The following is a 121,896-nucleotide window of genomic DNA, read 5'->3' on the forward strand; positions in this document are numbered from 1 at the left end:
CTTCCTGTGGTCCGCGTAATTTTCAGTTGTTAACCCACTGCCAAGATCGGGGCCTTAGCTACACTTAATCTTCAATACTCACCCCCTCAGAGATTTCCTACGTGATAGCAAATCCCATTATAATGAAATAATTAAAACCACAGGTTCTGATTATCTAATCATTTCTTTAGCTTCATTGCCACATGTGGAATTAAACCTAAAAGAGATAAATTTGAATCACAAGCCAAGCCCACAACTCAAGCCTACTTTAGTCATTCAGTCGATAAACACGTGAGCACCTGAGCTATCACAGGTGCTGGTTCCAGAAATATAAAAATTAACAGGCACAGTTCGTGTCCTGAAGGAGTGAGAGGAACACGCAGGTCAGTCATTTAATCAGTTATCTGCAGACTCAACAAATATTTATCGAGCCACGATTTTGTGCTGGGAGTTCTGCTAGGATCCAAGGACACAGTAACAAGAAGACAGACAATTCTCTGTCCTCGGGGAACTCAGAGTTTCTTTGGAAAACGTTAACTGAGAGAGGTTTTCCTGCATTGCAGTCATTCAAGTACCACCCTCACATTTTTAAAAATAAATATGTTTTTATTGATTTTAGAGAGGAAGGGAGAGGGAGAGAAACATGGATCGGCTGCCTCCTACACATCCTCTACTGGGGATCAAGCCTGCAAAGCCGGGCATGTGCCCTGACCAGAGATTGAACCTGTGACCTCTCAGTGCCCAGCCAACTGAGCCACACCAGCCAGGGCCACCCTCACTTGTTTTTTTTTGCCTTGGCCTGTACAAAATGTGCTGCTAATTCACATTTTATTTACGTATCACTCTTCAAAAGCTTGGATCCATTTCATTTAAAAGGAAAGATCATATCACAGGTTGGATTATGCTACGTATGCTTTTCAAATTCACATTAAAATAAATGCATCATTATTAAAGTGCAAAATATTAAAACTAAAAGCAAACTACCAAGTAGTACTCGTCCCCCACTCGGGGAAACTGCTTGAAGTGAGTTCAATGTGGTAAAAGTGACATTTATAAGGCGTAGAAGTCCACTGGGAACGAACGTAGAGGAGTCCTGACCTGCCTGTGTTTACAAGGAAAAGTCTCGCTGAGGGAAGGGACAGTGTCCCCTTCCCAGTTGTATTCTCTGTGGTAGTCAGTGGCCCCCCAACCATGTCCAGGTCCTAACCAGGCCCCCCGACCATGTCCAGGTCCTAACCGGACCCCCCCGACGATGTCCAGGTCCTAACCAGGCCCCCCGACCATGTCCAGGTCCTAACCAGGCCCCCCGACCATGTCCAGGTCCTAACCAGGCCCCCCCGACCATGTCCAGGTCCTAACCAGGCCCCCCCGACCATGTCCAGGTCCTAGCCAGGCCCCCCGACCATGTCCAGGTCCTAGCCAGGCCCCCCAACCATGTCCAGGTCCTAGCCAGGCCCTACGACTGGATTACAGTGCAGGTGGTGGAGAACCAGGGTTGCAGGTGGACTTCCCGTTGCTCACCTGCCAGCTTTAGGACGAAGGAGTTATGCTGGGTGATCGGGGGGGAGCCCAGTGAAACCACGAGGACCTTGGAAGCAGGGGAGGGAGGCAGACGGGAGTCACGTGACTGGCATGGAAAAGGCTCTGCCCGCAGCTGTCCCTTGGTGTAAAGTCAGAGGGAGGGGCCACAAGCCAAGGAGAGCACGTGGCCTCTAGGAGCTGGCAAAGCGAGAAACAGGCCCCCCTTGCACCCTGAGGAAGTCATGCAGCCTTACCAACCCCTTGATTTTAGCCCATAAGGCCCAGTTGGATTTCTGGCCTACACAGCTACAAGACGGTCAGTGTGTGTGTTTTAAGTCGCCGAGCCTGTGAGCATTGGTCATAGCAGCCACGGGACACTAACGACCCCACAGTGCCAGGCGGGTCTTAGGCAGTGGCTGAAAATCATGCTGGACGGGTCTCCCCTCCAAGTCCCGTAGGGACAAGGACCTCATCTCTTAGTGCCTTGTAGACCCAGTGCCCACACTCGTTTAGCGTGTAGCTGGGGTCAGTGGCTATTTTGAGAGCGTTTTAAAGGCAGCCACCTTTTGAACTGATGGGTCAAAAATGGGGAGACAGTTACTAGGCACAGACCTGGACTGAGGGACGACTTCCGAGGTCGGGGAGCTGCTTGAGCCACGACGTGGATGTCTGTGGTGTGTTTGGAGACATAGTTATCGCCTCGGGGAGAATGTGTGACAGCGAGTCGGCGGTGGTGGGAGCAGACCCGGGTGCCCTGTGTGGTGAACCACGGAGTTGGGTTGGAGTCTTGAGGCCACAGGGAGTCGTGTCAAAGCTCTTTCTCGGTGGCATTGAAGGCGACACGGGCTTGCCCGCTCTCCAGGCCGGTTTCTCCTTAACATCCATGGAGTCTTGAGTTCCTGGGAGCAGGGTCCTTGCAGCCATGCCGATGCTTTGGGACAAAGCTGAGCCTGCGGGTGTGGGTTCTCGGGCTGGGGGCCCAGTGTTGCTCGTGAGGAATAGCAGCAGCCTGGGGAGCTGGTGCCTCTGGGGCTCCCTCGAGCACCCCTCTGCGGGAGCTGACGTGTTTTCGAGGTTCCCATCCTAAGCCCCACACTCCATGTGTTTGCAATGTGGCTGTGGAGATGCCCCTGGGGCCGGGGGCTGGGCCGAGGGCCCCGAGCTGCAGACATTGCTTCCTCTCTCTGCCTGAGCGTTTTAGGGGGAGATTATTTTGCTTAAAGTCATGGGGTGGAATCCAGGGATAGTAATGAGTTCCAGATGCCTCTGTTTCCCTCCTCCTATAATTGGAAACAAAAACACAGCGTGGCTTTTAAACGGAAAGTGCAGAGCGGGCTGAGCTCTGATTTAGGGCCCAGCGTGAGGCTGTGGCCGCCGTCAGGACGCACCCGCTCGCTCACAGGGCTCCCTGCGGACCCGGCTCACGCTCCGTCTCGGGGCCTGAATGAGGTCCGACCGTGAGCCCTGTTTTAAGAAACTCGAATCCATGAAACCCAAACGTGCAGAGCGGACGGACTGGGGCGGAGTGAGCAGGGCGTCGTCAAAGGGTGATTGTTCCGGAGAAGGCCAGGGCTCGGCCTCTTTTAACCGGAGCCCCCCAGCGCACCTCGCGTCTCCCCGCAGGTCGTCAGTTCCCGAGGCAGGGGACAGAGAACCTTCCAGCTGAAGTGCTCCAAGAAGAGACCAGTTAAAAAAATCCGAGACCAGGATGGTGACGTGTAAGGGGATCTTAGGAGGAAGGGGCTCGCGTTGCCAGGGCTCATTCGTGCAGCGGCCGACGCTCCAGGAGACCTCAAAAGCCCCCTGTGAAGACCTGACTCTCAGCCCCACTTGGTACTGGATCGGCCTCCCTGGAACCCAGACGAGACCATCCTGAGTGTGCAGGAGGAAACCCTTGTGCAGTGAGGTTCAAAGCTCCGGGTTCCTTTTGAACTCCTCCCTCCTTCCGTCAGCCGACTTCTAAAGGCCCCGCGGGACGCCCACCAGACTCGGGCTGTGGGAAAGGGCGGCCTCCACCTGCGAATGATGCTGACAGGGCCTCGCGCTCTCTCCCGGGACATCGGGAGACCGCCTCTGACACAGAGCAGGCCCAGGCTGGTCCAGCAGCAGCCGGGGAGGGTTTAGATGACGCTCATGGCGGCTCCGTCCCGACGCGATTTGCACAGCTCACGGGGACAGGCAGGAATTCCAGGCCCCGGAGCCGAAATCTAGGACGGGCCTCTCACCTTTTGTTCACAGCTAAACAAACACTAGTTCAGATTCTCTCCTTTTTAAAAATATGTCTTTATTGGTTTCAGAGAGAGGAAGGGAGATGGAGAGGGAGAGAGAGAAACATCCATGATGAGAGTCATCGATCGGTGGCCTCCTGCCTGCCCCCGGCTGGGGATCGAGCCCACAACCCGGGCCTGTGCCCTGACCGGGAATCGAACTGCGACCTCCTGGTTCATAGGTCGATGCTCAGCCGCTGAGCCACGCCGGCCGGGCTCAAGTTCTCTTCTGATGCCAAGACTCTCGAGTCAGACTGACGTCTCCCGAGTCCTCTTGCTGCTGTTCTGTTTCCTTGTACCTTGTTTTTCTCTTCAGCCGGGCAGACAGTTCACCCTCATCACGGGGCTTGTCGCCTGTCGAGTACCTGCTGGGTGGGGAATCAAAGGGAATTTTATTCCCCCCTGTATATTTTCTGGTAATAATAACAATGATAAAAGAACGCCTAGTACTTGGTAATCGGTACAAACCTACGGCTGGTGCTGAGAGGGGGTGGACGTCTGAAAACGAGGCAGGAACACGTGTACGCAGCCCCTTAGCATCTCCAAAGACGTGAGGTCCGTGTCCCCATTCACATCTCACCCCAACTCCACTTCCGACCTCCAGCGACGTCGCAGGCGTGAGACACGTGACTTTCCCACAAGGCCCTCGTGGTGCCAGCCTCCACGGGGGCCACGCAGTTTCCGAGGTTTCCTGACAGAGCTGTAACCCTTCAACACGAGAGAGCTAACCCAGCGGCCACTGGACGGGTGGAGACCTGCCCTCTGCTGTGGGGCTGGCAGGGAGGTGACCCCAAGTCCTGAGCAGCTGAGGTGAGAGGCAGGTGGAGTCGCGACATCACTCCCACGTCTGACAAAGGCAGGTCTGGAGACCCGGTGAGCTCTCAGCCGAGTGGGCCACGTGGAGCTCGCCGCAGACTCCGGCTGGGCCACGGAGCTGATCCCAGGCATCGTCCCGAGTATCCTGCATCCGTCCCCTGAGTGTCCTGCATCCGTCCCCTGAGTGTCCGGCATCCATCCCCTGAGTGTCCTGCATCCGTCCCGAGTGTCCGGCATCCGTCCCCTGAGTGTCCTGCATCCGTCCCGAGTGTCCTGTATCCGTCCCGAGTGTCCTGCCCGCACAACTCCCTGCGTCATGCCCACACCCCCATCAGGCAGGACCCCCCCAAAGAGGGGCTGGCCCGAGTTCTCCAGCAAAACACCCCCTGGCCTCCCCGGGGAAGGAGCAGGGAGAGAGAGGCGGAGTGTTATTCTAACGTGAGGGTCAGCGGACTACTCCCCGGGGCAGAATCTGGCCGCCCGCCTGCTGTAATTGAGTTTCACTGGCGCAGGGCCACGCGCCTCCCTCCACACATGTCGTGGCTGCCGTCGGGCCCAACAGCGCAGCTGGGGAGCCGCGACAGAAACGCGGGGGCCTGGAGAGCCAGATGCCGCCGACCTCTGCTCCAAGGGACGCCCTGCCAGGACACCCGGCTGCTGCAGACCCACCCTCTCCTGGTGGCCCCTCCCTTCGGCCCGACCTGCTGGGCTCCTGCCTCGGGTCCTCGGTCCTCAAATGTTCAAGCTCACCACAGTCCACTCCTCACCCCTTCTCGCCGGACATTTGCAAAACCTCCACTTGCGTGTCTCATAGGCCTTTCAGGTCACAGTGTGTGGGTCCAAACCGGGGCCTTTGGGGGATGAACACATTCTGGACAAGGCTTTGTGGTAACAGACATAACGTGGGCGTCCTGGGGGACCTGAGAAGTGTGGTCACTTTAAACAAAACCCTGGTTCCTCTTCCCCCAAACCCAGGTCCTTCTTGAGTTCCCAACGGGGCTGGCTCTGCCATCCTGCCTGTGGTGCCCGGGAGAAACCCAGGGCCTCTCTCAATACCACCCTCTCCCTCACCGCCCGCCCCCAACCCAGCACCCACTGCTACCTCCCACATCTCCTTGGCGTCCGCTCGCTCCTCCCGTCTGAGCTGCTGCACCACGTCCAAACCACCCCCGTTTCTCACCTGCCTCCCACTGGCCTGGAGCCCGGGCTTCAGCCCCTGCTACCTCCCCTCCAGGCAGCAACTGGACTGATCCCTGTGACACTCCAGCCTGGTTGGGCCACCCCTCTGCTCCCCTGAGTGTATTCAAGGAAATGACACGGGGGGTGGGGGGCCTTGGGGAGCCTGGCTTCTCACCCCAAGGCTCCGGGTGGCCTGCATCCTGCAGCCTCAGTCACACTGAAGACCCCTCCTCCCTCTGCCCTGGAGCTTTCTCAACAGGCCCCAGCCAGCTGCAGGTGCCCAGCTGGACCTGCTCTCCGGGGCCACCGCCCTGGGCGTGGACCTCCAGTGCTGCTCAGCAGGGACTCCGGAGCCAGGTGGCCTGGGCCCTACCCCGGCTCATCCATCCCGCGCTGACCGTGTGTTTCGGGGCCAGTTGTTTGCTTTTCTGTAAAATGGGAGTAGCAATGAAACCGGAGGTCAGTTGGCTCTAGAGCTCTCGCTGCTTGTCACCACCCAGCCAAGAAGCAGAGACAGGGATGGGACTGTATGTGCACGTTTAATCGTATCAGATGCCAGAGACCTGGGAAGGCCGCAGGTGAAAACCCTAACCCACCTTCCCCTTAAACTGGTGAGGAGACCTGTGGAATGAGGGTTTGGGGGCAGGTGCCCATTCCAGCCTCAAAGCAGGGGACCCGCCTGAGGCCTTTCAGAGATCGAGTGTCGGCCCCTCTGGGAGTCGAGGATTACTGGGAGTCCCTTTGAAACCCCGAGCGGTCATTTAATCCTGCCGGCACCTTTGGGGCAACATTTTCCGCTAAAGGTATAAAGCTCGTGAAAAGTAAGAGAATGCTTGGAACACAAGAGAATCCCCAGGGGGCAGAACTATTGAGCAGAGCAGGACCCGAGCTTGGCCCTTCGGCTGAAAGTGATATACTTTAAATTTTCATGCGTAAAGGATGCTAATAGCTTGGCCTTAGGTTTCTCTACGCAAGGGCCCTCCTCCTTCCCGAGATCAGATTCTGGCCTCAGATTGCGGTTGAACCTGGAGCGTGTCCAGGACTCACGCAAGAGCGGCTCCTCGGCCTTCGGAAAGGCCCAGACAGAGCAATGACACGGAGCAAATACTAATATTCTAAAAAGACGTGAAGCAGCTTTGGGGGAAGGGGAGCCACAGAGATTTGGGGTGGAGTCTGGGGCCCAGAGGAACCCCCTTCGGAGAGCTGTCAAATGCAGAGTCCATTAAAGCTGTGCTCAGGGCCTCGCCGGTTTGGTTCAGTGGTTAGAGCATCGGCCTGAAGACTGAAGGGTCCCGGGTTCGATCCCGGCCAAGGGCATGTACCTCAGTTGCAGGCTCCATCCCAACCCTGGTCGGTCGGGGCGCATGGGGGAGGCAGCCCATCAGTGTGTCTCTCTCCCATCGATGTTTCTCTCTCTCTCTCCCCCTTCCACTCTCTCTGAAAAGCAAAGGAAAAATATCCTCGGGTGAGCATAGAAAGACAGAAAAGCTGTGCTCGAGGCCACTTCTGAAAGCCTGCTGCTCCTTTCAGAGAATAAGAATTGGGGGCAGGTGTGTGTGGCCGGGGCTTCACGAGTCCCCTACAACTCAAATGATTCCTTTCTTGCGGGCAGCCGACTCCCACGTCCCCCCTCCTCTGTGTTCCGGTCTTTCTGGCCCCTCTCCCCATGAAGCCCCCATTGGGCCTGTCTCTCCCCCTCTCCCCCTCTCCCCCCTCTCCTGTTTCTCAAACACTGAGACCCTCCCCGGCCCTTCCTCTAGCCCACCGGCCGCTCCCCTCTCGGGGCTGCTGCCAGGCCCACCTCGTAGCCGTCTCCGTGGGCCTCCGACTCAATCCCTTTGGGTCCCCGATGTTTATCTTCCAAGTTGAAAAGTTTAATTGCAGCTCAGAGTGAGGCCTTGGAGGCCGAGCCAGGGAGGGGGAGTGATAAGCTCCCGCCTAACCTGCAGGACAGGCTGCCAACAGCCCCGGGGCGCTCACGGTGCAGCAGGCGAGCAGCCGTGCCCACGCCCACGGTCACCGCCCCCGAGGGGCAGCTGGCAGCCTGCGGTTCCGGCAGCTCTGGTCTGAGGCCTTTCTGCTCTGAAAACCGAGTTCTCCCTCACCCCACGTAGGCCTGACTCTCGTGTTTTTCTCTTTGGGGTGAATTCTTCAGGCCCCGCCGGCTGCTCTAAGTGGGGGGCGCTGGGGAGCACAGGCCACCGGTGGGAAGGGAGCTCTCAGCTGGCACTGCACGGGAGCTGCGTTGTTCCGCTCCGTCCTAGCAAAACCTTTGCGTTTTCATCTGACATCCTTGATGCCATATTTGCTGTGGCCTGAAGGGTGAGGGAAGGAGGAAACGCCACTTCCTTTGATACGTTACCTCGAGTCCGCCTCTGCCGTCCTTGGTGAATGAATGGGTTCCCCAGCTCGCCTTTCAAAAGGCGTGTGTCTAAAACATACCTGCCTGTCAAAACGATGCAAAATCCCGAGCCCAGGGACGACATGGGAATCCAGCGGGGTCTCCTGGGAGGGACCCCGCGTTCCTGCGGTCCAGGTGGGGAGGCACCGGGGGGTCCACGTGCTCCCCGGCTGCTTCACTGCTCCGCCGTTCCCTTAGGCGCAGAATCCAGAAGCAGCACGTAAGTCCCCAGGCGGGTCCCGGGGCACCTGAGGCCCGAGCGAGAAGAGCTGTGCTGCGTGGACGTCACGCTGGGCAAGGAGGGACTGGCGGGGACGTCGGTGTTGGACGGGATCCCGGAGGTGTTGGTGCCTCAGTTTCTCCATTCGTATCAGCCTTTCCCAGCAACCAAGCTGGAGGCATTTCATGTTTGTCTTGACTGAGATTCTCTTCTTGACCAAACTCTCCTCGGGCTCCTTGTTAGCTGTGGCTGGTAGGACTCCTGTTACTAAAACTCAGCACCCTGGCCGGTTGCTCAGTGGTTAGAGCGTCTCCCTGCGGACTGAAGGGTCCCAGGTTCAGTCTCGGTCAAGGGCATGCACCTCAGTTGCAGGCTCGATCCCCAGCCCCGGTCAGGGCACCCGCAGGAGGCAACCAGCCGATGTCTCTCTCACAGGGATGTTTCTCTCTCTCTCTCTCCCCCACACTCTCTGAAAAGCAATGGATGGTGTGACTCGCCCAACATTCCACAGTCAGGAGCTGCCAGTTTCCCCATCATCTGGGTCTCCTGACTCCTAGCCCCACATGCTCACTTTCTACCCGAGACAGAAACAAGGGGGCATCTCAAGTTTGAAGAATTCTTGGGGCAAAAAGTGTCAGTGTCAGGGCTGAGCATGGGAATAAGTTTGATGAGTTTTGATTCCCTTCCCCAACAAACTGGGTAGTTTCCTCCACACGGCAGGAAAGTACCAGCCCTGTTATGTAGCATCAGCTGCGTTTCCCATTAAGATCACTGCCCCGGCCACAGCTGAGCTTTGAGAAGTGCCCAGGGAACGGTCTGGGGGTGTTTTGGGCCGGATCTCTACCTGGGGAAATCATCTGGGTGATCTGAAGGAGCTTTCTAAGCCCCCCTGGGCCCTGCAATGAAGTTGTGTGTCATCAGAGAGGCCCCTGGCTTCCCAAAGCCTCCGAGGCTCCTTTCTCACCAGCAAATCTCAAATCTTGGGCCAAACCAGGAGCTAAAGGACCCTCTGGAAGAAATGACTTTGAAAGGAGCCAGGAGACCCCACCATTAAGTTAACAGCTCAAAAGAAGGAAAGGAGAGAGTTTACAGCGCTTCACGTTCGCTGAGGCTGCCGGGAAGCTGTTGACAAAGGTGAGTGGCCTGTGTTTGGGACGAATGCTGGTCTGTATGAAATGACCCAGTGGGGACCTTACAGAGGAAGCCGGAGGAAAGAAGGTAGGACTCGTGTCACCTGCGTCCGGATTCTGGATTAACTAGTCTTGTGAAGTCCCCTCTCCGTCTTCAGTTTCCTCATTTGTACGAAGTGGGGGGGGATGAGTCTTGTTTGGGTTTCCTTGAAAGCAGAGCCTGAGGCATAGACTTGGGGCAGCTCATTGATCAGAGAAGTGACCCCAGGAGACTGCCCCGAGTTTGGGGCAGCTCATTTAGTCTTGAGACAGAATTTCTTCTTCTTTGGGGAAATCTCAGGGTTTTTCCCTCCTCTTAAGGCCTTCAACTGATTAGATGCGGCCCACCCGTCTCCCTCAGTCAATTGATTGCAGCTGTGAACAACATCCACACAGTCCCCTCCCAGCAGCTCCTAGATTAGCATGTGATTAAACCACTGGGTGTTGTAGCCCAGCCAAGTGGACACACACGGGGACTGTCACACGGAGGCTCTGGGATGGAGACTGGCAGCGGCCTCGGGTCCCTGCAGCTGGGCAGCTCCTCCTCGGACAGCCTGGAAGCTCCTTGCTCTGAGGAGAGTGGAATCTGCAGCCTGAAGCTTGGGCTCTGTTACGGAAATTCTGGAGGGTTCGAGCCCCACCCTGGCCCTTGGCTGCCCGGTGAGAGGACTCCGGGGCAGGGCATCTAGCCCACTCTGTAGAGGTCCCACCACGAACGTGTGGCCGAACCCGGGCTCCCAGTGGGACATCCTGTCTTTCTTAGCGCGACGGGTTCCAGGATGACCGGTCAAGGCAGCCCCTGCGGAAGGAGATGCTCTGTTTCAGCTGAGTCGCAGCCCCACTGGGAGCGGGTCCCACTCACAGGGAATGAGAACAGGGGGACGGCGGTGCTTTCATTCCATGGCGAGCGTCGCTGAGAGCACATTTCCGACGGAGAGCGGGCCTGCTTCCCTTCCTCGTGGGAGGGCGAGAAGGGCTTCGGGAGAGAAAACCGAGGAGGTGGCAGCTGTTCTGGGAAATTCAACCCCCTCCGACTTGCAGGGGTCTTCTGTCCTAAGAACCAGATGTGTGACGTGTGGGGGCCCCTCCACCTCGCTGCAGGGTGACCCCGCCTGGACCGGGGGTGTAGTTTCATGGAGGCTTCTCTGGGTTGGGGGACTGGGGGTGTCCTCCAGGGCTGGGAGCAGGGGCTCTGTGGCCGGCAGGCCCTGGCCTTTCTCCCAACCTCCTTCCTCCTGCCCTCGGGCCTTCCCTTCACTTCCACAGGGCAGCCCCAGGCTCGGCTCGGCTCGGCGTCCCCATCGGCACCTGGGTCTGGTCCTTGCTCTGGCAGAGCCTCGGCAAAGTGGAATCTGTCAGGTCCGGTGTCTCCTCTGCGACTGTGACTACCTCCGTTTAAGCTGCACTTTTATCTGTTTTATATATGGGGGGGGGGTCTGAATACAAGTTCATTTGAGAAAAACAAGTTTTGCTGCTTATCAGAAGAAGGTCTGGAAACCATTGCTGAGAATAGCGGGAAGCGCTTTAAGGAGAGAGCCTTGGCCGTGACGAATGTGAGATGATGGTAGAACATGTAAATCACGTATGACCTTCCCAACACTTTCGCTCGACACCGTTATTGATAGTCTCCCCCGAGGGAGCCAAACATTCCTGTGCCGGGGTGGGGAACCTTTTTTCTGCCAAGGCCTTTTGGATATTTATAGCATCGTGCGCGGGCCATACAAAATTATCAGCTTAAAAATTAGCTTTCTATATTTGGTCAAACGTTTAATTAGCTCACCCCTAATGAGATGGCTGGAACGTCTTCTCTTTGGTGAGGCCTTGGCAGGGACAGACCAAATGATTTCGCCGTATAGCCTCCGTGGGCCGGATGTTCCCCACCCCTGGCACCCAAGGGTCTCGGGTTCGATTCCCGGTCAAAGGCATGTACCTGGGTTGCAGGTTTGATCCATGGCCCCGGTCGAGGTGCGTGCGGGAGGCAACCGATCAATGTGTGTCTCACATCCATGTTTCTCTCTCTCCCCCCCCTTCCACTCGCTCTCAAAATCAATGGGAAAAAAATCCTCAGGTGAAGATTAGCAAAAATAATAATACTAACGAGGGGAGCACTGGCGACCTGAGGGCACCCCGATCGGGACGCCTGAGTGGCGAGGACCTCAGACCCACCCTGCGGAAGTAACGGCTGAAAGAACGGAACGTATTCGGCCAGGGAACTGGAGGCTGAAAAAAAGAGCAGCGGCCCTGAAATATGAAAGGCTGCCGTGTGGAGGAAGACGCAGCCTCGATCTTGTTTCTCCGGAGAATGCGCTAGACCACGGGAGGGGTTTTTAGGAGAACAGGCACGACTCAGGATGGGACTCGCTGGTAAGCTGGTAGCAGCTACAGCGGGCACCCGGCCCTTTGCTGGCGGCTCCGGCGGGTGCTGGGGGTGCTGCTTCCAGGCCCAGCGGCCGCCAGCGGCAGACGAGGCCCGAAAACCCAGCTCAGGAGGCCGGACACGGCCGGAGGTAAACGGGAAGGCGGGTTTCCCAGCACCGCGCCGGGAGGAAGGGCCGAGGAGAGCGGCGGGCCTGCGGGGGACTCGGGGGCAAAGAGGGAATGACAACCATGACGAACATCGCTGTGTGCGGGTCCCGCGTCGGACTCCCGCCCGGCCTCGTGGACGTGGCGCTCCCGTTCCCGGAAAAGTCAGGTAAAGGAGAAACGGGTCTCAGCCCAAAGCAGGTCCGTTCAGGCCTAACTTCCACGCTTCTCCGAGACCTTAATAGGCTGGAAGCCTTGTCCCCAGTTTACAGAAGACGTTGGGCGACTTGCCCCAGGTCAGCGAGTGCGGCTCCAGAGCCCTGTGTCCTGCAGAACCGTGAGGACGCGGCCCGGGGCGGCGCTGAGATGAGGGACCTCACCTCCCGGCCCCAGGGACTCTGCAGTGACGTCAACGCCGCACTTTGGTTCTCCTGGTGTAACGGCCTCTTCCTGGGGCCGGGGAGAGGGGCCGTGTCTTGCCTTAAGGGGACCAGCAGTGAAAACTGAGGCACGTGGGAACCGAGACACGCAGGTCACGCCAGGGCTGGGACGGGGGGGGCAGAGGGGGGCTGACCTGACCCCACACCGTCTCCTGGCGCCGCATCCACGCCCCGGCCAGGGCTTCCTCGAGAGAAGGGCCTGAGCCCTTTGCCACACATGCTCTGTGACGCTCAGAAGAGACTGCGACACGGCCGTGACAGCCACTCCCGACCACGGTGCCACACAGCCGCCACGTTCATGTCCTGCCCAAGCTGCCTGTCAAGGGTTGAGCTCGTCCCTACTCGTGCCGCCTTCTTCTGGGCAAAGACACACAGCCCCGCGCTGGTTCTCTGCCTGGAGATGACACGGGTCGTGTGGCGTTCGCTTGCATTCGTTGGCAAGAGCAAGTGGCAGTGCCAGGCCTGGTGCTGGGGACAGGGAGGGGGACAGCAGAGAACCACGTCCTTCAGGAAGGATTCGGAGAGTAGTGCCATCGATGACAGTCTCAAAGAGTTAAGCCCTGGGGACAGACAGGAAGCTCCACCCCAGCGCCAAGCACCGGTGACCCATAAAATGTCCTTGCCCTTGATCCTGGTGTGTCCTGGGGGGAGGAGTGGCAGGGAAGGGGGAGCAGAGGGGCCCCTGGAGGCCAGTGGCATAGATTAGTGTTGACAAGGGAGAGGGGACAGAGCAGCTTGGGCTGGTAAGTGACAGGTGAGTGCCCTTGGCCCAGGAGGAGCGGGGTGGCAGCCAGGACAGTCCAGGAGGCGGGAGGAGGACCTGGCTCTGCCTAGGGCTACGATTGTCTGGTGAGAAAATGGAGCAACTATTTTTCTATGACCCGGTTTTAAAACTCTGCGCTCTTAGCGAAGCTGGGGGAGCCAAGCTTTAATCTCCAGAGGAGCTTAATTTTTTTCTCTGCAGACAAGTGCAGCTCAGTTCAAGTCTCAGAATAGAAAAAGTAGTGGGGGGGCGGTGCGTGGCCCGAGGGAACTGTCCTCACCAGCTGCGCTCCTGCCTCCCGGGTTGGCAGTCACAGGACCAGAAGGGCCCAAGGACACGAAGGGAGGGCATTCAGCTGGGGGCCGTAGGCGCTGTGATGACATTTCTCCACCAGACACCACAGTGCACACTCACAAACACTATGTGAGCCGGGCCAGAATATTTTAAATTAAAATCATCATAAAATCTGGGCTATGAGGTCTCGGAGCCCACAGGGCTCCCTACAAGTCTTAGGAACAAGGTTCGCTCTGAGGCCCCTCTCTGGACCGGAACCGTCTGGGTTGATCTCTCCATGAGCTATTTGAGAATCTGAGCATTTTTATTTATTTATTAATTATTATTATTGTTATTTAATCCCACCCCAGGATATTTTTCCCATTGCTTGTCAGAGAGAGAGGAAGGGGGAGAGAGAGAGAAACATTGATGTGAGAGACACGTCGATTGGCCGCCTCCCACACGCGCCCCAACCAGGGCTGGGGGTCGAGCCTGCAACCGAGGTACGTGCCCTTGGCCCGGAATCGAACCCGGGACCCTTCAGTCCACAGGCTGACGCTCTAACCACGGAGCCAGACCAGCCAGGGCGATCTGAACATTTTAAAGGGTCTGGGCCAACTTCCTGAGCATGCGCGGCCCCGTCGGGCCTGTGCAGGAGGCAGCCGGTCAGTGTGTCTCTCACATCAGTGTCTCTCTCTCCCCCTCCGCTTCCTCTCTGAAAACCAATGGGAAAATATCTTTGGGTGAGGATTTTTTTAAAAAAGCTAATTGCTTATTGATTCACTTAGGGAATTTTGGTTCAGGTGATTTAACAGAGAGCGACTTAAAGGAGACAGGAGGTTCATTTTTCTCTTGTCTAAAGTCTGAGCTGTCCCGGGCAGTTCGAAGGGTGGGGAAGGCTTGATCTCCAGGTCAGCCAGGGATCCAGGTCCTCCCTGCGCCCTGCGCCCTGCGCCCTGTGGGGTCACCCCCATGGGACCTGGCCCACCATCCCCAGGGCCACCTTCCAGCCTGGATACAGGTGCAAAGGACAAGCCACTTCCCCAAGGGGCGGGACCCTGGGCGGTGCCCGTCACTTCCACAGCATCCTATTAGCTAAAGCCTAGTCACGTGGCCACGCTGGCTGCAAGGGATGCTGGGAAATGTAGTCCCCCTGGGCAGTTCTGCGCCACACCTGCCAGGAGGAAGGGGGGTGCACTCTGGGAGCCGTGCTCAGTAAACAGTAAATGATAACATCCCTATGAATCAATAAACAAAAATTGTTGTGTGAAAGTCCCTATATAGGATGCTACGGCTAGTGACTACCACGGCGACAGTTTCTCAAAGGGAAAGGAACTGACTGACAGTCCTCAGCCCTGGGTCCCCCTGTGGCACCTCCAAGGGCTTCATGGCCTCTCACCAGCGTGCAGATCCGGGAGGGAGCTGGGCTTGGTGAATGGGCCCCTCAGCCACACGTTGCCTGGTCCCAGAGTCCTCCCCGCAGGGCCGCCAAAGCCCTCAGCGGTCCTGAGCTACGAGCAGAGGGAGTGTGACATGGGGCCTCCCCCCACGGCATTTTCTGGGTCCCCAGGGAAGGGGCACCCTGGGGCTGCAAGACCCCCAGTGCCCCTCACCAAAACTGACCCTCGGCTTCCTTCCTGCTCCTCTTGCACCACAGAGGGACCAGGCACTCCCTGCCCCCCCTCCACCCCTCTTTCTGCAGGTGTAACCCCGTCCCATCAGAGAGCAGAACAGGTGCCCCCCCCGCCCCGTGGGCAGGACAATCGTTTAGATGTCAGACTGTGTGTGTGGCTTCGTATGTCGCCCTTGTCCCATTTCAGGCAGGTGGCCACTCACCTGGCCATGAGGTGTGGTCACTCATTGCCAGGAAAGCAAGCTGGGCCTCTGAGGGTGAGTGAGTGACACCCTCGGGCCCCGGAGAGGACCTAACACAGAAGGCTGGCCACTGTCCCTAAGGTCTTCCAGGGCCTTTCTAGCGGTTGATCAAAGTCCAGTTAGTGTCCCCAAGGGCACGCAGGTCTCCACAGTAACCTCCCCTCTGTCCCCAGCTGCCCGGCAGATGCCTGGCAATGTCAGAGAGGCAGCCTGGCTGTCGGCAGGGGGGCAGGTCCTGTGACAGAGGGAGGGCCCGGCACCGCCTGCAGGGGATGACAGCCAGGGCCCGGGCAGCTTCCCTGCAAGTTAAGCTGCTGCTAAAAACAGCAGCAGAGACAAGGTTTGCAAAGCAGAAGGACATTCGGGCTGGGACTGGCCACCCCCCCCCTCCCCGGGCCTGGAGCTGCCTGCGAGCTGCGTCCAGCTGGGGCCGTTCCAGGCAGCCCGACAGTCACATCTGTGCTTGTCACCGGGGCCCCTGAGGAGACAGGCGATGGACGGATGGACAGATGGAGCGGGGAGGGGTGGGCGCAAGGGCAGTGGGAAGAAGGAAGAGCGGACAGGACCTAATGCGGAAGGACAGAGGGAGGGAGACAGCGAGGGAAGGTGTGGAGGGAAGAGAGGAGGGAGGGAAGGGGGCGGTTGGTTGTCCTGTTAGCTCAGCCTCTGGCTCAGGCTTTCCCCATTCAAACTCCTCCTCGCCCCAGGCGTTGTGGTTAAATTGTACCCCCCACCCCACCCCAAAAGTGTATGGCGGAGTCCTAAAGCCCCAGACCCTAGAATGTGAACTCATTTGGGAAAAGGACTCTTGCCGATGTCGGTAAGAGGAGGGAACCCCGGAGCAGGGTGGACCCTCCTCTGTGACTGGTGTTCTTTTAAAATGACACAGAGACGGAGGGAGCAGCCTTGTGAGGATGGGACAGCGATTGGAGTGATGCGGACACAACCCAGCAACGTCTGGAGCCCCCGGAAGCCGGAGGAGGCAGGAAGGGCCCCTTCCCTGCGGGCGTCAGAGGGAGTGAGCCCGCTCGCAGCTCCATCTTGGACTCCGGCCTGCAGAGCCGTGAGGAGACAGGTCTGTCGCCCTGAGCTCCCAGTGCACGGTACTCGGTCACAGCCGCCCTAGGAGACGAAGACAGGAGATTCTGGGGTGAAGGCTACCGGCCCTTGAAGAAGGTGACGCCGCACTGGAGCTGGCCGATCCCGGTCCAAGGAGGAGGGACCCCTGGGGCTGAGTGGCCATGGCCGCGGAGAGGGTCCTGGGTGAAAAGCTCACTGTTGGGGGCGGGGGGCCAAAGAGGTGAGGGCCCAGGGCAAGGACACAGCGGGTGGTGGGACACTGGCAGCTCCAGGGGCCGGAGCCCTGAGCTGCCCGCTGTCCTGGCCGCAGGGTAGCTCCTGGGCCCCGGGACGGTGCCTCCTGTTCCTCTGGGGTGGCTGTGCGTCCAGACTCCCCTGAACTCTCTGCACCCTGGCCTCCTTCACCTGCCCCACATCCCCTCTAGTAAAAGCGCTCATCTCCCCCTACAGATGGTTTTGTGACCAGATCCGGAAAAATCTTTGATTGTTCATTAAAAATCAGAGAGTAAATCAGAGGCCACAGGGGGAACGAAACAGGAGCCGGCGCCTTCCCTGGGGCAGGGAGGGCTCTTCTCAAGTATAGTTTCCTCTCCTCGAAGGAGATGGGGGGGCTTGCATTCCAGCCCCGAGGGACGTCCCCCCACCAAGAGCCAGCGGCTCCTCTGAAAAGAAAGGCGAGGGAGGAGGCAGGCGGTCGGCTTCTCTGCTTCTCGCAAGCCAGCCGTGAAAGTCTTTCCCTCTTGTCACCTTACCACCCACAGGGGCTTCTCCTCGAACACGGCCGGGGGCTCTGCAGCACCTCCACACTCCAGCCCCTGAGAAGGGGGAGAGGGAGGAAGGGACACGGGAGCACCCAGAGTCCACGCTGCTTCTGTTCACGGCCCGAGGTCTGAACCCGACCGCGCAGTTGGCCTGTTGAGCGGCAGGGGAGGCTGGGCAGGGGACGCAGTCTTCACCTGGGTTAGCCCAGTGGAGACGTCAGTTACCACCGCAGGGAGTAAAAGATGTTGTGGGAGACACAGCAGTTACCCCCCAGCACACGGAGGGGTGTCTTTCGTCGGAGCGCGGCAGGAGGGCTGGAAGCTTGTCCGGCCCGCGGGCCCTGCCCGGCCCTGCCCTGCTCCCAGCTGCGCCCGTGGCCCTCACAGCGACCGCCCGAGGCTGGGGCCTTGGGCCTTGGGCCTCTGGACTGTCTCACCTGCCTCAGAACCGGTCTCAGCCTCTGTTTCCTTCCCATACACTTTTCTTTTTTCTTTTGTAGAATTTTTTAATCCCCACCGGAGGTTATTTTCCCATTGCTTTTCGGAGAGAGTGGAAGGAAGAGAGAGAGGGAAGCGTCGATATGAGAGAGACACATCGACTGGTTGCCTCCCGCACGCGCCCCGACCGGGGCCGGGGATCGAGCCTGCGGCTGAGGTACGTGCCCTTGGCCCGAAGCGAACCCAGGACCCTTCAGTCCGCGGGCGGACCCTCTAACCACTGAGCCAGGCTGGCTGGGCCCGTATACTTTTCTGCATCACCGACAGTCTAAAATGCACATCGAATCATGTCGCTCCCCTGCTTAAACCCCTCTGGGGGCTCCCCGCTGCTGAAGGACCAAGCCCAGTGCTCTCAGCAGAGCCCTGGAGCCCCGCCAGCGTTTAACCCCAACCCTCCGCCGCCCCTGCCTTGCCCCCCGAAGCTCCAGGCAGAGGGGGACGTGAGCAGCTCTCAGGCCGCCCAGCCTGGCGCTCCGCTGCCCTGTGTGTCCCTGCCCGTCCCGCCCACTGTCCTGGCGAGTGGATTCGGCTCAGCCTTCGAGGCTGAGGCTCGGGAAGCTAAGCTCCCGGGGCAGGTCCGCCACCAGGAGGAGGGAGTCGCAGGCCTTGGAGCCACACCCGCCCCGTCCACGCAGGCCCCACCCCTGCCACTTACCAGGTGGGTGAGCAATTTCTTAACCTTCATGTTTTGTTCACCTATAGGACAGAGCTAATCATACCTACGTCATAACATTAGTGTGAAAATTAAATAAGATATGCATATTATATATATATTCCTGAAACATAATAGAGGGTCAACTCAATGAGCTGTTATTAAAATTGATACTCTGTATGCCAGTTGGGGTAAAGCTAATGTAACTTTATATTATAGTATGTTATTATAGTATTATTATTATATAGTATCTGTATTATATTATAGAATATACAATATATCATATTATAATATAGCGTATTGTATGTTATAACTGTAACAAAAATATCCTAATAGAAAATCTGGGGAAATGGATTGATCTTTATCTTAATAGGGGCTTGGGCCCGGCCGGGCGTGGCTCAGCGGTTGAGCGTCGACCTGGGATCCAGGCGATTGGGGTTTGATTCCCAGTCAGGGCACATGCCCGGGTTGCGGGCTCGATCAATGCCTCTCTCATCATTGATGTTTCTCTCTCTCTCTCCTTCTCCTTTCCTCTCTCTGAAATCAATAAAGATATATTTTTTTTAAAAATTAATAGGGACTTGGGCTACGTGGGTGTAATATTTATCAAAACTCAACTTAAGATCGGTGCCTTTCTTAGGCATAAATATTTCACCAAGAGGAAAACAGTCATTCAGGCCTGGTTAGTACCATGCACCCCAAAGTTCTCAGAGGAAAGTGTCTGCATAGACTTTGAATCGTGTCCAAAAAATAAGAACTGATAAACGAATCGATGGGTAGAAAGTGGATAGATTTGTAATAATTTTAAAAAGTGTAGTAAAATATTGATGGCAGAATTCAAACTGGTCATACAGACGTCCACTGCACAATTTTAGCTTTGCTAGATTTGAAAATTTTCAAAGTAAACATAAATTAAAAGCTTCCATCATAAAGTGGTTTTGAAATTATAGTTGTTTTTCTTTCTGCCCCTTGAGCAACAGCTTCCAAGCACGTGTGCCAGGCTCGTGGGCAGTTCCGTTCCATCTGCTCACCAGGGGTGCCAGGCTGTGGGCAGGGACTCTCTCTTTTTTCAAGCTGTCAAGTCATTGCTCCATCATTCCCCAGACTCAAGGACGTTATCCTTATCTGCGGCCAAAGCTGGGCCACTCTGTCCTGGTGCCAAGGGCGAGGGAGTGCGGGAGGCATGCCCATCCGCTAAGCCCTAGACCCAGCTGTGGGCAGTGGGACTTTGGCGTGCATTCCGCCGAGAGAGCTGAGTCCCGTCACCACGTGTCACCTCCAAGGAGGCTGGGACAGACCTGCTGCGCGCTCGTTCGCTAGGGAAGAGGGGAGTGTCCCCCACTCAGTGCTCTCTGAGAGCCTCCAGGAGGCCACTTATCACCCCAATTTGTAGTCATTTGGAATCCCCTGTAGACTGCAAACTCCTTGAGGGCCGGGGATCGAGCCTGCGGCCGAGGTACGTGCCCTTGGCTGGGATCGAACCTGGGACCCTTCGGTCCACAGGCCGACGCTCTAACCACTGGGACAAACTGGCCAAGGCTATTTTCCACGTTATTAAAGCACTCGAGTAACACCAATTTAGATGAATATAGTGTGAAATGCCACCTGCAAATTGCCTACTTATCACAATCGACCCATAAGACCTCTGCTTGGTTACTATTTTTAAAATTTTCTATGTGGATACTTAGAAGTATATAATTATGTTTCTTTCATTATATTCTGTAGTTCTACCTCTCATGGACTCATACTGAGCTCTTTGCCCATTGACCCGAATGATTGGGTTTTGCTGCTTGTCTCCAACATTTAATCTGAGGTTTAAAGAAATAAGATACCGTTGTAAATGGCATTTATCTCAAGTGTTAATTGGATCACTATTGGAGACCTAGAACAGGAAATCTAATTTCCCTCTCGCGTTCGCTAGCTTTGTCCTATAAAAGCTGCAGAACTGTCCCCTCCAATTCCTTCCGTGCAGTTCAGGGGCCTCCTGCTCTCCTGCGTGTCCATCAGGATCCCGCATGAAGTTCTGCGGTAAACAGTGACTCTCCCCGGTTCCCGCATCCGGCCGCCTGTGTCTGTGCGGGGCTCGCTTCGCAGGCGCAGCCCGGAAGACGCGTGGACTCCGCCGGTTCAGGAGCTGGCAGGGGGATCGCGTCCGGGAGGCGTGGGCCCGGGGCCGGTGCCTGATGAGACCGCGGAGCCAGAGGAAGAAGGGAGCCGGGGGGCGGGGGCGCAGAAAGGAGGGCGGCCTGGCGGCCCCCTTCCTCTCCCGGACCCACGGGTTCGGCGCTTTGGAGAAGCCAGCAGCCCTGGCGACCGGGAAGGACGCGCCTGCTGTGCGTGACGGGGCGGGGAAATTCGCAGGACCCCGGGTCTCAGGTAACGCCGGGGCCCATTCCAGGGGCCGGGCTCATCCCACACAAGCTGTGAAATATTTTGCATGTCTTCCTGGCAGGGGCCTCTTCTCGTCGTCGCATCAGGAGCTTTTCCTTCTCAAGGAGGAGGCCTTGGTCTTCCTGATGGGCAAACACTGCGCAGAGGACACTTTCCGGAACCTTCCACCTCTCCTGGGAGGTGAGCCCCCCCCCCCAGCGTCTAAGCCTTAGGGTTTCACCTCTAAGCAATGAACAGATCTTCAGCATCGTCATTTCCCTGGTTCGTGCCGGCTCTGCCCCCGGCGTGGTGTTTGGCTCTGGCAGGGCCCCTTTGTGTGTGAGAAACTCCTGAACTCCCCCAACGAGAAGCCGAGTCCTATTAAACTGCATTGTCCGGGGACCCCCAGCCCCCCCCCCCCCCCAGCGGGGCGGTCCCTGCAGGTCATGGCGCTGCTGTGAAACGCGTCATTGGCAGGGATGCCAAGCCAGGCTAAGAAAGGGGCCCAGCAGCCCGGCCGATGGGTCGGTGGCGCTCAACAGCTCGGGTGTCCATGCAGGGCGCTCAGGACCATCGCGTGTTTAATCCTTGCCGAGAATGTCAATTAAGGAAAGAAGTCGCCTGGGTTGGTGACATTTGTAACATGATTATATTACCCTTCAACAATGTTTATTGGGCGCTAGATAATATATGCACATGTTTAAAAACCCAAAATGACATGAAAATATTCCCATTAAGAAGCTGTGCGCAGGCGGAGGCGGGAGAGGGTAATGGGGGGGATCAATGGTGAGGGAAGGAGACGGGACTTGGGGTGCTGAACACAGTACAATATACAGACGATGCATTCCTACAGAATTGTATGCCTGAAGCCTATATAGTTTTATTAACTAATGTCACCCCAATACATTCAATAAATTTTTTTTTAAGAAAAGAAACTTTCAGTCTCACCCCCCCACCTTCAGGAAGGGGAGAGGGGATGGAGGCTGAATCCATCTCCAAAAAAAAAGATGCCCTGGCCAGTGTGGCTCGGTTGGTTGAGCATTGTCAGGGGCTCAGAAAGGTCTTCACATGTTTGTGTCTCTACTAACGGGAAACGCAAATACCCCAACAATTCAGGGGGACACTTGAGAGTTCTCTGGGAAACGTTATCCATGTCGCTTTAGGATGCCTTTCATTCGTCAGTAGAAACTCACTTCTTTCTTTAAAATGGTCTGGTTTGCCCAGCCCGTGTGGCTCAGCGGTTGAGCATCGACCCACAAACTGAGAGATCGGGGTTCGGTTCCTGGTCGGGGCAGGTGCCCAGGTTTCGGCTCGATCCCCAGTGGGGGGCCTGCAGGAGGCAGCCGACCAGTGACTCTCTCCCATCATTGCTGTTTCTCTCTCTCCCTTCCTCTCTCTAAAATAAAAACAACAAAAAATAATAATAAAATGGTCTGGTTTATGTGAACTCTTTTTCTCTCCAACTGTAACTCAGGGTTATCCTAAGAGGAACATACAACGTTCCTGTTCCAAATCGAATGACACTCATTCTATATATTTATTTGCCGCCTGGTTCCAGCCCTGCATTACTATTTTCCTGTTGTTACTATAGTTGTAAACATTTCATTGAACCGCGACGAGTCTGACTCAGTCACACAACGGATTTACTCCTTCTGACCGAGGACTATTTACCGTCACACAGTGGATTTGTTCTTTGTGGTCCTTGAAAGAAATTGGGGCACATTATACAGCTTTGCCAGTGAGTTTTTATGACGAGTTGACATCTCATTTTAATATTTAAAAGTACCATTCCGTGTAATTGGAAAACTCCCAACCTGAGCAAAGCCCCAAGCAGAGGATGACGGTCTCCCTGGGCTTGAGGGACAGGAGAGGGGGTTTGGAAAGGGCGAGACGGGGGAATTGGCAGGGGTGGGTCCCAGAGAGGAGGGTTTTAAGCAGAAAAAGAGCCTGGGAAATGTCATTAAGATTCTTCTAGATTCTCTGGTTCGACACCAAGCTACACACGTATAGGATGAGATCCCACGAGGCCTGGAAAGGACGACCGTAGATCAAACATCTACGAGGAGGCGTGAGCGGAACAACTGCTGCAGCTCTCCCAGGGTCTGGAAATTCTTCATGCTGACCTTCGGCGCGGAGGGACCCTGCTGAATACGCAAGTCGCTCGGTAGGAAAGTCAGGAAGATCCACACGAGCAGGGATAAACTCATTCTAGGGTAACGGCTACTCCAGAGGGACCCTAGGTTTAGTTTTAAAACAGTCAAGCCTCAAACAGACCAGGTTTGTCTGAAATTTAATAAATTGTTGCCCAAAAAGCACAAGATATAAAAAAAGTATCGGAATCTGGATACCTCACAATGAACAGCCATGGTGTCCGGTGGCCCCCAAAATATAAGACACGTGAAGAAACAAGTGTGTGACTGAAAATCAAGAGAAAATAGCCAGTAGAAGCCAACACAGAAATGACAGGGCTCATGGTAAACCACCCCAAATTTTAAATTATATCCAAGAGTTTATAACAAACACAAAAATAAACAAAATAAGAGAAACCAAAGAAATACATAGATTTAAAAATACACACACGGATATGAGCAAAAAATATAAACAATAAAACCTAATGCCTGGCTCGACAGTAAATTAAGTGCTGTGGAAACAGCAGGTTTTTGAACTTGAAGACATGGAAACAGCAACTATCTAAACTGGAGCAGGGAGATTTTTTAAAAGGCTGCCCCCGCCCAAAGCAAGAGTTACGGCAAAGCAGCTACCCAAAGGCTTAATAAATTTATACAGAAAGATCCCGAAGGAAAAGGGAGGCAGAAAAACAGTGCCCGGGTGAGAGGTCCCCCCGCCTGCGCTGCACAGCTGGAGGAGCTCCTCGGCCCGAGGAAGGTCGTTTCCGCGAGAAAGGGGGGTCCGGGCGAAGACGCCGAGCGCGGGAAGCGGCCCCCGACGCCCGGCTGGGCACCACGTCGAGCCAGCTGCTGTCCCAAGAGGCGGCCACCACCCTGACCGCTGCCTGAGGAAAAGCTAGAAAACCGGTGAGAACAAACCCCCGATCAGGCACTGTCGGGACAGGCGCCCACTATCGCGGCAGGTGCCCCACTATCGCGGCAGGCGCCCCCCACACGGCAGCTCGCCCGCCGCGGCGACACAGGCCGACATCGCGACGAAAGCCCGTATCACGCCATAGCGCCACTATCGAGACACAAGAGCCACATCGTGACAGGGCCCCCCTATTCCGCGACGTGGTCCTGTTTATCGCGATACAAAAAGGCCATATCACGATAGGGCCCCACTATTGCGACATAAAAGCCATATCGTGACACCAAAAAAAAGCCACATCGCGACAGGGCCCCACTATCGTGATGGAAAAAGCCGTATCGTGACATGGCCCTGCTATCGCGACACAGGACCCCCCATCGTGGCCGCAGCCCCCACGTCACGACAGGGGCCCCCGCTATCGAGGTCACTGTTGCGACATAAAGCCCTGTGTCGCGCCAGGGCCCCAATGTCGTGACAGGGCCCCCCCATCACGACGGGCAAACCACTGTCGTGAGAGGCAGGCCCAAAAAGCGGGTCCCCCTAAAATTCGGAGGTGCCGGAAGCAGGGGCAGAGGCATCCAGTCGAGCTAGTGGGGGCCAAGGAGCCCGCCCCGCCCGCCCCGACAGGTGGCAGCCGCTGCAGGGGGAGCCGGCTGGCGCCTCCGCTCGGGGCCAGGACCTTCATTTCATTGACACCAAAGCATCATTCCTCATCATTGTGACCTTCGGTTCATGAGTTGCCTTAAGATACATGGACGGTGAATGGGACCAGGGCCCCTCCCCGGGCTCCAACCCTCTCCCGGCCCCGGGGAGACAAAAGCCGGCTCCTCCGGGAAGAACCAGGGCGCAGTCCTGATCCCAAACCGCTTTCGTGAAAACACGTCCCTCTCCCCCTGGAGCCCCGGCCTTCTCTGCTTTCTGTTCTCCAGGAAGCCTCGGGTTTGCAAAGTCTAGGTGGACGGGACTTAGCGGTTCAGCTTCACCGGTGGCAGGGGGGCGGCGGTGACCGTCCCAGGTCGGCTGCCACAGGCGATCGCCGAAGTCTTAATAAACCCGGGACTGTCGCAGCCAGGCCTCCCAGGTGCTTCCCTGGGGTCCAGGAACAATACACCAAGCTTTCCTGGGGCCAACAATACATAATCCTAAGGTGTTCGCTCAGCTGGTCCCTACTTGGCCAAGAATTAGCCCCCGAGGGACCTGAAAACCCAGTTGGGTGGTTTTCAGGATGAAGGCGTAGGATGACCGCGCTAATTAAGACGTCAGCAGTGGGCTGGGCTGGGGCAGGTGGGGCAGTGACGGGTGGCAGCCCTGGCAGGGGCGCTGGGGGCCAGCAAAGGGCAGAGGGGCTCAGTGGGCCTCCCCTGCCTTCCCTGGGCCTCGCCCACCCTGGCGCCCCGGGCATCGGAAACCGGGCGCTGGGCTAGGCTGCAGGAACAGATCCTCACTTGGGGAGATGATTTAGGCTCTTGGCAGCAGCTTCCTCTCCTGTGAACCGGGCGTAATTACGCCAGCCTTGCCAGGTCGGGGACTGCGTTATGAATCAAGTGCACACGAACTATCGGCATAAATATCAGGGAACATCACGTCTCTGCTTCTACTTTACTTTTTGGGCTTTAGTTTCTTTGCATTATGTAAAATCTTATTTACAATCTCTTATTTATACTTTAAAAAAATATTTTTTATTGATTTTTAAAACAGAGGAAGGGAGAGGGAGATAGAAATATTGATTGGCTGCCTCCTGCACACGCCCTGACCGGGGATCAAGCCCCAAACCTGGGCACGTGCCCTGACGGGGAATCGAACCCGGGAGCTTCTGATGCGCAGGACGATGCTGTGTCCTGAGCACACCGGCCAGGGCTATTTTCTAATTTGAATGAGACATGGAAGCCCAGTGGGAGTAACCGTGGTCTCCTCATTGCTTCAGTTGTCTTTCGATCTCAAACCGCGCTCTGTCTGAAGATGTTCGGTCTCCTGTTAGTACCTATAGTCATGGACAACAGAAAGGCAACACACGGAACAATAAATAATTTTTTAAATGTGTGGCACAGTCATAACAGACTACAAGGAGCCACTAAAAAATTATCATTTCAAGTTTATATTTATTGACATTGCAAGACAGTCACAATTTATTAGGTAAAAAATAAAGTTCACCCGGCTGGGCATGGCTCAGCGGTTGAGCATCGACCTGGGATCCAGGCGATCGGGGTTCGATTCCCGGTCAGGGCACATGCCCGGGTTGCAGGCTCGATCAATGACTCTCTCCTCATTAATGTTTCTCTCTCTCTCTCTCCCTCTCCTTTCCTCTCTCTGAAATCAATAAAGATATATTTAAAAAATAATAAAATAAAAAATAAAGTTCAAAATCATCAGTTAAGATCCTGTCTTTGCAAAGTAAATATTGAAAACTATACGGACGCACAGAAAAAAGCCCAGGAGAATAAATACTAATATGTACGGTGTTTAGCTGTGTGGGGGTCGGGGTGTTGATGGGCAGCATTTTTAAAAAAATCTATATTTTCTAATTTTTCGCAAAGAAAATGACTTACTTTTGTAATAAAGAAAAGCTATTTGTGGAAATGTTTAGCTGCCTGGTTTTAATGCTTTCTGGAACAAGGCAGAGCGTAAGTTAATTATTTAATGAAAGAAAAGGTCCTGTTGACAATACCGTGTATTTGTGAGAACATTGTAGATTCTAGGACAAGACTGATTTTTGGGTGTCTGTCCTCTTGGTTTTCTCAGCTCCCCTGAATGTGCCTGGGGGTGCTCAGCCCTTGTTAAAGACGAGAGGGCCGGGTCCCAGAGTGGTGACGGGATCTGCTTGGTGTCGTGGAGAACTCCGGGGTCCTCGCCAGGCTGGGGCCGGGGCCCGCCAGCTGCTGCTCTGTGCCCACCCGGGCACCACGGTTGAAATGCTGGAATTACGTTGTCAATCCGTACTGTTCATTCCGTCCAGGCACCTCCTTCACGATGGGATCCCTTCTTCCTCGGCTGCTTTATTGGGGTAGGAGGGAGGGGGTTGGGGTCCCCTGTTCGGTGAACATTTGTGGGGCACAGTAAAGTCCTGGGGGGGGGAGAGAAAGGAGACAAATTAGGATGCTGCCTGAAAGGAGACCTGGAGACCTAACCATAGCCCTGTGGGGGTGGCCCTCAGCCTCAGGGGGCCGGGGAGCCTCCCAGACGGTTGGCACTTGAGGGGTGGCAGTGGGCAGGCCACACACACGAGCTGGGGACCCGGAGAGAGAAGGCAGCCCTCGGGCACCTCTGGTCCAGGACCCCGAGGAAGTGCCAGCCTCTCAGACGGGCGGGGGGAGGGGGGAGAAATAGATAGTGGGGGCTATCTACAGTCATAAGAAATACTATTCACGCTCTGTTAACTGTGGCTGGTCTGTTCTGATTAAAGACAGCACATTCTGACCTGCTGAAGGGTGTGTGCCCAGGACCCGGGAGTTAACCTCCAAGTGGGGTCCACCCTGCTCCTGGGAACTGCCCGTCAGCACCGAGAGATCAGCGACCTGGCTGCCAAAGGGGTGGCGCCCTGGGGCGCCCACATTTCCTGTAGCCTGTAACCACTGTGCCCGTTCCTGCTCCTTTCGCCCGCTTCCCCGTAACCTTCCAGCTGGCTTCGGGGGGAGGAGAGCAGATTTTTGTGGGCGATCTGCTGCTCCCCCAAACCGCCAGCAATACTGGAAAATAAAATACTCGTATGTGATTCAACCTTGTCTCAGCTTAACTGGCTCAAGTAGTGACAGGCAACCTGGACACAAGCGTTTCCCAGTTTCAGCCCCACAAGAATGGTCCGCACGCCTCAGCAAGGGCCGGTCGGGCACCCCGCGAGGCCGGCCCCCCACACGCCTTTCTTCGCCTCCTGTTTCACGCTCCCGGGGCTGGCTCGCAACGCAAGCCCTTGCCGCCTTCCAGAACGAAGGCAGGCCGAGCCCGAGCCCGGAGCTCGGTGCCCGGGGGGGAGAGGGGCACCGGAGGTCCCGCCTGTGAGCGTGGGCTGCTGTCCAGGAGCAGGGCCCGGGGAGCCCGACGGCGCCCACGTCGCTCGCGGTGTCTCACCTTCTGCTTGTCCACAGCCGGGATGCTAATCTCTCCCTGCAGACTGTTGGAGGATTTTGAGGCAATTCATGGAAAAGGCCTGGGAGATAGGAAGACTCGATAAATGCCAGTCACCACTTGGACCACAGTCCCTTGGTCGGGAAAAGGCAAAGGCTGGTGGAGTGGCCCTGGGGGTCCCAGCCAGCCGGGCTCTGAGACAAAGGAAGACTCCGCACATCACCATTCATTTTCCTGAAAAGATTCTTTCCTATCTATTAGCGACGTACTATAAATAGATTACTTTTGTTTTCCTAGAAAAACACGTCTGCTAGCCTTGTATTCTGGGATGTTAGTGTTCTTTCATCTTTGCTTGTTAAAAAAACATCTTTCGAATGGTTTGCCTTCCACAGGAAAATAAATAGTACGTAATTTCTGGAGGGACCTTATAAATGATTTCATCTCTCAGTTTAAAACAAATTTAGTGTAATCAGATGACTGCAAAGCTAATACTGAGTTTTCTTCCACCGCTGCTTCTTGGCCTCTCAGCTAAAATCCTCAAACCCTCCCTCTTCCTCCCCCCGCCCCCTTCATTTTTTTGCCCAACTGCATCCCGCTGCAGAGACAGGTGAGAAACTGGCTGAAGTGTTACCTACAAGTCCACATACGGTGGTCGTTTCTCTGGGCAGGTGGTTGGAGGCCACGTGCTCAGCCGACGAGCTCGGGGGCGGCCTCGCAGCCGCCTCGCAAACTTGGGGACCTGAAGTAACCACAAAAGATGGTCTCAAATGAAAACTTTTTAAGTAAAAGCAGTTCATGGCAGGGAGTCATGTCCTAGGCCAGTATCTTCCCTGACCAAGGTCCATCTTCACCCTCACTGAGCCTGTCTATTGTCTTTTGCATCTGGGATAACATGTCATTGGAATGTCAGGGTAACCCCCCTTTTCCAGACCCCACTGGGCACAACCAGGGTACCAGGGTGGGAACCATAAATGCTCTCATTGTTAGTGGTATCATGTTTATCACTGACCGTCAACCGTCCTGCACTCACGTGTCTGTCTTTTCGCTTTCTATCCAATCCCAGAGGTTCCCCCACTTTGCTTTCTCCCGCCTCCCTGATCCATCACCAACGGACTTCATGAAACCCACTTACGTCCCGTCTTTGGATTCTAATGTATAAAACAAGGTACAAAATTGCCGTTCTCCGGAGCGTTGTCTCAGTCCATTCATATTTTGCTTCTCGACATGTGTCGACAGTTTGGCTCAAGGAAACTCAAAAATTCTTCACAGGTTTGACTGTTTCTTACATTAACACTCTCCCCCCCGCCCCCCAATTCATGTGAAATCCTGACCCCTCGGACCTCGGAATATGACCACACTTAGAAATAGGGCCACTGCAGATGTAATTGCTTAAGGTGAGGTCATACTGGAGTAAGGGGGCCCTTAACGGAGCGTGACCGGTGTCTTTATAAATGAAGGAAATTAGGACACAGACACACACACGGAGGACCCCACGTCGGTGTGAAGGCAGGGATCAGGCGATGTGCCTACGAGCCAAGGAGCACCGGAGGGTGCCAGGAAACCCCCAGAAGCTGGGGTCGGCTGGGACAGATTGTCCCTCGGCCTTTGGAGGGAGCGGCCCTGCTGATGCCTTGATTTCCAAGCTGCGGCCTCCAGACTGTGGGACCATCCGTAGCCCCAGCGGGTGGAACTTGGTTGCAGCAGCCAGAGCAGACTGAGTGTCTCCTCGGAGCCCCTCTTCTCGCCAGCAGCAGGACAGCCCGGGCGAGGGCCCACTGTGCCACCTCGTTGCTGGAACGCGTTCGTGCAGGCGCCCGGCAGCCAGGGGTGGCTTGTTGGGGACCAAGCCGCTCTCACGATGTCCAGACGGGACAGCCGCCTGCTCCAGGCCTCCCCCCGTGAAAGCAGCCTCCAGGGCCCGGGAAGCCCCGGCTCGGGCCGTTTTAAATCATTCCACGCGGGAGGAGTACGGCCTTTCCCGTCAGTGGTCACTGCCCCTCTGCTCTGATAAAAGCCCTGCAGGGCCACAGGACCAAGGGAGGACACAGAGGACAAGGCTCCAGGCAGCCCTGCCCCATCTGCCTTCCAACGAGCGGCTTCGAGAACGGGCTGCCCCTTTGGCCAGTGGTCTAACGCCCGCCCCTGGGGTTCCAGCTCTGGCCCAGGCTGTGCCAACAGTGTGGAGGCTGAATGCACCTTAAAAAGCAGAGCCCACGGCTCTGAGCGTCCTGCTCCTGAGCCGCATCAAGACTCGGAGGGCAAGAGGCCAGGAACGTGGCCTCCACCATCAGTCTCTCATCAACTCTTCCTGACAGCTCGCCTCCTTCCAGCACCCCCTGTGCACCAGACACTGCAACGGGCACTTCTTGTGAGTTGTGTCCTTCCCTCCTCTCTGCTTAGGAGGTGATTCCTTTCATTACCCCATCTTATGCAGGAGGAAACCGAGGCGCAGAGCTAGTGGGTGGTAGAGCCACGCTCCACGCTGGAAACCACAGAGCTGCAGCGTCCCCGTAGGAGTGCTCTCCGCTGGGAGAGCCCCGGGGCAGACAGCAGGCGGAGCACGACTGGTAGGCGCCCTGAGGTCACCAGGGGCAAGGTCGGGGCCGGTCCGGGCGTACATTTCCCTCTGAGCCTGCTGCCCAGCGGGTCGTAAACACACCCTGCATTGCTGAGCGGGGCCCTGATATCCACACAGTTCCCATTTCTCTCATAAAGAGGCCGAGGTCTGGTAAGGTGAAGAGACTGGTCCCAAATCCCAGCGCAAATCAGTGGCAGAACCAGGCCAGGAGCAGATGTCCTGGTTTCCAGCCCAGCAAACTTTGTTAAATGCCATGTTCTGCCTTAACAAGAGGGAGTAATTTTCTTCCACAGCCTGAGAGATTCTTAAAAGATGCTGAGAAACCCTTTTCTGTCACTCAGGTTGTGACGTTTCGGCTGGGTTTGCCAAAGCAGGTCTTCATGGGAGTGTGAGAAGTGGGACTGGTATCATGACTCCCAACTGGGACAAGCGTCCACCTGCTGTAGGCGGACTCCCCTGAGGGAGACCAAACTGGCCGAAATCTTCCAAGACCACACTTTCAGTGTGGCGTTGAGTGAACTAACCTTTTGCTAAAAGTCTATCAGTCCTACACTAACTGTACAATCACTGATGAATTTCAGCTGAAGACAAGGGAATCATTTCAGTGCAATACTGAGAGAGCAGATAGCAACTGTTGGTGGTTCTTGAGATACGTCTACAAAATTTTTTCATCCATTCAACCACTTCACCCATCCATCCGTCCATCCGTCCATCCATCCATCCATCCATCCATCCATCCATCCATCCATCCATCCATCTGTCCATCCATTCATCTGTCCATCTATCCATCCATCCACCTATCCAACCATCAGTTTATTCACTGGTCCTTACTCTGTGCAAAGTATTCTGTTACACCTTAGGATTCACAAAGAACTAGACGCAGCTCTTGCCCTTAGAAGAGTTTATTCTCTAGTAGTGGAGTCAGGTTGGAAACCTGTAACCACAATTTCATGAATTCAGTAAGGGAACTAGCCAAAGGCCTGAGGAGGCTGCAGAGGACTCCCTGGAGGGAGTGACATTTAGTTGGGTCCTGAGTAGGAATGTGTTGTACAGAAAATGGGGGAGAGGGTTTTCCAGATAGAGAAGCAAAGACGAGCGACAGTGTGGTGTGGACTGGGCAGGTCCCGGCAGTGAACCTTGTGTGGTGCGCAGTTCAAATCACATTTGTAAGGTGTGTTCAACCCTTGTCTCGGTCATTCTCCAACAACCCTGTAAGGTGTGTGTGTGTGTGTGGGGGGCAATGCCAGGACAGAAAATGTGGCAGTTACTCAGAGTCAGCAAATAGTTAATGTCTTTTGAGCGCTCACTCGGTGCCAGGTCTTCACAAGCAATCCTGAGGCATCACCTCTACTTTCTGGACAAGAACATTGAGACGCAGAAGTTCAATGAGCTCCCGAGTCACACACTAGCAGGTGGCCGAGATCCTGGCCAGGTCTTCAGCCCCAGTTAGCTACATTCACTGTCCCTTCAGGTGACAGGATGAGCTCAGGTGATGAAATCGGTAGCAATCCCAGCTCTGGAGCTTAACCTTGAGTTCTTAGCTTCCTCTACTACCAAAGGCTCCCTATGACTTGTTCTCAAACGAGTAGACACAGGGCCCCGAGGAGACGCTGTGAGCGATGCAAAAGGCGCAGGAGAGACGCCGCCTGCCAGGAAGAACCCGCCCGAGCGGCAGCCCCGGTGATCGCTCCGCGCACTCACCCTCCTCTGCCTCCTCTCCGACTGCGGATCCTCTAAACAAGATAAAATCAGAACCAAAAAGCTAAACAGGCTCTGTGAGCCCTCCCTCGCTGCCAGGGCAGCCCAGCGCTGTTGTCCCCGGTGGTTTCTAGGCCCATTTCTAGGAGAGGCCGGAGGTGAGGGCTGGGGATCAGCAAGGGGGGAGGCTGGCTAGGGGCTCTGGGTCCCAGGACGCCATCAAGAGGCCACCAACTGAACAAACTCCGCGGGAACAGGCCCGGCTCCCTGTCCTCCTGTTTTAGGACCACTGCCACCCCAATCTCCTCCCCTGCCCCCAGAAACCCGCCCGGTGTCCTGAGAGCTCTCCCCCTAGTGAAGATTTGAATCAGGCTCTCATGAGATGTGAGGTCTGCCGGCTCGTCACCCTCAGGTCAGGCACAGCCCCTGGTGAGGCTGGTCAGGGGAGAGGGCCCCGGAGCTGGGGCTGTAGGGCCGGTGCCCGGGGGCTCTCGGGTTCCTCTCTGAGTTACACAGTGAGGTTTACATCACACACACACACACACACACACACACACACACACATGTGTATATATAATAAGTCTGTGGGTCAGTACCAAACTGGGAAGCCACCCAGGTATCAAAACCAAGACACTCACATTTTACCCTTTACACTTGGAACTGTGGGAGGAAAGGAAAGCTGCTATTGGGTTAGGAAGCCCACTATGTGCTGGGATCACAGCCGCAGGAGAAGAGAAATTGTGGGATGTGCAATTATAAGTCAGTACCAAAAAAAAAAAAAAGGGCCTGACCGGGAGCAGCTCAGCCGTTGAGCATCGACCTAGGATCCAGGAGATCGGGGTTCGACTCCAGGTCAGGGCACATGCCCGGTTTGCGGGCTAGGCAGCCAATCAATGACTCTCTCATCATTGATGTTTCTATCTCTCTCTCTCCCCCTCCTTTCCTCTCTCTGAAATCAATAAAGATATGTTTAAAAAAAAAAAAAGGGAATAGTCAGTGAAAGACCTAAGCTGGGATTCGAACCCTGGACAGGTTGGTTCAAGGGTCCATAAGCTTAACCACTACACCATGGATGTTATAGGGCTCACGTTTGATTAAATGAGTGGGCACTAGAGCTCAGCCACAGTGGCACCCAAAACTCACTCTCACAGGCAGATTCTCTGTTGATTTAACCTACTTGCCCAAGACAGAACTGCAGGCAGAGAATATTTTTTGGGTAGCACACAGTAACATAACTCTATAGTTTATAGCAAAAGTTAACTTCAAAGGAAAAAACGCACCCATGTCTACTGCCAGAGAGAGTAGTTTCAAGCTTACCCAAGGCAGAGGGTCACTTCAGTACTTAGACGCCCAGGTTCAGCAGGCGGTGAGTGACTTTCAGGATCCCGCTCGTTTTCTGTCCCATCCCGCCCCTGGTGGCCCGAGCTCTGGTCTCATGTTGAGCACTGTGATTAAGATGAATGTTTATAAGCACCAAGGAAAAGTAATATTGTGCCTGGTTACTTTGCCTCGAACCAAATCATTTTCCTGGGTCTTTCTTACCAAGAATTTTGAGACAAGCAGAAGAACCCCTCAGGCCTATTCTGACCCTAATGTGCAAATCTGTGCACACATGGCCTCTCCGCCCTGGCAAGTCATCTAGATCCGTCAATCAAGCTTTAGATAAACAGCCACCGCACCCAGTTGTATCTGTGATATGACTTCACCCTCTGGGCGGAGGGCCAGAGCCTCTCCACAAAGGCCGTCGTCATTCTGAAGAGAAGTGTAAGAGGAGACGCTCTCCGGGCGGCGACCCGCAGACCTGCTGGCGAGACCTGGGGAAGCAAAAAACAGAAAGGATGCAAGTAACCCAGTGGGGTCCTTAGGTTAGGACAGGAAAGGGTGTCACGGTGCTCAGGGACAGCGCAAAAGGGGGGACGCAATCGTTCAAGATGCACTGATCCATTGTGGTCGAGGGCCATGACCTGGGAGGAAAACAGGCTGGAGGAGAGCAGGTGACTTGGGGGGACTCCCAGGGCTCCTGTTTCCTGGGGGACGCCTTGAGCAATGGTGGTGGAAACCTAGCCAGTAAAGACTTCATGAAGCGCTGTGCTTATAAGTACTCACAACACAAGTGTATTTATAATAATACTTATACATGTGGAAATGGAAGTATGTTTAGTGTCTGCACTTCTTTCCTCCAATGCCAAACGTCCAGGCACCGCACAGGCGCCCTGAAAACGCTGGCCGAGGAAATGCCTGGAGGTGGGCTGAGGGTCATGACCCAAGCAGAGCCCCTGCCTGTCTCCTCTGGCCCGGGTAGTCAGGAGACATCTGCTGGCCTCATGCTATTGGACTGTGAGCTCCTAGAGGGCAAGAGGGGCAGTGAGCGTCCCAGCTGGGATCCCCAGTTGTCCACACTGTAAATGTTCAGACCGATGACATGACAGCCTGGACCTGGCAGGAGAGCTCACAGCTCGCCAGAGGTGTGGCCCAGGGCCCCCAGGAGTCAGGTGATAAGACAGCTGATCCTGAAAACCCCTGGGTAATGTGAGTCTGTTTACACACAGGCACAGACAAGGAGCTTGGGGCAGCCCTCACCTGGTCGTCGGCTGTGCCATGCTCCCACAGAGTCTGCTGGCACCCATGGGAGTGCCTGGGGAATGGACACGCCTGCCCCACACCTGATCATCCAGCGGAAACTGGGGCTGTGTTGGAGTTCTCCCAGTTGGGGCCAGAGGTGGCTCTGTCACTCTTGCTGGTCCTTGCTGAGGGCGGCAATTCTGCACGTGACGGAGGATCACAGGCTGCTGGGGACAACAGCCCTCGCGGGGCTTCCTGGCAGCTCTGGATTGTGGCTCAGAAAGTCTGTCTCTCCCTGCCCCCCCCCCCCAATGCAGAGCGGGAGAAAGTCAGGCACATGAACTGTTGGAGGAGGGTTAGTCCACGAAGCCAGGTCAGATGGTTAGCACTCGGGGGGAGAGGGGGAGCCAGATCCTGTTCTTCAGCCTAGTCTCCGATTAATTCCAGATGGCGTGAAGAATTAGATGTAAGACGTGGCGCCATTGAAACAGAAACTTCAAAGGTGCTCCGGGTTAGAGGATGATCCCATGGCTGAGCCTCCCCATCACAAGAGAGGGGGGGAGTTAGAGAGAAAGGCCTGCTGGGCTTCAATACGCAAACCACAGAGCCTGCCCCCCCTCACCCCGCGGAAGACACCGAAACACAGGGGACAAACCACGAAATATCTGTGACACAGACAATGCGGTTCACAGCATTCCTACTGGAAGAATTCTTACAAACCAACAGAAAGCGGAAAACAGCAACAAGTCAAGGAATGCGAATATATGCTTCACAAAAGAACTACAGATGGATAATATACATGTAGAGGTAGTAAAACCAGCTAGAAATCAAATGCTACTTAAACCAACATCGGTCTATCACGTCAGCTATCAAATGAGCCAATATTTGGAAAATTACATTGTTCTAAGGATGTGATTATGATCACACGAGCTCATTGCCGTAAATTAGCACCGCTTTCCGTAAAATGAATGTAAGGAAGATTAAATACACGCCTGCTCTCTGAAAGGCAATGACTGCTCTTGGAATTTATTCTAAGGAAATAACAAAAACCGTAAGGACACGGATGAAGACTTACATTTAAGGCCCTGGCTGCTGCGGCTCGGTGGCTAGAGCGTCGGCCCACACACCTAAGGGCCTCGGGTTCAATTCCCGACCAAGGGCACGTACCTCGGTTGCAGATGCAATCCCCGGCCCTGGTCAGGGCACATGCAGGCGGCAACCAATCGCTGTGTCTCCCTCACATCGATGTTTCTCTCTCTCCCCCTTCCCCTCCCCCCTCCCTCCCTTCCATTCTCTCCAAAAATCAATGGAAAAAGTATCTTCTGGTGAAATCGGGAAAGGCCCAAATGCCCATCAGCTGGGAATTCATGTGAAAAAGCCACATCTATGTGACATGCTGTCACTAATCAATAATCAACGATGCCTGTAACTCAATGCTAAGCAACTCGAACTACACCGCACTGTGTACAAATATGACTCCAGCTTTGGAGTGTCTCTCTCTCTAAAACCAATCAATTAAAAATAAATAAGTAAATAAGCAAGACGATCCTGAAAACGGACAGCGGAGCTGGGTGCCCACCCCTGTGGAGATGGAGACTTACTCTGAAGCTACCGGCAGGAAGGGGGTGCGTCACGGGCAGAAAGGCAGACGAACAGGCCGCCGGGACAGAGCAGCGGGAACAGAACATGCGCTGTGACGCTTCCAGCCGGGTCATAACCAGAGATTCTCACTGCCAACCGGGGAAGCAGGAGTTTCCATACATGGTTCTGGGTCAATGGGCCACCCGTAGGGGAAACATTTCTCTTCCCAGCCACCTCACACCATACAGAGAAATCAATTCCAGATCCACTGTAGACCTAACGTGAGCAGCAAAACAGTAACAACTGCAGGGGAATGTCTTCGTGACGTGGAATAAGCGCATGTTTCTAAGACACACCAAACGCCCACCATAGTGGAAAATAGTGACTTACTGGATTGCGTCAAAACTGAGAGCTTCTAGTCATCAAAGGACAGATGGAGAGGGCGGACGGCATGGGACAAGAGGTCTGCAGTCTACCTGACCGCAGGACTCTCCCCCGACTGTATCAGGAGCTCCTCTCGGCAGCGACAGCAAAAAGACAACCCCGAGGGGAAAATGTGAGAGGCTCCAAGGGCCCCTGCTCAGAGCCGCCCTAATGAGCAGGGAAACGAAACAAAGTAACTCAGTTTGTGATCACCTGATAGGGCAGCTGGGGGAAAGTAACACTGAGGGGAAAGTAACACTGAGGGGAAAGTAACACTGTGGGGAAAGTAACACTGTGGGGAAAGTAACACTGTGGGGAAAGTAACACTGAAGGGAAAGTAACACTGTGGGGAAAGTAACACTGAGGGGAAAGTAACACTGTGGGGAAAGTAACACTGAAGGGAAAGTAACACTGTGGGGAAAGTAACACTGAGGGGAAAGTAACACTGTGGGGAAAGTAACACTGAAGGGAAAGTAACACTGAGGGGGAAAGTAACACTGGGGAAAGTAACACTGAGGGGAAAGTAACACTGAGGGGAAAGTAACACTGTCTTAAGTTCCCTGTCTTGGGTCTGCCGGGGCTCAGGCCCTGCTGAAGCCACGGCCAGAAGATTTTTAATCAGATCGAAAACTAAACCGAGTGACAGGCAACGGAAAGGTGTCAGTGCCATTGGTCATCAGAGGAATGCAAGCGAAAGCCGTAAGGAAAACCACTCACGCCCATCAGAAAGGTGCGAATGAAGGCCCAGCCGGCGTGGCTCAGAGGATGAGCATCATCAGCCTATGATCCAGGAGATCTCGGTTTCGTTTCTGGTCAGGGCACAGGCCCGGGTTGTGGGCTTGGTCCCCAGCGAGGGGCATGTGGGGGGCAGCCGATTGGCGACTCTCTCTCATCATTGATGTGTTATCTCTCTCTCCCTTTCTCTGAAATCAATAAAAATATATATTTTTTAAAAAGTGAAAATGAAAAAACAGACAACAGTGTTTGGTGACAGATGTGGAGCCCCTGGAATGCTCACTATGCTGCTGAGTAGGTGAAGGTGGCCAGTTCTCTGCACATCCTTTGGGAAAACTGGCTGTTTTTACTAAAGTTATATGTGTATATATATATACACACACACACACACTCACATATATATATTACCCAAAGACATGAACGAGAATGCTCATAGGCACATTATTAGCAACAGCTCAAAAATGAACACTTCCTCCCAAAAGAAACACCCAGACGTCCGTTAACAGGATGAACACAGACATGGTGATGTTTCCATACAACGGAGCAGGAAGTCCCAGCGAAACGACGGCACCACAGCTACCAGCGAAAGTGTAGCGTGAAGGGAAAGAAACCAAGTTCCCAAAGATAGACCTGCACCGTTGGAACACCAACCTCTGGTGTCAGGATTCAGACTAGAAAGGATGCGGGGATGGGAGGAGCCTGAAGCGGCTGTTTTCCCATTTGTGTCTGAAAGGTACAGTTGCGGTCCGGGCTCCTCCAGCCCCTTTGCCTCATTATTTCCAAGGCCAGTGGGTTGTTCGTCAACAAACTGGTTAACTGGCTCCTGACACTAACACCCGCCCGGAAGGTCCCCTCCCCCAAATCTATGTCACCACACCTGGAATGGGGACCATGAGGCCTGATGACCCTCAGGGCCACAGCACCAGCCACACCAGGAGCCTGGAGGGTAGAAGGACACAGGGCCTGTGGTAACCCTTCCAAAGAGCCCTGCATTTCCCAGGTTAGTGGGGTGACTGGGCACAGCCTCAGAGGAGGGCACCGGGCTCCTGCCCTGGATGGAGTGGACGGTGGCCCCAAACCCACAGCTCGTGGCTTGGTCCAGAATCAAGGGAATTCGCAGCCCACACACCACAGTGGGGAGGGTGGCTGGTGGTTCCAAGGGGGATCACGGGCTCCAGCTCTGTGTGGTTTGGCAACATGACACCCAGCAACACTAACATCTTCAACCTCAAACCTCCCCTGAGTGGGAGGAAGGGCCCAGGGAACCGTTCCCACCCCAGTCTGCAGGGCTGCCTGCCTGTGACCTGGACCTGCAGCTCCTTGGAGTGACACCTGCCCTTCTCTGGACTGGGGGTGGGCAGGGCTGGGGCACAGGGAGGAAAAACTCGCCATGCCTTCTGCTTCTACAGACGGTGACTTAGTCAGGGTTCTCCAGAGAAACAGAACCCATGGATGGATGGATGCATGGATGGATGGGTGGATGGATGGATGGATGGATGGATGGATGGATGGATGGATGGATGGACGGATAGATAGATATGGAGATGGGGTGGGGGGAGACAGAGAGGGGGTGCGATTACCAGGAACTGGCTCATTCGATTAAGGAAGCGGAGATGCCCCAGGTCTGCCTGCCGTCTGCAAGCCTCAGGCCTGGGAAAGCCCGTCTGAGACAAAGACTGAGAACCAGGGAGACGATGCGGTAAATCCCAGCCTGAAGGCGGGAGATGAGCTGTCCCAGCTCAACCAGAGGCCGGAGAACAGGAGGAACCTCCTCAAGCCGCCTTTACTCCAGTCAGGCCCCCAGCAGACCCGGGGGGTGCCTGCTCAGGCTGCGAGGGCTCCTGCACCCCTGATGCCGGCTTCGTCTAACGCCCCCACGGACACCCGGACACGGTGTTGAGTCTCACACTGCACGGTGAGTCAGGGGACACGGAAAACGAATCATCACAGACAGGATAAACATTAAAAAAAAAAAGTGTGTTTTATTTCAGAGAGAGGAAGGTGAGGGAGAGGGAGAGAGAAACATCAGTGATGAGAGAGTCATTGGTCGGCTGCCTCCTGCACGCCCCCCACTGGGGATCAGGCCGCCACCTGGGCATGTGCCCCGACCGGGAATCGAACCCTGACCTCCGGGTTCATAGGTCGATGCTCACCTGCTGAGCCTCGCTGGCCGGGCAGGATAAACATTTTTGTCTTCGCACCACAAATACCTGCCCACCCCCTGCGGTGGGTTTCTGTTTACTCAAAGGGGCGCCTGCGAGGCTGGGGGAACTCGAGGACTGACCTTAACAGGGACGTGCCACAACCTGTCACTGCCCAGCAGCAGCAGGACCCCCCACAGGGAGGCGGGCGTGTCCCGAGAGTGGAAGCCGACGTCCCTGCTGCTTCGCGCCTGCGTCAAAGGGACCACGTTCAGAGCAAAGAACCGCACGTTCTGGGCAAGAGAGACGTTTGACATATTAAAAAGAAGCATTCGGAGGAAACGCCAAGACCAGATGGCAAAGAAGGGCGTCCTTGACTGTCACGGAGGCTTAGAAAGGAGAGCCCTCAGCCCCGACGCCCACAGGGCAACGGAGACGCGAGGGGACCGCCCGCTGGACGATTCATCGCGAGCAGGGCGGCCAAAGGGCTGCGTTCAGATGGAAAACCACGCGAGCACCAGGAGACCGTCTGCGGGAAGCTGCCGGGGCTTCTGTGTGATGACATTCAAACTAAAAAGCCTTGACATTTGCTCTGATTTTTCAAGGGGCGGGGGGAGGGGTGTGTGAAAAAATAAGAAAGCGCACGTGTGCCTGAGAGAAACGGCAACTGATCTAGGAACATAACGTTTCTATTACGATCCGGAGCAAAGCGTCGATGTCTGTGGTGGGAGCTTCACTGTCCCAAGGCTTAGGAAAAATGCCGAGCCGGCGTGGCTCCGCAGCTGAGCGTCGGCCTATGAACCAGGAGGTCAGGGTTCGACTCCCGGTCAGGGCACAGGCCCAGGCAGTGGGCCGGATCCCCAGTGGGGGGCGTGCAGGAGGCAGCCGATCGATGTCTCTCTCTCTCCCTCTCCCTTCCCCTCTCTCTAAAAATCAATAAAAACATATTAAAAGAAAAAATGACAGTGAAGGAAGCACCCATTGGTCTCTTTACCATCAGCGACGTTGGGGACACCCTCACAGTGGCCTCATTTTAATTGAACCAGCTCTTTAAAGGCCCATCTCCCACAACACACACACCTGGGAGTGGGGTGCTCGGGGGGGGGGGTGACAGGGCAAATCCCGCTGGGAGGGAGGGGAGAACACGGGGCCTCTTCCTTCACCGAACGCTCCTCACCAATCAGTTTCCTTCTATTGGGGTCCCCACCATGTCCACCCTCTCCGTGGCCTCGCAGTTGCAAAGGGGAGTAAGCGGGCCCCAGGGTCATGACACCTCTAAGCCTCCCAGGCCCTCCATTAACACGGGCTCTTCACCAGGGGTGGTGGGAACAGAACTGACCATGGAGCGGAGGTGGCCCCCGAGTCCCTCGAGCATCCTTTCTCCGTCCGGCCCCAAATGTGTCACCTGTAAGGGAGCGAGGTGACCTGACCTCTGCCCTTCAGGTTATTCCCTGAAAAGCCCCCAAGTGGAGCGGACGGCGAGGGTCAGGCTCACGGGTCTCACACTGATCTTGTATCAAATACATGGCACAAATTAGAATTTTTTTTGTGTTAGTGACAAAACCTCTGCTCCCTGCAGCTGCGTCGTGCTTCTCCTGAGCGTTTGTCTGTCTGGGCTGTTTGTAGCCGGCCTCACGCCCCGGAGACTGCGCCCTGCCCGGGGGCCTGCGGTTCTCTACGTGGGCACAAGTGCTCCACAGCGAGAGGGTTCATGTAGCTGAATGGCCGTGGGCGGGAGGCCCCGAGGGCTCTTCAGAGGTGTCTGACTCAGATGGCTCAATGCGTCCTTCCACGGGGGTGACACGCGTCGCCCAGGCGTGAGTAATGGCCGTGACTCGTCCGCCAGGCTCGTTCAGCTCTGTCTATTTTTAGGCTCGATCGTGAGGACTTTGCTGAGCGCTCTCTTTACAGGCAAGTGAGAGCCCCTGTCTGAGAGGCTGTCCACAGAGAGAAAGGGACACGGCGTGTGTGGAAATGATGTGAGCGTCCGAGCGACGCTGTTCCACGCAGACGAGGGCAGGGGTGAATCCGAGAGCGGGGTCTCAGTGGAGGGCGCTCCTGAAGCATCCAGCGCCCTGCGGACGGGTCCACCAGCAGCCCCAAGAGGAAGGCCGGGCCGCTCCCTCCTCCAAATGCCTTCAGGGTCAGTCCTTTGGCCCCAGCAGCCCTGACCGGCTCATCGCTGTATCCTGGATGGACCCTCTGAGAAACACCAGCCCAGATGTCACAAGAGCTCTTCAGCTTCTGTCCAGGCGATGATTCTGAAATAAGCACCTGTAGTGTGTGACTGCACAGGTCCTGGTATGTGGCGGGCAGGCTGCCTACACTCCCCCGTGAGACAGACAGACAGACACGATGCCCCCGCAGGGTCCTGGTGAGGACTGAAGCAGGACTCAGCAAACCGCAGCCTGGGCGCCAGGGTCGGCCGCGGCCGGTGTCTGCGGGCCCAGCGGGTAAGGGTGGCCTTTACATGGTTCAAGGGGGTAAAAAACAAAAGCAAAACTGAACACAGAATATGCAGCAGACTGCGCAGTGCAAAATGTTTACTATCTGCCTTTCACAGAAAAAGTTTTAAATGAAGATGAATACTCGAAAATCACACAGGGCTCAGCCCCAGGGGGCACTTGGAAATGCTGGGCTTTCACTCCAAAAGTAGGCAACTCCTAGGAGTAATTTAGTTATAGGAAAAGGGTAAACGGGACCCGGCCAGTGGGACAAAGTGTGTAAGATCTTCAGAATATAGAAATGTTTCTGTTCGGCCTCCTGTGTTAATCTGCTGGGGCCGCCATGACAAGATACTCGGGTCTTCACCTGGTCTTTCCTCTGTCTGGTGTCCCTCTGTGTGTCCAAATTGCCTCTTCTTATAAAGACACCAGTCAGAGTAGATTAGGACTCACCCTAATGGTGGTCTTATTTTAACTCACTCCCCTCTCTAAAGGCCTTATTTCCAAACATGGCCACGTTCCAAGGTGCTGGGGTTAGGGCTAATGTATTATGAATCTGAGGGGGATACAATTCAGCCTGTAAACCCCCCCCCTTAAATTGAATATTAATAATTAATAATGCTTATCCCTTTATTAAGAGGTCTCATAATCATGTAACAGCAGGAAAGCCCAGTCCAATTTTAGGGGCCCTTTATGTGGTTGGCATCTGTGCCTTCCCTGTGGCAGAAACATTAACTGCACCCCAAATAGCCATGTGCTCCCCACATTCCTCAGACTCTGGCTCACAGGCGGGGCCACAGGACCAGCTGCAGCTCCCCCCCTGCTGGACCAGCCAGTCAAACTTCATTTTGAGAGCACAGAGCCACAGGTGGAAGCAGCCTGGATCCCTGAGTCACCACGTGGAAGGCAGCTAGCTGCTCTGGGGTCTGGGCCGCATAAAAATGTGTGTAAGAGATAAGCCTTTACCAGGCAAGTCACAGATTTGGCGTTTGATTTGTTATCAGAGCAAAGCCTAATCTAGCTAACACTCTGGTGGCCAGAGATGAACACGGTGAAGGCCCTCTCGTCTCAGACCTGCTGCCTAACTTTGGACGAGCAGCCGGCTCCTGACAGGCTGGCCTCTTGCCCTTTTCCAGCTGGCTGTGGGAACAAGGCCTGGAAAGAATCAATTTCATTCTTCCTGAAGGTTTATAAAACACCAGACTTTCCTTCCAAAATAGCTACGGGTCATCTTCTGAGCAGGGAGCATGCTGTGTGACTGGCTCGGGCCTTTTGGTCAGAGCCTTTTTCACCTGTGATGAAGCAGCTTCCAGCCACCGTCCTCTGCAGCCCTCCAGGGGCTGCACCCCTCCCAGCTCCAGGTGCTCCCTCAGTTTGCTACTGGATGCTCCCAGGACCGGTTCTGCCAAATGCCTCCCTATCCACACAGCAGCACAGATGCAGACACACCTGAGGAAGGGAAGCACCAACGCCGACGTGCTCTGCGCCCGACCCCTACCCCTGCCCCGGTCCCTGGTGCCACAGACTCCAGGTCTCAGACAACTGAGCGCAGGTCCAGAGATCAGAAGTATCTCTCTCTCTATATATATATATACATATATATATAAATATACATATCCCATTTGTCTTTGGAACCAGATGTCTGAAAAGCTCCCTTGACAGAAACGCTGCCACAAATAATACACTCATTCACTGCTCAGGAAATAGGCTCCTTTCATTGAAAAGTGATGACATTACATTGAACCAGCTCCCAGAGCCACTCTGGATTATTCTTACTGAGCCTGCAGCACACAGAGGGTTCTACACGGAAAACAAATATAATAACCAGGAGGCTTCCAGACCCCCTTCCCCCCCAAAAAATGCCAGCCTTGAGTTCTGAGTCTGTCTCACCTTATCACATGGCTCTATAAGAAATGTTTCACTGATTTAATCTAGCAAAACCCAATAGCCTCGTAACAGCTAAGCAGGCAACGAGGCTTCCAGGGGCTGCCGCTCACCTGGGGAATCTGTGGAGGAGGCGAGTCTTCTTCCAGTGGAGTTTGGGGGTGTGGTACTCAGACCCTCAAGAAGCCGCACAATTTGAAAATGACTTAAAAATGCAGACGAGGTCTATGCAGGGACCTGAGATCCCTGTGGCAGCCTGATTTCTCTGTGTTCTCTGACGGGGAGCCCTGCACCCCACATCCGCCCCCAGCCCAGCTCATTCAGGACCCCAGAGAGTCCTAACCACATAAAAATCTGTGTGAGACATAAACCTTTATTGAGGCCCGTTTTCTCTTCTTCAGAAGAGCTGGGGTTGAGCCAGGTCCCTTTCTGTTCTAAAATGTTCCGATTACTAAAGGAAACATCACCATCAAAACTATCAGCCTTGCCCACTCCCCACTCCATCCAACTTCAGGCTTCTTGCAGGGGTCTCACGTCCCACCACACCACCCTCTGAGCACCGTGCACACGGGCGCAGGGTTTCAGCAAGGTGGTGCCTGAGAAAACGTTTTTGTGCAGGGGTATGAATGAAGTCAGAGCTGGGACCCCCTCCCATCCCCCGCTCTCCATCCCTCACCGTTTCAGAGTCTTTGTGGGAGACCTTGAATTCCCCCCAAAGACAAATGCTGACTCGTCCTGAGCGGCCGCCTGCCAGGCTTCTGCGGACGAAGCCGGGGCCCCAGAGCGGAAAGTGCCCTCCAACGCCCCCAGCTCGGTTCCCATCTGTGTTCTGTCATTTGTTGGGCTGAGAACTTTACATAGAAGATGGTGTAACTATCTGCAAGGTACTCGATGTTTTAAGATTTGTCAGCGAATAAATGAAGCGGTCACAGTGAGGGAAAAGTATATTTCACAGTCATATAAAAGTACATACGCTTACTAACGGTGACAAACACAGTCCTGACTTATGACCAGATCGTACAATTAAAGTTGACTTTTCCTCCTGGACTTCACACGATGACAGTCACTTCCACCAGTGACCGGGGCTGACCGTTGTCACAGGCACAGACACGCGAGACAGTCCTGGGTCGAAGAGACAACACGCTTGTACTGACCAAAGGGACAGTCACGTTTTCCGTATAAATATAATAAAATAACAAAGAATCGGAACACTTCCTCTTTCGCTCGATTTCATGGATTTGTCGGGTGCTCACACACAGAAAACACAGGGCAGCCCCCCCGAGCCCTCACCTCTCTCTCACGCGTTCGGAACAGACCTGAGTTCACAGTTCAAGGTACCAACAGTGACACGGTCGGCCGGCCGAGGGACCGCCCGCAGCTGTCCCTGAATCACGTGAGCCAGGGACGGGAAACGGCGACACAGCCGCTCGCGTTCCCCAGGGAGGTGGACCAGGACACGGGGACGTCGGGCGCGGAGCCCACAAGGCACAGGTACGTGGCCGCGGGCCTGCCCGGGGGGCACGTGCCGCGGGAAACCACCTCAGGAAGGTTCCTTCGGGAGCGGGAGCCCCGCGCACGTCCCGCGGAGACGGCCCTTTTCCAGATGCACCTCTTCGCTCGGCCTCAAAAGCTCCGTTTCCCAGGGAAACGTTCCGGAGCCCGGGGGGGGGGGGGGGGCCGACAGGGAAGCTGCAGCAACGCCGGGAGCGGACGCCCTCCCGGCAAGCCTGGGGGCCGGGGCGGCCCCACCGAGCCGGGAGCAGCAGCCGCGGGTCGCATCCAGGTCAACCGAGTCCCGGCACCGCAGGGGCCTCAGGGCTCAGCAAATACCCCCCCTCTCCTCGCTCGGGCGGAGACGTGGGGCAGACGAGGTCACAAACGGTGGCTGAGCCAAGACGAGCGGCTCCCTCCCTCTGGCACCATCTGGCCACGCAGACGAGCGCAGACGTTGCAGTTCTCAAGGGCCACGGCCGGGTCCCGGGGGCTGAGAGGACGCATCCTGGCGTGGCCACCTCGGTGGCCTCTGTCGCTCCTGCATGAGTCAGCAGATGAAGACTCTGGGCCGTTGTATAATCTGTCTCCTGAAATAACCGCTCTCCAACCTGGGCCAACGCTGCTGCTTCCAATGCCGCTCATGCCCGAGGGGCCCCCAAGAACCAGTCCCAGGCTCCACGTGGACACGGCCCCGGGCAGGCTCCAGCTGGACACGGTCAGACAACACCGGGGTCCACGAGACGCACACGCAGGGGCCGGACACAGAGCCGAGATGCATCTTTGGTTCGATCCTTAGCACAGGTGTGAACACAGAGCAGGGGCTCGGAGCCGCCTGAGTCCCAGAGAAGACGCAGCGCTGACCCGGGCACGGGATCCGCCAGGCAAGCTGCTCGCGGCGCCTGCGCACAGCAAACGGCTCGGCTCTCAGCACGCGTGGAACCGCCCTGCTCGGAGGTAACGTGCCTTCCGGACGATCCAAATTCGACCTCAACCACATTCTCTCCTTCTAAATAACCAACGGAAATGACCTACGCCTTTGGGAAGGACTCGGGCCACGTCGGGACAATGGCATGAACGCAGGGCCGGCTGGGGTCATGCCCGTCCTGCAGGTCACCAGCTACTACAGATGTCGCCTGGTCGAGCTTGCACGCCCTCCACGCTTATCCTCTCGTGGAAGCATGAGTTTGGTGGAACCAGTTGCAAAAAAAGGGAAGAATCTTGCCTCAGAAATGGGGGGCCCCTTTGGTCTTTTCCTTTCACCGGGTCCCCCCCGTTGGGCTCAGTCTTTGTCCAGCTGTCCCTTTCCGGTCAGAGGGGCCAGCGCGGTGGCCGAGGCTCCTGCCCGTCTTCCTGCGAAGCTCCCGGGCCGGCACTCCAGGTGTTCACCACTACGAAGGACAAGAAGCCGTGGCCTGATGGACGGCCACCAGTCCCCGTGGCTGGGACCGACTGCCAGGGAGAAGGATCGGGGGCCACGGGCAGACCAGTGGGAAAGATCCGGAAGCTCCGTGTTCCGGGCGGCCCCACGGCCGCTGCACCGGGTCCCCGCCGAGCCCGGCCGACGGAGGGAGGGAGAAGTGAGCGTCACTGGCTGCACCCTGCTGGTGGATCCGGGGTCCGGACGCAGGGCTGGGCGGTGCAGCCGCTGGTCTGTGGGTCTCGCCTGCCCCCCGCGGGACGCTGTTGGCTGGGGGGTGCTAAGGAGGCTTCCGAATCTTCACCCTGACGGCCTGTGGAGCCCTGTCCCATTGCTGGCCTTGGAAACGACCCGAACCAACGCCGGCCGGGTTAGCACTGGCCCTTGAGGCCCTCGGCCACATCGAAGGGGAGGCTCCCGGGCGCCCCAGGCGGCAGCGGGGTCACGCTGGCCTCCGGCGGCCGGTCGGCCGAGGGCTGCAGGCTCTGGTGCCGCTTCCTCAGCATCTGCCCGATGCCCATCATGGGGAACCTGCCCCGGCTCTTCACACAGGTCGGGCTCCCCAGGGCCTGGGCGGCGCCCGCGCTGGGAGCCAGGGGAGGGGAACACACGCCCCCCTCTCTGTGGGGACAGTGCTTATCTTCGTGAGCAAAGGAGGCCAGGGTGGGGTGCACGGGAGGCTGGAGCGGGGACGGGCTTCCAGGCAGCAGGGCCGGGGACAGCGCCCGCTCCCCGGGGTTCCCACGGGCCGAGCCCCCGGGGGAGCCGAGCCCCCTGCAGGGGCGGGATGGAGACGGCAGGTCCAGCGGGTCAGCACGATCCACAGACTCGAAGGAGCGGACCATGTCCAGCACCGGGGGCTCCTCCCTGGGGGGGACGCTGCTGCTGCCCAGGCCCGGCGGAGGGGGCGCCGGCTTCTTCACGATCCGAGGGGTCCTGGGCGGAGGCGCCGGGATGAACTCCATGGAGGAAGATGCCACACAGCTGGAGTCGGAGGTTTTGCGGAAAATACTGCGGCAGCCGAAGGAATCTGCACACGGAGAAGCAGAGGGTCGCGAGGGCGTGACCTGTGCCCTCCCGCCTGCTCTGGCCCGCGGCCTGCCCAGGACGGGGCGCCGCCCGGAGGCCACCACCGCGCCCTCCTGGGGTGCACGGGAGGCCGGCGAGAGGCCACCTGGGCTCTGAGTTGCCCCGTGGCACTAGCTTAACATCTGCCTGTCCCGGGCCCCCCAATACCGTGCGCCCGACCTCTGTTCCCACAGTATCACGTACCCCAATCTGCTCCCACGACACCTGTACCCCGTCTCTGTGCCCACGATACCCGCAGCCCAATCTCTGCACCCCATCTCTGCGCCCACACCTGCACCCCATCTCTGCGCCCACACCTGCACCCCATCTCTGCGCCCACACCTGCACCCCTCTCTGCTTTCTCAACCCCCTCGTGCACAGAGAGCCGATAGCACAGTCCGGACCTCGAATGTCCCAGGTGACCTCAGGTGCCCTAACTCTGCTGTCCCAGGGCCACAGGGGTCGAGTCTGTCCCAGGCCCCGCACAGCCGCCTACGAGGGGACACAGGCCACACAGCTCACTCATACGAGTGGCCCAGAGAGCAGCCCGGGGACCCACCTTTGTCAGGGAAGCCGGGCTTGGTGGCCTTGCGGTCCCGCAGCAGGGCCCTCGTGTTCTGAATCTGCGCCACCAGCGAGGCCGAGGGCTGTCTGTGCGGCGGCAGGTTCTTGTCCAGCTTCTTGGGAAAGGGCCGGTGGAGGAAGTCCCCTCTTTTTTCTTGCTCTTTGGGCTTTCTGTCCTTCAAATCAGAAGCGAACACGCGCTCAGACGCGCACGAGAACCCACAGCGATTCCCGTGTGAAGGGTTGTCCGAGCGGGTCTGAGACACCGGCCAGCTTTTCACACCTTTGGTTCCTGGGCTGACACGCTAACCACTGAGCCGCATGGGCCAGGCCTAACATCGAAGTTCTTAACCCCTGAGCCCACACTGCCCTCTGGGAGCCTGGAGCAGGGTCAGGCCATCCCGGTGGAGGACACAAAGGCCGGACACAGCGGCTGGCCAAGGGCAGGGACCATGTGGGAATCCCAGGCCTCCAGGTCAGTACTTGGGATGCTACTGACGAAGCCGAGTGCTCCCAGTCATCGCGCAGGACGCTCCTAAGGGGCAAGGGGCCCATCTGCTCCAAGTCGGTCAAGACCGATTGAAACTCGCCGCTTCACTCTGCCTGTTTCTGCAAAATGACCCCCCTTCTTGAAGGCAAAGAGAGCGAGCTTTCACCCCCCACCTCCAAGCATCAAAGGGGACATGGATGGCCACCTTGCAAATGTCTGGCACACCCTGCTTGGGCTGCTCTATGCTGTGAGTGCGGCTGGTGTCCTCCCAAGCTCATCTCAGCCCCTTTCCCACTCGCTTTGGGTTCTTAAAAGCTAAAGGATCAAGACACAAAACTTTGCCACCCAGGTGGAGTACGTCAGCACTAAGAGGTATACAGGCAGGAGTTTTCTGTAGAAAGAGACCAACACTGGCTCTAGAAATCTCTCCTGTAACCGACGAAGGGATGTTTGGAAGGGGTGTGCAGAGCCCAGAGCCCTGGGCAGAGGTCCACCGGCCTTCAGGGGCATCTGTGATGGTTAACTTCATGTGTCAAGTTGGCTAGGCCATGGTACCCAGTGTTTGGTCAAACACCAGTCTAGATGTTGCTGTGAAGGTGTTTTTTTAAGATGAGATTAACATTTAAATCAGCAGACACTGAGTAAAGCAGATTGCCCTCCACAAAGGGTGGGCCTTAAACAATCAGTTGAAGGCTGTAAGAGAAAAAGACTGAGGGGTCCTGAAGGAGGAGGAGTTCTGCCTCCAAAAGGCTGTGGGACTCGAGTTGAGATATCAACTCTTCCCTGGGTGTCCAAGCATGAGACACACACACTGTTAGTTCTGTTTCTCTGGGGAACACCGACTAATCTGTAATAACACCCCGGATTCTTACCTGCACAGCATGAAATTCCAGGTCTCTTGTCCAGGTGTCTAGGGAGGCCTGTGAAAAGTAGCATTTGTCAACAATTCAAGAAGCTGCCCCTGCTATTTACTCCCTACACTCTGTCCCTACCACTTACACCTCTGAGAATTATTCATGTCAATGTTTACACAGGAAACCAAACTCCTAAGTCATCCTGGAAGCAGGCAGCAGGTGCCCCAATTCCCCAGGTACTTTCTTTTCAAGTCTAAGACACACAGCAGAGTCTCTAGAGATGAGTAAGCAGGTCAGTGCATTTTCTCAAAGACCAAAAACACCCAGGAAAACAGCACCCAGGTCTAGAAACAAAACCCAACTGGCACCTGGCCGTCCCTCCTACCCAGCCTGTGTCATCACCTGTCCCCAAGGTAACTACTGTTCTGATTTCCAACAGCACAGATTGTGTGGGAAACTTCACTTTAAAAAGTGTTATAGATTTCAAAATCAACCTCAGTGAACATTTTAATACTTTACCTTTAAACTTATAGTTCCCATTATAGGTTGAAGTGTATTCCCCCCGAAGTCCCTATGTTGGGGCCCCAACCCCAGATCCTCCGAATGTGACCTTATTTGAAGACAGGGTCAGGGCAAGCCTGGCATGTCCCCTCTGAAGCATGGGGGCAGTGGGGCATATCCCACTGTCCTTCACTTTTAATTTATTTTATTTAAAATCCTCACCTGAGGATATTTTTCCCATTGCTTTTCAGAGAGAGTGGAAGAGAGAGAGAGGGAGAAACATGGATGTGAAAGAGACGCATCGATTGGTTGCCTCCCACATGCGCTCTGACCAGGAATCGAACCCGGGACCCTTCAGTCCGCAGGCTGACCCTCTAACCACTGAGCCAAACCTGCTAGGACTGATCTTCGCCTTTTAGACGGGGGTCTGTTGGAGTAACCAAGTTAAAATGAGGTCACTAGGGTGGAGCCTAAAGCACTATGACTGGCATTCTTATAAAAAAGGGAAACTGCACATAGAAACAAATGCGGGGAGAAGGCCACTAACAATAGGGGCAGAGATCGGGGAGATGCTGCTACGAGCCAAGGAGCCAAAGACGCCAGCAACCACCAGAAGCGGAGAACAGGCCCCCTCCCCGCCCCTCGCAGCCTCAGGACCAGCCCGGCCGACGCTGATCTCACCTCAACCTCCAGACGCAGTCCGCGTCTGCTGTTTACGCTCCTGTCCGCGGTACCTTGTCACGGCAGCCGGGTACCCGGGTTCAGTCCCTCACCACCCTCCGCCCAGCTGTTCTTCCCAAACCGGGATATTACTGGTTCTATCCGACATTTTTCTACAAATCAACATGAGTTTTAACGACTTTCACAAAAATGGCTTCTGGTTCTATGTGGTGCTTTTTTAAAAATTTACCTTTATTGTTGAAAGTATTACAGATGTTCCCTTTTTTCCCCATCGACCCCTTCTACCCCGCACCCACCCTCTGCCACTCTATGTGGTTTTAATAAGCCCGTTTAAAAGTGACAACTGCCCCCCCTTGACCCCCTGGTACTCAAAGGCCCCCTTTCAGGAAGAGGGGTCCCTGGGGCATGTGCCCGAGGTGCTCACAGAGGAGACACGTGTCCCACTTTTACAACTACAATCTCTGCCTTTTCCAGGAGGGGGACATGGAGAGAGTGGTCAAGTCGAAACCTCCCAGCACCAAAATCCCGAGGGAAGGTTTTCCCACGTAATTCAGCTCCTTTGTCTCCTAGAATAGACTCGGGACTGCGGACAGAGGCCTGCTTGGGCACCGTGTGGACACGGCCCGGAGCCATGCCCCAGCCAGCCTGTGTGCCACCTGAGACTTCCAGCCACCACCTGGCGGCTTCTCCTGGACCAGCTGACGCAGCCGGGACAGAATCACGGGCTCGGATGGCCTCACCCCGACCCCCAGGCTCTCCCAGACCTTCCTCCTCCTTTTCTAACTGGCCCCATCCACCCTCTCGATTCCCAGGGAGCCCAGTGGGATAACCCAGGGAAGCCTGTAATGTAATTACCGGGAGTAGCACTGCTGCCGTTCGCAGAGAACAAATGGACCGTGGGAAATGGAAATGCTGTTTCCCCATTAGTGCTGGGATCTAAACCCTACCCGTTAAACATCTCAACAAATGTTTACAACGCTCACTGTGTGCTTTGGGGCCAAACAAAATAATCGTCTGAGAAAAATCGGGATGAAAAGAGGCCCCTTTCCCACGACAGTTCTGACACTTTCAAAAGCACAACCACAGGGCGTTGGGGACAAGAGCACCAGGGCCACGGATGTCAGCACAGAGGCTCGGAGGCCACTTAGGGGCACTCGGGGGGGGGGGGGGGCACTGAAGCTCACTTTGCTACCTGAGACCCTAAGAGTGAAATGCAAACCGAGAGGCAGGAAGGGGGCGTCCAGTGAACTCTGCCTCCCCTGGGGGCCACTGGTCTACCTTCTGGACCAAGGAAGCCGTCAAAGGTTGGAGCAGGAAGGGACACCATCCGACAGGGGGCAGGGGCCAGGGCGAGAGGACTGGACGGGAGCAGAGAGGAGCCAGAGGCTGGCTCTGCGGGGAGGGAAAGGAATTAAAAAGGCGGCAGGGTTTCTGCCCTGTACTGAGGCGGGGCTGCCGCTTGGACACAGGGGATGAGGGTCGTTCAGGGCAGGCTGGATTTAAGACGCCTTCCCTCGGGCAAGAGGTGGGGTCTAGTAGGCAACTGGCCACAGAGGAGGGGAGCTCAGAGGATCCCGCGCCCGTGCCCTGCGCCCCCTTCTGTGCCCCGGCTCAGCCCCAGCCCGCACACCCGCTTATCTCCAGCCTGATCCTGCTGGCGCCCGGGAGCCTGTCCCAGAGGGAGGCGGCCTCCATCCTGGGGCCAAGGCTCAGCCCCACCCTGGCTGCTCTGAACCCTCGCCCCCCCCTTCCCGCGTGTCCATCGAGCTGAGGCCCTGTCCTCACCTTCCCCCATCGAGTCATCCACAGAGGTCCACGCTCACTGGCCTCACCCCTCTAAGTCCAGGCGACCTCGGCATCTCCCTTCTGCCTTGTCTACTCCCGAGCTGTTCTCTCCGAGGTCCCTGGACACCAGCTGCTCAGCGACACCACTGGCGCTTACACTTGACCTCGCCCCGGTCTCCCGGGCCAGCGCTACCTCCTGGGCCTCCCGCAGCCTCCCCGGCCACCCCCGTCCTCGCCGGCTCCTCTGTCATCAGCTTCCCTCTTCTCTGCCTCCTTAAACCATGCAAACACTTCTCCAGGGCGCAGCCAAGTGCGTGTGTGTCTCTTGCCACTCCCAGGTTCCACGATAATTATTTCCTTTCCACCCCCTTTCACCTGCAACGGACATCGTTGCTCCTCAGAGGCCAGTCCCGCCGTGGGGCCGCTCACCTCGTAGGGCTCCTTGCTGGGCCTGCACCTTTCCACCTGGGAGAGCGGGGTCCTGGAGCAGACGCCATCCTGGATGTCGGATTTCTACCGAGGAGAGGGAAACGCCTGCTTAACTCATGGGCAACAGCAATGTCCGTTAAGCAGTCATTTATTCATTTTGTTTGTGAACCCTCCCCTGAGGATATTTTTCCATTGATTTTTAGAGAGAGTGAAAAAGAGGGAGGGAGAGAGAAACACTGATGTGAGAGAGACACCGACTGGTTGCCTCCTGCACATGTCCCGACCGGGGCCGGGTATTGAACCTGCAACCCAGGTACCTGCCCTTGACTGGGAATAGAACCCGCGACCCTTCCGTGCGCAGGCCGACGCTCTACCCGCTGAGCCACACCGTCCAGGGCGAGTCATTCATTTTTGAGCCAGTGCTGGGCTGAGAGCGCCCCACGTAGTTGGTCGGCCGGGTACCAGCAGCAAAGCCCCATCTGAGGACGCCCAGGGCGGGATGTGCCCAGACCCGTCAGGCGACCTGCTGCTTCCCGGGCTCGGCCAGGAAAGGCCAGGGAACGGCAGCCCTGCGCAGGCCGCTGCTCCTTGCCGGCCTCCGGTCCTTCGCCTGTGCCGGGCAGTCACTCCGAGATGTGAGAACAGAACCCACAGACCTGAGCTGAGAATGGCTCATGTGGCCTGACCGGCTATACAGGATACCGACTTCCGTTACCTGCTTGTCTACAAACAGCCCCAGTCCCTGCCTGCCCCCCACCCCAATCAAAGTCACAGCAACTCACCCAGTTTCAAGAAGACAGACAACTGCACCTGTGATCTGGGGGCGATTCCGTCTGGAGACAGGTGCAATTAAATGGCTCATTAATTTACCAACCAGCAAATATTCACAGAATGTCCCTACGGGATCCCCAAATTAAAACCCGCACTGCCTGGCTTCAGAGAAAGGAAATGAGAGTCAAGAGAGCGGGGGAGAAATAACAAGTGGTCGGGGTCTAGCAGTTTACTTTTCAGATTACTAGTTTCATGTTCAAAATTACAGACGAGTTGTTCGTAATCGGTTGAGAGTAAGAACTGGGACAGGGCTCGCAGCGCCATTAAATCAGCCGTACGCAGAGCTGCGGAGCGGACCAGCTGTCGTCGCCTGCGGGGGTTAATTCACGCCAGTTAAAAGCGGTTGTCAGACCAGGTAGGTCCTGCGGCTTAAGGGTTAAGTGCAAAACAGACACAGTAAAGTAAGAGCCTCTCCGTTAGGACCCCGTTATAGCTGAGTTTCCCCGGACGTTCTCAGGAGACACGCTCAGCTTGGCAACCCCGATGCCAGGCAGTGGAGGAGAGAAACACAGCAGACGGCAAGACCCCCGACAAATCAGGACACAGCCTGGGGGCTTCAGACAAAGGTCTCCCTGGCTCGGGATGAGCCGCGTGCATGGTTAGGAAGAGTGAGTGACCGAGTCTGTATCTGTGGATGCGGAGGCAGACACGGGAAAGAAAGTATTTAAAAAACCGTGCCCGGCCGGGCGTGGCTCAGCGGTTGAGTGTCAACCTAGGATCCAGGCGATCGGGGTTCGATTCCTGGTCAGGGCACATGCCCGGGTTGCAGGCTCGATCCCCAGTCCGGGGCGTGCAGGAGGCAGCCGATCAATGAATCTCATCATTGATGTTTCTATCTCTCTCTCTCCCTCTCCTTTCCTCTCTCTGAAATCAATAAAGATATATTTTAAAAATAAATAAATAAATAAAAAATAAAAATAAAAACCCCAAGTCCGGCCTGGCCGGTGTGGCTCAGTGGTTGAGTGTTGAACCAGGAACCAAGAGGTCGCTGGTTTGATTCCCGGTCAGGGCACATGCCGCGTTAGGCTCCATCCCCAGTGTGGGGAGTGCGGGAGGCAGCCGATTGATTAGGTTTCTCTCTCTCTGTCCCTCTCTCCCTTCCTCTCTCTTTATAAATAAAAAATAAAATAAAAAGCTTTTAAAAACCCATCTTATCGATCAGCATCCAAAGGACGGGTTCTGCAAAGGAGCATGTTGGAATCCGCTGGCTCACTTAGGAAAGCGGCCACGTCACCCTCCCCATACGTGACACCCTGAGCCTGCAGTCAGCCCTGTGGGAACACTTTCTATAAACTGCTTTTTGAACAGCACTCCTCATTTGAAAAGGAAAATCCGTGCGTGGATCGTCTTCTCTTCCTGTCACTTATGTATTTAAAGTCTTCACTACTGTGCTCCACCACGGTGGTGCCAAACAGTGTGACCTTGAGCCCAGCAGAGGTGAAAAACCTGTAAGTGGGCACCTTTCACACGTGCGTATTTATTTATAAATTTTAAGCATGTAACACTGCACGAACGTATTATAAAATAGGAATTAAAAGTGATGAGAAAGCCCGGCTGGCGTGGCTCAGTGGTTGAGTGTTGACCTATGAACCTGGAGGTCACGGTTCAATTCCTGCTCAGGGCACATGCCAGGGTTTTGGGCTCGATCCCCAGCACGGGACATGCAGGAGGCAGCCGGTCAATGACTCTCCTCATTGATGTTTCTCTCTCCCCCGCCTCTCCCTTCCTCTCTCTGAAATCAATAAAATCATATTTAAAAATATATAAATTTTTAAAAAAGTGATGAGACATAAATGAGGAATATATAATCTTCTTATAAAAGATAAATGAACCCTCGCTGGTTTGGCTCAGCGGTCAGAGCGTCAGCCAGTGGGCTGGAGGGTCTCAGGTTTGGTTCTGGTCCGGGGCACGTACCTGGGTTGCAGGCTCGATGCCCGGCCCAGCTGGCACATGCGTGGGAGGCAACCAACGGACGTCTCTCTCTTCTTTCCGCTCTCTCTAAAAATCAATGGAAAAACTATCCTCGGGTGAAGGTTAACAACAAAAAATAACAAATCAGCAGCTTAGACCCACGTCAGCAAGTGGGAGACGCTGGGGGTCCGAGGTCCCTCCCCACGAGGGACGCGCCAAGGCCCCGCTCACCCCCGACAGGTAGCGCTCGAGCTTCTTGTTCAGGAGGAAGTAGACGGCGAGGATGTGGCAGGCGCGGTTGGCCAGCACCGTGTTGATCACGTCGCTGTTCCTGTAGCCGAGCTTCTCGGTCATGTGCAGCACCACGCTCGGGCTCAGGTCCGCCAGCGAGATCCTGCGGCGGGGACAGGGAGCCGTCACCCGCGCGCAGAGGCTCCGTCCACCGCCCGACCTCCCGGGAGGGAAACGCCCCAAACACGGAAAGCAGAGGGAACGGCACCCCCCCGCGTGCACCAACCCCCGGGTGCGCCAACGGTAACACTGCCGTTCCTTCCCTCCCTCCCTCCCGGCCTTGCTGAAGTATTTTAAACCCCAGCCACCACGACACGTCGTCCCTAAACACCTCACGGTGCACCTCTGGAAGCCAAGGGCATCTCCCGCGGGTTCCCAATGCCGTCCACACACCCCACATTCTAGTCATCTCTTAATATCTTCTAATATCCAGGCTATATTCAGATTTCCCCAGTTGTCCCCGATTTCTTTACAATCGGACACTTTTCCCTTAAACTGTATTCACTGGACATGGGCGGAGCCCACACTTAAGTGGGTGTAAGTCGGTGATAAGGGGGGGTCTTCAGAGCCAGCCCAGGAGGGGCTTACAGGAACAGCGTGAGCTCACAAGTCCACAAACAGGAAACCTGGGGCTCAGCTGCAAAGTGGGGCACTCTCAGCAGACAAGTTAAACCCATCGCAGGAGTATTGTGAAGATAAACTCCGTGGGATAAAGTGCCAAGGAGATACCAAGCGTTCATTCGCTCATTCGTTCGTTCAGCAAGGCCCCGTCCCGTGGAGTCTGCATCCCAGCGGAGAGGAGAGAATAATTCATTCAGTCTTCGTGACCGTCTTGCGCGTGGGTACTATTATCGCCCCCCTTTCAAAGGAGGAAGCGAGGTCCACGGCCGTGAAGCAACTGGACCAGGGTCACAGAGGCAGGAAGGAGCCCAGGATTCAAACCCGGCCCCCTGGCGAGACCGCACGTCTACACTCGGCACCTCTCCTGCAGACAGACAGGCGGACGGCTGCAGAGAGGGTGGAGGGGTACAGGGCCCACGGCCCCCACGTTCGCTCTAAAGTAACCAGGTGAGAGGCCTGGCCCGTGTGGCTCAGGTGGCTGGGCATCGTACACACCCCGAAAGGTCGCCGGTCTGATTCCGTCAGGGCACGTGCTGGGGTGGGGGCTCGGTCCCCAGTGGGGGGCGTGCGGGAGGCAGCCCATCGATGTTTTGCTCCCACATCAGTGTTTCTCTCCTTCTCCCCTCCTCTCTCTCTAAAAATCAGTAAAATAATATTTATATAGAGTATCCGAGGTGAGGCCCTGACCCGCGCTCGGGTGAGCTGTGGCCGTGTGTCAGGCGGTAGGAACAGTACAAGGACGTGTTTCCGCCGGCTTGTCCTCAGAGCTGTGGGGGGCCCGGCACAGAGACCAGGTCTCGCGCGGCCTCCCTGCCGCACGTTCCTGCCCACGAGCCCCCGAGGCCCGCCTCGCGAATCTGCGGCACGGAGGGTTCACAGGGAATCCCCGGGAAACAGCCTGAAGCCAACGGCTTGCGACCGTCCGTCCTTTCTGCTGCCGGCACGTAAGGCGGGGGGCTGACGCGGGCTGAAGTAAACGTCAGGCCGAGCGGGCGCAGGAGGGGCCCGAGGGCGGCTCGGAGGGAGACAGGCAGTTCCGCTGGGCTCTGCCCGACGTGCAGGAGAGTCCACTGCCGGGTCCCACTCACACTCGCTCACTCACAGGCACACACGCTCAGACATCCCATACACAGGCGCACACACACACACCCACAGTGACACACACATGCACTCACACGCATATCCACAGACACACACATTCACACACATATACACTCTCACTCACACTCACACGCTCACACTCACAGGCACACACGCTCAGGCACATCCCATACACAGGCGCACACACACACACACACACACACACAGTGACACACACATACTCTGACTCACACTCACATGCTCACACACGTATTCACACACATATACCCCCTCAGACTCACACTCACACGCTCACACACACTCACATGCACACACGCTCAGACACATCCCATACACAGCCACACAGTCACACATACACACCCACAAAGACACACAGTGACACACACACACGCACTCACACATACCCACACACATATTCACACACATATACACTCTCAGACACTCACACTCACACACTCACAGACACACACGCATTCACACACACACACACATACACACACCCCCTCCATCTGGGCACAGCTGGCCCGGTGGGTCCCCGTGTGTGACTAAGAGGCGGCCTCTGGGAAGAAAACCCTCAGCAGCAGGTGTGACGAGGGGGATGGGGCCCGGATCTCAGCCCCACAGCCCCTCCACCAGGCGCCCACTGGGTGCCATCTACACGCGTCCGCGCACTGAGGGGGGCCGTCTGGACTGCGGGTGCCGAGGGGGAAGGGCAGCCAGGAGAAGGGGCAGCTTTCCCTGGAGTCACGCACAGCTTCCCTCCCGCGCAGAACCTTCAGGCTCACGGCGGCCACCCGGCCCGAGCAGGGCCCGCCGTGCGCCGGCTCACCTGTTGGGGTAGGTGACGGCGCACGGCACTTTGCCCACGTAGTTCTCGTTGAGCCAGCGGTTCGCCAGCGCCTGCTGGATGTTGGGCCTCTTCACGGGGTCGGGCTCCAGCAGCGAGCGCAGGAAGGTGATGGCTCCTGCGGAGACATCAGGCCAAGAACACAGGTCACGGGCGGAAGCAGACACCACTGAGTCAGGGCAGGTGACCCGCCACCTCCGAGCCACCACGGCGCTGAGCCACCCCCTGGGGCTCCGGGGCCACAAGTCCACGAAGTCTAGGCACCTGTTCAACAGGTGCACCTGGTGTAAGAGAGCAAGAAACACAGGGTCCCTGGTGCCCTGCACTGTCCAGGACAACCTGCGACCTGTCCTTGGGTCACAGTGAGCCAGGGAGATGCCCTGGTCACCGGCTCGAAGGGACGTTAGAGACAATGCTCCATCTCACGCAGGCTTCTGGGAACTCAGGAAGGAACCAGAGGGTAAAGGCCTTGGAGACCAGGCCCTCCAATGTGTCACTGGGTGACACCCGGAGTCTCAAAAGGGCAGGAAGCCCTGGGCGGTGTGGCTAAGTGGTTAGCGTGCTGGCCCACACACTGAAGGGTCACGGGTTCGATTCCTAGTCAAGGGCACATACCTGAGTTTCAGGTTTGATCCCCGGTCCCGGTCCCGGTCCCGGCCTGGGCTCATGCAGGAGGCAACCGATTGACGTCTGTCTCCTTCCTTCCTTCCCTCCCTCCCTCCTTCCCACTCTCTCTAGAATCAATGGAAAAAACATCCTCTAGTATGAGAATTAAAGAAACAAAGCAACGAGGTCAGGGAGGCCCCGCTTTCTTTCTGGCCCTTTCATTGAAAGCCATTCTCCACGGTCACCGGAGTGGTCCCCGGACTCTGAACTGGGCAGCGCCCAGGCCCACAGGAGCCCAGGCCCACGTAGCAGAGCCAGTCCAGCCAACGCAGCGCCAGGGAGCCAGTTCTGCCAAAGTGTTAAGTGAACTCAAACAGCGACTCTTTAAAATCCTCGCGCGTGTACAAAGGCCCGGCCACCGGCCTCGCTGGGGTCGTGCCAGTCACGGCGTGAGGGGAGGGACAGGGTCCGAGGAACCACTGACCAGCTACCAGATCTCTCCAGCCTCCTCCTTCCGACCGGGCAAAAAACAATCCTGTCAGATACCCCGGGGCTCCTTTCGTTCAACAAACAAATTTAAAAAAAATGTTTTTATTGTTTTTAGAGGGAGAGACAGAAACGTCGATGAGAGAGAAACATGGACCAGCTGCCCCCTGCACGGCCCCCACTGGGGATCGAGCCCTTGGCCGGGCCTGTGCCCTGACGGGACCCAACCGGGGACCTCCTGGTCCATGGGCTGATGCTCCACCGCTGGGCCGCCCTGGCTGGGCTCGTTAAAAACACGTTTACCGAGCACCTGCTGTCCCCAGGCAGGAGGGCCAGGAAGCTGGCTTGTCTCCAGGGAGCGTTTCTGATCCTTCGGGTTGTAGGGCAACGGTGACAACGGCAGGACACGGAGGAGAAATGTGTCCGTAAGGCGCACGGGGGTCCCAGGCTCCGAACCGTCCGGCGCGCGATTGTGCGTGTCCTCGCGTGGAGGAGGGACGCCAGGACCGCTCCAAAATGAAGCCTCTGCCCGGCGTGGCCGTGGGACCGCGGCCGTGTCGCCTACGGAGCAGCGTCACCTTGTCTGTAGCTTCGGACGCGACGACCAGTTTCCAACGCACCCCATCCCAGGTCCCAGGAAATCACCTGCACCTGCTGGGTCCCCGGACCTTTCTCCCCTTCTCTCCAAAGCTACTTTTCCGTTTTCTAAGATAATCTAACCTTCGGGGGAAAGGCCGTAAGAACTCTCACTTCCTCACAGGCGTCGGCTGTCATTTTAACACCGAACTTCACAGAATAGTGGGCTTTCCTGCCTGCCCGTTTCCGCAGGAGAGAAGTGAAGCCACCGAAAGAGGGACTCACTGCGATGCCAGGACCGACCCCAGAGAAACCACCTTGCTGGGTCATGACACCAGGTGCCCCTCCGGGTGAGTGCCCATGCCGTCGATGAGGTCACCAGGTCATTTCCCTTTAAAAATGTAAGAGGTGCCCGGCTGGGCGTGGCTCAGCGGTTGAGCGTCGACCTAGGATCCAGGCGATCGGGGTTCGATTCCCGGTCAGGGCACATGCCCCAGTTGTGGGCTCGATTTATTTGTCTCTCCCCCCCTCCTTTCCTCTCTCTGAAATCAATAAAGATATATATTTTTAAAAAATTAAAAAATAAAAAATAAAATAAAAACGTAGGAGGTAAAGAGATATACGTAGCCCTGGCTGGTGCATCTCAGTGGGTTGGGCGTCACCCTGGGCACCAAAAGGTTGCGATCTGATTCCCAGTCAGGGCACATGCCCAGCTTTTGGGGCTCGATCCCTGGTCGGGGTGTGTGCAGGAGGCAACGGGTCCATGTTTCTCTCTCACACTGACGTTTCTCTCTCTCTCTTTCTCTCCCATCCCCTCCCTCTAAAAAAAAGTCAATAAACATATATATATATATTTTTTAAATGTGTAGATGCCAGAGCAGCGTGAGCTACACTTAATGCTCTAGGTGTGATCGCTGGGTCTCCAAGTAAAACCTTCCTAAACTGTCCTTCAATGGTCTGAAAAGCCGACGTCTCCGCACAGAGGGGCTCCTCTCCGCTTGGGGCCTCTCTCTCCCTTCTCCCACCTCCCCTCCTTTGCAAGAGTCCTCCGGACGCTTAGTCAGGGGACGCCTGTTGGTCAGAGGAAAAAGATGTGTCTTAATGAACCGAAACGGGAGGGCTGTGGAGTGACGGGCGCTTCCGAGGCGCCTTGTCGCTCACCCTCACAGGCCCCGAACAACCGCGTTTTCTGAGCGTGATCAACCCAAGAGCTAAGCAGGGACTGGCCGTGCCGTCTCGCTCTATTTTCAGAACCAACCGCTGATGAGCCGAGTAATTTTAGTTCGAACCTCTGCTGACGAATTTTGGTACTTTGAACGTCACAACCACTGCGTCCTTGTCCCTAAAGGACTTTGAGGACACCCTCAGAGCTCTCTGAAGTTTGTGTTAAGGTCTCAAAAGTCCCTACCGCTCACAAGCAAAGGGGATTAAAATCTTTGCCCGGCTGGTGCGGCTCAGTGGTTGGGCATCAACCCATGAACCAAGAGGTCACTGGGTCGACTCCCCGTGAGGACACGTGTCCAGGCCGTGGGCTCGACCCCAGTGTGGGGCGTGCGGGAGGCAGCCGATCGACGTTGCATTTTCACATCGATGTTCCTCTCTCCCTCTCCCTTCCTTTCTCTCTAAAAATCAACAAGTGATTTCAATAAATAAATAAATAAATAAAAAGCAACTCTAAAAACAAATTTGATTGGCTAAAAAAAACCAACGACCTGTACTCTCTACTCTCTTATTCTGATTTACTTGATTTTCTGACACTACCGAACATCACACCTGTTAATTTATGTTTATTTCTGCCTTCCCCATTGCTACGTGAGCTCCATTCAGGTGGCACCGAATCTGCTTTGTCTTCTGTCCCCAGAGCCTGGCATATTCCCAGCACACAGTCGGCGCACAGTACACGCTCCTGGAGTAAATGAACAAACATGAAATACGGGATGAATGGGCGAGCACGCCTCACAGTGCTCCGCAGCGCCTCGGGCATTCCTGAGGCCTAAAGCCCAAACATAGCGATTCGTTCAACATTTTACACATCTGCGAGCTCCGAGTTGCTGCTCCCCGAGCAGAAGCAGTCCTCTGATAACGCCAGCACTGCCTCTCATTTCCCTGACCAAGTGCCCCCACCTGCACAGGTAAGGCGTCCACGCTCCCAGCCTCCCCAGCAGAGGGGCCGGCGTGTCACACGAAAACGCATTTCCGCTCGGATTCCGTTTCGCAAACATAAATTCAAGGTGAGCTCCGTGGATGGTTTATAAACTCAAGAAAATAATACATAACCGTGGGAAAATAAAAACGCAGTGGAACCTTGGTTCTCAAACCTAATTCCTTCCAGAAGGCTGTTCGAAAACCAAAACAATTTTTCCCATTAGAAATAATGTAAATTGAATTAATCCGGTCCAGGCCCCCAAATGATTCCGTTTTCACCTTTCTTATATACAGCACATGTCTAATGTACTGTTTAATCTATAAACAAACACTTTAAAAACAAAAAGGGCATGGAATATAAATGAAAATTTAACAAAAAGAAAGGAAATGTGCAGTAAAAAATGAAAATTTAATAATAACAATAAGTAGCAAAAACCACGAAAATATCCACAGCACAGTTTCCTGAGATGTTAACAGCGTGAGGTTCAGCGGGGAACTGACTCGCTCGCACGTCCTCGCCTGGCTGTGTCGCCTGAGAGACGCGTGACTGATCACACAGGGTTGTCAGGTTGAGAAGTGAATTGTTCAAGATGGGAGACGTTTGAGGCTGAGGTTTATGCTACATTTTAACCGTGTAGCCTAAATTGGAATGAAATAATTCCTTTTTTTTGGTCACGTGCCTTATCTCCGTGAAGCTGTTTATAAGGGGCCAGTTCAATGATTGTCAAGCCCAACCAGAGACCAGGAACCTGAATTGTGATCCAAACAAAAGAACAAACTGCACTAATCCCCTGGACCCGAAGCCAAACCCCGATGCAAACAGTTTACTGACGGGGACCCAGCCGGAGTTTGAGAGTCAACACTGCCCAAGGGCACCTGGGGGGCGTCCAACCAGGGAACCGGATCCAGGTATTTAAAAGCTTCTGGCCAGGCTCAGACTCAAGGAACAAATCAAATCACTGACCAAACCGGAATAAAACTAACGTTTCTTTACAGTGAACCGGGCCACGGAAGACACAATAGAAACGTGATTACAAATGCTCTTTTCAGCGGCAACACTGTAATACGGTGAGTTTCAGAGCAATCAAGCCGGCAATTATTTTTGCATCGGAGACAATAACACCGTTTTCCTGGGTGTGTCCGGCGCGGAAGGAGGAAGCGAGGAGCTCGGGATGCGAACAGGGAAGGACCAGGAGGCTGACGCGGTGGCCACTCAGATGGGAGGCCCAACCGCTGTTTTGTTTTTCTTAATCTTCACCCCAGGATAAGAGTGAGAGAGAGAGAGAGAGAGAAACATCAATGTGAGAGAGACACATTGTTGTTGTTTTTTTAAATATCTTTTATTGATTTCAGAGAGAGGAAAGGAGAGGGGGAGAGAGAGAAACATCAATGATGAGAGTCATTGATCGGCTGCCTCCTGCACGCCCCTGACTGGGGATCGAGCCTGCAACCCGGGCCTGTGCCCTGACCGGGAATCGAACCCTGATCGCATGGATCCTAGGTGGCCGCTCAACCGCTGAGCCACACCCGGCCGGGCAAGACACATCGATCGGTTGCCTCCCGCACACACCCGACCAAGGCCAGGATCAAGCCTGCAACCAAGGTGCATGCCCTTGACCAGCATCGAACCCAGGACCCTTCAGTCTGAGGGCTGACACTCTAACCACGGAGCAAAACAAGCCAGGGCCCACTGTCTTTTTTGTTTGTTAATCTTCACCCAAGGATATTTTTTCCATTGATTTTTTTTTTTAGAGCGTGGGCGGGGGCAGGGGGGAGAGAGAAACATCCATGTGAAAGACACATTGACTGGCTGCCTCCCCCCCGCCCCCCCGACTGGGGCAGGGGATCAAGCCTGCAGCCCAGGTACGTGCCCTTGAGTGGGAATCAAACCCAAGACCCTTTGGTGGGCAGGCGGACGCGCTAACCACTGAGCAACACTGGCCAGGGCTGAAAACCCAACCGCTCTTGCGACTGCTTAAGTTCTATGAAGAGACCTCAAGCCATGGGGAGGCCTCATATCCTCACGGCAAAACCAACCCAGAGTCAGCCGGACCCACGCTGGCCGGCGCCCGAGCCCCGAAACCTGGAGCCCAGGACGGCAGGACGGTACCTGTGGAGAGCTGGGTGGGGAGGGGGTTCATCTCTTTGTCCACCATCTTCTGGTACAAAGCCCTCAGGCTGAAAGGCTCCACGGTGAACGGCAGGGTCCCGGTGAGCATGGCGTACATGTTCACGCCTCTGAAAGAGAGACAGGCGCGTGAGGGCGGAGCGGGGCCCCGGAGAGGGTCACGGGGAGGGGGGAACGCGACGTGCGGTCCCGTCCATCTCTAGAACCTTCTCGGACCTTCAGAACCCTCAGCACCACACAGAAGCGGCCGCAGCGAAAGGTTGGGGCCCGAGGGCGGCTGCAGGGGCGGGGGCGCTGGGAGATGGGAGGACAGGTGCCCGTGGGTCTCTAAGGGTCTCTAAGGGCTGCCCCTCCGGAGGGCACACGATGCGGGAACTTCTGGCCGGAAGCCCAGACCAATCTAGATACCCAGGCGTGTCCGGGACCTCGAGTAAACATAGTTGTGTCATTATGTGGTTTTTCCAAGTGTGGTTTACAAGGTGGAGCCTGGAGGGGCCGGACCAAAGCCTGCAGCGCAAGACGGGCACCGGGAACAAGTCGCGGCCGGCCAGCCTGCCTGGCGGCTCTGCCCTTTGAAATGAAAACCTGCCGAATCCGGGTTGGGCTGTAACCAGAGACATTCCTGGTGGGGGCGGGGGTCTCCTTCCCTCTTCTGTGTCTCAGGCTATTGTTTATTTCCAGATGCCGCCACCCAGCCCTGGCCCGTATCTCAGCTGCGGCAGGAGTGCCACCTGAATGGGCCTCACCGCTCACATCCAAAGCCGATCCACAAAACAGCAGCAGAGCCTAATATCATCCTGACGAGACCGCCTGATGGCGTGAAACTGCCGGAGAAGCGGCCCCGAGTGCTCAAAAGCCCCAAGGGAATGTGTTTTTTAAACAGGCCATAGGGTTTCCAGTCAAAACAAACCCCAGGAGACGGGCTGAAATTAATTAAGACCCCGGGGGCTCTGCCCCGCTGCAGCCAGAGATCACTCGCCAATCACAGGCACCGCTGGCACCAGGCCCTGCTCCATAACTCACAGCCGGGTTAGGGAGACAGACGTACAGACACCTGCCGGCTGGTGAGCTCGCAAGTCCGCCCGGCCGGCTCGGCGCCCGGCCCAGCAGGATGACGCTCTGACCGGGCACAGCAGCGCAGCTCCCGGGCAGTGGCCACGGCACGTAATGGGTGTGGCTCCTGTGAATATCCCTGGGTCCTTTCAGACTCGGTCATATTTAACTTGTAAATTATTTTTGGTTTGTATCTGTACAGTCATAAATAAAAGGGCTTTAGTGTTATGTTCATGTACATCTTTAAATAAAAATTTAAATAAAAATAACAAGTCAAGAAGAAGGGTTACGCCCGGCTGGCGTGGTTCAGTAGTTGAGGTCGACCTATGAACCAAGAGGTCGCAGGTTCGATTCCCGGTCAGGGCACAGGCCTGGGTTGTGGGCTCGATCCCCAGTGGGGGCGGGCAGGAGGCAGCCGATCACTGATGTTTCTCCCTCTCATCACTGATGTTTCCATCTCTCTCTCCCTCTCCCTTCTCTCTCTAAAAATCAATTTTTAAAAACATGTTTTTTTTAAAAAAAAGAGGAATTGCCAAGAACGCTCCTCCTTTACAAGAAGCCTGCACAATACTCAAGCTTGGAGAAGACCGCTTCTATTTCCCTGCGACCTCTTCTATTTCCCTGTGACCTTTCCTATTTCCCTGTGACCTTTCCTATTTCCCTGTGACCTTTCCTATTTCCCCGTGACCTCTTCTATTTCCCCGCGACCTTTCCTATTTCCCTGTGACCTCTTCTATTTCCCTGTGACCTTTCCTATTTCCCTGTGACCTTTTCTATTTCCCTATGACCTCTTCTATTTCCCTGTGACCTCTTCTATTTCCCTGTGACCTTTCCTATTTCCCTGTGACCTTTCCTATTTCCCTGTGACCTTTTCTATTTCCCTATGACCTCTTCTATTTCCCTGTGACCTCTTCTATTTCCCTGTGACCTTTCCTATTTCCCTGTGACCTCTTCTATTTCCCTGTGACCTTTCCTATTTCCCTGCGACCTCTTCTATTTCCCTGTGACCTTTTCTATTTCCCTGCGACCTCTTCTATTTCCCTGTGACCTTTCCTATTTCCCTGTGACCTCTTCTATTTCCCTGTGACCTTTCCTATTTCCCTGTGACCTCTTCTATTTCCCTGCGACCTTTTCTATTTCCCGTTCCTTTTAGGACACACAGAGCGTCCTGCCTCAGGCGGGCGTGTGGAACAGAGCAGAACTCGACGGGAACGCTCCCGAGCACGGCCCACGTGCCGGCGGGAGCTTGGGGACGTGGGCCCGAGCGCCGGCTCTAAACCTTTATGGAAGTTTTTCTTCAGAGTCCTCGAGACGGCGAACCTTTCGTCACCAACTGGCTGCGAAAGATGACAGCAATCGCAAGCCGCCGCCATTCTCCTCTGCCCGGCTGGGACCACGCACACAGGCAACAGGTGCTTGTCCTGAAGACGGTGCCAGTAACCTCTGTGGTCGGACCAGGGCCGGGCACGTGGTTTTCCTAGCAACTCCGACCGGTCATTTTACCAGACTCCAGAATTCCAGTCTCGGAAGAGTTTATCACCCACAAAAACAGTTACGAGTCCTTGAAGGGCGCCCGCCTCCCTCACCCGGGGCCTCTTGTCTACAGAACGTGGGTAATGACGGTGTCACCTCCCGGGGGGTGTGAGGGTCGGTGGACTAAGCCTCAGAAAGTGCTGAATTCACTGCCTGGCAAACGGGATCATTGCTTCATCGCAAAACATTTAAAAGCAACATGAAACAGAAGCTACAGTGCGCATCGTGTTTGCCAAGTGCCAACGGGCACCTACGTTGATAGTCACGTGGCCCTAGAGGGACTTTAAGAGGGAAACCGGGTTGAGCATCTGAATCTCTCCCCTGGGGTTTCCATACACCTTCAATATCCGGGTAAAGAGAAAGCCAGTCCCTCTGACGTTGCGAAGTACGTGAGACTACCACGGAAAAACGTGGAACGCAGCTTATAAGTCTCCGAAATCCCAGAGAATTAGCGCAGGGGCCAAAACATGTTCGCAATTTCCTGACGCGTCTTTTGCGACACGGCCCAGGGGCTTCCCGGCTCCTCCACAGCCGACGTGGGGCCCCCAAGAACCACGGACGGTTTTAAAGAAGAAATGATGAGACTCTGGCAGGCAACAAGCAAACGCGATTCGGGTTTTTCCAAGCAGAAAGAAATACGGGTGAGCCGTCGTTGGGTGGCAGAAACCCCTAAGGTCCTGGCCAGTGCGGATACTCTGGTGTCAAACGAGAAAGAAAGTGATCCCGAGGGACGGCTGGAAGACCTGGGGAAGAGGCCCCGTAAAACAGGAACCCAGAAACTTCGTAATTACATCAGGAGCTCCGCTGTGGCACAGACACGTACCCTGGAGAAAAGCTGGGGTGCCACATGCCACCCGAGAAGAAAGACATAGTCCCAGCTCCCTGGGGACATCGGGCGGCAACTTGAAGGAGACGCCCGGGCAGGGCCGCGGGCAGAGCCGCGCCCGCAGCGGAGGGTCCAATGAGCACTCTCGGGGCAGGAGGATGGGCCCCACGCGCGGCCTGCTCGCCGCAGGGAACCGCCGCGGACACCCGGGGGCCTGCGGTGCTTCCGAACGGAAACTGCCTCGGAAAGAATTCCAAACACCTGCGCCCAAAGGCCATCTCCACCCGTCTCTCAGCATCAACACAGCTCCCGGACCCGCGTCTCGAGTGGGGACAGAGGCACCCGTGTGGAAACTGTCAGACGTCACGACTGCTCCATTAACTGACCTGTTTCCACCAAGAAGTCATTTTTTTTATGGAGCTTACGACGTTTTTCCATTTCCTTTCTCGCCCCCCCTCTTCTGTTTTAAACCCACGTGCTAACTACAAAGCAGAGGTCTTAGAGTTTACGACTGAAAAACCTCAGAAGCTAAAGGAAGCTTCTCTCGTAAAAGTCAAGACCCTAAAGGCCCCAAAGGTCCCCTCTTTCCATCTCCGCCTCCTGTCGTCCTTCGTTCCGAGGGACCTGAACGGCCAGCGACTGCTGTCCTCCCGGGTTTACTCTCAACAGCAGCGGAGGGGTCCGGCTGTGCTTCTCCAAGAACAGAGCCGGGGGCCTGGCAAACTCTCCCCCCTGAGCAGCCGGGTCCCCGGGAGCTGGAAGCAGCGCGGCCCCTGGGCCAGCCGGTCCGCCCGAAGGACGGCCCTGGGGACAGTGTCTCCCAGGAAGCGAGACGGACGCAGGGAGGCTGGGACGGTGTCCAGTGTCCGAATACATAAAGGTATTCATGTGGGGTCCACATATGAAAATAACGACCATCGGAAATGATGGAAAACCCCCGATGCTTCCCACTTCGTTGGTACCTCCGGTTCGCTGGAGGGGGTCTGGCCCGTCTGGGGAAGAGCTTTCTCTCCCACGGCCTCCCTCAGCAGCAGCTGGTTTTCCTTCTGCGTCGGTCTCAGAGCACGGGGGGGGGGGGGGGGGGGGGGGGGGCTCGGGGACAGGTGAGTCCCGCAGGGAGTGTGAGCCCCAGCACCCAGCACCCACACCAGAGCTGAGGGTCTGCGGGTGCTGGCGGAAGCTCCAGGAGGATTTCCAGCCGCAAAAACACGTGCGATCCGTGAGTGCCGGGCTTGGTTCTTGTGTCCCCAGCACCTAAACGGGGTCCGTAAAGGCCTCCCGGGCAGTGTGTGCAGAAGGGACCAGAAGGAGGAGAGGTGAGCCCGGCCTGCGTGGCCCGGTTGGTTGAGTGTCACCCCATGAGCCAGGAGGTTGCCGGTTAGGTTTCGGGTCAGGGCACACGCCGGGGCCCACGAGGGTCGTGCAGGAGGCAGCCGGCCAACGCTCCTCTCTCAGCACCGATGTCTCTCTCTCTCCCCCTCTCCCTTCCTCTCTCTGAAATCAATAAAGACATTTAAAACCAAACAAAACTTGACCAAGAAACAGACTAAAAAACAAAAAAGGAAGGAGGATGAAAAGCCAGCCTTCAAAGAGTCGCCGAATATCTGAACCGGAACCTAGAGTCTAATGCGTTCTCATCAAACACTCATTTCGGAAGGAAGGGGCAAGGCGACCGCGGGGGGAGCGCTCGCTTCCAGGAGCTCGGCAACTCACATGGACCAGACGTCGATTTTGGGGCCGTATTTCTTCCTGGCGAGCAGCTCGGGCGCGGCGTAGGCGGGGCTGCCACACTGCGTGCTGAACGGGTCCGAGTGGCCCAGGATCCCTGCACAGTTGCTCAAACCGAAGTCTGCAAAGGGGAAGGACAGCCGGGGTCCACGTTAGAAAACTGTGGACATGAGACAGGAAGGAAAAAAAACAAAAAACGCAGCAGGAGAGGAAACATCCTCTGGGCCAACACGTCCTGCAGCAGGCAGAACCCCCACCAGATGCAAACTGTAACCTTGGCCGTGGGTCCCCAGGCGGGCGGCTGTCGGGGGGGTCCCGGGCCTCCCCGGAAACGTCTGATACGAGGCCTCGCTCTAAAACCCAGCTCCAGCTAAAGGAATGTGGAACAGAAACACATTTCCCTCCCGAGTCTCAGAAGTGAGTCATCCAGGAAAAAGGGAGGCTCTGCTTTCTAGGACCGAGGCAGGAAGCGAGTCCACGCACAGGCCGTGGGGCCCACGATCCCGCTTCCACACGGCCCGCTGGGAAATCGCCGCAGGAAGGCGGATTTTCTCGGGCTGCGTCACCCCCGGGTGACACGCGATCCCACCGCTGAGAGCGGATTTTTTCAGCTGAATGTTTGCATTCAAGCGAGTCTTTCGAAAATGCCCCCAGTGCAGGCGGAACATACGGCGATTTGAGGGGATAAAATACGCCCAAGAAGTCAGACGACACTGAGCGCTGGCTGCGAGAATAACCCAGAAGGACAGCCATGGAACGAGGCTGACACGCTCCCAGGCCCCGGATGACTAAGCAACTGGGAAGAGAAGAGCCCAAGGACCGAAAGCCACCTGGGTGCTTGCGCCGTGGGTGCTGTGTGAACCTTTGACCTTAAACATCTGGTCTCTCGCCTCGGTCCTGAGCCCGGGATCAAGATCACGGCTGCTCCTTTTGAACCTCAATGTAAATATTACGGTTCTTGTCCCCAAAAGGAGGACTGTCAGCCCACAGGGCTGGGTCAGAGACTAGTTCCACGTTTTTTTGGAGGTTTTTTGGTTTTATATACATTTTTATTGATTTCAGAGAGAGGAAGGGAGAGGGAGAGAGAGACATCGATGAGAAACATCAACATCGACCGGCTGCCTCCTGCATGCCCCTCACTGGGGGTCGAGCCCTCAACCCGGGGGCATGTCCCCGACCAGAAATCGAACCACAGTCTCCTGGATCCTAGGTCAATGCTCAGCCACTGAGCCACACCAGCCGGGCCCACCTCCACGTCTTGAACAAAACCCTCACTCTCTCAACTAGCGGGATTCGTACCTGATTTCATTACCTTGTCCTCTCCTTGATGTTAACCTGGCCCCACCCGCAAAGGGCCCGACTACTGGGCGAGCGGCGGGAAAGCTCAGGGAAGGAGACCCACAGACGAGTCCGAGACATTATGACGCCCCGTGGCCAAGGTGCCTGGAAACTCCTCACAACAGCCAGTGGGGGGAGCTATTTAAAGAAAGATTTTCCAAACCCCATCTGTGCAGAGCTCAGAAAACTCTTCAGGGTCCCGAAAGTCTCCAGCTTAGGGCAGGAGACAAAGAATGAGAACCTGCCACGGGAACCGGCAAGCCAACCGGAAAGTGCTACATTCGCGGGTTCATTCTTCCTTTGTTTGTTGAGGATTCCACTTTTTCTCTCGTGACATCTCCTCTCCTCTCTTCCTCTGCTCCCCACTCCTCCGCCCCCCCACCCGGCCCCCGTTTCCTTTCCCAGGACCCAGCCAGTCCCTGCCGGCCCACAGCACCTGCCCGAGGAGGCCTCAGGAGCAGCTGACTCCCATCTTAGGGGAGATCTCTGTTCAAAGGGACCCAAGGGCCCGCTCCCAGGCCCCTCCCGACAGCGTCACCCAAGTGAAAGAAAGGGGGGGTGGGAATACTTCTATAGAAAGAAAAATCCTATGGAGCCTTCCACCGGACGGCCACTGGAATGCTTTCAGTTTGAAAATCAACCTGAAGAGCGCGGCCGGTGAGGCTCGGTTGGCTGGGGGGCATCCGTGCACCTAGGTTGCCAGTTCGATTCCCAGTCAGGGCACACGCCGGGGTTTCGGACTCGATCCCCTGTAGGGGGCGTGCAGGAGGCAGCCGATCGATGTTTCACTCTCACGTCAGCGTTTCTCTCTCTCCCTCTCCCTTCCTCTCTCTCTGAAAAATCAATAGAATTAAAAAAAAATCAACCTGAAGAAATTTTAATGAGACAACGAATATTTAAAGGGCACCCACTATGATGACTTGGAAAAGCAGCACCAGGGAACAAGTTATATATTTTGATAACATTTTAAGAGGCGTTTCATAAGCAGTCGATCTCCTAGGAGTTCCAAAAAACTCAATTTCTGAGATCAAAACAAAAGGCTCCTCTCCCAATCCCCAGGGGGTTCCTTCCGATCACAGCAGAGAGCGGCCCTTTCAACCCACGTCCTCTGCTCCTGGACCCGGGTCTGTAAAGTGCCCGACGGCCGGTGAGATAAGAGCCCAGATCACCCCACGCGGTTCCCAGGCGGAACGCACGGTCTTGGGAACCCAGAGTCTTGCTTGTCTCAAACTCAGTTTCAAGAAGATAAATTAGCAGAGAGTACGGGGAGTGAAGAGATAAAATCTGCATTTTAAGTGACTTATGCTGACCTAACCAAAAGGGTTTAATTTAAAATACCTTGAAGAGAAACCAGTGCGTTTCACAGTCGTGATTCTAATTATTAACATTTCAGACACATGCCTATAATTAGAACTGTGAAGTTCCCAGCACTGTCACACAGGTGGTCTCGCTGTGACTGAGTAAACACCTGGGTCAGTTAGCACTCGGTCTCCTGAGCTGCGCCTGGAATCTCAAAAAACGCCCAGGGGAGGGCGGCTTCGGGAATCTGAGCGGCGACACGCTCTGGGCCGCGGCTCTTACATCTTAAGATTGTACTAAACTACGAAACGTCAGACCGCTTTGTGGTTGAAGGGAAAAAATCCCGATGAAATCAAATCTCACTCCCGGTTAACTCTAGTTTGTTTGAAACACGGCTTCAGTCAAATTATTTAAATCAAAATGTCTCAAAGAAAGAGAAACCATTAAGGAGAAGGGGTAATAACCATAATCAACCTCTGACAAACCACCAGGTAAAAGTTCCTTTGAAGAAAACGCTCCAAGGGCTTTCGAGCTGCAAAAGGAACCTTGTAGAGACATTGGATCCAAATTGCCCAACCCAGAGGCAAAAAACACACAAGACGCTGGGCATCGCTTCCCTCCAGCACCTGCCCTCCCTGCGTATGAAAAACAATGCCCTGCCCAGGTGCTGTGCGTGTGTGTGTGTGTGCGTGTGCGTGTGTGTGCGTGTGGCAGGGGTGGGGGGGCTCCCATCACATGAGGGGGGCTCTTTGGCCTTAGCTGCTCATGACAGAGCCGGGAGCCCCGTGGAAAGTTCTAACAAAGGGGGGGGCCAAGGCTCAGGGCCTCCTCCCAGCAGTTCCGGGAATTCTGGTTTCTGACACCTGGCTTCTGGCACGTCCCCGTTAGGCCCAAAGAGCCGAAATGCCTGTCTGGCAGCCGATTCAGCAGCTGCCGGGCTGGGAGATGACGACTGAGGCATCTGGTCTATGAGCGGCTGACTACCATGCTGTACACCTGAAACTAATACAAAGTAATAGGAAATGTAAACATTAAAAAGTAAAAAAAAAAAAGAAATCAAAAGCATGATCCAGCCCTGGCCTGTGTGGCTCAGGGTTAGAGCGTCGCTCTGCACACTGCAGGGTCACGGGTTCGACTCCAGGTCAAGGGCATGGACCTGGGTTGCAGGCTCGATCCCCAGCCCCAGTTGGGGCACGTGCGGGAGGCAACCATTGGATGTGTCTCTCTCACATCAATGCCTCTCTCTCTTCCTCCCTCCTCCCACTCTCTCTGAAAAGCAATGGAAAAAATATCCTCTGGTGAAGATTTAAAAAATAAAAGTTAAATTAAATTAAAAATAAATAAAAGTTCAGATCCATCTAAATTTATGGAGAAGCTGAAGCTTTAAAAATCCAAAGAACACGTAACCAACAAGTATTTATTCGGGGCTGTGAAGTTCATTTTACAGTCACTTTACAGCATTTTACCTTCCTAGTTATGTTTAAATTCTTTTTAAAATTAATTTTCATTTTTAAGGTCATTATTAGATATTGAAGGTAGAAGAAAGTGATGTAGAAGCATTGCGTGGGGATTAAAAATAGACCAGGAATAATTTTCTAAGTCAGTAATCCAGCAATAAATAAGTGACAATAGACAGCACTATACTTAGAGGATACACTTCTTTAAAAAAAAAAAAGTCATACCAATCAGCTTGATATTATTGTCTTCATCTAGCAGCAAATTTTCTATCTTCAAGTCTCTGAAATAAACAAAACCACATAACACGTCAGTTGGGCATCTGCAGTAACGGAATCACCTTCTGCGTCTGAAGGGAAAGGAATGGTTTGAGGGCCACTGGGAACCAACCCATAAAGCTTCCCGCCTCAGTCACTAAATACTCGTAAGACGTGACACAGTTCACTGCCGGGGACTAAAACTGCTACAGGGTCTGGGAGGACACGAGGCACCCAGAGGGCAGAGCACGTCCAGAAGAAGTGGGCCTGTTGTGGGCAGGACGGCACCAGGTGTCTGGCCGCTGGGCCAGACCGGACCCGGGTTCAGCAACCTCGGTACCTGGGTCTGACTAGGACAGAATTCGGAGCCAAGACTAAAACTATAAGAACATTTATTTATAAAACCACACAGGTGGAAGAAGTAATTTGTAGACGACGTGGGCTGAGGAAACCAGGTATAGAGGTAGAGGAAGGGCCCCTGGAGCTGGGGACTGAGGCAGGTAAAGGTGACACCCCTGGGGGGGGGGTAGGAAACGGGAAGGGGAAGGGAAGCCGTGTCCCCGGGAGGAACAGCGCTGGGTCCACCACCCTGAGGGTTTTAAGGGTGGAGATTTTAGGGGAAGGTCTCAGAATATTCAGCAGCTTTCCAGGTGGGTCCTTTCAGGTTGTGGTCTCCACCGGTGGACTGGTTGGCGCCAGGGCAGGGGGTTATTAGTCAGTGCAGCTGGTCCTGGGTCAGCCGAGGCTGGTTCTGCTGCTTTTCTGGGCCTGGAGCTGAGATACAACTGGGGCCCAGATGTTATCTCGAGGGAGGAAAGGTCAGGGGTCCAAACCGCATGACCAGTGACGCACTAGGGGAGGAAAGGCCGCCCTGGGGGGAGGTCCCGCCCTACAATTGTCCTTTGCTAGGCACCTGGGGCTTTCCGCCCTGGCGACCTTCTGTACCTGGCCGTGGTCCTGGCTCTGCTCGTGTCTGTCTAACTGCCTACCACAGGATGGACGCTGGCACCTAGGAGTGAACTGGGACCGGGTTAGAGGGCTTGGCCTGAACCATCGGGGAACATCATGGCCACGGGCTTGGGAGACGGTGGAGCAGCACCAGCCAGAGGAGAGCACAACAGGCTCAGGGAGGCAGATTTAAAAACTAATCGCAGGTAAAATCTGTCCGTCCCACAACCCGTATGTGTGGAGTCCAAACTGGCAGGAGAGAGTAAGTGAAGCTTTTGAGCCACGCCAGCCAGGGCTGCAATAAAGCACTTTCTGACTCTCTCTGATGCGGTTCCCGGGCTATTTAAATAATAAGCGCCGTTTAAAATCTTGATAAATGAGCCACTCAGTGGATTGTTCTCGAGAGTGATCTCACAGACCTTCGCGAGTGTGAGGTCTCTGGAAGCTATTATCAAAATCGTGGTGAAATGACTATTTCTCCTGGTTTCCTTGGGGGATTTCCAAAGGCACCCAAAGGCATCGTGAGTCAGTCAAGGTTAAAGTGTCTTCTCCAACTAAGTAACTGACGTTGCGCCCCATCCGATGAGACACTTTGCAAGGACTCTGTAGGGCAATTCCTCTTTTCTGAAGACACTTAGGACAAATCATACCCCTGACCTTATATTCAAGCATGTACGGTATTGCCACACGCACACATGCACACATGCACATGCACACACACATGCACACGCCAGCAACAGCCCCGCCTGGGAATCTGGGAAGCCTGACTCTGAAGTAGCCCCATTTCAATCTAAAGCACGGGGCCTGTTTCCAGCACGTTAAACCCCTCTCCCTGGCAAGAACGGGAGCCACACGGAGGCATCAAAGGAGAAATTGGTTTCAGAACAAATACTGTGGAGGAAAACAGCTTTAAAAAGCGAGGTCCAAGAAAAGCAACTGAGCTGGGTGATTCTGGGGCCACGGGAGCCTGGAGAGCAGCCACGGTGGCGAGAAGATATAAACGGAAGACTAAAAATAAGAGAAAATGCAAGACAGAGAAATCCAGGGACATGGGCGGGGGTATAAAATGTCATTATTAGGCAAAATGAGGAAAAGGGATCCCTTTAAAAGTCCCCACGTTCCGCCCACCGCATTCCGCAGCGACCCACCCGGCCCCGGGAAACGCTCCGAGCCGGCCCGGCTGCCGGGGCTGTCTACAGGGTCATCTTTCTGTCAAGGTCTCTGAAGGATGTCAGCCATCGCCAACCTGGCCGCCTCCAGGGTCCATGACATTACGGGGCAGGGTGAGCTACGTCCGTGGGCCTCTGGCCAGATCTGAGCACCTTAATCTCCCCAAACGAGGGAACATTCCACCTCGCTGGGCTTCGCTTATTTCCACCTCCCGTTTGTCTTTTGAAGGAAGGGAGAGAACACTTTCCTTCTGACTCCTTAGGAAACAGGCTCAAAAACCGTATTTTTAAAAGGTTCGATTTCTGGTCAGGGCACAAACTCAGGTTGTGCGTTCAATCCCCCGGTCAGTGTGCGTGTGGGAGGCAACCGATTGATGTTTCTCTCTCTCTCTCTTCCTCTCTCCCTCAAATCAATAAAAATAAATTTTTTTAAAAAGTGGCTTTTGGCCTTAGCTGGTTTGGCCCAGTGGTTAGAGCATCGGCCTATGGACTGAGGGGTCCCGGGTTCAATTCTGGCCAAGGGCATGTAGCTCGGTTGCAGGCTCAATCCCCCGGCCCGGTCGATGCATGAGTGGGAGGCAACCAATCGACGTGTTTCTCTCTCATCAACGTTTCTCCCCCCCCCCCCCCTTCCACTCTCTCTGAAAAGCAATGAAAAAAATATCCTCGGGTGAGTATTAAATACATAAATAAGGAAATAAATAAAAACTGGCTTTGGCCCAGGTATGTACCCAAATGAGTTGAAAAGCTGTGCACACAGATGTCTCTAGCAGCTTTCTTCATAGTTACCAAAACCTGGAAGCAACCAAGATGCCCTTCAGCAGGTGATGGATAAACTGTGGCCCATCCAGACAGTGGAATATTCTTCAACGATAAGACGAAACGAGCTACTGCGTCATGAGCGGCGTGGAGGAGCCTTCTACACAGGTTTCCCCGTAAAGGGGGAGGACCGAGGAGACACACTGTATGATCCCAACTGTATGACCGTCCAGAGAAGGCAAAATACGGGGTCAGTAAAAGGATCAGTGGTTGCCAGAGGTGTGGGGAGGAGGGAATGGGGGGCACATTTTCTCCTGGGACGTGGAACTATTCCTTGTGATACTGTAATGGAGGCTACACGACCCCATGATTTGTCAAAATCCACAGGACGTACGTGACAGAGAACCCTGACGTCCCACGTGCCCTAACGAGCCCGGACGTCAGCGAGGGGCCTTGGTTAACGATAACGTATCACTACTGGTTCAGCAACTGTAACGAATGTACTATCACAAGGTGTTAGTAGGAGACGTGACGCAGAAGTGGGTGGGAAAGGATGGGGGAGCTCTGTATTTTTCTGTAAACCTAAAACTGTTAAAATATATATATATAGTCTATTAATTTTTAAAAGCAGACTTTGGGCATTTTGCCCTTCCCTAAGAGAGGACTACCAGGACCTGTGTGGCTGCAATCGAGCGCCTGGCGGGGGTGCGCCGTGGAGCGTTCTTACCACCTGAAATTCGTCCCCAGGCCGCTCAGCACAGCGGGCCACTCAGAAGCCTCCGCCCAGCTACGCAACAATGACCAGAGGCCACAACTGTGACCAGAGGCCACAAAACTGGGAGATACCTTCTTGAATAAAGGATTAATTTATTCATAGGGTTTCAGTGTTAGCAGGTCTCTGTTACCCAGAAAACCTCCCTTGGTCCCACGGGTGGGTCACTGAGAGCAGCCCCCGTCCCACAGGGCAGAACGCTGGCTCTGTGAAGCGTCCACTGGCCACATGGGAAGGAAGGCCTGACCACTGGCCAGTATGGGAGGGAAGGTCTGACCACTGGCCAGCTTGCGCCTGGGACACAGGTGATGCTGACCTCCTATTAATGCTCCCCGACCGGATCGGTCCCTTCCTGGACGGGAGAGTGAAGTCCCTACAAGGTTTTACGGTGTCAAGGGTTCCTCCCTGTGGCAGGGAACCCAGGAGTTCAGGCAAACTTGCAACTGAGCACAGAGGGGGAGGAAGAGAAAAGGCCCCTGGATGGAGGGAAATGGGGTTTTCTTGGCCAAAGGGGCTCCTAAGGGGAGTTAGGATGACTGAGGAGGCGGCTGGGGGAGGACCTACTATAAAGGTGATGGATCCAGTTATCAGGAGGGGGCAGTAGGGACCCCCTGTCCTGGGAACGGAGGAAATTCCACGAGGAGGGCGCCCAAGAGAAGAAACCGCAGGGACTGATGAGGGCACAGAGGCTCTGCCCCTACTCGGGAATTGCCCCTGGGGCCCTCGGGGGGTCCCCCAGCAGGCCTGGCACTGGGCCTGTCTTCTCCTGCACTTGGGGGCCAGATGGAGGGTGTCAGAGACTGAGAGAGGGCCCCAGGGGAGAGCCCTCATCACCAGCCCTTTGTTCTAGGGTTTTTCAAGAGAACAAGCTCAAACAGGCCCAACCCACAATTTAAGGTCCACCCACCAGCTATCAGCACACCCTCGGCCTCCCTTCTCCCCACCCAACTCTCCGGGCGAGTCTTTAAAGACTGTAATTAATCTCAGGTTTGGAGACTGGCCACAGCCGACTGCAGTCAGGAGGGCGCGGGGGGTGGGGGCCTGGAGAGCAAAGAGGCAGAGGGGGGCCGTGCTGGGGAGGAGGGGAGTGCGAGCGCGAGTGTGTGCCGTGCACGTGTGCAATGAGTGTGAGCCCATGTGGGTCTGTGCATGGACACTGCACGTGTGAACACAGCCACGGTGTGCATGTGTGTGGGTGTGCATGTGTATGGGGAAGGCACGGGTGTGCATGTGTGTGTACACACCGTGAGTGGGTATGTGAACAAGCATATCTGTGGACATACGTGTTGCCTGCCACACGTATGTGAGAGCACACACATCCGTCCAGAACACTGGGAAGGAATAACGCCGTTTCTCCCCAGGCCTCCCGGCCCAGCAGAGGTCGAAGGTCGGGCTGAGGGGATGGAACTCAGGAGGCAGCCCGGGGTCAACCCCACAGGAAAGTGAGGAACCGGATGACATAAAACAGAGGCTGCCAGGGCTCCGGGGGGGTCACGAGGCCAGAGTGAGACTTGGAGGAGCCGGGGAGACCCACATGGAGAAGCTGCGCGAAACCCCAGGGCAGCAGGGGGCGCAGAGGACAGCTCTGGGCTGGGCTCTCTCCAGCCCACCACTGACCGCCCTCCGCACATCACTTAACCTCTCGGGGCTTCGGACGCTTTGAAAAAATGGCCTCAAAAGAGGGGCTGCTTGGCAGGCCACCGGCAGGAGGCAATGGGAGATGTGTGCGGAAGTGTCTGGGGCCACTCCCGGCGAGACAGCCGCCAACAGACAGAGGTGACGGGCCGAGGTGAGGCCAGTAAAGCCAAAGGCTCTAGCACAGGTCGGGAGATTCCAGAAAGACTTCAACGGGTGATTAACTGGGTGACAAGCAAACAGTATTGGGGGGCGTTAGCTCTCAAGTGAAAGTCCAGACAGGAGGGGGCTGGACCACACTCTGCGGGTCAGGTCTGCAGGAGCAGGACTTGCCCGGGGAGGTGACCACAAGACCAATTTCAGCAACACGCGGAGAAGAAACCATCCGAGAAAAGCCCAACTCCCCGAGGCAAGGAGCATGGTTTAGTGAATGAGAGTTTTGGGGGGTTAGGGTTTATCTTCAAAAGCACTGTACTAAAACCAAATGATTTCTTAATCTTCCATTTATTTACAACATGGGCAATTTGGTGAAACACAAGAATAACTTGTTAAGCAGGTCCCTGATTTTACTTACTCAAAATGAAACCTCTACCGAGTTCCTATGACGTTTATAAAACCAAAGAGCTATTCGTTCACTAAAAAGATGCCACTTAAAAATCATGACCTGAAAAATAGACACATTGGTACTAAGTTAGAGAAGAAACTTCCTTGAAATTCCAGAGAAAATCCAGAATATTCAGAAAGTACATGGAACTGGATTCCAGAAAGCTTCCGTTCCAGGGCCGACCCGACACCAGCCAGTTCGCTCAGTTTCCCTTCATTCATCAAACAAGCCTGGCTGTGCGCCCGCAGGGCTGGCGGGACTCGGCTGAGGCCTGTGCAGAACACAGATGCCAAGCAAGCAAGTTATCGTGTGAAAACTGAACTGCCCTTTGACCCAGTGATCCCACTGCCGGGAATATATCCCGAGAAACCCAAAACACCCATCAGGAAGATTATACGCACCCCTATGGTCACAGCAGCACAATGTACAGTAGCTAAGACCTGGAGGCAGCCCAAGTGCCCATCAGGAGATGAGTGGATAGAAAAGCTGTGGGACATTCACACCATGGAATACTGCGCAGCTGTGAGAAAGAAGGGTCTCGCCCTAGCCGGGCGTGGCTCAGCGGTTGAGCGTCGACCTAGGATCCAGGAGATCGAGGTTCGATTCCTGGTCAGGGAACATGCCCGGGTTGCGGGCTCGATCCCCAGTCGGGGGTGTGCAGGAGGCAGCCGATCAGTGACTCTCATCATTGATGTTTCTCTCTCTCTCCCTCTCCTTTCCTCTCTCTAAAATCAATAAAAAAATATTTTAAAAAAAGAAAAAAAAAAAAGAAAGATCTCTTACCCTATGAGACAGCATGGAGGGACCTGGAAAATATTATGCTGAGTGAAATAAGCCAGTCAGAGAAAGACAAACATCACATGATCTCAATTATATGTGGAATCTAATAAATAAACTGACAAACAAAATAGATCCAGAGACATGGAGGCATGGAACAGACTGAGGGATCTCAGAGGGAAGAGGGATGGGTGGGAAGAGATTAACCAAAGAACTTATATGTCTATATGCATAGCCCATGGACACAGACAATAGGGTAGTGAAGGCGTCGGGGGGTGGGGGACCTGGTGGAGGGGGGCAATGGGGGAAAGGGGGGACATCTGTAATAACTTTCAACAACAACTTTTTTTAAAAAGAAGTGTTTGGAAAGCAAAGTAGAAGGTGCTGTGAGAATTTATGATGGGGAGGTCAGGAGGGCTAGCCTGGAGGGCCTCCTGGAGGAGGTGAGCTTGGAGCTGGGACCTGCCAGACAAAGATGGCAAAGGCCATAGGAACAGAAAACAGTGGTGGGGCCTTGAGCACAAAGAACTCGGCCTCCCATGAATAAGACGAAGGAGGCAGATGCGTAGTAACGACAGCTGACGTGCTCAGCACAGCAGTTTCTCAAACACCATCGTTTGGTTCAATGCGATCTCTTTATAACGGTGCCGAGATGCTGTAGAAACCGAACTTTTGCTGACCAGTTAGCCTCGGGCGAGACTGGCTTTGTCGCACATCATCTCGCAGAGCCGACCGTCGACGCTAAGTGAGGACTTACTGTTGGTGCCGAGGGTCTGGGTGTGAAGCAGTTGGCACGAATCGGCCCCTTTAACCCTCTCAACAACCACGTGAGGCCGATAATCCCTGATTCGTATTGTGCGGACCGGAGAAGAGGCAGAGTGGCCTGGGAGCCCGGCCCGGGGCCGCTTTAGAGTGGAGGCAACGCGTGGGCGCGGACGGCCCGGCCTCGGGACCAACGCCGCTCGACCCACAGGGCTGTGAGCGAGAGCTTGGTGGACTCTCACATTTCCATCACTTTTTAAAAACCCAGTCAAACACAAAACCTTTGGTCTCTACAACCGGCACCGCCAGGGGGGCGCACGCTCTCTGCAGACGGCCGGGGACTTCCAACTCCCCTCCCATCTGCCTGCCCCACCCTCCCCTCGCCAGGAAAGCCTGAAGTTAAAAGAACTTCTCGATACCAGACCCGACAGGTTGCGCCTGCTTCTTGTCAGGACGGCCCCTCTCTCCCCGCGTTCCCCCCGGCGCCCAGGCCCGCTCCCAGCCTGGCGAAGGAGCGAGGTCCCGCCGGCGGCAGAGCCGGCCCAGCCTCCGGCCCGTGACCACCGGCCTCTCCCCAGGCCCCCGGCTTTCTCCTCCCGTCGGGCCGTATGTGTTACCCTGTTACCCTGCTGCGCTCTGTCGGTGCAGCCTGATTGGACTTTGTTGGCCTGAATGAACAGATGCATCTCAAATTAGCAGCATCAGCAGAACGGGCGCCCCGATGATGGATGTTAGAGTCACGCTCTGTATACAGCAGGCAAATCACGGACGCCTGCATCCTGCTGGCTGAGCACATTTGAGGAAGATGGAAAAAAAAAAAGAGAAACTCCTTAGACTTTAAACCCGGGGTACCTCGGGCAATCCTGACGTGGAGAAGTTAGGGCCACGCAGTTCCGCCGCCAAAGTTAACACCAGCCCCGTGGCAGCAAAGGACGCAAAGGCTACGGCTGGGCCCGCGCAGGAGGAGGCTCCCTGCCAGTGAAGGAAATCCGCTCCCCACGGGGGAGTTTCCTTTTTTATATAATATTTACGTGATTTTTAAAGAGCGGCCTCTCCGTGATCGCGACCCCGTTCTGGGTAGATAATGAAGGACATAGATTTATATCCCAGGCCAGAGGCTGTCCTGAGCGTTACGTCGATGACATCACAGCATCCGCCCCGTGGAGGGCTGTGCCTTTATATTTTTTTATACATTTTTTTATTGATTTCAGAGAGAGGAAGGGAGAAGGAGAGAGAGAGAGAAACATCAATGCTGAGAGTCCTTGATCGACCGCCTCCTGCACGCCCCCGGCTGGGGATCGAGCCGGCAACCGGGGCCTGTGCCCTGACCCAGAATCGAACCGTGACCTGGTTCATGGGTCAAAGCTCAACCACTGAGCCTCCCCAGCTGGGCGAGGGCTGTGCCTTTAACGCATCTTCTACCACAGGGTCCTGAAGCCCCTTAAATCATAAAATGTCGCCACCAAAATCCCTCCCAAACCCTTTCGGAGGGTCCCATCCGTCTGCTCAGAAATCTGCCCTGGACGGTTTGGCTCAGTGGTTAGAGCATCGGCCCTGAAGGGTCCTGCGTTCGATTCTGGCCAAGGGCATGTGCCTCAGTTTCAGGCTCGACCTTGGCCCAGGCAGGTGCAGGAGGCAACCAATCGATGTGTCTTTCTCACATCGATGCTCCTCTCTCTCTCTCCCCCTCTCTCTCTCCCCCCCGCTTCCACTCTCTCTGAAAAGCAATGGGAAAAATATCCCCGGGTCAGAATTAAAAAAAAAATTTTTAAAAGAAAGGAGGGGAGGGAGGGAGGAAGGGAGAAAAATCTTCCCAGGAGTGACTCCAGGACACCCCTGATCCATCTGAAAAATCTTAACCTCTAAATAATGTATGAAATGCACTCTACCTTTGCAGCAAAAAGTGAAAATTCTCCCCCGTGGACAAAGGGCCACGGTAAACAGGACACCAGGGGTGAGCCAGCTTACGTGGGCTAGAAATCAGTGTTGAGGAACCTCTGCAAGTCGAGACATCCCATTAAACAAACACACGTTTCCGTGCGACGTCTCGGCCGCCTGCCTCCAGTGCACCGACACTCGCCGGCATGATTTCTAGAGAGAAATGAAGGACTCCTCTTACGTGACTTCTGTATTTCCAATCCTCCCCGCCGTTCGGACAGAGAGCCTCTGCCATTACTGGCTCATGAATATATTTCCAAGGGGGCAGGGAGCGGCCGGACGCAGGGGAGCAGAGCATGAGGTAATCAAACACGATTAAACTCATTCCTCTGACATTCGGAGAGTCGCTGGCGGACGGGGTCGGATTTGTTAAGCTTGCTTTCGGAGGGTCATGGGGCATTTCCTCCGAGAGAGACCCCTGACAGCTGTCACCAGCGTCTCCCCGAGGCTGGGGGCCCGTGGGATTTTCACAGCACGAGCCCCCGTGATGATACCGAGTCCCACGGGACGCACTGCCCGGCTCTGTCCTCGCTGTGACCGGTGGACGGGTAACCCAGCCGACTCACCCGGGCTTCTGCCCGTCACCCTAATAAACAGAGAGCACCGGGCGCACCTGGGGCCATCGTTTTCCTGACCACGGCAGAGCTAGGACACGGCAGGCCACACAGGGTGTTGTTGGAAAGAGCCAAAAAGAGTGTTATTCATTCGAAATTTCTGAATGTCCCCTCCTGCTGATCTCAACTCAGAGAGTCCTAATGAAGTGTGATTTCGTGACCACGCCTGGGACTGAGAACAGGTATGTGCAGATATTCTCCCACGGGGTAAGGATGTGACCCGCCCGGATGCTGCCTGGTCGAGACCAGCTCAGGGGGCCGCCCTGCAGCGTCCCTAGGACTAGGCATGACAGGGAGGCACAGAAGCGCCAACCCCATTCGGTAGGAAATGGCCCTCTACCCTTTGAAAGCCTACAAGTTCGATTACTTAAAAGACCCAGAGCCAAGAATCTAGGAAAACACAGAGCGACTTTCTGTACCAGGAGAAAAGCATACTCTAAGAGAGCACCAAGGGACTGCGAATGGCTTTCAAACACATAAAAGCACCATCAGAGGTTGAATTTTTAAAACTATGTTTCCTAAAAAAGTTAAAGAGTTGCCAGATAATTCAGCAATTCCCAAGAGCAGTGAAAACCTACATTCGCACAGTAACTAGTACACGACACTTTGTAGCAACATATTCACAACAGCCAAAAGCTGGAATCAACCCACGTGTCCAATCAACTGATGGCGGGTAACAGACTGTGGCACGTCCATAGGATGGAATATTACTCAGCCCTGAACAGGAGTAAAGCCCTGATACACCCTGCAGCATGGGACGAACCTTGAAGACGTTATACCGAGTGAAAAAAGCTGGTCATAAAAAGAGCACAAGTTGTTTGTTTCCATTTATAGGAACCGGCAAATCCACACAGAGAGTAGGCTAGCGGTTGCCTGGGACTGGTGGGAGGCGGGAGTGGGGAGTGGCTGCTGAGGGGTGGTGAAACTATTCTGAAATTAGACTAGCAGTGAGAGTTATACCACTCAGAATAGACGAAAAACCACTTTAAATGACGAACTTTATCGTATGTGAATTGTATCTCAGTAAAAAAATTTAAACACCTATGTGTGTAGATGCACACTCAACCTATCTTAGGCCTCGATCTTGCTTTTTAAAACGAGAACCCATTCAACGTGAGCCCTAATTTTCTCCACAACCCCGTGTAATCACTGACTGTGATCCCATGAGGGGAGAAGTAGCACCGACTGGTGAAGTGAACACCTCCCTGGGAGGAGAAGAGGGCACCTTTGTCCTTAAATTTAATTTTAGCATGGCACTAAAAGTAGGCACCCGCCACCAGCTGCAACATTTCTGAGATGCTGTTTCCAGTCCCTTTCCTTGTGGAACTAATCCCCCCCCCCCCCCCCAGCAGGAAACAGCTGTTTTTTGAAAAATGTCTGATTTTCAGAGTTATTTGCAAGGTTGATTTGGCTATTGGGGAGCACCCCTCACTTTCAAGGGCTAGTTCACAATTCAAATGGTGATTCAATTTAATGGAAGAAAACAGCTACTGAGCAGCTACCACATATAAAGCAAAGACAATGACGGCACCATGCCCAGCATTAGCTGAAAACAGCCTGGGGCCGTCTTAACAGGGATGCTTCCTCCAGGCCCCCAGCAGCTGGTCTCATTTTGCAAAAAGCAACAGAATAGCTCCCAACACTTCCACTCCCTTACTCGAGTGCAAAACACTGTTCTAAGCTTTTCCCGTATATTAACTCCTTACATTCTATAGAGTAACCCTTACACCAACCCGGAGATAAGCGTCATCATTACTCCCATTTTACAGAAGAGACCCAGGTTCAGAGGGGTTAAGTAACTGAACCCAGGGTCACCCGACTACTCAAGGGCAGAGCCAGGATGCAAACCCAGCCACCCTGCCTTCTGACGCCGCCCCTGAAACCCCACGTCAGCATTAACCCAACTCGAAAAACAATCCCCTGGAACACAAACGGAGACGAATCACAAGGCACGTTGCCGCGGTCCCGCCTTGCCGGGGCCCACGACCGCCTCACCTGTGGACCACCCCGGCCCGGTGCAGGTGCTCCACCGCGGAGATGAGCTGCCGGATGTATCTGCGGGCTTCAGACTCCTCCAGCCGCTTCTTCTCGTAGATCTTGTGCATCAGGTTGCCCCCAGGGCACAGCTCCATGACCAGGTAGTAGCTGTTTTCCGTCTCCAAGATATCGAGCAGCTGGGTGATGTTGGGGTGGCGGATCATCTGCTGGATCTGCCCCTCGCGCCGAAGATTTTTGGTGACATAGGTGTCCTTTTTGGCTCTCTTCTTGTCGATGACTTTTATGGCCACCTGAGGAGACACCGAGAACACGGCTGCCGTCAGACGCTTGCAGGCAGAGGTTATTCCCGACTGTCCACGAGAACCTAGGAAAACAGCTGCTGGATCTAAGAGCATCAGGGGAAGAGAAGAAAAACGTAGCAGCAACTATCCAAGATTCTGGAATTAAGCAAGAGACTGACGTTCCTAAGCAAACTTGAAGGACGGTCCGGGAGGCTCCGTGGCCGGTGAGTGTCCAACTTGGATCTCCAGAGGGTGAACTGCCAGGTTTTCCCAGCGAAAGGCCTCTTCCCGCCCCTCAGGCCCGGCCATTCTCCCTCCAGGGTGGGCTCCCCCCCCCCCGCTCCTGGAACTGCCAACACTGCCCCATCTTCAGTTCTAGGCCGTGGGCAGGGAGCCGGGGGATGCAGCGCCCACGGACTGGGCATGGCCGCCCGCCCTCCCCCTCTCTGCCCTGCACCAGCCCTCGGGCCAGGCTGCCCCGGCTCCAGTGCTCTCTCCCTGGGAGAATTACACCGAAGTTAACTCTCAGCCCTATGTCCGGACCCGACCTACAGCTGCTCCAAGGCCTCATTCCAACTACCCACAGGACGCTCCTCCTGGGCCATTCCCCCCCCCCCCGTCGACGCGCCACACGTGTGGGTCCTCAGCCTCGTACAAAGGAAGGGATGGGGGAGGGGTGAGTGGATGGAAGACTGTCTGTTCCACCCAAATGTGCACCCCTTCCCAGCTCGCCCCGTTCCTTTGGTGGCAGTCACCTGTCGACTCCCTGAGCCCTGAAGCACACCCGTTTCTTTCTTACATCTTCACTCCTCTCCAATGTGACGTCAGGATACCCTGTGGATCCCTCCTGCTAACTGCCTTACTCACCTGTCCTCCTTTGTTCATGACGCCACCAGTCTGGGTCACCTAGGACCTTGCCTCCCGGTGCCCAGACACACTGCGTCCACGTGACATGTAGCAACCAGGGGACACTCTTACACACGGCTATCGAGCCACCTGGGGCAGGATAAAAACCGTGGCTCCCCATGTCTGCTTATTTCCTTTCTTTGTAAGTATATATTTTGTGACTGTTCATAATGCACCCAACGTATTCATACAGAAGTGTGACACGGGTCAATAATAAATGACTAATTAGCGGTACATACATACATGCATACATACATGTTTGCAGTGACGGTCTCACATGCCATTTTACTGACCCAGAAAAGACTGACCTGGGACCAGACAAGCTGGGGGCTGCTGTCCACTCACAGGGGTCAGTCACACTTGGGCCGTAGTTTGGCCGCAACTCATTCAGTAAATGCTACACTAACAGCTTTAAAAACTGTACTTGTTCCTGATCATACACACACACTCACGCCCATTCACACATGAACACACACATGCACACTCACACCTCACTGACACACATACCCCACTCACATTCACACACACTCACACACATTCAACACACAAACACACAACCACTTACACACACACACACCTCACTGACACAATCACACACCCAACTCACACCCCCATTCACATCCACTCACACCGCCCCCCACTGACACACACATGCAATCACACACCAAACTCACACCCCCATACCCACTCACAGACACACCAACACACTCTCACCCATTCACACACACACACACACACACACACACACACGCGTGTGCACTCACACACATATTCACCCATCGCCCTGCAGGGTGGGAGGAAGAGGGATGCTAGGAAGCATAGTCTTTGCTTGAGTCTGTGGTGCAGCTTTTAAAATTACCCCCTTTGGCAATGAAATTCTTAAAAGGACAACTACGAATAAACAATAGTCCGAACGCCCAGCGGCAACGTGATCTGCCTTTTCACACAGAGCACAGGATTATTGCGAGGATAATTCACTTAGCTCTTTAATTGCCTGCGGCGGGTGATATAATGGCCACCCAATGACATTAAGTCCCCGTCCTTGGAGCGTGGGAATGGGACCTTATTTGGGAAAAGTGCCAGGTCCTGAGATGAGATCAACCTGCGTGACCCGGTGGGCCTTCCTTCAATGCCACCACAGGTGTCCTTATAGAGCAGAGGCAGAGGGAGGTTTCACACAAATACCCCGAGGGGAAGCCCTGTGAGGAAGGAGACGGAGACGGCGGTGACGGCCCATAAGCCAAGGACCCCCACAGCCACCGGAGCTGGAGGTGGCCAAGGACTGATGTCCCCTAGAGCCGTCGGAGGGAGCACGGCCATGTCGTCACCTTCATTTTGGTCCAATGAAATTGATCTTGGACTTCTGGCCTCCAGAACCTGGGAGAGAATATTCCTGTTGTTTTAAGCCACCCAGTCTGCAATCATTTGTTACGGTGGCCACAGGAAGCTAACGCTCCGGGTGTGTGCCCCCCCATCACCTGGCATCTCGGTTCCCAAGTTGGCAGGTTCTGAGAGTCCCTCCAAGAAAACCCTGAACCCTTAAGCGGCCCCTTGGAGGAGCCCCATCCCCACTTTCAATGCCAGCTCCCCACCAGGCTGTTGCCATTCACCCCCTAAACTCACAGGCTCTGCACGGATAATACTGAAAAGGGGACCGGTTCCTCGACCTCATCTGTGAGAGCGGAAATGGGGAACACTGAGGGGGATACTGAGGAAAAGGCAACCAATGATCAGCAAACAGAGGCATCTAACGAACTGGGCAGTAATTGGAGATTTGCAGGCATGGACTCTGGTATGACATAGAGTCTCGCTGAAAAGATAAACGGCTTTAATCGGGAGAGTTTCTTTTTAAAATTTTTTTAAAATTGATTTTTAGAAAGAGAGGAAGAGAGAGAGAGAGACATCGATGGGGGAGAGAGAAACATGGATCGGCTGCCACCTGCACGCCCCCCCAGTGGGACTGAGCCCGCAGCCTGGGCACGTGCCTTGACCAGGAACCTTCTGGTACATGGGGTGATGCTCGAGCCTTGGGCCGCACTGGCGAGGGCTTAGTCTGGAGGGTGTTGAGGAGTCATATTAAATCTGCAGGTGCTCACCCAGGGGCCCGTGCAAAGGCCGGACCAGAAGGGCCCACCTGTCCCGAGGCGCTGAGAGGAGGGCGTGCCAGGGCCTGGCTAAGCCTCAGCGCGCCCGGAGCGCGAAGGAAAACGGCTGTGCTGTGGAAGGTCGATGAAAGGCTCCCGCTCTCTGCCGCACCCCAGCTGCTAAGCCTCCCGAAACCTTACAAAGGAACCCGTCTTCCAAGACTGCCCCCAAATTTCCCAGGGAAGCAGCCAGGCCTTGCGGTGCAGGGAAAGTGCAGAGGGAGGAACAGGCTCCCACAGAGCAGGGCTCAAACGCATCACTGGTCAACTTCTCATTAATTAAGAAACTGCAATTCTGAGGATACGGCAAGGCCCACCCTCTTCTTCACCCCCACCCCCACTCCTGCCCAAAAAAATGCCAACCAGTGATGGATAAAATCAGCAAACCAATTTTTAAACAGCTGAGCTCATAAGAAAGAAAAGGAAATTCCCCAAGGACAAAATATGTAACGGCCCGGCCGGTGTGGCTCAGTGGACTGAGCGTCGCCCCTGCACCAAGGGGTTGCTGGTTCGCTTCCAGGTCAGAGCAGATGCCCAGGTTTTGGGCTCGATCCCCAGCCGGGGGCGTGCAGGAGGCAGCCCTGATCGATGTTGGCGTTTCTCCTCGATGTTTCTCTCCCTCTCCCTTCCTCTCTCTCTAAGATCAATAAAAACATTTTAAAAAATAACAAAACAGGAGGATCTAAGGTGACAAGGTGGCAGCTACTGGGGTGGAAGAGAGAAGGGGTGACAGCGGGCGGAGAGCCGAGGAAGGGAAGGAGGCGGCGGGGTCGTCCCCGCAGGGAAGGGGCAGGGAGGGGACCCAGGCTGCGGGTCCCAATTCATCAACACGGGGCCACGGGCAGGACGCAGTCTCTGCCTACTGGCCCCTGCTATGCAGGAGGAAAAAATGACACCATGAAATTGTACGGACGGGGGGACACAGGAGCACGTGGCCGCAGCCGAGGGACACACCTCCGCAAGCCACCGGTGCCTCCGACACCGCAGGTGACACCTCAGTCCCACTCCCGCGGCGAAGAGCCCCTTAAACCTTTATTATCACCATCCACTGTCACTGAGCCAACCTGAGGAGGGTGAGAAGCTCTTTAAGCCTAGTTCAGCTAAGAAAAAGCAAGCGTTTCCCTCACCTGCCGTTCCCGCACATTAAGGGAAGCCGAGCCGCATTTCGTGGTTTCGAACTCTCTGGAGCAGAGTTGCTCTTACACCCCAAGACAGCGGCTTAGCTTCAGTCTAGTCTCTCATACTCTATACTGACCCGGCTGAGACGGTCTCCAAGGGTCAGAGCGAACCGGATTTGAAATTCAACCATCCCTGGGCCCTGGGCGGCCCTGCCCTGCCTTTAGAATTCCTCACTCCGACCCACATCGAGAGCGGTGGGTGTGTCCAGCCTCCAGAGTGGAAAGGCAGACGTGAGCCGGGTAATCCATGCGACTGAGAGGAGGGGAGAAATGCAAACCAAAGCGACAACTCCTTAATACCACAAAACATGTGCTTCACCCGCTACAAAACCTGTGCGATGTTTGCCAGAGTCTGAGCCTTTAATCAACTCGATTTCACTCTGTCATGTTGTAAATGCACAGGGAACAGGCGGCCCCCATCACCTGAATTTTCTTTTTACATGGAAATGAGCCAAAAAGAGCTCTTTCTGGAACACTTAGGTTTCTTAATGAATACCGTTTGGGAAACTCAAAGGAACCTTTTCTTCGTGAGCACCTACGATACATTCGATCAAGACTCTCCTAGAAGCCGAGTGCACACCGTGGCACAGACAAGGACCTCAGGCCCATCTAGGGGATAATTCAGGTCGTCTGCAGTGGATCAAGGTCACCATCTGTCACAGGCTGAATTCTATCCCCTCGAAATTCATATGTTGAAGCCCTAACCCCCCAGTGTCACTATATTTGGAGACGGGGCCTTCAGGAGGTTAAATTATGGTTAAAGGAGGTCATGGGGTGGGGCCCTGACCCGAGAGGATTCGTCAACATAAGAAGAAGAGACCCCAGAGCTCTCTCTACACGCGCAGAGGAAAGGCCACGTGAGGTCACACAGCAAGAAGACGGCCACCTACACGCCAAGGAGAGGAGCCTCACGGGAAAGCAACCTGCTGACACCTTCATCCTGGACATCCAGCCTCCAGAACTGTGAGGAAACAGATGCCTGTTGCTTGAGGCCCTCAGTCTGTGGTCTTTTGTTAGGGCAGCCCGAGCGGAATAATCGTACAATTCTAGGGATTCCTTTATCTTACCCTGGAGAAGAGTGAAACTGTCAGTAGGAGCCAAGGGCCAGTGCCCCTCAGGGAGGGCTGGGGGCAGAGTTCCCCCTGCCTCCCTGATCCCAGCCCTGCAGGCAGCTCTGCCCGCAGCACACCAGCGGGCAAGGCGGGCTCCAAGGCTGGGCCTCCACGTCAGACAAAGCCCGTCTCTGCCACTCGAGCTTGGACCTCTCGAAGCCTTAGTTTCCTCACTTTTTAAAAACTAGCACCCACTTCATAGGGATGCTGGAGAGATAAGGGAGGAAACACAGGATGGGTGTTCAGCACCATCCAGGGAAGCCCTCGGGAAGGGCTCACTGTCAGGACGGGCCAGTTTTGTGCACAAGGATTGAGCAGAAACAGGAGCCAGGAAGCCCTGCCCCCAGCTCCCAGCCCCACCACTCCCTGAAGTCCTCGCCAGGGTCCCCAACGCCCTCCTGACCACCCTCCTGGCCTCACACGAGGGATGTACTGTCCATCACCTCCACTTCTGTGGCTCCTATGATCACCCGGGTGCTAGAGTCCCCACAGCCAGGCCCTGCTCGCACCTCTTTCCTAAGCGGTGATGGACACACCTGTGGACATCTCCACCTGGATGGTCCCCCAGGCCCTCAAACCCATTGCCTCCCCCCGCTCCTCTCTGGGGCTCCCCAGCTCAACCCACAGCCCCTCCCTCCACAAGTGCCCTGCCCCCCAGCTGTGTGCTCTCCTCCACCGACCGCACCCCAGTCCCACACCTAATCAGTCCCCGGGCCTGTCACTCACCCCCTAGGGCCTCCCATCCCTCCCCCACCCCCACGGCTGCTTCCAGTGCTGACCCCTGAGAGTAGCTGCTCCTCTCTCGGGCCCACCACCCCCACCCTAACCCCTGCCTGAATTCCCGCCTCTCTCTGACCTCTCTGACCTCAGATTCCAGTCTGCTGCTCCAGTCTTGACCGGCTCAGGTCGCCCTGCATGTCCCCAGCTGTCACCCACATCACATGCTCGTCACTGGAACACCCTGCACTGAGGTTTCCGGGAAGGCACCAGTTGGCCAACTCACTTCTGGGTTCCCAGCTTGGCTCATGGAGAGCCAGTGGGGCTGGGAGGGAATGAATGAATGAATCGGTCTGACACAATCCCGGGCTCACCGCCTGAGAGTTCTACACGGCCCACGCAGACTCTCACGAGGGCATGGGAATCACAGAGAAGCCGGTTTCAGGGATGGTGAAGCACACGACCAGCGGTCACAAGGTCATCTACTGTCCAGACGGCCGGAGGGCCCAGCCTAGAGACTGACTCCACCCCACCTCCACCTCCCAGAGACCCAGCGAGGCCTAGGACCTTGGGAAGGCCCTAGGGCTACAGCTGCCAGGAACTCACCTCTTCAAAACTGAAAAAATTTGGGAAATTCCCGATGCTATCTGTGAGGCTAAACCTGTTGCGGGCCCTCCACCTGGGGCCCCGGCCAGGCTCCTGGGTCAGCTCGAGGGGAGTTCCTGGAAGGAACGTGAGTCGATCTTACCTCAATCTGTGATCACCACAGACAATCCAGCCCTCTGGCCAGATGGCGCCGCTCTAAGGAGGGTCTGCCAGAGCCCTCTGCCCCTAAAGAAGGGCACGGGCAAAGCCCACAGGTGGCAGGGGCAGCCTGTCCAGGAGCAGGCCATGGCGACAAGGCCATGCTCAGAGACGGACCCTCTGCACCGGCCGGGGTGCCCCACAGAGGCTGTGGCACAGCCATCGGCCGGTCACCATGTTTCTCAGGCTCCAGCAACATCCAGGAAACTCCCGTTTCCTGCCACGAAGCCGGGACACGAGGAGAAGGCCCCAGCCGCTGCTACGTGGGCGGGCACACAGCCGGGCCTCCTGCAAAACAGCAGGTGCAGGTCACATAACTCAGGCGCCTCCGCATTTCTGCACAAGGCAAAGGAAGCAAGGTGGCTCCCACGTGGCTGCCCATCTGACCACTGCCGCCGAGTCAGCAGGAGGGAGGAGAGGAACTAAGAATTCCCTTTCGATGCCCAGCCGGCGTGGCTCAGCGGCTGAGCATCGACCCATGAACCAGGAGGCCACGGTTCGATTCCCGGTCAGGGCACAGGCCCGGGTGCAGGCCCATCCCGAGCAGGGGGCCTGCAGGAGGCAGCCGATCCATGACGCTCATCATTCATGTTTCTCTCCCTTCCTCCCTCCGAAGAAGAAAAAAAGAATTCTCTTTTTATTCCTTCTTACCAAACAAACCATGTGTTTCTTTAAAAAGAAAGAAAAACACACAAAAAGCAGCATCTGAACTATGGAAGGAACTGTGCCCCCCACCTACACTTCATATGTTGAAGGCCTAACCTGCTTGGTGACTATTTGCTGATAGGGCCTTTAAAGAGGTAATTAGGGTTAAAGGAGAAATTAGGGGTGGGTCCCTAATCCGCTAGGACTGGTGTCCTTAAAACAAGAGGAAGAGACACAGATGAAAGGCCCTGTGAAGACACAGAGAGGCCTCAGGAGAAAACAGACCTGCCAACGGCTTGATCTGGGACTTCCAGGCTCCAGAACCTGAGAAAACAAATTCCTGTTGTTTAAGCCTCTGTCAAAGTACCCAGCCTGGCCCGGCCGGGCATGGCTCAGCAGCTGAGCGTCGACCCAGGATCCAGGCGATCGGGGTTCGATTCCCGGTCAGGGCACAGGCCCGGGTTGCGGGCTCGATCAATGACTCTCTCCTCATTGATGTTTCTGTCTCTCTCTCTCCCTCTCCTTTCCTCTCTCTGAAATCAATAAAGATATGTTTTTTTTAAAAAAGTACCCAGCCTGTGCTCTTTTCTTACAGCAGCCCTAGCAAACCAATACAGACCTTTAGGAGAGTTATTAGTAGCGACAGAACCGCTTGCTTTGTAAATCACGTCGTGACAGTAAAACCTGGCTGCAATGGATTGAGCTGGGATGAGCCGGGGCGGGCGCCCCAAAAGCCATGAGGAAAATGACCAGGAGCCCAGGGCGCTGAGGTCCCAGGGCTGAGCACGGTGATCAGCGGGACCCAGCAGGAAGGCCTGGAAATAAATTGGCTTCACGCCTTCTTCCGAGAAGCGCTACGTGTAGGCGCAAAAATGCACTGGAGTGGAACCTGCTTCCGTGAGGAAGACACTTATTGAGCAGCGAGCAGAAAACACCCTTTGCTGGCTCCGTCATTAATTTCAGGGCAGCTCCAGTTTGCAGAGAGGACGGGAGGTGCAAAGGCGCAGGGCTGTCTCTCACGCCGGCTACCTGCTATTTCCCAGGACAGGGACATGGGCCAACGGGACTCCCTGCCGGCCACCCTCCCGCCGCTGCAGGCGGAAATCTGTCTTTTCATAAATGAGAGGGAAACGTTTCCTCCCCCAGTTTAAACAACAGAGCTCATTAGGACCGATTCTGGCAACTCTAATAGAAGCCAGTGCTGAGTAAGATAAAGTCCGAGGCAGGGCTGGGAGAGCCTCCCACGCCCACCCCAGGGGGCTCTGAAGCCGCTGTCACCCGGACTGTTTACACCCCCACTCCAGCTCTGATTCCCAAAGCATGTCACACCCTGACACCCTGGGGACAGCCTGCCGGAGGAACCCAGAAACTGGCTCCTGCAATGGAGGAAAAATGCAAATCGGGGAGCTCTGAGACAGCAGAGGGCGGGCTTCGCGCAGGGAATTCTTATCAGACCCCGCTACTTAGCCAAGCTGGTGGGTCATCACCCCACCAACCTGGTCATCACCGTTCCGGGCTCGATCCCCAGCAGAGGGCCTGCAGGAGGCAGCCGATCAATGACTCTCTCATCATTGATGTTTCTCTCTCTCCCTCTCCCTTCCTCTCTCTGAAATCAATTAAAAAAAAATTTTTTTAAAAAAACAGAAAAAACCTGGCTACTTACTTACAATATGCATGCTTCTGTGGTTGTCAGAATGTATTTATTACCCACAAGGATAAAAGTAACCCCAAATTGCCCGCTCAGTACGAATTTACCAAAACTCAGGAGTCTAAAGGGGAGACGAAACACAGATCAAAGCAGGTGATGCTAGAATCATTGTCTTTGGTTTTGGAAAAGAGTCATAAAGGCCCAGCTCCAGCCCTGGTTGTGACACGGGCTGCTTGGAAATCACCTTGGTGAAAGCATTACACCCAGCACTTGATCCGTTTCTTTTTTTTTAAAAAGTACAGGCTTTTTTTTCAATCATTTTAATTAACATCTCCCAGTGTGTGTGTGACTTTGCCAGGGCTGCCATAAAAAAGTACCACAGGCCCAGCCGGGGGTGGCTCTGCGGTTGAGCATTGACCTAGGATCCAGGAGATCGAGGTTCGATTCCCGGTCGGGGCACATGCCCAGGTTGCGGGCTCAGGGGCCTACAGGAGGCAGCCGATCAATAATGACTCTCTCATCATTGATGTTTCTCTCTCTCTTTCTCTCCCTCTCCCTTTCTCTCTCTGAAATCAATAAAAATAGATATATATTTTAAAAAGTACCACAGGCTGGGCACTGACACAAGGGAAATTCATTTCTCACAGTCCTGGAAGCTCCAAGTCTGAGATGCAGGTATCAGCAGGTAGGTTTCTTCAGAGGCCCCTCTCTTGGATTTGTAGACGGCCAGCCGTCTTCTACCTGTGTCTCCACCTGCTTTTCCCTCTGTGCCTGTCTGTGTCCAATGCCCTCTCCTTATAAGGACACCAGTCAGACTGGATAAGCGCTCACCCTAGTGACCTCATTTAAACTTCATCACCTCTCTAAAGACCCCATCTCCAAATATAGTCACATTCTGAGATACCAGGGGTTAAGGGCTTCAACAGAGGAATGAGGGGGGGCTCAGCCCATAACACCCAGTAAAACTTCTCACAAATCTCAGTAACAAGAAAGAAAACCACAAATCTAACAGAGAGGAGAAACACCAGCACCCCCAAGAGTAGGCAACCAGACTTGAGAAAACTCAGCTCGGCAGTCACAGCGTTGAGGTTCTTTTTACCTGTTTCCCTGCTTGTAAATTTCATTGTAGTTACTGTTTTAACTTATTAACTTTTCTACAAACAAGCATATCTTTTGCATCTTTTTAAAAATGTTTTCATTGATTTTTTTTTTTTTTTTTAGAGAGAGAGGGAGAGAGAGGTATAGAAATAGAAACATCGATCAGTTGCCTCCTGCACACCCCTGACTGGGGATCAAGCCTGCAACCCGGGCCTGTGCCCTGGCCGGGAATCCAACCCGTGACCTCTTGGTTCATGGGCCGATGCTCAACCACCGAGCCACACCAGCCGGGCCTATCTTTTGCATCTTAATTTTGGACATCTACTTCCTGCTTGCGTTTGTCACCTTGCATTTCTTTTTTTAACCTGCTTTTAGTGACGCACAAAGTTTAGGAAACAGCAGATAAACACGCTTTCTACTCCTTACCATTTATTCGATCATTTCGAGTTTAGCTAAAAGTAAACAGACAGAAAGGGACCTCAAGAGCAGACCCCGAGAGCTTTCCCAAAGCACACACATGCTGAAAATCTGCCAGGACTGCACCATTCGAACATAAAAAGCCAGTCCTTGGCAGTGAGTAATCACGCCATGAACCAATACTGGACAGAAAGCAGCGACTAACTGCCTGGGTCACAGGAAAGGGGGCCCCTGAGGTGGTTCTTGGAAGGAACAGAACCGGTTCCGGGCTCCCTCCTCCATAAAGAGGCCTTTAAAACTCTTGCAGTAACTTCAACTATCAGGTGAAAATTTCACACCCATCCCCAGAGAGGCTGCTCTCTCATCGAAATGTGAAACTTTCTGAAATGTGTCACAACTTAAGAGGAACATCACCCAAATCAGCTATCAAAGAACAACTGGCTCCGCTGGTAGGAGCATCTTCCCGTGTGTACACCAAAAGGTACTGGGTTCGATCCCCGGTCAGGGCATGTACAGGAGGCACATTTCTCTCTCACGTCTATGTTTCTCTCTCTCTCCCTAAAAAAAATCAATAAAAACATATCCTGAATTGAGGTTTAAAAAAAGAAAAAAAAAAAAAAAGAGGAAACCAACCATTTTTAATCAATATTATTCATCCATCAGATACAGCCTGAGTATGTTTCAAAAGACTAACATAAAACATTTTTTCTTATTTTCTCTAAAACCCCTCTTATCTTGCAAAAGTGCAATTTGCTTAGCATAATCTCTCTGTACATGTGACCATTTAAGAAAGGACTGTGCGTTTAGTTTTGTTTCTATTCATGGGAGGGAATAAATTGTATTTAGTAGAGATTTGGGGACTTTCCCAGGGTCACAAAGACAATGTAGCAATTCCCAGCCTGGAGCACAATCATTCCGACTCTATCCAGGACACCAACGTGCAGAATTCTTTTAAAATACAGACTTTTTATTCATCATTTAGTCAACTGCCTGCCCTAAAGGTAACTTTTTTGGCAAGAATAAATTAATCCGCTTGGCCCCGAATTAAAATTACTTTCAACTCAACAGTATTTTCAGTATCTACCAAACATTTTTTACTATTCCAATGGCAAAAACATAACTAATGAAATATAGATATACAGTAACAGGACTATTTATAGAGTCAAGTCCAATAAAAGAATTATGTTTCCCACTTAAAAAAGAACATGACCACTAACCATGAAAATATGTCTCAAATCTGAGATATCTTTCTCTTAATTTTTGGTAGAGGGGCACCTGTGATCAGAGGTATTAGTCTCGGTCTGTGATTCCTGTCCTGTGAATTTGAGTCGAGCCATTGTTATCCATTTCTATTAAAATCAATGGAGCTTTTTATGTGAGACTCGGGCTGGAAAGATTTTAATCGTGTCTTTCATAGGAGACAAGATTTACTGGTTGCAAATCCCACCTGCCTCCCTCCACACACACACAGAAATTAGACACTTTGATCATTACAATAGTCTTTTAAGTGGATCAGTGGCAATCATCGGGTCATATTGAACACATTTTTACCATTACACAAAGAAAAGATTGATAGCACGGATATCAGGAAGCGTTCATGCCGTAATCAGGCACAGGTCTCCACGGTCCAGATCAATCCATCAATCAACGTAGGCAACTTAAACTATGTAAATATCCACACCGGCTCGGGATCCACTGAATGATCTAAAGGGTCTAGTTTCGCTGTCCATAAACATAAAATTAATGAGCTATTTGGACAACGGCCATGTCTTTGTCGACCGCACAGTGTGAAAACAAATAAAATGGCCCACGTGTGGCCCAGTCACAAGCCACAGAAATCTCAGATGGAACTCATCCCATTTACTAACCGCTTAACAAGCGAGGCATTTTATATGCGTCATCTCTCGTCCCACGCCCCCAGGAAGGAGGCCCTACCGGTTCCCCCTTTCTAGAAGAGGGACGCCCTCGGGGTACAGACACGCCCACCACAGGCCCCCAGCTGGGACACGGTGCAGCCCGGGTTCGACTTTAACCCCCAGTTAAGCTGCCTCTCCCCGTGGCTGCCCAGAGAGTCAGTAGCTAAATCAGTCATTCAGTGTAACCAAGAACAAAAACAAGTTACCTGACTTTCCACACTGGTCACCGTAAAAGCAGAATTTCCAAATCTCTCCATCACTCTCCCGCCCGGGAGACATCCCGGGCACTGTGTCCCAGCACAGGGGGGACGCTCAGAGACAGCCAGGATCAGAATCTGGTTAACAAAGGCAGGCACCACAGGGGAGGGGCAGTGCCAACGCCGGAGGGTGACACAGCTTAAACATCAGCTAAACAGGCCTGTGACTGGGTCCCTAGTTACGGACTAGGTCCCTAACTCTGAGGTCTTTAGAACTCCCTCGGACAGGGCCCCCCAGCCCCGCTGGCCGGAGGGACAGGGCTGCCCAGCCCCCACCCCCGCCGGGCAGGACACCTGACATCGGAGAATTCCTACGATGTGTCAACAGCCAGTGCGCAGACCCCGAGCTGTTTTTCCAGAAACTAGGGGGCAGTGGGACTGGGGGTGGCCACCCATCCCTCTCCTCTGCGGGTGCGCCCCTCGCCCTGGCAAACTCCAGTGCCAGGCCCAAGCCACCCTAGCAGGCACGCTCCAGGCTCACGGGGGAGCCAGAGCTTGGCACTTGTTATGGGTCGAAGCCCAAACCCTGGGACCTCTGCACGTGACCTTCTTTGGAAGCAGAGTCGTTGCAGATGTAACTGGTTAAGATGAGGTCACTAGAGGGGCCCTAATCCAGCATGACCGGCATCCTCGTAAACAGGGGAAATGTGGACACAGGCGCACACAGGGAGGCCACATGTGAGATTAGGGCCCTGCCGCTGCAGCTAAGGAGCCACCGGAAGCTACGGGAGACCCAGGGCAGGTCCTCCGCGAGCCTTCAGAGGGAGCGCGGCCCATCCACACCTTCGCCGGTGCCGCTGACCCCCAGACTGAGACGGTACCTTCTGCTGCTCTAAGCCACCCACGTTGTGGTAGTCCCAGGAAACTAGTACGGTGCCCGGGTGACCCACATCTGGTCCATCCTGAACCCCCTGGGAAAGTCTTTCCAACCAGCCACCTCCAGTCCACTGGGAAGTTAAAAATAAACCACAACAAGCCACAGCCGACTTTGGATAAAGGCTTATTTCCTGAGCACTGATTAACCCGGTGACACGCAGGGCTCGGCAGAGCAACGCTGTCCCCAGGGCCAGGCTCCAGCAGGAAACCTCTGGACCGAGACAGAGCCGCAGAAGAGCAGCCGGTGTCTCCAGGGAGACCTCGTCCCCCGCACGCTCCGCACACCACCATCTGTGACACCAGGCCCAGGGGAGTTTGGTGCTAGTGACAAAAAGCCAGCTCTACCCTCTGTGAGCCTACAAATTGGTGAGGAAGCTGACACAGGCTCGCTGATGTCACATGGAGTGTGGGAGGTGACACGGAGGATCCTCTCTAACGGCCAAGTAAAGGTAACGCTTTTATTTTTTAAACTGGTTCACTGTTGTAATTAGCTGATTATTGATCATAGGAAAGGAGCAGGGGGGAGGCCAGACATCACAGGCATGTCATGCGGGCCGCTGCACCGGGAAGCTACTGCTTCAGGCTCCCCAGGGAGCCACCCGCCCATTCCCTGCATATCACTGGGGGAAGGGGTCCAACACAGGGGAGCTGCACACATGACCAGTGAAGTCAGGGTGACGTAGGCAAGATGCCTGTGGGTCACACCTGGGAACAGAGATCACTGCCCAGAGGGGGTGGGACCGTTACAAACCTGCAAAAATTTGGGGTTACAGAATCCCCTGGACAAAGGAGCTCGCTCTCTTGGCTCTTGTGGCTTCCTTGCATTCGCCCCTGTTCCCTGCACAGCCATGTGGCCCTGAGGACCCCACATGCCACGGGCTGATGACTGCAGCAAGGAGCACAGGCTCAGCTATTCTGATGCAGGATTAGGCCGTGTCCCCGCCTGGAGTGGAAACTCGGGACACCGGCTTTGATCTTAGTCCTGCTGAAAGCAAAATGGGACTTCTTGCTTGGCGGGATGAAGGGAAATGAAACCCTGGAAACTCAGGGGTGTAATTCCACAGAAATAAGTCTTTCTACAATAGCTCCTCCCGCGCAAGTCTCAGGAAATTCTTCTTGGGTCGTCGCAAGAAGCCCGCTCCCACCAGCATCCGGCGGGGGTGAGGGGAGCTCCTTGCCGGTAACAGTCACAGCTGGGAGATCCTGACCTCACAGTACACCCAGGAATGGCTTTAGAACAAGAAATAAATTTTATTATTAACTTAGTTTTGAAAACGGGAAGTCTCCCATGCACATACAGGGCACGGGTCAGGAGAGGGCGAGGTGGCCAGCAACGTTCGCCGTCCCTCCCCCACCCGGGCCTTGGATGACCTGATCTGAGACGCGCAGGCTTCAACATCTGACACTTCAACATCTGACACTTCGTACCTGACGCTCCAAAATCAGCTCTAATTCAAGGAGCGTTCCTGCCCCACAGGCAGCAGGAAACAATCAATACTCTATTCTCACACCACAGGACGCCTGGCAGCCAAATGTAGCCTAAAAGGTACAAGAATAAAGTCGCTTATGGGGGGGGGGGAACACCTGTAAGAGCTGGACGCACAGAAATAGGGCCGATGATAATCCAAGACAAAATTCTCAACCCCACCCGGGAATCTAAAGAGACGGTAGATCACGCTGGACATAATGGGACCTCCAGCAAAGAGTGAGCAAATGGAGAAATCGTAACCCCTAAGGACCGTACGGTATTTTGCTGAGTGTGGAGAAAGAGTTGGCTACCAAACCAAAACGTGAAGAATTAAGCTGTACAATAAATTTTTCCCCGCCGCACCAATCTGACTCGCGGGGGATCACCTATAGATTTCCTTTCTTCTGCAGTTAAAACGATTTTCCACCGTTAAAGGGTGCTCGGGACCAAGCAAGTTAGGCCCGAGGGGGTTCCAGGAAACCTCCCTAGCGCTCTGTCACCGATCCAAGAGATGCAAGGGAGCCCTGGCCAGTTTGGTTAGTGGTTACAGTGTTGGTCCGAGGACTGAAGGATCTCAGGTTCGAATCCTGGCCACGGGCACGTACCTCGGTTGCAGGTTGGATCCCGGGCCCCAGCTGGAGCACGTGCAGGAAGCAACCAAACGATATCTCCCCCCCACATACACTGCTTCCTCCCTTCCACTCTGTCTAAAAATCAATGGAAAAAATATCCTCAGGTAAGGATTAAAAAAAAAAAATGCAAGGGACCCAGTAATATCTAGAGAAAACAAAATGTAAAACCCAGTGGGCAGAGAAGCCAGCAACGGGAGAAGCCGGGCCAGCAGAATATTATCCAGGAGCCGCAGAAGCTCCAGGCAGAAGCAGAGGAGGGAATGGAACTGGAGGAACGCAGGCATCTCGGCCCCCTGGGGTGTCCTAAGTGGACTCCCAGTCCTCAGGGAGGTGTGACTGCAGGAATGGGAAGTGTAGCCGTAATCTTCTCCGCCACCCCCCAGCTTTATCCTTAAAATAAAACTCCATCATCCATGATAAACTGAGTGGGTATCTGTTTCTCTAGATCTGAAAGAGCCTAATTAACACACAGGTTTAAGGGTTAAATATAAATGTGAGTCCAACAGAAGAGAATCACCAGCTGCCTTGTGCTCCCTCGCACAACACTGAATACATTTTTAGGAAATGCGGTTTCCACATATATACACACATACATGTATATTTAACATATCTGCATATATAAATTTTTTCACACACACATATATATTTAGTCAAATTCCCACTGAACTCCTGTGAGGTACTATTATCATCATTTTACAGATACAGAAACAAGTCTGCAGGGTCCAAATGCCCTGCAGAAGGTCACACAGCCACTAAGTAGCAGAAAGGTGACAGGGACCCGAGGCCTAGGACTTTCTGCAGACAACGAAACATCGCCAGGGCTCGCTGATCATCTATAAAGCAAAACCAGTACAAATCCTCTGGTTCACTGAAGCATAAAAAAACAAGAGAGAATTAAAGAAAAAGACTCATTGGCTTGACTGGACAGAACATAAAACGTCTACGTGCCCCGTCCAAAAAAAAGGGGGGGGGGGCAAACACAGAACCAAACGGCAAATGACCAACTGGGAGAAATGTCTGCAACGCAACAAAAAGGCCAGAGGCTTCCGGTCAGGGTGGCCACGGAGGGACCACGGAGGCGACCACGGAGGTCACCTCCTCCCACGACCACATCAACACTACAACTAAACCACAGAACAGCCGTCACTCAGAGCTGCCCGAAACCTACTGAACAGAGGTCCTGCAACGAAGGATGACAGCAGCAGCCACGTCGAGACCATAGGAGGGGCGGGGACACGGAGCAGGCTCACCCTGCACCCACGCGTGGCGGGTTACAATCGGGAGGGCTATCTCGGCTGCGGACGACCGGAGGATCCAGGGTCCCAGCCCCACGCCAGGCCTCCAGCCCAGGGTTCCCGTGCCAGGAGAGAAGTGCCAGTGACGTCCGTCTGGCTGTGAAAGCCAGCGGGGACTGGGGCCGAGGGACACGGAGGCTGCTGGAGTCCCAGGTGTTGCTCTTAAAGGGCTGGCGCAGAGATTTACTTGGTGACGCTCGCTCTGAGCTCCAGCTCTGGGGCAGCAGCTCGGAAGGTACCAGGGACATACGCGGAGGAACTGAGCTGTCTGGCTTCGGGGACAGGGCGGGAGGGGCAGCTGTCTCCTGGACAAAAGAGCTGGCAGAGGCCCCTGTGCCTTTGCTGAGCCCTCCCCGCACACAGCCGGTGGGCGGGCACCGTGTCTGCGTTTCCATCAACCTGGCTACCACTGTTCACCCGCCCCAGTGACGACCTGAGACCCCACCCACCCAACCTGTAGGCCCACCCAAGCCATTTAAGCCATTTCCAGGGGCTTTTTCACACACGAGGCCTGTCCTGGCTCAGGCTGCAGACTTTCCTGAGATCTCTCAGATTCGCAAACTCCAAATAAGCAGAGCGTTTACAAGAGTGAACCAATAAATGCATGAATACTGGAACAACAAATTGATCTCTCTCCCTCTCTAAAATCAATAAATAAAACAGCAATAAAAATATAGTAAATATATAACCAGTAGCACAGTGGTTTATCATCATTACCCAGTAGGATGTATGTGCATATATTGCATGTGCTGTGTTTTCATACAGCCGGCAGGGCAGTAAGTTCACTCACACCAGCATCACCTCAGACACGTGAGTCAAGTTACAACAGGAGACGTGAGGACAGCTGGGAGGTCACCGGGCAATAGGAATTCTTCGGCTCCAGGGTGATCTATGGGACCACTGTCACATGCATGGTCCGCTGCCGCCTGACCCGTTGCATGGCTCACGTCTGGACACGTACATGCACACGACCACTGCATCTCACACAGGCGGCCCCAACACCGACACGTTCAGTGACTGATGCTGGGCTGTGCGACTACACGTGATTTTTATTCCTTCTCTGTGTTTCTGTTTATTTTCCAAGGAACCTGGGGTAAAAAATCATGTGTGATTCATCGGAAGGAAAGATAATTTTTAAAAGGTATCTAAAACAGAGTAGATAATGAAACTGATTAGTAAGGTGTAGTAGCAGGTGGAAGGGTTAAAAATGAAGAGCAGACGTAAAAGAGCAAGAAAAAAATACCTGGCAATTAACAAATTTAGCCCAGGATGTATTTTGGTTGATTAGTAACCTCAAATACTCTAGAATATGCCTGTGACTAGACTGGTTTAAAAAATTTTAAACACTAAGTACTTGGTAAAAAAGACTTTAAAATTTATTTTTAAAATATTTTTACTTTAGAACATTTATACTTTAAAATGATTAAAAGAAAATATTTATAGTTAAAATTTTCATTTTTAAGATAGTTCTAATTGACCGTAGGAAAAACACTGATTTATATTAGGTGAGTTGTATCTGTCTTTAAATAAGTACGCCCCTTTGGAACCTGGAAGACATTATTCTAAGTCTGATTATTGGAAAGAAACTGTTTGTTGCTCTGCACACTCTCCGGCGCTTTAACTGAACGGCTTGATTCGCTCATTCTGACGGAGGAAGAAACATCTCGACTAATGAATTAGGCGTCAGCACAACAGCCACCGCACGTTCCCTCCAGAGGGGAACTCAGGTTTCATTGGGTCGAACTGGGCTTGAAATTCAACTTCCGCTCACCAATGTTAGTTTTTAATGGAATAAAATGTCATCCTGTGGGAAGGACACTTTTATAAAGCTGGAGAGGTATTTTCCAAACGAGTCTTTTTTATTCGTATTGCTCAGTGTCAATGTTCGGCCGAGAGCCGAGCCACCGTTCATCTACCTGACTCTCACCCTGGGCACAGACGCACCGAGAGCCAGGCTCCTCCGTGGGGCTGAGTGGCTCCACCAAGACCCAGGTTTCAGGAGACAGCACTCACCTCCTCCAGGGTTTCACTAGGGTGGAGCTCAGGTAAAATGCCAGCAGAGTCCATCCCAGGCTGGGCGGCGCCTTTCCCTGAGGCTTCGTGCTCCCGGCACTTCCTCATTCCACTGCCCCCCCCCCCCCCCCCAGAGGAGCCTGGAGGAGCAGGTCGGGGCCAGGCCCCTGCACACTGACCACCCAACGGAGCCTGGAGGAGCAGGGCCGGGCCGGGCCCCCGCACACTGACCACCCAAAGGAGCCTGGAGGAACAGGTCCAGGCCCCCCGCACACTGACCACCCAACGGGGCCTGGAGGAGCAGGTCCAGGCCCCCCGCACACTGACCACAGAAGAGCCTGGAGGAGCAGGGCCAGGCCGGCCCCCCACACACTGACCACAGAAGAGCCTGGAGGAGCAGGGCCAGGCCAGGCCCCCGCACACTGACCATCCAACGGAGCCTGTAGGAGCAGGGCTGGGCCGGGTCCCTGCACACCGACCAGCCAACGGAGCCTGGAGGAGCAGGGCTGGGCCGGGTCCCTGCACACCGACCAGCCAACGGAGCCTGGAGGAGCAGGGCTGGGCCGGGTCCCTGCACACCGACCAGCCAACGGAGCCTGGAGGAGCAGGGCCGGGCCGGGCCCCTGCACTCTGACCAGCCAACGGAGCCTGGAGGAGCAGGGCCAGGCCGGCCCCGCACACTGAGCAAGGCGCCGGGTGCGTGGCTCCTCTGTAATGAGCCGCCTGTGCTCTTTCCTGCAGGCGGAGGTTGACAAGGAGACCCTCGGGACTGCTGGGTGTGCGGCACCATTTCAGTCCCCATCCTGGCTCCCTCCTCCAGGCTCTCCTCGAGTGCAACACAAAGGGTCTGAATCTAAGAGCCAGCGCTAAGCAGAGTGGCCCAGAGTCCCCGCTGCTCCTTCATTACGAAAGTCTGCTACCGCCCTGGCGGCCTGGCTCAGGGGTTAGTGTCGGCCGGCGGAATGAAGGGTCCTGGGCTGATTCTGGCCAAGGGCACGCACCTCAGCTGCAGGCTCAATCCCGGGCCTGGTCAGCGAGCGAGCAGGAGGCGACCAACTGACGTGTCTCTCACATCAATGTTTCTCTCTCCCCCCTTCCACTCTGAAAAGCAACAGGAAAAATATCCTCGGGCCAGCCGGGTGTGGCTCAGCGGTTGAGCATCGACCAAGGATCCGGGAGAAAGCTGTTCGATTCCGGGTCAGGGCACATCCCTGGGTTATGGGCTCCATCCCCAGTCAGGGGCGTGCAGGAGGCAGCCGATCAATGACGACTCTCTCATCATTGATGTTTCTATCTCTCTCTCCCTCTCCCTTCCTCTCTCTGAAATCGATATATTTAATATATATATACACACACACACATATCCTCGGGTGAAGATTAAAAAAAAAGTCTGCTACCAAAAGTTACATTTAGCATAATGTCATGTAATTTACATTTAAGAGTGTACATGTGCACACACACATCTATATGTGTGTATATGCAGCAAGCAGGGTCACAATGTGTCTGGGCAGCCCTGTCGCCTGGGAGATGGACAAACGCATAGAACAGTTACAGTCCCGGGGACAGATCCAAGCCTCCACGTAACTCCTCGGGGAACATCCAGACAAATGTATGTTTGCAAATAGCAACTTTGCCATCTGCTGCGCTGTTGGTACCGTTTCTCGGGAAAGAGCTAAGGGTTAACAGTCCCACTCCAGCCGGTCGCCTGCCCCTCGATACCTGCAGGAGGCACAGCTGTTCCGGGGCTGGGAGTTCTCCCCGAGAGCGCCAGCCGGACATCCTGCCCCTCTGCATCCCGCACTCGGGCACACCCAGGAGCCAGGAGGGAGAGAGACAGGCTTCCAGACTGTCCCTGCCAACCTGGGCACTGCCATCCAGAGGGCTGTGCTCGCGTCCTGGGAAGATCGAAGCACCCCGTGATCCACTCAAAAGATACCTACTGAGCGTTACCGGTTGAATTTCGGGTCAGGGCACATGCCCAGGTTGGGGCTCAATCCCAGTAGGCGGGGTGCAGGAGACAGCCAATCGATGACTCCCTGTTGCAGCAATGCTTCTGTTTCTCTCTCCCTCTCCCTCTCCCCTCCTCTCTAGAAATCAATAAAAATACAAATAAATTGAAAAGATATCTATGGGGTGCCTTCTCTGTTCAGGTCCTACTCCAGGCACCGGGGACAGAGCAGGCATCCCCTCCTCGTGGGAGACACACAAGAGATACACTGGCACATAAATGCACACCACGGGGTCAGGTGATGTGCTGCGTTGACTGGTGTCTCCCCCCAAAATTCGTAAGTTTAAGTCTTGTTTTCATCCAGGCTGCTTGTAACCAAATAGCATAGACCGGGTGGCTCCTAAATAACAGAAATGTATTACTTATACTTCTGGAGCCTGGGAAAGCCTGGGTCAGGACCCAGGGAGATTTGGGGTCTGCTAAGAGTTCTCCTCCTGGTCCCCCAACAGCCATCTCCTTGCCGTGTCCTCACAGGAGCCAGGGAGCTCCTGGGGCCTCTCCTAAGACCACTGACCCTGTTCACCAGGGCTCCGACCTCATGCCAATGGCCTCCCATAGACCCACCTCCAATGCCGTCACGTGGGGATTAGGTTTTAACATGAATTGGGAGGGACACAAACATTCAGGCTCTAGCAAAGTCCAAGCCCCAGACCTCAGAATGTGACCCTGTTTGGAAATATGTCTTTATAGAATTAATCAGTGTAAAGTCTGGGCGTTAGGATGGCCCCTGATCTCAGACGACTGGTGTCCTCGTAAGAAGGGGACATGCGATACAGAGACAGACACACGTGGAGGGGAGAACACAAAAGGATAAAGGGAGAAGATGGTCATCGACGAGCCCAGGAGAGAGGCCTGGGACAGGTCCTCCCTCACAGCCTCAGGAGGAACCAGCCCTGCTGCCACCTTGGTTTTAGACTTCCGGCCTCCAGGACTGGGAGACAGACACCGAGTTTGTGGTACTTTGTTTCAGTCGCCCAGCAAACTAGTCCAGGCGGTCAGAGCACTTTGAGGAAAGACAGAACAGGGTGACGAGGGGCATCAGAGAGGGTCATCTGTTGACACAGCGTCCTCAAGAGAAAGCACACAGGACACATCACAGTCCCCTGAAAGTGTCTGCACACACTACAGAGCCTGAGAATTTCAACTATGAGGCTAGACTATCTTCAGGATGCCAAGAGTGGGGGGAACATAGACCCTGGTTCTCACTCATCGCAGGTAAAGGGGACCACACCTGGGTGGGCTGATGGGGCAGGGTAGCTGCCCATGTTCTTTATGGAACCAGCCTGGACTCAAGGGAAGACCCCGGGCCCTGGCCCTGTCTCTCTCAGGAAGCAGTGGATGCCGGACCCACAGCCCAGATTTTGCTTCAGGACGGAAGAACTCGCTGGCTCCCAGTGCTGAGCTGGCCCTAGCAACCGCCTTTAGCAGTATCCAAGGCCACACCCCCCTCCCAGGGCAAACCCCATCCAATGGTAGGCCCTGCAGAGGTACAAAGGCCCAGTCCCCTCACCTGACGTCACCTCTGAAGGAGCACCTGGGTTCCAGGGCTCACCTGGGCATGGCAAGGCCTCGGCTTAACACTGCACTGGAGCCCACCTTCCCCTCTGCACAATGCAGCTTCGCCCTTCTGCCTCCCCTCCTCTCAGAGGTGCTCACCCTAAATGCCCTACCTAGGACCACATTCATCTCCCCCTCACGGCCTGTGCCAGGACCTCACCGGCAACACAATCCTAACCATCGGAGAAGGTAACGTGGGTCAGGCTGTGCCCCACCAAAGGGCATGTTCAAGTCCTAACCCCTGGGACCTGCGAGTGTGACTTTATTGGACATGGGGTCTTTGCAGATGTCCTCAAGTTAAGATGAGGTCCTACTGGATAGGGTGGCCCTAACCCAACGACTGGTGTCCTTATTAGGGAGGAGGGAGATTCGGAGACAGGCCACACACAGAGCGTAGAAGTCCCTGGAGTGGTGCAGCCACCAGAAGCTGGAACAGACAGGAAGAATCCTCCCCTAGAGCCTTCCCCTGTGGACACCTTGATTTTGGCCTCCAGAACCATGAGAGAGTAAATCTCTATCGTTTCAAGCCCCCCAGGTGGTGGTTAGCGTTACAGCGGCCCCAGCCACAGACAAGAGAAGGTCAGCGGGAAACCTGTTCAAGGCCTTTCTAGTCAGTGCCCAGCCCCCGCAAGCCCCTGGCGAGGGGATGCACAGAGGACCCCGGTGAACCACCAAACACCACACCGCAAGCTGGTATTTACCACAGAGGAGAGGCAACGGCTCTCTCTGCCTTGTAAAGGGATCAGCCTGCTCGGGTACTGTCCAGGCCCGTGGGTCACCTCTTTCCGACTGGTCACCTTACCAGCCAGCAGCACCCATCAGACAGCGTGAAATTCAAGCCAGCACCGGGCGTGGCCGGAGCCCAGGCTGCATGGAGGAAGAGGTTCCGCGCCAGTTTGCTAAAGTAAGGGTAAGGGATGGGTATTCTGTGGGTCTCAATTAGCCCGGAGAGCAGGTCACTCGGTTACCATGAATAATCGAGCTGGGGTGTGTATTCCAAGGTAAATGACACTCTGTGCCCAAGCCGCCCGCCCGGGGCCTACAAAGCCACCACTCTCCGCGCCTCCTGGGAGGGTAACCACCGGGAAGGTGACTGCCACACTGCGCTGGACCCTGCCAGTGCTGGTGACCACGCATGCAGAGAAAATCCCAGTCTGCACTCCTCTCAGTGCAGCATTCAGCACGGTCGTGCGGACTCAAGGCAGCCTCTGAAGTCCGTGGGGCCTGGGTATCAATGAACAGCGACAGCCAGCCCTACAGGCCGATTTCCCTCATTCACAAGTACTTCAGGAAGATGGGGCAGGGCGGGAGTTCAGGGGCTGCCACCAGGGCAATCGAGAGACGCCCAGGCACCGACCTGTCACACACGACACACTGGGCAGGTGCTTCTGACAGTCGCCGCCTGCTTGCCAAGAATCCTGCTGAAGATTAATAGGAATCTCCAGTTCTCTAAGCGTTTCTGTCCCGCAGAGCTTTTACCCCTAAGTGTCTAGCACTAAAAAAATTTAATTTAATTTAAAAATACAGGATTTAGCACCTGTTTGTTTCAGAAATACTTGCTAAAAACAGATCTGCCAAAAGGCCACCTTTAAAATTAGTCATGTTTCCTGCTCGGAAGAACATAGTAAGTTAAGTTGTATTTTTAGTAACTCTTTCACTCCAGGTAGCTGGCGGTCGTGCTCAAAGCGTAATTATTAGCTACTTACCAAGCAGGCAATTTTTATTTTTAGCTGCAAAACGGCTCCAATGAAAGTAATAAACAGGCTTATGTTTTTTAACCAAAGGTTAGAACAAGGTATTTAAATATCTTAACCAATCATGTTACATACCCAACTTTGTATCTTAGACTTAACCATTGAAGGAGGACATTGTGGCATCGAGGATGCTCCCTGTTGCAGCCCACAAAGCCAGCTGTGCACCTGACATACCTACGCTTTTCTCTATTAGCCCTTCCAACTATATTTTATCAAATTTTTAAAAGGTACTAAGAGCCCTGACCAGGTGGCTCAGTGGGTTGGAGCATCAGCCCATCCACCAAAGGGTTGGGGGCTGGATTCCCAGTCAGGGCACATATGGGAGGCAACCAATTGATGTTGATGCTTCCATCTCTCTCTAAAAATCAATAAAAACATATCCTCAAGTGAAGATCAGAAAAATTTTTAAAACTGTTCTAAGAACCGATTATGTGCCAGGACTCTGCATTTCATAGGCATCGGGAACCAGTGTCAGGAGCAGGGAGCACAACCTCTCTGGGTCCTTCAAAGTCACCACCTGAAACTCCTGCTCAGCAACTCTGCTCTTTGTCTCAAAGCCACAGAGAATACTTTTCAAAACCTGACTTTCTGACCATGTTCCCCCCTCCGATCGTCAACCTGGGCTGAGTCAAAGACACTCAGCCCTGGCTGAGAACGTGCCGGTTAAGAGTTTCACATGGCCCAGCAAATGATTTTTAAAGCCACATTAACAGAGATCGCTTCAACTCAAAGCTGCAGGACAACATTAGGCCTCGGGCCAAGGCCGCCCTTTCTTTTCAAGCCGTGAATGGGCCACCTAGATTCTCATGACTTTCAAACAAACAACTTCAGAGGAAAGGCAGGCAAAACACTGTCCCGCAGGCAGGGGTGGGAAAAGAAACGAAACCTCCCGATAAGATTGACGCCTGAAGTGTACGTCAGAAAAAGTGGCTGTTTGTCATCTGAACTCAGTCATTGCCAGCAAGCCATGCAGGATCTCACTCAGGTCTTTTTGGAGATGTGCACTGAGTACACACACACACACCCTGCACCCCCCACTCCAGCTTTTTCATGAGCTGACCCCCACTGCTGCTGCCCTGGATCCTGTCACTCAGGGCAGCACGGGGACATAGATCTATTTCTTACTACAGTGTTCATGACTTAATTCCCCTCCCGCCGTGATCTGTGTCCTTTAGAAAAGGAAAGAATCATGTGCTTTCTCCAAAAAGTAAGCACCCTCTAAAAGGGGGAAGCGTCCAGGTGAGGGGCCTTCCTGAGCCACCACGTCACCCACCCTGGGGGACACTTCTTTCCCTTCCTCCGGGTTCGGTCACCTCGAGGTCTCCCCTTGCTTGGCTCATGTGAGTGGCCCTCCTCCAGGGGAAACCCCTCTTAATAACTCACCTTTTAAAGAGACCAAAAGACAGCAAGTAGTGTGAGGGTGACTTCAACTTAATTTGGCCTCAGGAAGACAATATCCAGAACATGGGGGGGGGGGGGGGAGCTCATCAACTCACGAGTCCTTCCCAGGCAGAGCCTCAAACGCACACTAGCATTTTAATCTCCACCATCTGCCAAAACCCAAATCTATTAGTTAGGCATTAAAGGCGTTGGATTCGGGAGATTAAACGCTATGAGTGACACCCATTGTTTCTTTAAAGCTGCAATTATGGGAGCTAAGACCCAGGTTCCTCAGGATGCTGGTGGCTGGAGAAGAGCCCGTCCCAGGATCCACTACCGCCTCCGACTCCACCCTAAGAACCGGCGTCCTTCCCAGGGTTCAACCAGACAGTCCGGCACAATCATTTTACATCCAACTAACAGTTCTGCCCTTGCCCAGACGAAGCGAGATTGATGGTAAGATGAGAGAGAAAGGGTGCGAGCACTTGGGGGTGCAGGGGGCTCCTCATTTCAACCCCACCTGGGCAGGAACTCCCCGCATTCCAGGGTGCCCAGTGTGCCCGGCACTGAGCCCCGGAGCCCAAGCAGCCAGGCAGGGGCTAGCTCTGGGTGCGACCTCGCCTGGGGCAGCCGAGGCCAACAGCCCGATGTCACGGAGCAGAAGGGAACCGAGGAGGAGCGGAGCCAGGACAGGGACGGGTAGGGAAGTGGAGAGGAGCCAGGAGCAGCCTGGAGCTGGCAGCCGCGGCAAATGTGCTCAAAAGGCTGGCCGGGTGCCCTCAGCATAAAGCCCTGTCTCTCCCTGCTGAGTTTCACCAGGTAACACACACAAGCCGACTGAATCCGACACGTCTGGAATGAGAATGACGTCCCACCACCCGTGGGACAGGAGCTCCACCGGGAGGGGCAGGCCGGCCTCGGGCACTGGCGCCCGGGGGTGTGTAAGGCGTGTAAGGCACCAGCGCTGGGACGGACCGTGAAGTCTGCCCGGCTCCCTCCGGACTAGAATGAGGTCCGGAGGTTTGGTGTTTTGTTTGTTTTTGTCTCCTTTGAAGAGTTGCTCAATTGGGTGAGTTCACCCTGAACACGCCCTTTTTTCAGGGAAATTCAGGCTGGAGGCACTTTTTAAAGTTCTCACTCTAACTCACGCCAGTCACCCAAAACAAAGGGCTGTGGGGACACCGGGGAATGACAGGGGTGATGGGGACCTGCCCTCCAATGCAAGGGGCCCCTGGGCGCAGTGGGGAACAGAGGGAGGAAACTAAGGCCAGGTGACGGGGACAGGAGGGCAGGGCACCTCACACGGCGGTCAGAGGTCCCGCACGGGGTGCCCAGCAGTTCCCAGGCTGGGCCCAGAACCCCAGGTCCACCGGGCAGGGTGAGTAGGGAGCCCGCAGCTTCCCTGTCCCCCAAGTCCCCCCCAAAGGCTGCTGCCTCCCTGGGCTGTGGGCCACAGGAGCCACCGTCCCAGGCAGCGAGGGGCCACCGCAGCCCGGACCCCAGCCCGCCCGAGCCCGGAGCCCGAGGCTGAGACGACCTAAGATGGGGTGACGCAGCCCCCAGCCTGAGGCGACGCCCGGGGGTGACCCAGTGTCAGTCATCCATCTCTGCACAAAGTCCCAGCTCAGCTCCGCCTGGGCCTCGCCCGGCAGGAGTTCACGCTCACTTCTCACCTGTCCCAGGGCTGGGGGCGGCGCGCTGGGGTCCCGGGTGGGGTGGGGGGTCTTCCTTTGCCGGCCCCCCTTTCAGACACCTAGGGGCGCCTCTGCGGCCCTGCAGCCCCGGGTGGGCGGTAGCCGGCGCGGGGCCGAGCCCGCAGCGCCCACGCAGGCCGGGGGGGGGCACGTGAGGACCCTCGTCCCGCAGCCCCAGCGCCCGGGCGAGAGGAGCGCCCCCCCTTCCCCAGAGCCCGGGTCGGGGCTCAGACTCCAGGCGCCCCCCGGGCTGGGGGTCGGCCCCCCACCCTCGCGCCCCCCGCCCTGGCTCCTGCCTCTCCGCGCGCGGGGGCTGCACCCCTGAGCCCGGGAGCGGGGCCCCCCACGCGCGCTGGTGTCCGCCAGGCGGCGCCCTTCCCGGAGCAAAAGGGCTGCGGGCGGCTCCTCGGGGGAGCCCCCCCACCCCCCGGGAACTGACCCCAGGCCACCCCTCGGACAGGCCGCCACCGGCCGCGGGGCCCCACGCGCCTCGGTCCGGACGGGAAAGGGGGGCCCGGGCGGCAGGGACCCCGCAGCCGACCCCGCGGCCCCCGCCCGGCCCGGCCCGCGCTCACCTTCTCGCCGGTCAGCACGTGCAGCCCCTCGCGCACCTTGGCGAAGGAGCCCTCGCCCAGCTTCCGGCTGCCCACCAGGTAGTTGCCCACGCGCTTGTGGTGCTGGAAGTCGCGCAGCCGCTCGCGGGGCACGCCGCTCACCCAGGCGGGCAGGAAACTTCCCTCGCAGGCCGCGGGCCGCGCCGCGTCCTCGCCGCCCCCGCCCGCCGCCGGCTCGCCCAGCAGCGCGTCCCCCGCCGCCGGCATCGCGCCCCCCGCCCGGCCCGGCCCGGCCCGGCCCGGCCCGCGGGGCGCGCGCAGACAATAGCGCGGCCGGGCCCGCCTCCGACAAGTTCTCCCCGGGAGGGTCACCCGGCCCCTCTCAGGACGCCGGCCCCGCCCCGGGTCCCGTCCGGCGGCGGGTGGCGGGGCCGCGCTCGGAGCGCGGGAGCCGCTCGGGCCGGGGCGCGGCGGCGGGGGTGCGGTCCGGGGCCCGGGCGCCCGGTCCCCGCGCCTCCGCAGCCTCGGCCCCGCGCGGGCTCGGGGGCGCCGCGGGCTGGCTCCTAGCGGGGCGCGCGGCGGGCGGCAGGCGCCCTCCGGACGGCCGCAGAAGAAAGCCCCATTCAGTCGGATTCGCAGAAATTCAATCCGGGCGCGGGCGGCGGGAACAGACGCGGGCGCCGCCGCGCAGCCCGTTCACTTTCAAATCGCTCGTAGCCCCTCCTCCCGCGCGGCGGGAGAGGGGGGCGGGCAGGGGACCCCGCGCGGCCCGGCGGGCGCGCTCCCGGCCGCCCGAGCCCCGCCGTCTCCCCGCCGCGCCTCCCCCGGGCTCTGGGCTCGGGCTTTCTGGACCTTTCGGCGGCGAAACCCCCACCGGCCGCACCCACCCGGGCGGGAGGGAGGGAGGAGGGAGGCGCTTCGGCCCCGCGTCCAGCCCAGGCCCCCTGGCGTCCAGCAGGGCCCTCCGGACCCCGGGTGGGTGGACGCACGGACGGGCGGGCGGGTGGGAGGACCGGAGGCGGCCGCGCGTCTGCCCCGGTTCGCGCGCAGACGGGACCGCTCTGCAAGGAGGAGGGGCCGCGGCGCGGGAACCGGCGCGTTTGCAGCCTCCGCTCGCCCGGCTGCCCCTTGGCTCCCGTCCCCGCGCCGCGGGCGGCGGCAGGTCGCGGGGGGACCCGCGCTCCCCGCTCCCCGAGGCTTTTGTTCTGCGCGCGCGGCTGTGCTCTCGGCTCATGCACAGGCACAGCCGCCCTGGCGACTCGCGTCTGCTCCGGGATCCCCAGCGTCTTCTCAAACCCAGAATGAGGAATCGGGTGAGGGAGACGCTGGGGGCACGGGAGAGGGGGAGACATTCACCAAAACGCTACCTGTTGAGCAGCCAGATCCAAGGCGCCCGCGCCGAGCGCGTGCTGAGCCCCGACCCTGCAACGTCCGAGCTGAAAGGGAAGATCGGGCCCTAACCCAGCTCCTTTCATTGGACTCCTCTGCAAACGAGTGTGACACGAGCCACGTCAGTGCCCGCACATGGGAGGGTGAGGGGGGACAGGGACAGCTGTCCTTGATCCAGTGTCCTGGGGGCTCTCTGACCCACCCAGAAAGCGACCCAGGGAAACATCTATTTTAAAAAGCTGCGATTTTACATAGCGCGCTGTGATCAACTGCTCGCCTGTTTACAAGCCACCAGCCTTGTTAGGACTGAGCTGTTGTCAGTCTTCTCAATGTTTCAGTTTTTCACTATTAAAGATACAGTTTCAGATGTTTTTCTTGCTGTGTTGAAGGGACTTCTTTGTCACCACCCCACCCCCACAATTTCTGCAAGGCCCAGCCAATCTCTTCAATGCCTGTAATTCAATCATCAAATTTAAAGAGTTCAGCCTGGCTGGTGTGGCTCGGTGGTTGAGCCTCGAAACAGGAACCAAGAGGTCACTGGTTTGATTCCTGGTCAGGGCACATGCCCGGGTTGCGGGCTCCATCCCCTGTGTGGGGCCGGCCGGAGGCAGCCGATCAGTGACGGTCATCGTTGATGTTTCTATCTCTCTCTCCCTCTCCCTTCCTCTCTTTCCAAAATCAATAAAATCTTTTTCTTTTTTTTTTTTAATTTTAAGAGGTCAGTAACATGGGAGGGAGAGAGGATAACTGTCTAATGAGTGAGGAATACAGAGCTCACTTTGGGGTCCAAAACATTCTGAATCTTCTTTCAGAAACGCGTTGGGCGTTCCCCCGGTGCTGTACTAATAGAGTCTGACTTATTTTTAAATTCAGGACGTTTGCTCTACATGAACATTTAGAAATTCCCTTATTATGCTGTGAGGCGAATGTCAGGGTCTGTTCATCAAAGCGTCTTTTGACCTAAAAAAAAAAAAAAAAAATTAGCTTCAGGCATAAAAATGGTGGAAGACATTTACACTGAAATAGAGACTTTCTTTCCTTTTCATTATCCTCCGGGGTGGAGGTCAGGAAGCGGGTGAGGAAGAGAAAAGAACCAGGCCTATTAAATCTTTTTCAAGCCCGATGCCTGGGTTCGATCCCAGATCACTGCTGGTTCCGTGGCTGGGACGGATGCCAAAGAGAAGTCCGGATCCTGCGCCTGCCTGAGCTTAGCAACCGGACTTGGAGCGGCAGGTCCTGCTCCGAAGTGACCTTGTTTAATGAGGAATAACCCCCCCACACCCCCCCACACTCCCCCACACCCCCCTTGTTCCTATATGTCAGACAAATTAGTGCACAAAACAATGTATCGCCCGTGTATCAGATGCGCCGAAAACGTCTGGGTGAAAAGCAGCCGTCGGGCATTGAACTTTCCGATGGTCCTAAGCTGAATTTTGTCCTAAACTGAACTTTGTCCTAAACTGAATTTCTTCTCCCCCCACCACCCCCCCGGGTCGCCTTGGGCACTACATGTCAGCGGACCTCACCCTACCCCTTTTCCTCTGCCACCGCACCCCCAACCTGCCCCCTCTGCCTCCTTCCCGCCTAGTCCAGATGTTCCCTTTCCCGCGAAGACCCCCGCAGTCGAGGAGCCGCAGGAGCCGGGCCGCGTCTCCTTCCTCTCCTACGGCAGACCCTCGTTTCAGCTCTTACCGATACCGTCGTAATAACCTGGTCAGTCATTAACTAGAAAGGAACAGGGGGAAGGCGGGATATTATAGGCAAGCCCAGTAAAGTCGAGGCGACACAGTCACACCGGGGAGCAGGTCGTGGGCCAGAACGGGCGTGGCCACTGCAAGGCTGGGAAATCTGAACTAGGTAAGCTCCAGGACAAAGGGCGTTTGCTCCCTGGGCCTCTTGCTCTCTGGGGAGTCTCGTTGCAGGGGGTGTGCTCGCAGGCCCACAGCCGGGTGGACCCCACACACAGTGGACTGACGGGCTAAAGCTGGCCTGATGCTCTTGCTGGACTCAGCTCCACCTTGGAACCGAAACTCTGGACACTGGCTTGGCTTTGAGCTCTGCACTTTCCAGCTGCACCTTTTCCAGGACTGGTTTAAGGAAAATGGGACCTTTGAAACCAAGGGATATAACTCTATGCAAATAAAAACCAGCCATCCTCCCGTCCAAGTCTTAGAAAATCCTTTTTCTTGAGATGTCGTAAGAGCCCCACACCCACTAGCAGCAGAGAAATTCTACCCCAGCAATTCTCCAATAACTTTATGACCTGTATCACTTATTATGAGTCTTTTTCTTTTTAACCTTCACCTGAGGATATTTTTGCCATTAATTTGCAGAGAGAGTGGAAGGGAGAGAGGAGGGAGAGAGAGAGAGAGAGAGAGAAACATTGATGTGAGAGAGACACATCAATTGGTTGCCTCTCACTCGAACCCCAACCAGGGCTGGGGATCAAACCTGCAACCCAGGTTCATGCCCTTGACCAGGAATCAAACCCGTGGCCCTTCTGTGCACCGGCTGACGCTCTAACCACTGAGAAAACCCGCCAGGGCCAGGAATGCCTTCTGATCTCTTCTTTCAGACTCACTGAGAATGGGAGTTATTTCTCATTTTACATTTTATTTGCCCTAGAGCACCTAACACAGCTCCTGAGACATGGTCATTATTAATAAATGTTTGTCGCATAAACGTCACTGCTCACTGATTCTCAAGTGAGTGGGGTTTCGTGGCTCCTGAGAACAAGACCCTGTCTGTCCTGGGGGCGGATGTTTCTAGTAACTTTCTAAAAGAATTTGCAGGTAGTTGTTGGTTGCCGTTCACAGGTGGGCCGCTCTCTAACCTGGACGGGTTGAGAAGGCTTCTCGGCCGACTTGGACCAGCTGCTTCCTCCCTCCCCAGCTCCTTCTCCGGCTCCCCCCACGTGGTAGGGAGACGACCAGGTTCCCACAGCGCCAGCCAGGAGACCCAGCTGGAAGCAGTCAAAGGCAATTAGGAGCGATCAGGCTGGCGCGGCCAGGAAATGAAGTTGGCTAGAGGATTCGGCTGCCAAAAGCTGGCTGGGGACTGCAGAAGGAAAGGATACAAAGCCAGGCAGCCCGCATGCATACACTTTGCCTGCAAGACGGTCTGTGGACTCCCCAAACAGAGCTCCCAGTAAATAACAGAGCAGGACTTGCACCCAGGTCCCCAGAGCTCACGTTCACCACGGTTCTTTCCACACCACCCAGCTGTGGAGCGTGCACAGAGCAAGGCCGAGGAAGGAGGGACTCCTGAGTCACAGAGACTGGCTCGTGTGCGTGGCCATGCAGAGCAGGCTGTCTGCCACGCCCTTCAATGAAGAAATTCTCTAAAAATGCATCCTGACGCCCTGGCCGGCGTGGCTCAGCAGTTAGAGCGTCGGCCCTCAACCAAGGGGTCTCTGGTTCTATTCCTGGTTAAGGGCACACACCTGGGTTGCAGGTTCGACCCCCCGGACCCATTCAGGGCCCATGCAGGAGGCGACCAATCGATGTGTCTCTCACATCGATGTTTCTCTCTCTCTCTCTCTCCCTCCCTCTGTCCCACTCTCTCTAAAAACTCATGGGAGAAGATTAAAAATAGCAAAAAATGAATCAGGGGTCCTGCCTCTCTCTTCCCCACGGGCTTCTCTCTGCCGTCGGAGTTCATCCCCAGTGCGGGCGATGGCGCCCGACCTAATGACATCCCTGAACCGGTCCTATGGCCCAGGAACCAACAGGAGGAGCTTCCATTCCAGGAAGTGGCTCCTTTCCCACCATCGCCGCTCAGGTCTAAACAAGTGCTCTCTGGAACCATCGGTGCTCACGCGGGAGCAGGAAAAGATACTCGGCCCGAACAGAGTCCTCCGGACCCTCCAACGGGAGTCCAAAGTCCAGGTCCAGGTGGGGGAGCCGGGCCCTGAGGGCAGGTTGAAATTAATATTACGGGGAGACACCGGTATCCGAAGCGTCCCAAAAAGATGACTCGGAGCTTGATTGAAAAATCCCGAAGGAAACGGTGTGGAGGCGCAGCGACGCTCATGAGGCCTGGACACCGTGAAGCGCCTTGAAAGAATGTTTGTTCCGGCGCTTCCCTCTCTGCCATGGTGATGAACAGACTAGATGGAGCCACGGAGTTACTGGAAATAGGTCATAAGGCTGTCGAGGAATCTGTTCCCAAAATAATGAGGTTTTTGTGATTAGGACCTTTGTGAGCAAAGGCCTGAATCCTGCCTTTACTCCTGTGACGGAGGGGAAACCGCTGTTAGTGCTCTACTGCCTTCCTGCAGAGACACTTGTTTAAAGATGCAAACGTGAGTCATAATACATTTTTAAAGACAAAAAAAAAAAATGAATTAGGACTCATACCTCTGTGCCTCAGTTTCCCCCATCTGTACAGCTGGGATATCAGGAAAGTGTGAGCAGTAGATGAGATTATGCACACTGCCTTTCCCGGTGTGAGCACACGGTGAATTTGGTAGGCGGCTGCCAACGCCTGTCCCTGTCTTGCCGGGGACTGGGCAGAACCCGGGAGAGTCGACGCGTGTGCAGAGACCTGGAGCGTGAGCACACACCGTGGGCGACTCCAGAATGTGACCCCCGGAGGAGATGCTGAGAGAGCAAGGCCCTCTGAACTGAGCCCGCTCGCCAGCCGCATCCCGCACACAGGCCCACCGAAGGCCGCTCCGGACCGCAGGGGATCAGGTGCAACAAGAGGAGGCAGCACCCCCTGCTGGCTGAATTGGGGAAGGAAAGAAAATGAATACAAATCATTTTATTTTCAATCTAAGAACTTGGAGCCTTTGGTGTTTTATTTCACTGATATCATTTGCTCCAAGGCAGGTAGACAGACTGACAAACAGATAGATGTGTGTTTTACGGACTGAATTCCAGGTACAGTTGAAGTAGTTAGATGTCACACTGGCTAAACTCAGTGTCAGCTACCATGAAACCAACGGATTCATAGAACGGACACCTTTTAAGCACGTGGAAGTTAAAGTACAAGTGTAGGGAGAGCTCGATTATACATAGATTATAATTTGCAAGTGCACCGATAGCTGTATTATATGATATATGATGTAATGTGATATAACAGCATGTTTGCAACGTTAGTGCAATTATAACAATTAGCTTATTCATCAGTGTAACACCCAGCATTACTATAACTACAAGTGTGCAACCATTAAAGAGACAGGCTGGTCCCTGACAAGGTTAGAATGCATAGCCTACTACTCTGTGCTGAGAGATGAAGCGTCATATCACCACCGTGAAACCAAAAACTTAATTTCCTCTTTGTGTACGCCTGGGCTCCAGGTTTCCACTCAAGCAAGTTTGCAAGTCGTGGGTGATGCACAACAGCTGTGCCTCTCACCACACAGTCTTCTTTGCTCCTTGGAAATGTGATGAATTGGTATTCAGTGGGGTTCAATTGTTAGGGACACGTTTCATTTTTAAATCTGAACATTTTTGCAAAGGTGATATTTATAGAAAGCCTGATACTTCTTCTCAGAAGCACTACTGATTTTGTTGAAATACCAAGTATAAAAAAGCAAAAGCCATAAAGACGAACATTTCAGAGAGTTGAAAATACATTAACCCTGTATTATTTTAAAGACAATAAACCTAATTTAAAACAGGCAACAAGAATTTTTTTAAATATTCAGTTTTGGATCCTCACAAATGAAGAAATCATATTGTATGAATATGTGTGAAAGAACCTGGAAATGTGCTCACCTCCTGACCCAGGATTTATCCCGAGAAGAATTCCTGGGACAGCACAGGGAATGCAGTCAACAGTATTGTAACAACTACGTATGGGGCCAGGAGAGTGCTGGACTTATCAGGGGGATCACTTACTAAGGTATATAAGTGTCCAATCACGATGCTGCATAACATAATATTGAATGTCAGCTGTAATTGGGAAAAAAATAATTTATAAAAA

At 54.9% G+C, this 121,896-nt stretch overlaps 1 protein-coding gene across 1 annotated transcript; it reads right to left on the reverse strand.

The window, feature by feature from the left end:
- Window positions 1–44,857: 44,857 nt before the first annotated feature.
- Window positions 44,858–114,843, reverse strand: HUNK (hormonally up-regulated Neu-associated kinase). The gene is made up of 11 exons (XM_087818487.1): window positions 114,598–114,843; window positions 86,220–86,512; window positions 74,217–74,272; window positions 69,883–70,018; window positions 64,740–64,867; window positions 58,799–58,934; window positions 56,188–56,350; window positions 53,215–53,298; window positions 49,837–49,884; window positions 48,470–48,650; window positions 44,858–47,872 (listed from the first exon to the last, which is right to left on the reverse strand). The coding sequence occupies exons 1-11, from the start codon at window positions 114,841–114,843 to the stop codon at window positions 47,214–47,216; spliced, it is 2,130 nt and encodes a 709-aa protein (XP_087674613.1). The 3' UTR covers window positions 44,858–47,213.
- Window positions 114,844–121,896: the final 7,053 nt, after the last annotated feature.

Source organism: Miniopterus natalensis, chromosome 6 (genome assembly GCF_054644295.1).
Source record: "Miniopterus natalensis isolate mMinNat1 chromosome 6, mMinNat1.hap1, whole genome shotgun sequence".
Taxonomy (NCBI): domain Eukaryota; kingdom Metazoa; phylum Chordata; class Mammalia; order Chiroptera; family Miniopteridae; genus Miniopterus; species Miniopterus natalensis.

Excerpts from the sequence above, each read along its gene's own strand:
- HUNK (XM_087818487.1), bottom strand. The coding sequence starts at position 114,843 with ATGCCGGCGGCGGGGGACGCGCTGCTGGGCGAGCCGGCGGCGGGCGGG. Across the intron at positions 70,019-74,216 it reads CAATAATATCAAGCTGATTG|ACTTCGGTTTGAGCAACTGT; the intron begins GTATGACTTTTT and ends TCCCCTTTGCAG. Across the intron at positions 48,651-49,836 it reads TGGAATTTCATGCTGTGCAG|GACAGAAAGCCCAAAGAGCA; the intron begins GTAAGAATCCGG and ends TCTGATTTGAAG.